At 43.2% G+C, this 121,896-nt stretch overlaps 3 protein-coding genes across 10 annotated transcripts; 1 reads left to right on the top strand and 2 right to left on the bottom strand.

Moving 5' to 3' along the window:
* Nucleotides 1-772: 772 nt before the first annotated feature.
* Nucleotides 773-28,612, bottom strand: PPP4R2 (protein phosphatase 4 regulatory subunit 2). The gene is made up of 9 exons (XM_039558912.1): nucleotides 28,443-28,612; nucleotides 27,660-27,741; nucleotides 11,131-11,301; nucleotides 6,585-6,678; nucleotides 5,709-5,746; nucleotides 5,315-5,389; nucleotides 4,754-4,897; nucleotides 4,212-4,480; nucleotides 773-3,118 (listed from the first exon to the last, which is right to left on the bottom strand). The coding sequence occupies exons 1-9, from the start codon at nucleotides 28,474-28,476 to the stop codon at nucleotides 2,805-2,807; spliced, it is 1,221 nt and encodes a 406-aa protein (XP_039414846.1). The 5' UTR covers nucleotides 28,477-28,612; the 3' UTR covers nucleotides 773-2,804.
* A 6,763-nt stretch (nucleotides 28,613-35,375) lies between these two features.
* On the bottom strand, nucleotides 35,376-55,814 carry GXYLT2 (glucoside xylosyltransferase 2). Of its 6 annotated transcripts, none has more exons than XM_010390251.4 (8): nucleotides 55,062-55,814; nucleotides 54,448-54,614; nucleotides 46,143-46,332; nucleotides 45,811-45,942; nucleotides 39,856-40,107; nucleotides 38,755-38,878; nucleotides 36,294-36,466; nucleotides 35,376-35,675 (listed from the first exon to the last, which is right to left on the bottom strand). In XM_010390251.4, the coding sequence occupies exons 3-8, from the start codon at nucleotides 46,281-46,283 to the stop codon at nucleotides 35,493-35,495; spliced, it is 1,005 nt and encodes a 334-aa protein (XP_010388553.1). In that variant the 5' UTR covers nucleotides 46,284-46,332; nucleotides 54,448-54,614; nucleotides 55,062-55,814; the 3' UTR covers nucleotides 35,376-35,492. The 6 variants fall into 6 exon arrangements, with proteins under 6 accessions (XP_010388553.1, XP_019135847.1, XP_019135846.1 ...); XM_019280302.3 differs by having other exon boundaries at nucleotides 55,106-55,814; XM_019280301.2 differs by having other exon boundaries at nucleotides 55,158-55,814.
* A 65-nt stretch (nucleotides 55,815-55,879) lies between these two features.
* On the top strand, nucleotides 55,880-95,537 carry SHQ1 (SHQ1, H/ACA ribonucleoprotein assembly factor). 3 transcript variants are annotated; one of them, XM_010390246.3, is made up of 12 exons: nucleotides 55,880-55,915; nucleotides 58,031-58,213; nucleotides 58,670-58,734; nucleotides 59,184-59,306; nucleotides 60,079-60,227; nucleotides 60,915-61,027; nucleotides 62,925-63,052; nucleotides 68,336-68,490; nucleotides 69,766-69,819; nucleotides 71,664-71,787; nucleotides 74,547-74,667; nucleotides 94,383-95,537. In XM_010390246.3, the coding sequence occupies exons 2-12, from the start codon at nucleotides 58,071-58,073 to the stop codon at nucleotides 95,026-95,028; spliced, it is 1,821 nt and encodes a 606-aa protein (XP_010388548.1). In that variant the 5' UTR covers nucleotides 55,880-55,915; nucleotides 58,031-58,070; the 3' UTR covers nucleotides 95,029-95,537. The 3 variants fall into 3 exon arrangements, with proteins under 3 accessions (XP_010388548.1, XP_010388550.1, XP_019135842.1); XM_010390248.3 differs by lacking the exon at nucleotides 55,880-55,915 and adding an exon at nucleotides 56,010-56,174; XM_019280297.3 differs by lacking the exons at nucleotides 55,880-55,915; nucleotides 58,670-58,734 and having other exon boundaries at nucleotides 58,136-58,213.
* The last annotated feature ends 26,359 nt before the right edge of the window (nucleotides 95,538-121,896 follow it).

Genomic DNA, 121,896 nt, shown 5'->3' with positions numbered 1-121,896 from the left:
GTTGCTGGTTTGTGTTCCCTGTGCGGGCAGGGACCCTCGGCCCAGACTGTGAGGGTTCCTCGGCAGAGCCCGGCCATGGGCTGGGGAAATGAACATCTCTGAAACATCTACCAACAATCCGTCCACGTGTATTTCTTTTCCACGGGACTCCTGGTTTGATACAGGCGTGTTACAGTAATCCCCGCTGTAACAGACACCCACAAATGGTATCAAGCACCTGTTGCTGGTTTTCCTTCAAGAAACCAGTATTTCCTTCAAGAAGCCAAGCAGAATGCTCCATTTGGCTGCATACGAACATAGAATCATGGAGTCATAAGAATGGTTTGGGTTGGGAGGATCTGAAAGCTCATCCCACCCCACCCCCTGCCATGGGCAGGGACACCTTCCACTCCCCCAGGCTGCTCCAAGCCATGCCCAACCTGGCCTGGGACACTGCCAGGGATCCAGGGGCAGCCACAGCTCCTCTGGGCACCCTGTGCCAGGGCCTGCCCACCCTCAGTCAGGACTTTCTTCCCCAATCCAATCTAAACCCACTCTCAGTTTGAAGCCACGTGCTCTGGAGTGTAATTAGGGAATTTAAAGCAGATTTTGTTAAATGTAGGGTACACGTTTAGGATAAAGATCTTTGCTGTGAGGTTGAAGCGTTATTTAACTTTTTATTAGCCATTAAAATAAGTTGCAGATACAGAAATGGATCCATACCTCAAAGTCCCTCTGCAGGTCTCTGCAGGAGTGGCACCAATGCTGCTCAAACAAACATCTGGAAAGGTCACAGGTGCTTAAAGAACAAGTTTATTGACAGTATCGTCACAAATAAACAATCTAAAGAAAATTTCAGAAATCTCTAAACTTAGAAATTTTAAAATTTTCTCATTGGCAAAATATTAAAAAAAGAAAAAAAGAAGTGTAAGATGTCACTATAATCTTAAACTTCCCTAATTTCAACATTTTGGTTCAGTCCTTTAATTTGATGACACACATCCAACCCTTCAGCACAATGAAAATGAGTCAAAATACAATTTTCCTTCTGCAAGGGGATCTCGATCAGTAAGATTTTTTTTTTTTTTGCAAGCGTCTCCCTGAATCCTGTCTGCTCACAACTTGATAGGTAACATCAGCAAGAAATAACTTTATACATAGTCCAACTGAGCCAAATTAATTCTGGTATTAATCAAAACCTAAATTTCCCCCAAACAATACAAAGCAGACCATGTAGTACAAGAAACTATCAGCATGCATTTTAGAGGTCATTTTTGTACTTCAGGTACATGAACTTAAAACCAAAGAGGGACAATTGTGATAAAAATGTACTCAGATATTTCATAACATTAATATTTATTGCTTTATATGAATACTGTATTGAAAGCCCAAGCATTCAGTTTACACACAGAAATTATACAATTATATACCGTTTCACAATGGCAGTGAGCACTCATTACAATCTACAAAAAATCTACTTTACAGAAATTTAAAAATTCTAAATATCAAAAAGGTACAGTTGAAGAAACAGGTATAAATTTGGCAGCCAGTAATTGTGACTGGGAGGTTGCAGCTTGCATGTCTTTAAATATGGGAACTGGAAAATATTGAGTTTAAAGCAGTAGTTTGTGCTTTGAGCTGGTTTGAAAAAAATGTAACACTGGCTGTCAAAGTAGTATGTTCAAAAATATTTAGTTCACTTCCAAAATGTTATACAAATCGTGGTGATTCCTCTGCACCCCTAAGCCCTGTAGCTCAGGAACATGACCAGGGTCACGTCTCCATCCTTCCCATCCAGTGGTGTGATCAGCCCGATGCCACCTGCAAACCTTGGAGGAACTCTTGAGACTTCTCTACAATATTCACAAGCTCCAAGAAGCACTCAGAAAGGCAAATACCTGCTCATTTCTTCCAAGGTATTTTATTTTCAAACATTTCTTCTACAAAAGTTTAAGCTAATATTTTGATTACAACGTTCTCAACATAAAGCACATTTTGTCATAAATAAATGAACTCCTTTCACTCAGGCACCTCAGAAGTATACAAAAATGTTGTCATTGGAACAGTTCTCTTGGAATGTGTTTACTCGGGTGTTTTCAACAATGTTACTATTTCCAGGGTTTCATATGGGCCAGATTTCATGTGTTTTGTTTTTCCAGAGGCAAAGTGCCTTGAGAGGTGAACTCAGTCTTTTCCCTATAGAAAAAGTATTTGCTGTATTTATCTTTTATAGAAACAGAAAAATATACCCTTTCCCCCTTAGAATACCGAGGGTACACGGAGGTGTGCATGCTGTGCGGAGATGTGTGTGTGAAATGTGTGTGTGAAATGGAACACATTTGAAACACACAACAGAAGGTTTCTTGGTGTGTATTCAAATAAAAATCCAGAAACCAGCCTGAAACCCCGAATTTCACATGTCAAATGTTGAAACTGTAACCAAAATATGAAGTAACTGCTAGAGCTGTCAGAAAAAGACAAGACAAAAAGCTTTCTTGCTTACATACAACTAGGTGTGGTGATCTCCAAAAAAGTTGTCAAAATTATAATTACCTTCCAGTTTAAAAACTTTTATTCTAAATAAAAAAAACTATACACAAACCACTGATTTGACCAAACGAAAGTTCAGCGGTAAGCAGGACCTGAAGGAGCTGGTATTCACAGTTCTTATCATGTACAACTCTTTCAAGGTTCAATCCATGGAGAAGTTTATTTTACAACCTGCTTCTTTTTGTAAAACTAAAGGTCCACTTTATTACATAAAATTATTTATACAGTGTAAAACCGGAGCCTTATGGAAAATACTGCCTCTAAGTTTATTTAAATTAGTCTTGCTCCATAGGTTCATCTGCAGCTTCTGTGGCTTCATCACTGTTTTCCATCGGGGTCTCTGAGGAGTTTTCGGGAGTTTCACTAGCATAGGAGCCCAGCTCTTCTGTTTCACTGCAGTCAGCTCCACTAGTGGCGGATGCACTGATGTCACTGTCAGCCGAGTGCAAATCCTTCTCTGCCCGCGACTGCTCAGACTCCTCCATCTGATTGTTCTCCTCAGAGCTCTCTTCGGCCACACTTGAGGAGTCACTGTCTTTGTCTTGCTCTTTTCTGTCTGGACCAACGTTTCTGGGAGACATGAAGGACTCTAGGAACAGAGAAAGTACAGTATTACCAAGGGATTTTTCAACATACCTTAATCCTGCTACTTTCCACTCCCAGCTATGCTGAGCAGAACTTCCACAACACAGCCAAGGTCAGGAAAAACAGACAAACCCCGATTTTATTAGAAGATAAAGCAGTGGCCACCTTTGTCAGAATATCCAAACTCTCTCAACATACCATAAAATAAAGTCCAGTTATTTTATTTAACAGGTAGCTTCACTTAGTGAAGCTTCACTTGATAAAGATGAAGTCTAAGAAGTAACTTCTTCTTGCTTCCCCACATCCTCCACTTGCCTTCAGAATCAGTCTCCGGGAAATTATGAAAACATGGCTGTTTCAAGTGTACAGCCATCATGATCTACAGGAACATTGTACAAATACCTGAGCCATAAAGAATTGTTACAGTGGGGATACTGTAACACAATGTATCAAACCAGGAGTCCCGTGGGAAAGAAATATATATGGACAGATTCTTGGTAGATGTTTCAGAGAGATGTTTATTTCTCCAGCCGCAAAAAATAATTAAAACGAAACTTTGAAGAATATGTAAAAACTAGATTAGTCTCTTAACTGCAGGTTTTTTGGGGTTTTTTAGGTTTTTTTTTTTACTTAGGTACAGAGCCTGCCTTTCAGTGAGATAATTTCTACTGTTCTGACAGGATGTGGAGACATTGTTGCTCAGTCTCCTCAGTGAAAAAACATAAATTTATGGCTGTAATAAAGTAAATTCCATTATTAATAAAGATAGTAAAACGTAAGTATGACCCATCCCCATCTGCAGAAAGGATGAGAACACCTGATGATACCCTAAAGTAGGCATTATTGAATTCTTGGTGCACCCTGATCTAATTTATGGCCCCAAAAGATTTTAAGTACCCTTGTGTAAGTTTCAAATTGAGTGTAGGACCAAGGAAAAAGAAGTAATAGACTTGGTAAATCATGCAAAATTGAAGTACGAACAAGCAGCTCATCTTTAAGCACAACAGGAGACATTCAGCAATCCCAGCAGCACTGGTCTCCAGCAAAGAAAATCCCAACTCCTTGGAAGTAAAAGAAGACAGTGAACTCTGAAATACCTTCCTCCTCTTCCTCTGTACAGTGCTGTCTGGCACAGGTAGCATCTTTTTCTTTATCCTGAGATGTAGAGGATGCTTCCGTCTCTTCCCCCATGCCTGAAGAGACTTCACTAGAGGCAGTTTGGTTTGGTGCATCTCTGGCTTCCCCTTCCTTGTCAAATTTAAGTCTTTTTACCTCATGTCCTTCTGCTTCTGCAGGATCATCCTCAGAGTGCTTATTTTTCACTGGGCTGCTCTGAGCACCTTCTGATTCAGACGCTGGTGATTCACTACAAGCAACAAAAGCAGATGTAGCTTTTATTGAAGACAAACATTCTGTATCTCGTCACACTTTAAAAAAAAGTAGCAACTACTTCGATTTAAACACTTTAAGTCACAACAACACAATTTGCTTCACTTATTACGTAACAAAACCTTAAAGTCATCACTCCTGACTTAAGACTCCATTATGCATCTCTTACATGTCTTTTTTAAACTATTTTTAAACATAAATAAAAAACCTGAGAATACTAAAAGCTCAAAATACACTCCTTCTGACAAACCTGTGTTTCTTCTCCTCTGTTTGCTGCAAGCTGGGCTCTTTATGCTCTGTGCTGTCTGGCAAACCGTTGGTTGTCATGGGAGTTGACAATGAAACCTTCGTTCGACTCACGGGTCTGGGGGTCCCAGGGCCATTTACATTCGATCTTTAAAAATAATAATGGAAAGTTAACCCAGCCTCTCAGCAAAGTAACTTGTTCCTATTTTGCAGAAAGCAGCTATACCCTTCCTTTATAAGATCAACAAAACTAAACAAACAGATGAGGGGCTTTGCTGTTTTATACTGAATAAAATACTCCTTGCCTCCAATGTGCAAATTTGATTAAAAAATTTAAATAACAAGAAAAAATTCTCAACGAGGTGACAGAGAGATGACAATACACAGTATGTAGCATACATGTTCCTGCCTCCTCTACCCCCACTCCCCAGTGTATTCCATGGCACACCTCATTTTTAAGGCTACTTATTTGGGATCACAACAGGTAAAAAGGGATCTGAACCAGCTATTCCCAGAACTCCACTGCTTCTATCCAGTCAAAGTTAACCCCTGGAACTGAACTCACCTGTCAGAGTACCCTGGTGAATTTCCTGGGAACATAACACCATTCATCCGATTTAAACTACTGGAATTATTTTTCCTAACAAACAAAACAACAAAATGTTATGAATAAAGGAACTTTAAATCACTTCAAGCTTGTTTGCAGAGAATTTCCCAATCCCAAACTTATAAAGCCCCCACTGTCAGTCCCCAAGGAATTTTTACTTTTTTCCCAATTACTACACTTGCAGACACCATCCCTACTGCTGATTGCACTATGGATAACAAAATGTGAACTCTCCCTGTCTGGCTTTTAGATACAACTACTGACAGCAAGAGAAATGCATTAGACACACACATACATTCTCCCTGTGAGTAACACAAGCTTGAAGTTTCATGGAAAAGAGGGTTATACTCACTCTGAAGATGGATATACACAGCTGACAACCATGACATTCTGTAATATACAAACAACAAATATATCAAGAGTTCAGAAACAGAAGCTTCAGCTCTTGACAACATCCCAAAACTTCAAAAGTTTCAGGATTTTGGTCTTATCTGTTAAGGTAGCTCTGCTCCCACTTACAAGGTCAGGCCATAATTACACCAAAATTCAGGATTTTAATAAGTTTGTTGCTGTTTTAACAAGACCAGCACATTAAGCCTCAGGCCTGAGTGCCTGTAATTTCTAACTGAGGGATGTCTGGAGAACAAAGTTCTCCAGAAATCCTGAATCCAATTGTGGAACCATATCTTGAAAATCTGTTCCTGGCTTCTGAAGGATCCCACATTCTGATATAAGCTGTAAAATGCCAGTTAAGACACCTGTGTGCCCTTCTGAAGGCACACTCTGCTACACCACAGGATTTAAACACTGAAACAAAAGACACTGGAGGGAAGGGGCCTCCCTTCTTCTTCACCTCTCGATCTACTCTGAAACCAAATGTGGGAGGAAATGCCTGATCAAAAGATTCAGGTTTCATCTGATCATTTCTAACTAGCACTCCATATAACAACTGCCAATACACCCCCCACACACTACAGCTGGAGTACTGCACAGTGATTACAAAACACAGCAGTTGCAGCCCTGAGATTAATTTTTATGTCTGAAGTTATTTTAGAACTGCTTTTTGCTGCTGAAAGGTATGAAACAAACTCAGACACTTAAGAGCAGCCATTAGCTATACTCTGGCTCTGAGCCCCAAGGAAACCAGCAGACCTTTGGGAGCAATTGGGAAGTTATTAAGTGGTGGCTGTGACTGTGGAGCTGTGTTCTCTGTCAGAGAAATACTTACCTTTTCCACACCTCTTAGAAATTTGTCTGTTCCTGTGTAATTCCTCCTAGGATCTGTCAGCAACTCACAGAGTCGCTGGATAGTGAAGGGGATGCTGCAATGAAATAGATTTATAACAATTTAATTTTATTTTAATAAGTATGACTCTCAGGAAGCAACAACATTATTGCTTTCTCCCCGTTACCGAGAAGGAGGAACAAAACCAGTACTGAAGTTTGTTACCATGAGCAATACTGGGTGGCACCTCAAGGCTTTATTTATCTCATACACAAAGCTGTTTCCTGTGCTCATCACCACAAAACCCAAGCAGAATCCTAAATGCATCATCCCACAACTCAAAGGACTCATTTAAACAACAAAAACGAAATCAGATCAACAGTGAAGTTTCTGACTGTACTATTCCAATATAGAGAAATTTTAAGGGATTCAAAACAAATTTGAGTCATACACACTAGAGCTAAAAAAGTCTCAACTTGTAGTTTATTTCAGGTTTTACAAAACACAGTTACAGAAAAAGCAGTAAATGTTGGAATTAGTAGATCCATTATATTTCAGCTGTTACAAATAATCTATTTTGCTACAACTGGACAATGTACTCATCTATCAAAGAGCAAATCAGGAAAAATAATTAATAATTAATAATAATTAGTGATGTATCAGCCCATAGGAACCACATAAACACATTTCTTTTTTTGACAATTCTGCACTCAGTTTCATCCCTGCTGAAATGAGAAACTGATCTTTCAGACAAGCAATACTTTACAGACAATTCCCAGTTACCTGTGGTGTCACACACTTTGAATCCAAGTTCAGCATCACATTTTGACAAACTTCTGACAAAAATATTTCAGTATAATTATAAAGCACCATGCATTTTTACAATTAACTATTGGAAGTTGAAGCCATAAGCATTTTAAAAGTTATCTAAGAAGAATATTTAATACAATATTTATGAACCATTTTTTGGCTGGGAATACAAATCCAGAGCTGCATCAATACAGACTGACACGCATGTGTGTGTATATCCTTATACTGTCAATTTCTGTCCAAATTCCACTTTTATTATTTTCTGAGGAAGTCAGTACATGGTATCTCCAGCCTGTGCCATGAGCTAACACAGCATGGATCTCCAGCTTTGCTCATTAGCTAAAAAGCCACGTGAGAAATGGCCAGCTCTGCCACCAGCTCAGTGCAAACAGGTCAGCACAGCTCCAATTCATCATCCCACATGACAACTCACTTTAACTAAAAGCAAGTAGTACTCAGAGAGTGACTAAGTATCAGCAATTTAATTATGTTTTTCAGAACTGCCTGTACATTATGTTACTGAGGAAGTCCTAATCCTCAACAAACCAGAAAAACCACAGGAACAAGTGTTCCTTCTAATTCAGTTTATTACATGAACGCTCTTAAACTTGACAGTGGTTCTGGCATTATTAGTTTCCCTTCCCTTGCTCTTCATTGGGCAAGCAGCAATCTTTGACACCCAAATTCTTCATAAAATCATCAAGCTTAGAAGAGACCTTTAAGATCAAGTCCATCCTCACAATATTCAGCTTCTGTGCAGTGCCTTCTTTTAACATTCCAACTTTTAAGTCACAAAGAATTTACTTGATCTGTTCATCTTTCCATATAGATAAAATATTATATTGATCTGTTTCTTGTGATGGCCATTTTGGGTTTTGGTTGAAAATCCATAAATAAAAATATTTCATTCTTTTTTTAATAGACTAGACTGTCCATTCAAAAATCCATTTATTCAACAGAAACAAAAACATACAGAATTTTAAATTATTCTCCATCAGCCAGATCTGTAAGACATCCTGGGGAATCAATATGTGGCTAATTTGGATTTAGCTGTACTTAATGGGTCACCTGGAATGCTGTGACAAGAATTGTTTTGAAACATCAACACAGTGCTAATCCCCCAAGTAAGACAGAAAACTCGAGAAATGTGCAGCCTGCAACTGACTCCAGAAGGAAAAGCTGTCTTCCTATTTTAATCTCAGCTATAAGAAGTTAAAAAGAAAAAAGCAAAAGCCAACTCATTTCCCTCCAAATTCTTCACAGCAAAGTGAACTTCGTGCATTGAGCAGCAGATGGCACCCGGTGTCACACAATCACCCCTCTGCATGGAACTCCTTCAACACTTGCAAATGCTTTTAGTTGGCAAAACCCAAAGTTAACTTCACCTCAGGAACTCTTTCTGGTGAAAAACTATTGTTTTAAAATAGTTCAACAACGTGATCTTAAACCAGAAGTAATTTAAACTGGTGTAAATCTATAAAGGAACACCAAAGTAAAGTTTGTGAGCAGTACGAGAACTGACTGTAAATGCTCGGAAATTTAATTAGTTCAGCATATGAGCTGCATGAATAGTCCTGATCTGCCCACTTAAGGTAACCACTCAAAATTCTATACCAACACACTCAAAACAGCACTTCCAGCACTACAGTCCAGAGTGAATTACAAACCAAAAATTCATTTGGACAGTACTGAAGAGGGATCTGGGAAAATTACTTATACCAGTTACATTAAATTGTAGCCAAAAAAACCCCAAACAAACAAACAAACCCACATAAATGAAATTTGACTTATGATCTAAGTTATTCATGCTGTGAAAATTTCTCTGTCATTGAGATCCCCAGTAACTTACCTTGGAACTTCCTGTTTCACTAACAAAGGATAAAAGGATAAAAAAATGGCAAGAAGTTCCTACTCCAAAGCAATTGTAAGAGAATTGTAAAGAGAATCTGGCTCTGTAAACCTGTGAAGACACCATGTCAAGTAAGATACAGACAGGCTAAAAGAGCCAGTTTGTGCTTTCTTCAAAAGGCACTTCAGCTAGAAAGACCCCAAAAAAGAGGTCATTTTTAATGTGTTACTTCTTCAACTCAAAACTTGTTAAAAACTTGCTACTTTGAACTCTTTCCCTCTCTCTCAAACAAATGCTAATAAAAACATCCCAATAATAAAGTCACATCAAGTAGCTTCCTTGTCTGCCCTGGTACCCTGAAATGACACCCACAGCTCTAAAGAAGCCTGAATATACAAATCCCACAACCCAAAACCTGCTGCTGTTACTCTTTGGACAGATCTCCACATGATTCAGCTTTTAAAATCACATCCTCCCTGTGGGGGTTACAAGATTTACTGAATGAACCACTCTGCAATCCCAGATCCTGAAACATCCCCAGGCATTATTTCCTTTAAGGTAACTAATGGATGCAGTTTGCTTCCTCAAAGCCTGGGAGTTTCACTGCAAAGTATGAGGAAGTTGAGCACCCTGAAGTGCTACAGCAAAGGATGAAAATAGCACAGGCACAGCCTAAGCTCCAGACTCATCATCCAGAGGTTTGTTCAGTGCACTTGGGAACAACAGCAGATAACAGCAGCCCATTCATTAGCTGTCCCTGGGAGAACATTACCCATTTTGTGGGCAACGAAGCATTAACAAAAAGCTGGGGGAGGAGGGAGAGAGGCAGACTTGAGCATAAAGGATAGGTTTGTTTTTAAATTCCTGCAGTGAAGCAGCTTGGTATAAATATTGGGGAGCTGAGAACAAGCTGAATTTCACATTCTTAGAAGTCTCCTACATGAGAGCAGTTGCTGGGGGAAGAGGAGATCTGACTTAGACTCCTAAACTGCAAATAAATGAAGTAGCATGGAACAATGACAGTATAAATTATAAATACAGCATCAAAATACAATACTAAGGACATGTCAGTAGCACCACTGAATCTGAAATTTCAGGGTATCAGGAATACAAAATTTAGAACATGCCGATTTACAACAAGCTGAGAAAAATGCTGAAAAGTCTTAACAAGCACTGAGCACCACAACCAGGATGACTCAGCTTATGGCAAGCACGTAATCCAGTTTAGAAACAACAAAAATACTATGTAAACTAGTAAAAAGGACACACCAAATAAGACAAAAACATCAGGAGCTTTATTTGAAAGGAAACAAAAACTTCCAAAAGGAAACCAGCAAAGGGCACAGATACATTTTAATCTAGGACACTGTCAGCAACTGATCAAACATCCATGTCCTTCATCAATAAGTATCACCTCAGCTGAAAATTTGAATTTGGCATTATTTAACAATTCTAACCCAGGTACACCTCCTGGTCACACCGTTTCTCACTGCATGGCTTCTTCAAAAGCCAGTGAACTGCCACAAAACAATCAGGAACTGAACACCAGACGACCTCTTCCCATTTGGTATTTCAAAATATACTGAAAGCAATCTGACTTTACTCTTAAATGCGCACAGTAATATGATGCTTCTTTGAATGCACTGTTTAAAAACTAACTACAGATTGAAAAAACAATGTGAATGACATGACAGCATGTCACACTTTTCATTCAGTGACAGAATAATGAAGTTCAGAAACTACTGCAATGTATTTCCAAGGTGCATATCTGCTTCTGCTCATCTATTCAAGGAAGCAAGATGAACAGTTCCAGACAGACAGTACAAACTATGTTACAAAACTGGAGAAATATGTTTGTTAGCCTGATTTTAGAAAACAAAGGATACATACCCATTAAATCCAGTGACAATTTTCAGGATTCTTTCTTTCATCTCTTCAAAGGGAATATATTCCACATTTGGATTGGGGGGCCCTCTTGGTTCAGGAGCTGAGGTTCTGAAATCATCCATGACTTTCTCCAGTTTGAAAATAAAATAGCCTTTAAACTGAGACCACTGAACCCTGCATAAAACACAAGCATTGAGACATAGGCAAGTTAGTCCTAAACCCAAAGAACAGTGTAAGTTTATGTTTGCATAACAACATTCACCCTGGTATGCCAGTCCTAAGATGAACAAGGCAAGTAATGCAGTGCTATTTCCCTTCCTGAATTTAAAGCATGGTAACTATTTCAAAAATTACACTGGAACAATGTAACACAAATCAATTGCCACTAACAGCAGGGGAGGCAGTTTCCTTAAAGAACCAATATCCACTGACAATGCAAACCTAAATGTGAAATACGCACGTGTCTATACAATACAAAGTGAGCCTACATGCTGCCTAAAGTTTTCACTGAGCTCACAAAAGGAGCAAGGGGAAAAAAGAAAAACAAAACAAAACAAAAAACAAAAAAAAAACCAAAAAAACCCAACCACCACACCAAAACAAAAAGTGTTTCAAGTCTGGAATCCATACAGCAACTGTACACAGGATTATCTGCTTCCCTAACAAAACCTTACCAAAAGCCTTCTGTAACTCCACACACCTTAAAAGCATTTCACTGCATCTTTCTCTCAAAAAGGCCAGGATTTTCTATATCTCAGCTGGCACTTGTTGACGAAAAACTGAGCAAAACAACTTTGACTCCCATAAACATTCTCACAGCAGGAAGCTATTAAGATGTTTCCAAATTATGTTTTGCCTTACAGCTTCAAGTTTCATAATTTATAAAATTCTACATTTTGAAATTTTCAAGCAAACAGGTCCCTCACACTAGCTACAACAGACAAGTGCTGAGCCAGCCCTTCCACACCCACGGCCCCACAGAGCACCCACAGGAGCTGTTCAGGGCCTCCTTGGGCTCGTGCATGTCTGAGCAGCACAGGGAGCAATGTGAAAACAACTGATTTAGTTCAGGATCGATTTGATTCTATTCCTGTTAATGCAGGAGCTTGCACAGCTCCAGGACGGAGAAAAGAAAGAAATATGGAATAACAAACAATAAACAAGGAGAGAAGACGATCTTGGACATTTATCTGTAACACACACGATCTGGTATGAGCAGGCTCAAACCAAACAAGTGTAAAATGTGAGCCCCTGGACAGCCCTTCAGCTCCTGCTCAAAGCAATATTAAACTATATAGAGAACAATTTAGCCAAAGGCTGTATTTTATCTACAGGCTGCCTTTGGTGGCCCTATTTTCAACCCCACGTAGCAGCTGCCCTTCTGTGGGGCTGACACAACTATTTGTGCTGTGAACCACTTGTGGTGATGTTTGTTTCTCCAGCACCACCAAATCCCAAACCACAGGCCAAGGAAGCTCTATCAGCCTGCCTGCACCAGAAAAGCAGGGCCACGTCATCTTTGCCTTAATTTCCTCCTTAGTCTCAAAGAAATAATTATGAGATGAAAAGGGGGAAAATACAGCTCAGGTTTATCTACAGAGATCCAAACACAAAGCCCCTGTCTTTTATTAGGAATGATAAATTTGCAAGAATGGGGGAATTCCAAAGAGGAAAGCAAACCTCTCTTTTCCCTCAACAAGAGACCTTTAAGCACCTCACAACCGGAGGGACCACAGGACTTAGTGAATAATAATAATAAAAATGAATAAATAAATAAACATCAAGGTCCCAAAGGGAATGGCATGGATTAAAGAGCACCACTGAGTCTCACTGGATTAAGTCTCCAATCAGCATTCTACACCCAAAGCAGAATACTATAATTTTCCAATGTACAATATTAGGCATTACTATTACAAATGTTAAATAAAAAAGCTATACAATTCTGCAGTGTTACCACCATGAAACCAAAGTGTTTGTAACAAATCACAGATGTAATACATAAACACACCACAAAACACAGTAAATAATCCCGTGACAGTGTGGGATTACTCCCCACAGAGCATCGCAAGAGCTTTACTTGCCTCATGAAAGGGGATTCCACTATTATTCTAAACATTCTTTGACAACTCCATTTGGATATATTTCCACACTTTAAAACTTCCGCTGTTCTGTGTTTTCACTGTTATTTATTTCTTGCTAAATAGTAACACTTATCTTTTCATAGACTATTAACCCATCAGTGTTTGAAATAAATCAACAACATGAGGTTTAAAATGGCAATCTACTGCCTGAAAGCAGCACCCACCAGCTCCTTTACAATGCTGAAGCTACAGAAAACAAAGATTGTAACATTTTGCCCATATACAGAAGTCCAGAAAACTATCACTTCGATTTTAAATTCAAAATTTTAATTAGTATTTGTCCCATTATAAAAAGGCTAAGAACTTACATCTGCAACACACTGAACTACTGACATGGAAAGCATCTCTCAACCTGCATTCCAAACCATTTACTAAATGACTGCTGACCAGGTAACACAGGACAGGTTACACACAGAGGCAGCAGAGTTTAAGGATAACCTCATCCTGCAATCACAAGGCTGACCACAGCTAATCCAGACAGAGCAACACCAGCTTAGATCGACCCAACAAGCTGTTGCTAGAAGCTGTGTAACCACAGCAGCAGGGGCTCAGCACAGCCTTGCTGCTCGGACATTCTGTGTTTCTGCAGCAGTTTTTCCCAGCACTGCTGGATTCCCTGCTGCTGGGGCTGCAGTAGCAGCAGCAGGAAAGCTGAACTGCTCAAAGGCCACTGTTACATTCAGTGCAATCTCAGACAGAACTGCAGTTCAAACTATAAACAGAGCTGTCCCATGCTTCTCCTGAAATCAGTGTTGTTAAAACAATGAACTCATTTCTGACCAAAAAAAACCAAAACTATTTCTGCAGGGACAGTAAGATTTTCTCAGTTCCCATTTACTTAGTGGAAGTGATCAAAAGTGTCTCAAGAGCGAAGTCACCTTTCCTGTTTTACCAGTCTATGAAAATGACACGTACAAGTTGGCATCAGCTGAACTCTAGAAACTCGTCCATAGAGAAAACCAGTTCCTTCGTAACAATGGGTAGAACTGTAGACAATACAAAATTAAAAGTGGCATATCCTACTAGCTATCAAAGTAATCTGTATCTACACCTCTAGAAATTTTAAGTTATCCCCAGTCACTGAAAGACTCGTTGCTCAGAAAGACAAACAGAAGAGACAAACAAGTGCCAAATATCTGTTTTCAGGAAAAGAAAAATATTCCACATGTATCACAAACTTCCTGAGAAAGCCCTCTATCTTCTCTGCTTTGTTACACAATGTGGGAACCCAAAACCAAGAGGAAAGTTTGGTCAATACCTTCTTGATCTAACAAGAGCCAAACAGAAGCAAAAGAAAATTCTTCTACAGTTTTATACACTGGAAAATAACTGATAAACATCTTAAGTTCGTAAGAATAACAAATTGAAGAAATTCCATGGAGAAAATACTGTTCATACTTTTTTCAGAGCAGCCTTGTTTATAAATACTTGCTCTTCCCACTCAGCATTGCACATAATCAGCCTTTTCTTCCAAACCATGCTCTTCCTGTCCACTACACTAGCTTGGGAATTTGTATCAGCAACTTTGAGAACTTTTATAGCCACTCAAAGAAAAAAAGTTCCTGAGAACACTCTAAGATCTGTGACCACACCTTCAAAAACAATACTTCAAAAAATTAGCTGATCCCGCAATGTTTTGGTTCAGTATACTTTCATTCTAGAGCATGACAGCTTTGTAGTTACATACATTTTATGTACATCAAGGCACCTATCACTACAATATCTGGGTCACTCTGTGTAAACATACTTGTACAAAGAGCTCTTCTGGGCTAATGAGCCTGTAGTCCCACATGTGCTCCAAATCATTTAGGAAAAAATGCCAGCTTATCGGAAGAGTCCTCTGCTTCCCTCCCACCAGCTCCTGCACCATCCTTTCCTTCTATCAACCTAAATGATTTGCTCTGGCATACAGAGGAAGAAACTGATTTCATGAAAAAGCACCTAACAAGAGGCAAAGGAATGGCTGAAGAGAAACAACCAATCACAGCACTTCAGAACTACAGCTTGCATCCAAACAGACACCACCCATTTCAAATTCTCCCAGGACAGACACAACTGCTGGTAGTTTAACTCAACAATTTAATTGTTTTTTAAAAAGCACCTATAAAAGTCAAGCAACAAATGAGAGCATGGAAGCTCACACAGAGTCCAACATTTCTTTGTACCTTACTTAAACATTTAATACTTGCTAATAATGTGCTTTAAGGTATGAAAAGATGTTTAACACCCTAATATTGTACCCCAGTGCAGTCCCTGACCTTGAAATTTCATTAAACATTAGAAACATAAGAGAGAAACATGGATGGAAGAGATTTCAGTGTTTGAAGACACTCAGTTTGGTTTTCAGAGTCGATCAGGAAAGCAGACAGCATCTGACCAAACAGCCAATCCTACAAGAAACATCAGCAAGTTTTGAGAAGATTTACATATAATTAGAAAGACAACATGACAAAAGGCTAGGAAAGGGTGAAGGAACACATAAGCATGAAATGAGCAAGTAGAGATTAAATTAAATGACAGACTATGCAAAGAAATCAATAATAATTTTTTTTTTAAAATCCCACACAGAGCTACATAAAACCCCAGAATGGAATCAAAATTAGTAGGTGAAGACAAGAAAGTTAAACTCTAAGATGAAAGCCACAAAGGAGGGATGGGGAACTCCACAGTCAGAACAGTGCTACAGTAACACACTGAGTCACTGAGAGTTGATGAAGCAACAAAAATATCTCCACTGTACAAGGAAGAATAATAAAAAACAACAACAAAAAGAAGAGAGGCTAATTTAGACACAATCTAACATTATCAGAGCAGAACCACGGAAGAATTCAATCCTAAATAGCTCTGTTCCCTAATAAAAGCCATCAATCTATTTCACACCTGTACTTGCACTACATGATTTGCTCTTGGAACTAATCCATTACTACAGATCAACAGAATTTGCCAAGCAACATCAACCAAGTTTAGAAATGCACCAATTCTACTTGATGAACAGCATCTTCAACAGGGAACAGGCCACCTCAGACAGAAAGCAGGGCAAGCAATTTGATGCAATGCTTTGATTTCAAAGAATTAGTAGCACAAAGTTGCTTGCAAGGAATGACTGCGTCTCTACTAATGTGATTTGCATAAGATTCATCCTTCCAAACATGCATATCCAAACAAAATTGCATTTTACATGGAAATAATCTAATCATATCATTCCCAGAGTGTAAAAGACATCCCCCCATTCCCTTATCTCCTGCTTATGCAAAATGCTTGTACTGGTGAAACTATGAAAGCAGCTTTCTCTCTTACCACAATGGTTATTGGGGAAGAGGAGAACCAGCTCAATATCTGCACTATTTTTGTGTGTCAGAGAATTAACTGATATTTTCTTCTGACCATTGGACAAGTTTCTATACTTGATTCTTTTCCCACTTGGTATATTCACTTCGGGAGATAAGGTGTCAATGAGAAGAGCAAAAAGCCTGAAATATTTAACAAGGTTGTTTGGGCAAGACCTGACAAACATGAAAATCCCTACTATTTTTAAGGGAAAACTATCCATGTTGAACAAACGGAATATGGTTCCCTCTCATGTATTTAGCACTGCACTGCAAGGCTTTGCTCTAACAGTGCTCCCCCTACACCAACACACGACTTGGACATGAGGTGGAGGTTGGAGGCTCCAGGAGTGCAGAAGACAACTACACTGACTTACTCATCTCCCTTTTTGAAAACTGTAATAAAACATCAGACATAACCCTAAGGGAATGCATATGGCTCACGCACTTTAGACAAACTCTGCAAGATTTTAAGGTTCAAACTCCAGTAAGACCCATTGAAGTAAAGCAGGACAAAACCTAAAATTGACTGAAGAACTGGAGGAAAAATTCAGAGTGCCTGAAACAAGGCTTACTCCTGAAAGTACTGTGATTATTTCATAAATCTTTCTGGATTGCCTTACAGATTACAGGTTTAATTAAGAGAAACATTACATAGAAGAGATGTTAAGCTTCCAGAGACCCAGCTATGTACTTAAAGCATGAAGAGTCCCAGGAGTCCTGGTGGGATGTCTGTCTTCAGATTTCACAGTGTCTAAGTTCATTACAAAATTACTTGATTTAAATTTTAAGAGGATGCCATCTGTTTTGGAGAGATGCTGAATACCACACAGAACATAAAATGAAACCAAAGTAGATCTACTATTGATTCTGTTCATTGAACAGGCCATAAAAAGAAATATCAGAACTTAGTAAAAGGAAGTATTTCCTTCTCCACACTTCTACTATTGGCTCTCTGACCAGCAGAAATTTAAAAAAAAAAAAAAAAAAAAAAAGGCAAGCTGATTTGTATATTTAGGATGCAAACATTTTATGTCCAGCTAAACTGATTTTAAGGCAATGTCCTCAGAACACACAAGGAAAGAACCAGAGGACAATCTCTGAGGGAGTCACTTAACATGGAATGAGAGATGCGAGCCACTTGTATTACCTTTGCCTCCCCAATTTTTGCTGACTGAGATGACACTCCCACAGAGACCTGCTAGTAGGAAACAGGCGTTTTGAAGTGAAGTAACTTGACAACTTTAGTAACTGTTTCTTTTCTTTTGTGCCTTATTCTAGAGCTTGTAGGAGACGAAGATATAGTATAAGACATAGTAATTTCCCCAGGCTGTCAAAGGCAAAATTAAAGTTTCATCCAAAACAAGTTAATTCCTTTCCTATTCTGGTCTATCAATGGGATCTCCAGAACTATCTGGAAAGTGAAAAGGCAGAGAAAATGAAGTGCACTCAGCAATCACATACCCAATTCAAACCCCCTGGCAAGGCAGCTTTCCAGCTGCTCTTCTACAGCCTCGATGCAAGATATATCCAACAGGAATATTAAGGACTAGGTGGAATATGCCTACTCAAATCCAAGGCCCGTGTCTGCCACCAGGGAGCACAGAACTCATGCCAGGCACGAGGAGCCCCAGCGTGGCTCCCTTCCCCCAGGCTGTGGAAAGAGCAGCAGCGGGAGGCAGCGCCAGAGCCTGCCCGGGACTGCCTGTCCTGTCCCACTGCCTGTCCTGTCCCACTGCCTGCCCTGTCCTGCTCCCTGGCAGCGCCTCAGCACTCGGAGCAGCATCCAGGGATCCTCTCCAGCAGCCAATGGAGCTGCAGCTGCACAGGGAACCCATGGACTGCAGGCCTGTGGGAGAACGAGACCGAGGTCACATTCAGCTCTTCCCTTGGATATCTCTGTTCTACTCCTACTCCCTCTACCTTTTCTGCCAGGGTTTTGTATCAATCCTTACCTTATCCAGCACACCCAAATATGAAATCTATTCAGTGGCTATAAACAAGGACACCTGGGCATACACAGTTATACAGAACGGGTGCACAAGATAAAAACCTTAAGAAGTGCCTGTAAAACACAATTCCCAGTGATTTCAGACCAACAAATGAAAAAACCCAAACCTGTTGCCATTTGGCATCTTAGCTTTTGTACAGGAATTACTATTTCATTATTTATGATATAAACAGATTGCTTCTCAACTAGGTGTGCTCAGTGGTAGAGAAATGACTTTCAATTTTTTCAGAAAATACCTGTGAAAACTTCTGGGATAAAAAGCAGCAGCACTGAACTCCCACTAACAGGGAGATGAGCCATGCTGAGGTTCCCACAGGGATCTCATCCCAGTGCAGAGGAGGAGGGTGCTGCCCCACCACACACACTTAACCTTGTCCTTGTCTACACCAAAAGGGGCAAGCGTGCTCTGCTGCTCCCACACATTCCCGTGATCCCACACACAGGGGGGTGAGGCAGATCACTGATCTAACCACAAAATTAATGCTGCAGATAAGACGGAGTAAGATGTGTGATGTGACTAACAGGGAGCTGAGCCATTCCTTTAAGCAGCTGCATTCATTTACCAGGTAAAAGAATATACCTTACCTAATTGCACTTGTGTCAAATATTCTTTGTATTTTAAACTTATTTTTCTATTTCCTGTGCTTTATTTTAACAGTATTTTGATGCAATTCATTTTAGTGTCATAAGTTTGCACACTGCTGCTATTTTCACCATTCACACAGTGTAGATTAACACGGGAAATTCCAAACAATGACAAGAGATTTACACAGTAAAATCCCCTGTACCCCAATGGAGACTGGCCTCTCACATGCTTCTGGCAAACAGACAAACCCCTCAACCTAACATTAAATCAAACCCCCAGGCAAGTGCTAGATCCTTTATGAGTGTTTCCAAATGAGCATCCAATTTTAAAAGCTGAGGTGCTCCAGGTAGGGTGAATTTCCTGGAACACTGTGCCTTGCTGCAGAGCGTGCTCCTGTTAGAAAAACACTGGCAAAGCACTCGTCCTGGGAGAGCATCCTGTTCCCTTTCACCTGATAACTCATGTAAAATTAAACACTCTCACATTTTATCTTCAGTAGGATTTTACCTCATGTTACCTTTCACTTTAATTAAAAATATATTGAAGTGTTCAAAAGAGGAAAAACTGGTATTTCCCACAAGCACAGGAGGTGTTTTTCCATTTTCACTCACTGATTGTTGTCAGCCTAAATCCAGTCTTTGCTCTCCTTGGGAGCACAATAAGCTCATTCCAGAACCAGGGAAACTATCAGACATTAGAACTACATCTACTTCAGTAGTGTGAGTGTTCACCTCTGCTGCTTGAAAATTACTACTGCTCTTGCCAGGAACAACAAAGATTGAGATTTAGTTATGGAAACAGACAGCTGAAGAAGACATTAAAGCACTATCTGTAATCATCAAGGGACTAATTCTGATCTCTGCTGATAAATATTCAGCTGACTCCAACGGAATACAGCTGTCCCACAGAACAGAAAAAAAATTTCAGTCCAAAATTTTCTAGGAAATACATTTGTGAATAGAGTTATCTAAAATCAAACTCAAGCACCTTTCATTTTTTTATTTTAAAGGCAAAAACTGACCACAGAACAAAAAAGTACAAGATTACAACACTCTTCATTCAAAAATTAACTTCCTTATAGCAGAGGAGAAAGCAATACAGGACACCAGTGTTGCTTCAGGTATCACCAGTTTGCCCAGAACAACCAAATCCACACAAGAAATCCTGCAGTTCCTCTGGTAAATGTAGCTGTCACTGTTAAAGGAGCCAGTCACCTCAGAGGAGCAGCAGGCCACATTGAGATAATATGATCAGATGTTTACTATATCAAGCAACAGAGCTGGGAAACCACATTAGGAAAATGCACCCTGTGCAGCTACTCCTGCATCTCTATTGCAGTGAGTTCCTGTGCTTGCCACCTTACGCACTGTCCCCAAAACCCACAGGCCTCACTCAGGTCTCACAGCAGTACTACTGTGACCAGGGAAATTGCGCCTGTTAACTCATTCAAAACCAGAAACAAAAGCCATCCAGTTGGCTTCTACACAAGGCATTTTCAGCTGACACATGCTTGGGCTGACAAGGTATACCCTACCTCAGTGACCCAATCCACAGGCATTCAGTGTTTGTGCATCATCACACTCCCCTAACACTTCCAAGCCAAGCATCACCAGGTATTGCCATCATGGAAATCTTGTCATTGTCTTCAAGTATTTTTATCTCTAAAACTGAGACCTGCCAGACATGTATCAGCTTTGTGGAAAAGCATCGGTCTGGTTCATCCACAAACTTGATAATCCACCTTCCCCAGGTCAACCAGACTGCTTTGTATCCTTCCCTCTGTGTGCACTATTGCCTCGTTCCTTCCCCCCATGTGCCATCAGGCACAAACCTTCCCAAAAGCTTCAGACAGGAAGAGGGATCAAGGCTCACCAATTATAAAGTCAAAATGGAAAAACATCCTTACCACTCAGAAGTGTAATAGGGAGTGAACAATACCCAAATGCCTGGGGAAGTACTTCAGATTAAATACAAGCACAACCCCCACAGAACAGAGACTTGAGGGCCACTGGAAAACATCAGAGGTCACACTGAAGCATCCACTACAGCAACGTCACTGAGAGGTGAAGGTACAAACCGAGAGAAACTCTGAGGATGATAACAAATCCTATCAAGCAAGGCAGAGAACTGAGCTTGAGGAGAAGGATGACCACAGAATAAAAGCAAAAGTGATCATCAGAAACACGTGCAACTGCATTAACTACCAGAGAATACATGGTGGAGTGGTTTTCTGTGCAAAGTGACATGGACTGGCTGCCAAAAATATTATCAGGAAATGTGCTCACAAGAATGAACTGTGTATAGCAGCAGGGAAGGAAGCCACACTCACACTGCAAATCTGAATGTGCAAAGCTACATTTGTGATTAAAACAGTCCCATCACCCCAAAAACTCAGTGCTGCAATTAGTTTGCCTTTTTCATTTCCTTACACGTGTATTCCATAGAGAGACTAATGTTTATTACGCTCAGTTCATCACACACATTTTATAATGGCAGTTAAAGTCTGACCTTTATACTGTAAACCCCACTCCCAATAGATATGAAGTGGCAGCACTTAAAATAAAACACTACAACAGTGTGTGCTTCCCAAAGCAGCAAGTGATTTCATCAATATCACCACTGCCTGCTCTGAAGTACTACAGCTACACAATTCACACATACAGAAATTTTTGTTTATAATAGAGGTAAAAGAGCAAGGAAGCTAAATTAGTGTTGACAAAGGTATATCAGCAGGCTTTTTGACAAAAGATCCCTGTCCTTTCAAGGTGTCAGTGGATTATGAAACAGAAAACAGTGTCAGTGGAATGGGAGTTAGTGGGGGGGTAATTCCAGATGCTGAATGGAATAGAGTTAGTGAGGAATAATAGTGGACAACAATGCAAGGAAGTTTACTCACATCTCTTGCTTTACTGAGAACGTGGAAATGGAAGAGGCTTATACTAACAAAGGCACACAGAGACTTCTTTCAGAAAAACATGATCCTGCTCATCACAACAGAAACTTGACAATTGTTTTATTTCATGTTAAAAAAAAAAATCATAAGGAATTACATTCCCCAAATAAGCATTAAGATTTCCAGAAAGTAAGTTGTCTCCAAATCAGAAAAAATGCTAGCACACACATGTCGAGCAAGAAAACTGTTCGTTGAATAAAAGCAGAGAACATACTTTGGAGAAAAAAACAGATTTAAATTTAAGCATGTGAAATAAGACAGAGGACATATGGCTAAAAAATCTATACATCTGTAACAAGAGAAAGGATATTATACAAGCGTTCAGAGTACATATTTAAAACACTTCAACTGAGATGCAAACTTATTCTTGTAGGAGTTCATGGCTACTGCATCTTCACTCAGCTCTCCTACAGCTGACAAACTATGTCACTGATGTAATAAACTAATAGAAAAGTTAAACTGATTCAAAAAAGGTTAAAAGTATAGTAGGAAAAAAGTTCACTGCTACGTAAGGTACATGAAATTGCATCAAAAGGTCAAAAGTATTTTTGCCATTATCTTTGGTGGAACTGCAGTTATGTAACTTACATTTACAGTTATGTAATTTACTAAAGGCAAATCATCCCTGATCCACCTGACTGACTGCTGTGGAGGGAAGACCAGAGAACACTGTAGTTCAACCTGAGCAAGGCACACCAGCACAAAGCTGGGCAGCTGCAGCCCCAGGGGAGCATCAGGCTCCACTGCAGTACTTGCGGTGCTTGGGATCCAAAGTCCAACCACACCCAATTACAAACGCTGGTGCTCACAGCCCAGAGCGGGGCAACCCCTGCACTGGCAGGCGGGAAGCTGAGCGCTGTCAGCCTGTGCTGTGACCAAGGCTGCTGCAGGAAGCTAAGGCAGCACGGCTGCCTCTGGAACACAGGCTCTGGTGGTGGAATCCAACTGCTGACTTTCACCACTGAAGGGATAATTGCATCCAAAGAGACGGAAACAGATTCCTTTCTGAGATGCACAAGTGCAGGGTGAGAGGCACTGGGCCCAGGATGCTCCAAGGGAGACATTCTTCCCAGTGCATGTGATTAAGCAGTGAAACAGGAAGCCAAACTGAGGCTACTGAATTGCCATGACTGGAGATTCTCAGAAATGCTGCACAAAGCCCTAATCAATTTTATCCAACTTTGGAATTAGCTCTCCTTGAGCACAGGGTCTGCCTGGATCACCTCCAGCAGATGCCTCCAACTATTCTAAGATGATAGTACCGATGCGCATGTTTGCCCTACAATCACATGAATTAAACTTGACTCAAGAAACTGCAAAAAACCACTTGTGTTGGCCCTCAAGGAAATATGCGAAGAAACAAGTTGTTTTCAGGCTCAGATGAGGTTCAAATTAACATTTCTGAGCTTCCAAAAGAATTTCACTACAGGAAGAAATAAAGCCAGAATGTATTTTAATGGCTGTTTATGCTGCACTAAGGGGAGGAACCGGTGTGACTGCATCACATCCTGGGCAGAGTTCTCTACTTAGGCCTAGAAGGATTTTACAATTAATCACTTCTGCCTATGAGCTGTTATTGCTCCAGATTTTGGTACTTCACTACTTTCTGGATTCCTTCACTGTCAGAAAGCTTCTGCATTATACTTTCAACTACAGTAAGCCATTAAAATTGCATTTTATAGGTTCCCTGCCCCAGGGCAGGAGTGGGGGAAATGCATAGAAAACCAAAACAAAATTTTTGATTGCTTTAGTTTTCTAAGTTTTATTTTTCACTTTAGAAAAATCTAGTTTTCCTTTCCAGTCCAACACATTGGATTTTCTTGATGAAATACCTAAATATATGGTTTAAAAACATTTTTACTATTGAAGCGGCAGAGTGACTCTAAACTCAAGAGAATTTCCTAAGAGGTAAGAGAAAACATTTTAAATACAGGACACAAGATTGCAATTGAGAAGTGATCCTAATATCTATTTTTAAGAATTCTTCAGAAACAACAAAATAATTTCACTGTTCCATGTCACTTCTAGTACTGCAGTGCTCTGATTTCCATCCCATCTCTTAAAGCTCTTTCTACTTCAGAAAAAATAGGTAAGTGGATTTCTTATGAAAAAAAAAGGGCACAAAACCTCATCCTGTTTCTAGACATCTTTCAGATACAGTAAAGTATTAGGACTATAAAATTTCATCTCTCTTCACTTTTCTCAGTTTTGCAAGTCATACTGATCTGTTACAAAGTGGAGACAAGGAGGTTATAACAAACTTCCCTGACTGTGCTCGGTCTCACTAAGGAAATTTCAAGTCAGTATCTCAGTAAAAAGTCAGATTAAATAGGGAGTATGCCACTCCTCTGAAAAGAGAAAAAAAAATTCCTAAGACTCAAGACAACTTTAAAAAAGGTAGAACAACAAACTTTATATTTCACCTAAGACTAAGTCTTACCAGGGCAACTGTTAAGAAACAAAAATATTTCAAAGCAGCCAAGCAATCACACTTTTGCTTCTGTCACCTCTAATATAGGAAGTTTAGACTGGCTTTTGTAAATGTAGGCCATAATCTCACCAGCAATTAAGTGAATGGTTAACTTTGCACAAGAGGAAAACTTCAAAAAGATGAAGTGAATGCATGTCATTGTATGATCAGGATTTTACTACACAGCACTGATAACACAAGTAAGCTTACACTGATAATAGAACCAAAATTAGCAACGTTTTTGTTCCACACCTTCCTTGTGAGAAAGACCTCTAATTACAATAAAGATACTCTCTAAGAGCCTTATCATAGTTGCAGTGGTGGCTTTACCACCTCTCACCCTTTGTTCGTCCCCTTCACTACCTCTCCAGTTGCTCTGCAGTTGGATGTACCAGCTACCAGGGACGAAACATGTGGATCAATGAACTGAGCCTCGTCCAAAAGAGTCAGGACTGAGAAGTTCCTGCCCCGGGTCCCTGTGGGGCTGCAGAAGCAGCTGAACACCCCAAGTGAAACAGTGACCCCCAGGCTGCACCAGACAAGGCTGCTGCCAGAGAAATCCCAGGAAGATCAGAGCCTCACCTAAACCTGCACATACCTGTTCCCAACTCCCTCAGATGAATAAGCACTTTGGAACAAGTGGGGGCAGGGAGGTACCCAGCAACCTTACCTGAGCCTGTGCTTTCCATCTGTTGAGGAAGCTATGTGTGCCATGATCGAGCTTCGAGGAGAAACTAAAGAGTCACTTTAATTTACTTCATTAGTACATTTTCAAATTAAGTTTGCTAAGAGTCACCAAGATCTGCTGCAACTGTGTCTGAAGATGTATGGGGGGTGAGAACATTTACCCCAGGATGCAGACTGCAGTTTATACTCTAAAAATCAGTAGTCATGATGAAGTTAAAAAGCTGACAGAACTCCCATGAAGACCATATAACTCTCCTAGAACTACTAACTGAAAGCAAAAGTATTTCACATTTCACTTGTCCTGATTCGCCTCAGTACTTTTTGTTTGTTACATTAGGAACAGGCTGTGACTGAGTAAGATCCATTGTTTTTCAATAATCAAGTCTGCAAACCATGGATGTAATTACCCCTGACTAAACCATCCTTGCTGTTCGTTTTTTTTAAACTATACTCTGAACTTAGTAAAGATCCTAACAAATGTCACTGCAAACTAGTATTTTATCTCCTTGTTCCAAAGTATCTATTTATTACTGGTTTAGATTCTATTACACAAAGTTACTTTTGTATGAGTGAAAATAAAGACTTTCTAGAGAATTTTAAATTTGTATATATTTGGTAGGTTTGTCTATTCCAGCATACTCGTGCAATGGTCAAGTTGTACTAGCTTAAAAAATACACTAAGTTCTTAAAATGCACATTATCAATCTTCCCGTGAGTGATTCCCAGGAGATTTTAATTTTTACTCATTTTTCCCCTGAGATTTTGATACATAACACATCAGTGAACACACAATCATGTTTGATGAACAAATAAAGACTTTGGTAGATAATCTGAAACAAATTTAATATTATAGAACAGTATTTCCATGCCATCCTATGCTCCAGATCATATTACACACTTCTGATATGCACATCCAACACTTTTTAAAAAACAATTTAATGCAACTGAAAGGTTCAAGAAGGCTGAAAAGAGGTACAGACCTCAAAGACACCACAAAGAAAACGCTGGAAACATAGAAAGCAGGATCTGTATATCAGATGAGAAATCCCAGTTCAGGTTTAAGTTTGTAAAACTAAAATAAAAATAATAAAAAATAAACCTCGATTTCCTAAATGAAAATAAAATCAGAGCGGAAATAATTTTCCCAAGAACTTGCCCCGATAGAATCACTTTTTAAAAATTATTTTGGAATATATGTGATAGTGGCAGAAACAGTAAAAACAACCTAAAGAATATCTCAGAATGGGAAAAATATTTTAAACATATTTTAGTATGGGCTTACCGTGGCGTGTTTTTTCTGTATAAGCACTACACCAAAATTTAAGCATTACAGCTGTGTATGTCTGCTGAGCCTGAGCCTTCTATTCAAAGAGCAAAGTACATTTCAGAACTTGTTTTTCTTTCTAAACCATTAATCCAAGCAGTACTAGCAAGCTAAAAAAAAAAAAAAAAAAAAAAAGAAAACCACCAAAACCTACAAAACCTCTTACAAGTTCGAGGGACTCTAGAAACTCAAACAAAGCCCCTGCGGTCACTGGTTGGTCACAAAAAAACTCGTAAAAGCACATCTCCCCTGCTGGAGCCGTAGTCTGGCAGTAGGCCTCAAAAACAAGGAGACAGCCTGGGCGCCAGAAAGTGAGCACAGCTACGGCAACTCAGCCGGGGAAGCCTTTCCCCTTCCTGCCAAATAGTGATCCACAAGGAAGTCACCCGCAGCAGCACCGATCCCTGAAAGGAGCGCGGCTCCCTCGCACCTCCGGGGGAAACCCTCCCGGAGAACCGCGACAGAAAGGGCAGCAGAAGGGAAACTCCCGTGCGAGCTGAAAAACGACGGCAATTCAGAGCAGTTCCCACGCTTCTGGTCTGCAAAAAGCACCTCCGGATTGTCCCCTCTTCACAAGCAGCACCCAGACACAATCACAGGATGGTTACAAAGCCCAGAAAGAAACAATCTGAGCCACTGATATCTTTATGTAAATAACACAGTTAGATACTGCAAACGCAGTTATACAACAGGGTACAGCAAACGTTGCAACAGCAGCTGAACTCGCCACTTACAAAACCTGAATCTCTCTTAAAATCCGGGAAAAGCAACAGGTTTTTACTGTGCTGAGCAGGATCAGTAAGACCTGACAGACACCCCCGAGCAAAGCCTATACAAGAAGTCTGCCCCCGTGAGATAAAACTATCAGCAAACTAAACTAATCCACACAAAATTAAGTGGGAACTAGGGAAAGCTTATTTAGCTCCATGAAGCAACCTACAGGCAAAAAGAGAATCCTAATAGAATCTCACTGACTTAAAATGCAAGATTTGTTTTAAGTCACAACTGAGGACCACCAAAACAGTCACACTTACATCGTCTCTCCAGTCTTAGCAACATGACAAAGAAATTGATCCAGTATTGGACACACTTCCTTCTTTCCTCTCTTCTCAAAATCTGTTGGCATGAGAACGACAGAAAAAGAACGGTAAAAGAAGACGGGACAGAACAAAAATTCACAATAATTAGCGATTTGCTTCAACTATCAGTACAGCTCCCACACAAACACTGTCGTGCTCTCTCAATGCTCCGGCTGTTCCCACGAACTCCACCAGCTTCCCAGCCCTGGGAAACACTTACTATTTCTCCTGAGGAGAAACCGCACGCACCAGAGTAGCAAAAGTTGATTTGCAACTTCTTCTGAGCAGCTACGGCACAGAAAAAGGCTGATTTCCTCAAGCTGAGCCCAGAACAGAGAGGGCTGGGGAGGGAGAAGCGGACAGGTCCGGGCTGGGCCGGGATGCGGGGGAAGGGGCCGGGAGGCGGGGAAGGGGCAGGAATGAGGAGGAAGGGGCGGCCAGGCCGGGGAGTCCAGGACGGCAGCCGGGGAGACCCGAGAGTCACTGATCCCCCCCTCTCGCAGCCCCGAGGATCGTTGGGTAGGGGGATCGGGGGCCCTGCCCTTCACTTCCCCACAACGACCTCCGGGCTCTCCCCCCTCTGCGGGACCCCCCCCAGCGAGCAGCCCCCTCCCCACAGCGCGGGGACCCGTGGCCCTCAGCGAGGGGCGCTCCCCCCACAGGGTCTGAGAGACCTCAGTCTTCCCCTCAGCGCGGCGACACCGCTCCCCCACCCCTCGCCGCCAGCCTCGCCACCACCTTTCAGCGCCTCCTGCAGCCGCTCGACGTCCATGATCCGCCCGGGCGATTCCCCCGCGGCTCCGCGCGGCTCCCCCACCCCAGTCCCGCGCAGACCGGGCCGCGCTCACAGCGAGACCCCGCGCTCAGCGACGCTCCAACATGGCGCCCGCGCCGTGCCCGTGCGCGGCCCCGCGGCCCCTCGGCCCCGCCCGCCGGAGGCGGGGCCCCAGGGCGGGGCCAATGGGCGGTCCCGCGGCGGGGGCGGGGTTAACGGGAGGCCCCGCGTGACGGGGCGGAGCCGAGCGGCCGTGAGGGAGGGGCGGGAAAGGCGGCGGGAAAGGCTCCGCTGCAGCGTCCTCCCGACTGACCGGCACGGACTGACCGGCAGGGACGGTCTGAGGGCGGCTCTGGTCTTCTTCTCGGCTGCGGGTTATCGTCCTCCTCATGCCGGCCCTGCCATGCAGATCTTCGGGGGAGGGAACGCAGAGCCTTCCCCCTTCACACCCCGGCCCCTCAGGCAGCTCTCGTGCCTTCCGCCCCGCTTTCCGGCTGAGGGTAACCGCGCTACCCCGCCCACCCCAAATCCCTGTTTGTGCAGGGACGTGCCTGTCTTTCTATTCTTAAGAAGATCACAGAATATGCCGAGTTGGAAGGGACCCACCATCCAGTCCAGCTCCTGGCCCTGCACAAACACCCCAACAATCCCACTCTGTGCCTGAGCGTTGTCCAAACGCTCCTGGGGCTCTGGCAGCCTTGGGGCCGGGACCATTCCCTGGGGAGCCTGGGCAGTGCCCCACCACCTTCTGGGGGTCGAATCTTGATATCCCGCCCAAACCTCCCCGACAGCTTCACGCTATTCCCTCGAGTCCTGTCACGGGTCACGAGAGTGAAGAGATCGGTACCTGCCCCTCCGCTTCCCCTCATGAGGTCTCCCCTCAGACTCCTCCAAGAGACTCTCCTCCCACCTCTCCCACCCTGGCACACATTCCCTGTGCTCCTGGGATGATCCCCTCGCTCACCCATCGCCAGCACTTGGCTCTAAGGCAAGGACGTGAAGCCCTGGCAGCCCTGTCACTCCTTCCTGGCCAAGGTCCCAAGGTGAGGCAGATAAGAAGCTCTAGGCCAGCCCCCTCTACTAACTGGGAAAGATTTCAATTCACAGCGAATCACCTTTTCCTTCCATTTTTAAAGATGAAACAATTAAATATAATCCTAGAACACAAAAACCTTGTAGGTAAGTTTCATCATCGGGTTGTTGTGTGATCTCAGGCAAAGGGGTGAGGCAATCACACCTGAGCTTCTTCATTAATGAAACATAAATGATAATTACTCCTTGTAAGGTATTTGACACACCTTGTAATAAAAATGTACACAGAGCGGATGATTTCATTTTGTGTCAGTTCCCAGCCTACTTGTAGACTATTCACTGAGATCCAACAATAAGAAAAATCACCTTGCTGGGGAAGATGGGGTGGTTTAAACATCGAACTAAAGAACAATGAGAAACTGTTTTACAATCCAGGTTGGTTTTTTTTTTTCTTGCACTGAATTTACACAAAGCCTTGTTAAGATTTATGTTTTAGATTTAAAAACATACTTTTTGAGAGTTATAGGCTGTCCAGCCCCTGGGCATGGATCAATAATTAAAATTATTTGGGGTGTAAGACCAACAGCTACTTCTGCTCTCAGTAATGAAGCTTAGATTAGGTATCTAGAGATCCCTGACCCAAATTTACTTAAAGCAGTTTCCCTTCACTGATGTGTGACAGCAATTTGTAAGGTATTTCCACCAAGTTTGAACCAAAATTGATTGTTGTGCCTTGAAACAAACTGTAGCAATTCAATATAGCATCGAGTGAGATGCAGCAGAATCCAGTGAGAACAATAAGAAAATGAGAACGATCTTGTATTTGAAGACCCACTTAGGTCTTCAGAAAATATTGTACATCAATACACATCAAAGGATTTACAAAAGGAGCATAGGGATTTTGTTTGGTTTAATTTACAGCTGCAGAAACCTGAGTATGGCACAGTAACATGACACTAAAAATCATGGATCTCTGAACCATCCAGAGAGGCAAAGTTATTTTTTTTCTTTAAAGTACATCACAGCCACCTCAAGACAAATTATGTTTCTTCTCTGAGAAAATGAATAAAAATCTTTACCACGCTTTTAAAAAATCTGGAAGACTTGGAAGTATTGAAAGATGAGAACAGCTCACACACAGTGCCTTAAAAAAAAAGAGGTTGAAAACAGGAAAATGGTATTTGTGGGAGTTGGTGTTTCTTTTGAAAGATTACCCAGAGGAGATACAAAAAAACAAAGAATAGTTGGATGTGACAAACATTCCAGGCTTTTCCTAGCTCAGCCACTGACCCCAACCAGTCCCCAGGGATTGTCTCCTATTAATCCAAGACCCCATGGCAAACTGGCCGGTTCAGTTTTCTTTTCAAGCTGTTTCTCACACCCTCCTCCCAGTATATCCCTGCGACAGGAGCTTCCTGACATCACTCCACAAACTACGGGACCAGTCAGACTAAAACCAAACTTGTTTTCTCACCTGGAGCCTCAGGTGTGAGGAACCATGGTGCCCTTTGGAAGCACTGAGCAAAACGGGAAGGAGATCTTGCTTTGAAGGTGTGAACCCTGAGAAGGAACCTGTTGTGCACAGTTCTAACCTTCACAGGAGGGGATTAACATTTTCAGAAGGATTCAGGAAAAGATGCTTCTAGAAGAACAGGTCTTTAAAATAACGAGCCATGTCATTTCTTCAGTATTAATTACCAAAACTTAAACACTTTTGGGCTATACTGTAGTTTTCACAAAGTAACAGCAGCAACTAAGGTACATTTATAGAAATGTAAAAGTCAAATCAAAATATTTTACCTCAGAAGAAAACATTAACAAAGTGCTTTGTTCATCTTCAATGCTGATTCTCAATTTGGTGTTTTGTCTCCATTTTCATTTCAAAGGGAGCGTTGACAGTTTGGTTTTTATTCCAATCCAGAATGAAAGCAAAGTTTCCAAACACTGCTCTTTCTTTTGAAGCTCAGATAGCAATTCCTTATCTCATGCCAGTGGGAGGTGCAGGCTTATCCCAGCACAAACAAGCACTTGCCTCAAGAGCAGTGGGGGAATGTTTCCAGACTCTGGAGGGATGATCCTGGTGACTGTCCCATCCCACCTCACCTCTGGAGGGGTGCTCACTCTCTATTTACTACCAGCACAGTTTATTGTACCTGATGGAGAGGAGAAAAAGATTCTCTGACAGTTGATAAAGTGTCAAGATTTATTTCTTTCAGTTAGTTGTACTTTATTCCCAGCTTGGAAAATCTCTCTTCTCCCCACAGCAATACTGACTGGAGCAAGTGAAAAACCTTCAGTCACCGAGCAGTGTGACTGTGAGTGTGTAACACACCCCACACACCCCCAGCCCTCCAGAACCCACACACAGGCTGGTGTTTTACAGCCGGCCCCACCTCTGCCCATCCATGTCAATGCCAGTTTTATTGTTATTTTGACTTCAGAGAGCTGAGGCTGAGCCCAACCCACCACCCAGCTGGGAACAGTGTCAGCACCAGGGTTTGGCTGAACAGACAGCCCAGAAGTTTCTGTCACACAGACATGTCACAAGCAAGGACAGCGCAGCAGTGACCATACAAGAACGTAAAAAAAATGCATACAAGAAGGAGGAAGGGGAAATGATGCCAAATGACTCCAAAGAGTGAAACATAAAGGAGAAACAGTAAAGAGTAAAAGGTAAAACTTCAGTTTCCTTGTTTCCTTTGAGAGCAGGTTCTGATCTATGCTCACCGTAACACAACTGGAGCTGCAGCATGACACACGAGCACTCTGGGGAAAGTTAAATGTATTTGTCTCTTTATATCCAATATCAGACTCTCTCACTACAGTAAAATTGTAAAAGAGGAACATTTATCTGTGTTCTCTGCTGTCATACCCTGTATACACACGCTATAACATCACACCTACAAAACTCTATCCCAACCAGACCAGCACAAAATCTTGCATTTAAAAGAAAACTAGCAAAGTACAGAGCTTGCTTAAAATTTCATTTATTTGTACTGTAAGCCAAGGGAAATGCACTGCTCAGCCTCCTTGGGAGCTGTAACAATCAGTGCACTTGTCAAAGAAAAATCCACAAGCAATTCAGTGACCGAGAAAAGGGACATTTTCACACACACGCTCCTGCTGTGCACACACGCACACTGAGCAGTTTCCAGTTTCCACTTTAAGCAAAATGCTGGTGAGCTCTATCAATTATACCATTGGAAATAACTAAAATACAGGAGAGGAAGGGGAAATGAGGACATAAAGTCTTTGTAAGTATTTACACATCCCATTATTAAGATAAATGAAGGCTAATTAACATGGAATTAGCCACAAGTATGAAATACAAAATGAATTAAAACTGGTTTCTAAGTAAGATGAATATTACAATCAACTACTGTTAAAACTAAAATATACCATGGTTTTGGGAGCTGTAGTAAAATATAAATTAATAATTCTAACAACAACAAAAAACAAAGTTACATAATTGTTTTAAAACACTTTGGAGAGCTCAAATTATTGCTTTTTTCCTCAGAAAAAGCCCAGCAGGGGGGAACCTCCCCCATTCTTCCTGCCAGCTGATATTACATTAACAAGAGTCTTCATGTTAAAGCAAATACTTCATATATTTAATAGCTGTTAAGAACATAACTCAGTTCTTCCTAAATAAAATGTAGCACCTCCTGTGAACATAAAAAGCACTGCTTTAATCTCTAATCAGTTCATATGCAATAATGCCTTTGTTTTGTAATGAATTCCACTCCTTCATTTGAATGTGCCCATAGTTGCAGCGTTCTGCTGAATCACAGCTTACACAACCACAGCCTCCAAAACTCCAGAGCCTCAGCACTGGGGCTGCAATTGTCTGGGCAGCAAGACTTTGCTCTGCAGCTTTCTGTGGCTTGGAGACACCATGGAAATCAGGAATTCAGCCTGCCCAGCACACAGCTCATCCAGCCTCGTTAGACCTGTGTCAGCTTTACCCTGATACTTGAAAATGAAGACCAAAAAGTAAGCTAATACTTTATACAAGCTCTCAGAATTGCTGGCCTAAAGGTTTACCTGTCATACATTATTTTAAAGTTTTTAAATCAGCAGCTTCCCATTCTTTTCTCTGCCTTCTGGTTCTGAAATCTTCAATGCTTGTTTGGGTTACATTTCAAACTTCTCTCAGTAGTAAATTGGCAACTGCAACTTCAGCTGAAATAGAAAATCCTAAGGCAAGATGGAAAGGCATCTCAGCTCAAGTTTAAGCCTCAGTCCCAGGCTTTCAATCACAACAGTCGAGGTGCCTCTGTCCTTCACATGTCAATTTACTGAGGTGGCAAACACTGAGAGATAAGGGCTGGAGTCAAAACACATTGTTTAATCAAACTGTGATTACAATTTCCAGCAGAGGTGCAAACAAGGTTTCTGTTCCTGTCACGCCTGTGAGGTCCGGCAGTTTCGCTGTCCCCTACTCCAAGCCCCTGTCCCAACACTCCCCCGCTCAGCTGCCTGAAGTCCTGCTCTCTGCCAGGCTGTGTCACAGACACTCCCACACTCCAGGGTCTGGGAAAAGCTTGTTGGAACTCCATCCCGTGCACATCTTATCTGGCAGCCTGGGATGGCACCAAGGTCGTGTTTTCCCTCCTCTCTGGAATTGCCATACAAGGAGAGAGAAATGTGTGAGACAAAAGGAAGACTCCTGGAGTCTGTTTTCTTATGAAACTCTGTATTAGCCCTGACTGGATAGGGGAGAATGCCCAAAACTGCAATTCCTCAGAAATCCTGTTTTAACTTTGGGAACGTATCTTTTCCCTCATCTACAGCCCCCAACCATTTCTCTCTGACAAACGCATGATATGTGTACAGGATATCCCATCTGTGCCAGTTTTCCTTTCATTACGGGAAGGCTTCATTATCTCACCCTGCTCACCCCGCTCCTACTTTGCCTGTTAGATACAAAAGTGAGCAGTTCCGAGTCGTGGCTGATGTTTTCTGCTGAACAGACTTGAAAAGTAACATCATTTTCTCTGCTGCTTCCTTGAAGCACTCCTACACACACCCTTGGGGCTTACTCCTAGAAAATGCCCTCTGGGAGTCTGCCCTTGGATCACTGCTCTGAAGGAGTGAGTCTGCTCTTGGATCGCTGCTCTATAAGAGTGTCCTCACTTCCAGTTCCCCAGGGACCGGGCCCAAGCACCTTTCAGCTACTGCAATTTAAAGAAGCTCTTTGTGCATATCACAAGATGATCACACTTCGGAAATTTAGGCTAAATATAGTATTTTAAATAAACATCAAAGGCATCTTGTATACTCCTTCACTTTGAGACTATTCATTATGATCCCAGCATAAAGCTCTCAACTCCCCATCTCTGGAAGTATTCAAGGCCAGGCTGGACAGGGCTGGAGTAACCTGGCCCAGTGGAAGATGTCCCTGCCCATGGCAGGGGGTGGAACAAGATATCCATGATTGTTCCTTCCAATCCAAACCACTCTAAAATTCTGTGGTTCTATGATCCCAGAAATGGAAGTGCCAGGCAGAAATACATTTCCATGCAGGAGAGGGGAGTCAGGGGCAGCACTGGCCATCTCCCAAGGCAGGGATGGAAAACTGTCTGGTGGTGAAACACTGCTACTACTGTGCAGGGAATAGCAATTAAAGAGGAAAATAGATCAATATTACCTGGGGTTGTACTCTTCATTGACAATAGTCTTGGACTGTGCCTAATGCAATTCACATTACCAAGCCAGATAATATATTCTTAAACTGTAAGGGACTGGGGAGGCAGGCTACAACTGTACTCCACAAAGAAAGGATTCTCCTGCTGTTCTCAGCAACAATCTCAGTAGGCTTCTAGGATTTCCTGCTTTTTGTAATTTCAAGGGTCATTAGGAAATTGGATAAAAAAATATTTTAATTCTGAGTTTCAGTCAAAGAGTTCATATTCTTCATTTATACCCTTCATGAAATGGAGTACAAGACTTAAAACTTCTGTGTAAGAAGAGAGCTGCAGTTAGTATCTGTGGTTGGCCCCCAAATAGACAATGACACGATTTTCATAGACCTTCTTCATAGTTTTCTCAATTTGCTTCAAAAATACTTGTGGAATTCTCCCACATAAAGTGTGCACTGTATCCAGAAACTTCGACTGCAGAGGGTAGTACAAGGACTGGAAGAGATTGTCTTCAAATGGAAACTAAAGAAAAGAAGAAATAAGAATTTTTAGTTTTCACTAGTTGTGAATGGCATTTTATAAGTTTCTGTAAGAAAAACCTTCCATAGGTGGGAAACGTCTTGTCCCTCACCTGCACAAGTGTCACCAACCCCATCACTTCACACCCTGCCTGAGAGTGTGCTTTTACAGGAATTTTATTAACGTAAGGATCCTGTAAGGAAACAGGAGTTTTGGCAAGCAGAGCTGTATGTAGACAACACCTTAAGTGCACACAGGCACTGGTGTCTGTGGGACAAGCTTCTGCCCTCCATGTGCCCAGAGGCTCCAGGTGCTCAGGGAGGACAAGCTTTCCCTGGCAATTTATGGACCAGAGCTGCAGCCCCAGCATGAGAAGCTCCACTCCTGCACCTTTTTTCTTCCTTCAGTATTACAGAAAATTGGCCTTTTTGATTACTACGTACAAAGGAGCAATGTTTGAACCACCCCTAATGCATACAAGGCCAAAGTAACCATGTTCATTTGGGTCTGATGGGTTTTACTCAAACACAACTACCCAGCCTGCTCGCTGGCAGAGCAATCCCAATGGAGCAGGAATCCACCCTGGGATAGAAGGAGCAGCTCTGTGGAGGCAGCACTTACATCCCGGATCACTTCGTAGAGGGCCCTGAAGGTGGGCTGCTTGTCGTCGTGGTAGACCCCTCTGTTGCCATGCAGGATGGAGACCCCCTCCTCCTCCGCCCCCCGGCAGTTGCTGCCGTACATGCAGTGGTCAGGCCGGTAGTTCCACTGGCAGGGAAACACGTACAGACACTCTGCCCACGTTGGCCAGGGCACACGCAAGGAGAAAAGACAATCAGACAAGAGTTACGGTGAATTAAACCAACCTGGGACTGATGATCAGGAAATATTCAGTTACTTCTTCTGCAAGTATCCCCAGCAGAGACACTTCCTTCCCTCATGGGTAACTACACACCCCAGCTGTTGGTCCTGAACAGGCAGGACAATACAAAATCTGGGACCAAACACAACCCAAGGAAGCCCTCCAGAAAGCTGAAGTGGAAGAATCGAACCAGAGCACACACCAGGCAGCACTGTCCAGCGCCCTCTGCCACAGGAAGGAGTTTTTGGAGTGACAGGAATGTCTTGGGAAGCACACACAGCAATGAGGGTTATGAAAAATTCTGACTCTTCCTGGAGCCAGCAAGGGAAAACTTGCAAAGTACATCCAGTGTTTGCTGCTGAAGCTGTCACAGAGGCCATGGCAATTTGTTACACAGCAGAGCATAAGGGGTGGTGTATTTTATCCACAGCCCTCCAAAGAGTCATCATCCATTAATTTCACAGGTCTAGGTTATTTAGAGATGAACCTAATTTCTCAAAAGGGCTCATAACTCCCTTTCTCCTGGTGATTTTTTTTAAACTCTGTGCACACAGTGCTTGCAATCTGCTTGTCATAAATCACTCCAGTCCCTGCAACCTTTCTGCCTCGGCCCTGGGGAACAATGAATCATGGCTGGTGCCAGCAGGGCATGGCAGAAGCACTGAAGATTGAATTCTTCCCTTGGCCTTTCCCAGCTTCCCGGGAAGCCTGCAGCTGGTCCCATGTGGTTCTTGAAAAGCAGCAGAAAAACTTTCTGAACGTTTTCTTCCCTTAAGGGCTCTCTAGCAGAGTTCTCCAGGAAGGGAGAGCAGTCTTTGGAGATGGGCAAAGGCAGCAGCTCCTCAGGTCCAGGTAACAGAGTTCTCTGTGGTTTTAACTCACATCTGTAAAAAGGCACCTGCAGCAGTCTTGGCCAATTCCCTCCCCAAGCAGTCTCAACAACCCAGAGCTTAAGACCCCAGAAAGTCCAGTTTTCTGTGTTAATTGTATCCAGTTCTTTTGTTTTCTTTTCCTGAGCAGTCTGATATTACGCAATTCATAAAAAATTCTTTACCGGTTCCAAGAAAAGGACAGACTGTGGTGCAGAGGAGTCCCCGCATGTGGCTTTGACAGAGAACACTCATCACAAAATTAAAGGATTTTTACAATCCTTGTTTTTTTCCTGCACACTTCAGTGAGCAGCTTGAGTTTGACTTCACTAGTCTGGCTCCATCTTTTTCTTTCTCCAGGAGACCATACTCCCATAATATTAATTTATTTTTGGAAATTAATTCCCACTATATTTTTCCCTAGGACTGGGGGCAATATATGGTGTACCAGGGACACTGATGTTTGACATCTGTCTGCAGTAAACAGATGTTTGCTTTTTGCTTTGCTTCTCCTCACTCCTGCAATTTGCCTGGACTTGGGTACCTCCAATTACCTACCCTGTGACTCCTTAGAGAAAAAGAAAAGGGAGCAGAATAAATAAAGATAATTCCAAACTTGTTTTATTCTTAAGATCACTTGAGGTGACAAGGTCACACAGGAAACCAGGAAAAGCAGTAAGGATGGATACTCAGCATCCATTTAGAAACATGAAAAAAGGTTCTCAGCTTCTCTGGGAAGTGTCTGCTACTCTCCAGTGTTTAAATCCCTGCATTTCTCACCAGCAGGACATCGATGACACCATCCTGGTGCCTGCTGAGGCCGGGTCACTCAGTTCAAAGGCTGGAAGCTGCTTTAGATGAGATATTCCAACGGCTGTCTCCACTTTCTGTCTATATTAGCTTTGTTACTTATATGCATAAGTATCACAAGTCAGCTGAATTTCAGAAAAGCAGGCCTTAGCTTTGCAGGAAGTTTGGCACTTTCACATTCAGATAAACATATGAAACAAAAACATTTTTACAGCTACACCCTGGTCCAGTGACACCCTGAAGCACAGACACAACGTGAACTTCACCCCTTCACTTCATCATTAATTTTATACCTCATCATTTTCTCAAATCTCCAGAAAACAGATTTACATATTCAATGGAACCAAGTCCAAGCCCCATTACCTACAGTAATGTCAGAAATATTTTTATAGGTTATAAATCCTATGAGGTTGCAGTTACACAGTAACTCCATACCAGAGTATTTATGAATATTATAAATAACAAATAGCAGTTTAAAAAGAATCAAGTTCAAGGTATTTTCTCAACACAGATAATCACAACTCCGAGAATCATTCCTTACCTGGGTTAAAGTAAAAAATGATATTTAGCAAATCCTGGTCTCCCCATGTAATGTAATTTTTGTACTTTTGGTATAATGGATACAACATTTCCTCCCAAGTCAAACCACCTGGTATCAAGCTGTTCTGCAGGGCATGAAAACAAAAGCAAGGGGTTAATATCAGGATCAGTGCTGTGATATCTGACTCAGAGAGGGGCACACAGAGATATCTCTAAATTCTGCTAAGCCATGTCAGACACCCAGGTGAAAAATTAAGAACTGCCAGGAATTGTTAGACATGGACAGGGCTGTAACAACAGAACCCACTGTGTTAGTCTAAACAGGAAAACAAGGTCTCCTGGGCCCAGCTCTGATGTCAGCTCCTGCTATTCACAGTCTTTCTATTCCAAGAAACAGGAGGGGAAAAAGGTAAAAAAGTGGAAAAATGCAGGGACAAGGTGAAAACCAAGGTATAAAAGCAAGGAAAAACATAGACCAAAGGTCATCTTCCCTTGGAATTATGGTAGCAAGAGCAATGTTTGTTGTTTATTTTTTTACTCCAGCTGTTCCTGTAAAAATGCAGAAAACCTGTGGCCTTGCCTGAGGAACCACTTGGGGTAAGCAAAGTTTTAGTGATTACAGAATATGTGCTCAGTAACACGGATCTGTCGTGAAAATGTTCCCTTCTCACTTACACCAGTTCACAGAGTCATTTATCTGCACCAGGATGCAAAAGTCTATTTACAACAGCTGCAAAAATTCCCAGTTTCTCTTGGTACTCACATCAAGCTCTCCAATTTTAAAAACAAGACAGCAACTGCGCTGAAGAGCCTTGAGTTTGTTCTTTCATGTATCTTTTCAGGGAAAAGTAAGAAGTTGGGGAAGCCATTTTTAACATTGCTACCAGACTGCTTCAGCTGCAAGTTCTCACTGCTCCAGCCTTGAGGAAGTTTCATTTATTTTAGTAATCATGTTCACAATTGCTTTTAGTATCCAATTATACATATTCCATATTTCTCTGATTCTTTGTATTACGAACTTTAAGTAATTTTACACTAAGCTTTCCAAGATGTGAAAAATACACCAATCCTGAGCTTCTGCAACAGCTGCATCTGTTCTCACCTTGAACTGAGTGCTGCGGATCCGTGTCAAATTCATCAGCATCACGCCGGAGTTGACGCCGGTGCTGCCATAATAAGGGTGACGGGCGAAGCGGCTGTACCAGCCTATCTTGGGGATCTCGTGCTCCGGGGCCATGGCAGCCAGCTGGGTGGAGTTGAACTCTCTCAGGAGGTGCCAGATGTCATCGATGGGCCTCAGGAACAGCACATCAGTGTCCACGTAAAGCAGGGAATCCACGTCCTTTAAAATCACCTTTGGGGTTTGCGCAGCGAGATGAGAAACAAATCAGTGAGACAACAAACAAAAAGAGTATTGGCAAAATGTACCTTTATTTTAAACTGATAATTTGGAAGAGGATATTGATTTATCAGCTAAATGTAATTACACAGAGGAACAACAGTTATCAGATTATTGGCTTGTTGTTTGCGGTGGGGTTTTTTTGAACTGCACAATGAAACAGCTACCAGAGCACTGGGGCTGGATTAACCTTCACATAAAGCAGCAATCCACCGAGCTCCCAAAAATACCTGCAAGGACTACTGAGTATCTGCTCAGAAGTTACATATATGTAACATATATTTACAGAGCTCTTTTCAAGATCTCTAAGTGGTGAAGCATACAGTGTTCTCCACTGGCAGAAAGGGTAACCCAGGAGAGCAGAAAACTTCTAAGCTTATATTCAGTATTAATATATACAACTGTTTCACATTAATTAAGACAACCCCATTGACCACAAATATATGTGCATCCCCCTGAAGAACAAAATTTGGATGTTAAACAGAAGTGTCACATTGGAACATACCAGGTCGTATTCTGAGCTCTGTTACCACATTCTGTATGAGGAATAACCACAGTACAGTTGGTCAGGTCACAAGGGTGTAAACTGCAGATTAGAGCCAGGATATTCCAGCTGTTCCTGCTGACCATGTTCCCCCTTGTGGTTGACCAAATCCTTACACACTCGTTCATTAGTATCCCATGGTGGGACAAATGATCTGGTGCTTCAAATCTGTCTAAAGCAATAAAGATCATTACCTACAGATGACCACCAGTTCCAACTGCATTCTTGCTGCTCTTCTTCATTAATTGCTAGAACTGTCCAAAATTTCCCGAAGGACTGAAATTTTCTTACTTTGGTTTCAGCCAAAACCCCTATTTGTTTCTCTCTCTTTCTTTGAAAAGCAAATCCAAAAGGCTTTGGATTTTTACCATGTTGTGGAACACAACAACCGCTCTCTCATCCAACTGCAATGACAAACTCTCCTATTTATGCAGGTTACAGGAAATTCTACCAAAGAAATTGGGTTTTACATAAATTCTAATGTATTGGGACTGAGGATTACCTGTGAAATAGAGTGAACATTAGGATTTTCAACAAGTGAGTGAAAAATATCACCTCTAAGCATGCTCAACAGGAATCCACTAAGATGCCAAATCCGTGAGTAAAGACTTAAATGAGATTTTTCACCTGACTGAACACCTTGGGATTCAGACTGACATTTAGTCAAGTTTAACAAATCCCTGACCTGTATTTCTGACAGGATAACTACATGTTCTTCCTACAGAACAGGGCAAGCAAGCAGGAGAAGGAACTGTCTCTGCATTTTAAACAAAAGTTATGCTTACAACAAACTCCAAGTAATCACATTCAACACAATCCAGATTGCTCTGCCTGGATGGAAGATTATAGCAAACAGCATTTTCCCACAAAAAAACCCACAAACCAGCATGTGGAGGTATCAATAAATGAGTGACAAACAGTTCAATAATACACTAAGAGCTCAGAGTAAATATTTGCAGATGTTAAGTATCCTCAAGCCCAGTACTAAAAAACCAAACCAATAAAAAAGACAGCTACTGTAACAGCAAATCAATAGAAGACAGACAGCCTGAAAGGAGAAAAGGGTTGCAGTATAAGGATATCCTGGATATTGTGTATTAATTACTCTGCACTACCTAATTCATAGGGGCCTGCTATACGAAGTCACATAAAAGCAAAATACATTAAAAAAAGAAAAATCACCCAAAATTTTATCTGAGACAGGAGGTAACTCTGGAACACAAGCAGAGCAGACTGCAGACCACAGCACACTGCAGACCATGTAAGATTTTTGTCTAAGGGGGCCTTGGTAGAGAGACAAGTTCAGGCATTTTCCAGCAGGAAAAACTTACCCCAGTTCAGGGGGAAATTTAACAGGTACCTACAGACCCTTGTCATCCTCCCCAAGCATAAGTGACAGCCCGGCCACTGCCTCTTCCTGCAGAAAAACATTCTTTCAGCAGCCTTCAATGCACAAGTAAATTTAAGTTTGTGGAAGTCCACAGACTGTAACAATTTTCCTACAGATTCAAGCAGGTACTTCAGTTCTTTGTGCAATGGCAACCTACCAGCACCTGACCCTACCTGGTATTCCTCCTCTCAGGATTCACATGCCCTCCTTTCTGCTGGTCAAAAGATTCTTCCTTCTCCTGTGTCCAAGGTGTTGCCCTGCAGTGACACCCAACCGGCTAAAAAAAGAGCTCTGTTACCTCCTCTAAGCCCTTCACACTTTCTCTTTCACATGTTAAGACTCCTTTAAACCCTGCAGATGTCAGTTTGAATTGCTCACATCTCTCCTGGCTGTGCCTTGGATAGGGGGGATTTAATTTCACCAACTGCAGCTGTAGGAGTTCCTCACAGAGCAGAACCTGCAGCGCAGGTTAAAAGCGACACGCAGTGAGCTGGAGCAGGAGCTTTGCCACGCTGTGTCTGGAGGTCTGAACTCACACAAGTCATGCAGACACACCTGACAGCCTGGGATTTTGGAAAGGGATGGCCAGAAACACGGCTTGCTGTGCTTGTCTTCCCCTTGTTCTACAGGCACTTACAGCTTAAAAGTGTGATTTTTTTTTTTTTTTTTTTTTTTTTTGCAGCTATACAGAGTATTCTTAGTAAATCTGTCAAAAAGTTCTGCACAGAACTGGCTATATTTAGCCTGGCACTTCACTTAAATACTCAATTATCTGTAATTTGATTTCACAACTTCTGTCTCCATAGATTCTCTCTGTGTTAGCAAGGTTGGCAAGGAATAACACACTCCTGAGTAAACACACGCTGGTGTACTGTGAAGCTGGGCTACCTAAGGGTTTGTGAGGGCTCATATGGCAGCTTAGCACAGCTTTATCCAAAATTAGGGACAAATCACAAAGCTTGATGCCGGAGTAACAGTACCACAAAGTTGAGTTACTAAACCTCATTGTAGTAAGAGATTAACTCAAGTTACAGCAGAGACTTTTGTCTAGATAAGGCCCTGGCATCTATTCCCACTGGGCTGGATACTTGAGCATCCCTCAAGAGGAGAGCTGTAACACAGGGATATTGCTAATCTATCTTAAAAGCTCTTAAGTAGATTAAGTGTTTTCAGAAGGACTCTAAATGTTCATCCAAAAATCCATTAAGCATTTCAGGATACTTTATCTGATTGTTTTGGTAGCTCCAGAAGAGCAGCACAGAGACAGCTGCAGCCAGCCCTAAGGGACCAACATCCCTGGGACCAGAAGACGTCCCTCACCTGCTGCCTTAAAACCCATGCCAGGAGTACAAACCAGTTCTAAGTGACTGCTGAGAGCACTGCCCTCCTAGTTTAGTGTTAAAGTTTCATTCTGTATTCACAAAAAGATCCACATCTTCCTCCCGGTGTCTCTGCAAATGCCCTGGATGGTTTTATTGCAGCAGAGTGCAGCAGGAGATTGACTTGTGAGATTACACAGAGCCTCCATCTACATCCCCTGCATCTAAGTGGCAAATGTGATCAGATGTCTCAAAATGCCTCTAAAAAATGCAAGATGCTGTACAGTCTTCCTTAATATTTCAGCATCCTGGGTAGATTCAACAAGTTGGGAAATGTGCACCTCAACCTGTTGCCCAGGACAGAACAGTTCAGTACTGCAAACCACAGGGTCACATCCCACAGCTCTACCTTCATCAGTGGGTAAAACCACTGAAAGGTTCTTACCCTATTTTCCCTGAACACATTCCTCAGACCCTCCTGTCCACTTTCACACGCCTGCTGGTGCTGCAGAGGAGATTTCTTTGGCAGGAGAGGCACTTGTGAATCAAAGACTCACATTCCACTCAGGCTTAGCATTATCAGGAGCAAGACAATTTGCACAACTGAGAGCTAAACAGCTGATAAACTCAACTACTGCTCTCCTGGGGTCCTCCCTAAATCCAGGCACATTTCATGCTGCTGCAGGGAAAAATGCTCAGTACGGGGAAAGATAAGAAAAAAATTACACTGATATTTTGCTGGTATTTATTAAAAATAAAAGTCAAACTAGTTCTCTAAACAGTAACACTTGGAACTCTCTGCTCCCAATGTGTGCAGACACTTCAAATGGGATATCAGAACCCAGTTATCAAACACCAAAAAACCAAAATAATGGCTGGAATTACCCAGAAACAGCCCAAGGTTATCAGCCTGTGAACTTGAGCACCAAAGCTCGGGGGACCCACGGGACATTTACCACCTCAGCTACGACTACAGCTTGTTTTCTTTACTATACCCACATCAGCCACAACTTTACTATACCGTGTCAGCTGCAACTCCTCTTGGACAGCCCCTCCTACACAAAGCCATAAACCTCAGCCTGACCACATACAGCGTTTTGCAACTGCCCCTAGAGAAAGAAACACCTACAGTCCCAGCTGCCCTCTCATTTTTGTAACACAGAGCGCAACAGTGTAATATTCCTTAAAGGAAGTTGCTGGAGAACTTCAGCAACGTGAGGGACAAAAAGGAATCAATAAAAACACTGTCCAGCCTGAAGGAATCAGCATGAATGCATATCCCCTTTCTGTCATCAGAACAGTGATGAGAAATAAAAGCTAAATCATTCCTATGATTAGTATTCCAAAATGACAGAAAATACCACAGAAGAACAGAGATTTCTGTTTACCCAGTACATCCTGGCACTCTGTATGGAACAAGCTAACACTTAGGGATTCTTTTCCAGGTGATACAAATATTTACTCAGGGGAGAGAGGACCCCTGCTGAAGTTGGAGTTACTTCCAGCCCATCTGGCCTTTGTGCTGTTGATAGTCCACCCCTAAATGGCAGATCAGCAGAACTGCTGACAGCACATATTTTCTCACATATGTATTCACAGGCTACGTATCTGGACGTGCAGCTGTCTCCTGATTGCTTCCATCTGAGAGGGGAAAGATTTCTTTGTCGTCCCCCCCCACTTCTCCTAAGACAGCGATGAAGAAATCTGGATTATGTGAACAGCTTGTCACTTCACTGGAGTCACCCCAATCAACAGCAACCCACAAGATATTTTTGATAGATGTTCTCAGTTCCACAGAAATTGCTTTATGCAAATGTTCTTTCAACTTCTGATATGCAAAACTGGTATCAACACTTCTCTCCAAGTTTATGACACTGAGTATAATACAACTTTTCAGTGAACTTGAAGATCCCAGGATACACCAAGCTCTTGCATGAAATCCAACTTCAAACACACTGGAATTATTACCTTAAGGGCAATTCTGACAGTCTTGGAAAAAAGAAATAGAACTCAGGGAAAAGGGGTTGCTGAGAGCATCAGTTTAAGGGCTAACATATGGAAAGGAAGATGGTGGGTAAAGAGGACATGTTGTAAAGAATGTTATTTACGAAAGGCACGCAGCATCTACCCCAAAAGATCTGCCCTGAGAGAGCTCTCACACTCTCTCTGGAGCCTGGAGAGCCCTAGGAACTGAAGACAAATCAGAAACACACATCCTTTGTTAGCCAGGAAAAAGCCAGGCTGGATTTCTGTGGTTTTTTTTACAGTGTCTTAAGCACAGACTAAAATATCTTTAAGCAGATGTTTCAGCCTGAAAATGGCTTTAGTATTACACCAGCAAAGCTTCCTTTCTGTGGAATTAACCTTTTCCTGAAGCAACCTACTCAGAAACCCAGGTGCCTTACCGGAAGAAACAGACGCTGGGCAGCACATGGTTTGAATAACTTTTTCCATTCCTGAGCATTTCCTACTGAGAAGGTTATTGGGTAAATGTTGGACTCAAACTTCTTTGTATATGAGGAAGGCCACTCCTTTAACTGAAAGAGATGGTGGGAGGAAATTAGACACTACACGTTATACAGCTTTTGTAAAAAAATGCATGCATAAGGAATTTGTAACTGTGTACAGTAAACAACACTCTCAGCTGCTACTCGTTGATTTCAATTTAATTTTTCGCAAAAATTTACAACTTATCACTAACTCATTTATTTATTTACCAAATGACAAAGAAACTCGCCTTCTTCTCAAATTCAGGCTTAAGGGAATCCTCGGCAAAGATGTGGAAGCAGAGCCTCCTGTTGCTGAACAGAACTGCTGATTTCAGCATGATCAGCGTCTCCTCCAGCCGGTCCCCACATGCCACCACTGCCAGATGCATGCACTGCAAGGATGGGGGCTCCTTTGGATGTTTCTGCTCCCCAGGCTTCCTGAAAATTCAGAGATAGGCATATAAAAATTACTGAGGTAGACAGTATCCCACATTAACAGACATCAGGGTGGTTGATTTTTTCCTTCAGCATCATTTTGCAAGGGATCAGGAGTTTTTTTCTGGTTAGATGTCCACAAACATGCAAACGGCATGCTAATTTTTGTCAACGGGACCAATAAATAGTGTTACAATCACAGCACAAAGAAACAGGCTATTTTCAGAAATTTTGTCATTCCTACATTTCTGCGTTTGCAAAAATCACTGCACTACAGACACCGATGAAGCCAATTCCACAGCACCTCAAACCAGACACCACCTTGCTCCGTGCAAGTGACAGCTCTTTCCCCAGCCCAGAGGTCAGGAAGCCAGAACAGAGTTAGAACTACCCAGCCAACTTTCTAACACAACGCAGATGGCACAACGGCATCCAGCAACTTCATTTCCAAGCCCATAATGGAAGAAGACATCCATACTTTAAAAAAAAACCCCCACTCCATCCATATGTAAATTGTTCTAACAGTTAATTAATTTTTTGCCATTAAAGATGCATGCCTTAATCCTGGCCTGAAGGCACTGGCAGAGTTTCAAAGGACTGCTGTCCATTTCACCCCATGGAATCCATGAGATTTTGCTAAAACAGAGATTTTTGAAAACAAATACAGTCACATCCCAGATGAATCAGACTATATTCCAAGGGCCAAACTGTGGGATTTTCACCTAGCACCCACCTGCGTCAGCTTTAAGTACATTTCAGCCAGATACAGGGAGCACAGTAAGAGGCACACTGAAGCTCCCTGCTAGCCAGAAAAATCAGGTTCTCCTCGGGAGTTGAAGACCTTTTGAAAATATTCTCTTGGTTCTGTGTTTAGCGTGGAAGTAAAAATTGCATTCTCCAGGAATGCTTCCACCATGGTGTATCCACATTCCAGCACAGATGGCACTTAGCCTCTATTACACGGGATGGAGCTGACCAAGCAACTAAATCCCAGGCACAGTAATCATTCCAGGAGAGTTCAAAAGGCAAACCATAGATCACTGCTTGTTCTGGACATACCTCTGAGCAGAGGACATCAACCCCAGCCCCTGCTCAGCACACACAATTACACACACACGATTCATCACCGAAGTTAATGCTACAAACAGAAGTTCTAAATAAAGAGAAAAATAACAGTTTTAAGCTGTTATTATTTTTTTCCAGACATTGAAGTGCTGCTCTGTGTTAACAACAGCATTCTACCCTTCAGAGTAACCCACCTCTGTGTAAAGGAGCACCAGCCACTGGCACTTCACTGACTATACAAAGCAACATATTTCATTAAGCGCTTAAAGTCTTCTGCTTTAGTCTTAATTAACCCCCAATTTCATCAGTGTATAAATAATGGAATACTACATCTATGTGAAGTGGTATTTACTTTCCAACCTATTAGTGTAAAAATCGCTGAATTATGGAAGTGAATAATTAGCTGCTCACACAGATCACCTTTTCCCCCTTCTCCCTATCTGTTTAATGTTTCTCCTTAATTGAGTCTCTAAATCAAGCCATACACAGTCTGGGAGCTGCTTTGATGTAGCTTCTGGCAATGGAATTCACTGGGAGAGGGACTAAACCCTGCACTTTTATTGCAACATTTCAAAACACCACACCAAAGCACTCAGCTTTCCGGGGCAGTTTTAGCCATGGTGAGCTCTGCATTACACAGCTGTTTTGCAGTGAAAAATCCAGTATGTGTGGACAGCACTTCCAACGGACAGACTCAGCAGAAGCAATCCTTGGTGAAAGCAGAACGCCTGGAAGGCCCATGGGAGTAGGGATAACAAGAGACATCCAACATAGACACTGTGGGAGAGAAAGCTGAGCCTTGGAGGTGAGGAATTACCAACAGTGCAGGGGTTCAGAACTCTGGAGTGGCCTGAATTGGAATAAAAATCCCAGAAAAAGGAGCTATTTGAACTACATCAGTCATAATCTGGGACACTGAGGGCAATAACCACTGAGAGAAGTAGCAATGAGGTACTGAAAGAAGAATTTTGGGACACATCATTTTGGTTTTTTTTAAAAGTAGCTAAAGAAACCTAGAGGACTGTGAAAACAAAGGTGAGCTTGAATGGGAGATAAAAAAGTGCCACAGCAGGATGCATTGACTGCAATTTTAACTTAGCCTTCAAAAAATAACAATTATCCAGATGCCTGAGAAGGGGCAGGTGTAGAGGCAAAGTCAAACTGCTTGGAGGGCAGACATGCAGATCATGGCAAAGAACATCCCAGCTCTTCTTCCCTCCTCTGATCATACAAGCACCTCATACAGGGCAAGGAGAACAGAAGGGACAGAGAGGAACAACAGCTGGATGAAAGGACAAAGATGTGTAGGATACAGCCAAGTTGTCCTACCTGTAAAATGGGAACAGCTGTCACAGTTCTAAGAATTTCTTACCCCAAGAGACTCCCAAGACATTAAAAAGCCCATAGATCCACAGAGTAATGCAATTATTATCATTAGTCAATTCTTCCTAACATTTACATTCACTCCTTTATAGTTCAACTTGTCTGTTATGAACAGTCTGTAGCTGGATTTTATAACCTAAATTAAATGTTTAAATGCATCAAAAGCAATGCAGAGACCTGGGCCCTAAAGTTTAATGTGTTTGACAAGAACAAATACAGAAACGAAGATTAAGCACTCCAGAAAGCATCACAAAATACTTGCAGAACACATCCCCACGGAGTGGCTGAAGACAGAACTCACTAAGATGGAGCACAATAAAATGTTTATAGCAAAGACCTTCCAACAGTACAGAGCAACTCCCATCCAGTTGCTCACTGGTATTTTATTTACTACATACAATTTTTTCAGAAAGGCACTGACACAGCAGGAGCAGCCTGAGTGCTCAAGCACAACAGTGTGCATTCCTAGGTCTTAAAGTTTAGATTACATGTAATTTTCTTATTAGTCACAGCCAAAGTGTCTCAAACATAATTAACCCAAAACCTGTCTAAATCAATCCAAATCCGTTCAAAATAATGCATTACTGAGCCTGCTAATCTATTCAAGCCTTCAAATTTATTCCTGAGAGAAAGATAATGCATGCAGACACTTCCAAAATGCAATATAGTTGTTAATTTTTGAAACCTTCTTCCTATTATGATCTCATTTACTTTTGCAGCACAAACAAGGGTAGATTTAGGCATTGTATCAAAACTGGTGATTCACTGAACAGGCTCCTTCCCTGAAAGCCACCCCTGAGGCAATGTCCCAACAGTGGCTCCATGGTATTAAACACATTTCCTTGCACACTTTGAAATATAAATGTTTTTAAATCAACATTTCTCACTTTGCAGCAATTGCACAAAACCAATTGTAGCTGCCATCAATCCAAAAATGGCTGAAGTTTCCACCTTCTACAACTCAGAGAAAGGGAAACCCACTGAAAACCAGAATGGATGTTTCTCTCTCTTTTCATGAAGTGGGTTCTTTATGAAACAAGTATGAAACACTTGGGGCTTCAGCATGTTATTATCAAACTCAAGCCAAGCTTGCATGTGTGTGCACACAGGCTGCACAGAAAGAAAAAAGTATCTTGACAGGTTGCCATGCAAGGGATGTTTTGCTTTGAAAAAGTTACTTTCAGGGAACTAAATGTGCTGGCAAAGGTTCACTTCCCCAGCATTGCCATGCTGGTTTAAGAGAGAGCGTGGTCACATCTGCCCTTCAAACGTAAAACAATCCTGCTTCTTTTTGATACTTCGCACACATTGGTTTGGCATGTATTTAAAATTCTTCATATAAAAAAAGTCTTACTGAAGGCATAGGAATTGCTACTTCCAAGAGAAATGAGCACTAAAACCACCATGAAAAATCAAGTTTTCAAAGCTAACCAGAAACTTACTTAGATTTGTCAAAATTATCTAATGACCAAAGCAGGACACATGAATGTCATTGCTAACATTTGTGAAGCACCAGCCAGCTAATGATGTGTGCCTACACTAAGCTTTTATCATGTACAGCTACTTATGCTATACAAGACTTCTGCACTTCTTAAAACCTGATGTCTTCTGTTCTTTTGTGACTACAGAAAGCAGTATTACAAATCCCAGTTAAAATACATCTTCCCTGCAAGATGCTGATTCTCATGAAGCAAACACAAATCCTAAGTAACACCTTTGTTTCTGAGCTGAGCCCAAAACTTGCATCCTCTGATCCAACTACACAAACCAACTTGGCAAAACTGAACTCAAACGTTTTACATTAACGCAGACAGAACTTCACTAAGTTTCTGTTGATCAATCATGCAGTCTCATATAAGCATGTACACTGTGATCACATCACAAGATCTTACACGGTCCTGATCAGATTTGTTATTATCATGAAGGAATCTGCTAGACAAGGTGGGATTTCTCACATCAAATTAAAAAATAATGTTCCTTTGCTCATAAGGAAGAATTAAAATGATAATCATGACCTGTTTCTTACAATCCAAATTCAAGCCCCCCCCCCTCCCCCGGCTTTCAGTTTAGCTTGGATCAGGCTTTTTAAGGCCAGCAGATCCCACCACCTGACACCTTTCCAAGCAGGCAAGCATCACCTCCACTTGAAACACTTATGTCACACTCCCCACAAAAATTCATTTTTAATGGATACCCTCACCTGAGCAAATTTTAGTACTAACTAACACAATGGAGAATCTTTCAGCAAGTGGCTGAACAGGACCCACAGAATTGTGCTTCTCAGTTATATAAATTCCTGCTGGGGCCAATGGCGCAGGATCATGAGGGGAAAAAAATAACCACCAAACCCCACAAAAACCCAAAATTTTGAAGAACATGCATGGTTTGAATACTGAATTCCTCCTTTTTTGCTGTTGTGTTGTAGACCTTGTGAAAAGTACTTGCAAAGTCAACAAATAATCAAAAAGTTAGATAACGTCAAATTGTGAAACAAGATGCCACTGAAAAGCTCATTGAAATGGAATGGTTGTTTACACTCTCTGGCAGTTCCATACTTTCCAGACTCCCTCCTTCAGTGTTCTTCTTGTTTTCCATGATAATCACAAAGATATGCCTTAAAGAAAAATGACTTCAGGAGGTACAGTTGCTAGTGGAAATAATCCTGCTTTAATACCGGCATTTGAATTCTGTCCGTGGCCCACTCTCAGCCCCAGAAAACATCTCCTGCATTCAGTAGGGCAACAATGCTGGGGAGAAACCAACTGCTTTAATAAGTTAAGGAATAAGAGCTCAAAAAACAGGAATAGTCTTTCATTCAGAACATCTCTGTGAAATCATGAATCAGAGACACAAAGACATACCAAGTTAATTAGATATATGAGGTCACACTGACCATAATATAATTGGAATGCAAAGGGGAAAACAAGTCCTCCACCCACCGAAAGCTGCCCTTTCTCAATTAGTTTTTTAAAAAATACCCTGCCTGTAAGGTGCTGGGAGAGGAAACACAACACACCACGATTTAAAACTCCTTTAAAGTTCTGCTAAATTAATTTACATATAAAAAACATTCAAAACAAAAAGCTCGAAAGCTTAAAATCTGCCAGTGCCTCTACAGTTTGGAACCCAGAGGCAGCACACGGCAATAACCAGCCGCCCTCCCTTTTCCCTGGAAAACCCGCAAAGTGCAGCTCCCGAGGTGACAGCAGCTCTCATTCCGGACAGCGAGTACCACACTGCCCACGTCAGACTCCGAAACGAGGCCAGAACTAATGGAAAAGCCGCTATTTCAGAAGCTGCTCACGCAGAGGAGGGAACCCCCCGCTCGGGCACAAGGAAAACCTCCACGCGCTTTCGTGGCATCTCTGGCAACTACGCTGCCGGTGGAAAGACGCAGGGGAAAGTCTGTTCTTGTGAACCCCGGCAGTTCGCACAAGGGTCTCTCATCACCGGTCAATCGTGGGGGAAGAACATCTGGGAGAGGGAAGTGCCCGACGCACCGGCACCAAAGCGACACCGCCGAGGGGACCCGCGGGGCGGGCGGGTCACGCGTGGGGCTGGCACGGACACAGCGGGCAGGGAATTCCCGAGGGCAGGGGCCGGGGGATGGAGCCGCCCCCATTACCTGGCGCTGCCGCCCGCCGCCGCCCGCGGGGCTCCTCCTCGGGGGGCTCCGGCCGAGGCGCGGCGGGCGGCGGGCGGGCGCGGAGGGCGCGGGCGGCGGGGCCGCGCTGCCCGCCAGCAGATAGAGCAGCAACAGCACGGCCAGGCACAGCAGGGCCGCCGCCACCTTGCAGGGCCGCCGCATGGCCGGGTCAGCACGGCCGCATGGCCGGGTGGGCACCGCGGCACGGCCGGGCCAGCAGCGCCGCGCGGCCGCGTCCCGCCGGCCGCATCGCCACAGCCCGGCCCGAGCGGGGACGTGGCCGCACAGCCCGGCCCGAGCGGGGCGGGGCGGGGCGGGCCGCGCCTACCGTACTGTCTGGAGTAGCCGCCCGGCCCCGGACCGCCCCGGCACGGCGGGCAGCGGCCGTGCCGGAGTCTGGTGTTCCTTAACGGGGCGGCGCAGCGAGGAGCGCCAGGCACGGACCGCGGCTACTCAGAGGTGCCTTTGGTTTCACGGGTGGGCAGTGCCGGGAGAGCGTGAGCGTGCACAGCAAGGTGAGCAGGAGAAAAAGGGGAAACTCGTCTCGGCAGCGAGTTTCCTCTGGCTGTGCTAACAGGGAAACCGAGTCTCCCTCCGCCTTGCAGCCCCAGTTTATCACCTACAGACAGTACGCATTTCTCACTCCACCTGCACTGAAGGCAGGTACACGATAAAGTGCAATACTTGTAGAACTGTAAAGGAACAAAGCGCTCACTCACTTGTGGGTGGCTTTGAAATTGTCCCCATGTGACCCATCCTAGCAGTCTTCTGTGGGATATCAGCAGAGATCGTAACACTGAATTTCACAGAAATAAATCTTACTTGGGCTCATATTCTATGACCTTTAAATGTAGAGGATGACAGAAATACAAGAATTCTTGCTGCCCTATGGAGCTGGACTATCAGCTGTGCAAAGAGTGGAGACACCAACGCTGGAATGGGGAGGGAAGGGAAAGTGGAGCCTCACAAGTCCCTCCCAGGGTTTAGTACTGGAGGAGCCTCACGTGTCCCTCATGGAACCACCGGAAGTGACACTGGCATTCACTTGGCAATGGCCTGTCCATTTTACACTGCTGACCGCACATGCTTTCAACAGTGGTATCCCAAAATGTACTTTGCCTTAGCACCAGTCCAAATGCAATGAACAACTACTCTTTCAGAGTTTCATCCAACTCGGATTGTGGCCAGATATGAAAATGTAAATTCTTCCATGCTAAGAGAAAATAGCAATACTAAATGAGAAACTACAGAAAAACCACAATGCATAAACATATGCTCTTTCCTGAGAATATATACACTATAATAAAACCCTACCAAACTTTATACTTAATGAAAAAGAGTAGCAGTAGCAACCTGCTGCAATCCTCAAGCTGTTCAAATGTGTGATTTTTGTATCATCAATACAATCGCTTTCTTCTCTAGATGTGTAAATTAAGCCCTTTTAGTAAGTTGGTTTGGATTACCATTTCCAAGGCAGCCAGATGTACTCATTATTATTAGCCACCTAGAGCCAATTGTGCTTATAAATTGCAAAGCTTCATGTTTCTATTTCTCAAGCAGACAGCAAGTTGTCCTAATTACTTGCCCAAAACATTGTAGTAATGCATTTTAATTCTTCAGTGCTCCATTAAGTATACACCAGCCAAAGTCCCCTCATCAGAAAGATGCACTAAAAGATGTAGTCTTTGACGTTTTCACATAAAACTTTTTCATTACAGTTCTAAAAAAACTCAGCATGTATTATTTTACAGAAGAAAGCAAGACACGCTCATTAGAGATGCTACTTCATCCTTTACTTGGATGGAAAAGCAAAATGCCCGATGCACCACTTTCTTCACTAAAATCAGTATATAAATAGTTCTTTTACAACAAAGGTACTAGCACAGAAGAAAAAAGGCTGGGAGTTCTTAGGCTCTAAAAAAATAATTCTGAGGCAGTCTTGGAAAGTATCAGTTAGACAAGAATAAATTCTCAGATGAAACTTCTTTATCTTTCACAGACTTGTCCTGCAAATTTGAACTTACCCAGAGAAGATGGTGGTTACTGGTTCATAATCCAGCTTCCTGTCCAATACACTTATTACAGATTACTTTGGCAAGGTCCAAAAGTTCATTAGTACTCAAGTTCTCTGGAAATGCATCAAAAGTTTCTGAAGACATGACTGAGGCCTTGGTCCAAGCCAAATCAGCATCTGAAATGAGAGAGCATTAACTTCTTAATATAAAAAAAAGCTTTTTCTATGCCATGCATCTTCAGTTTCTGCACGTGAAACACTGGGACACAAGGAAGTTTCGGCTGAACATTAAAACCATCCATCAGTTTTAAATTTTGGAGAAATTTAAAAGGGAGAACTATCTATTTTGAAGCAAATTATTTAATTTTTGTGCAGTACTTGAACTGCTGGTTCAGTTCAGTTCAAGAGTGAAGAAGTTTTCTCATAAAGAGTTGTCATATTCACTGGATTTCCAGACTGGAAGTTTGTCTACTTTTTTTTTTTTTTTTTTTTTTTTTTAAGAAAACTTTATTAGGAAAGGTTACATAATTATGCTTTTTCCCTCCAGGAAAAATATTTGAATGCATTTCAGAGGGGGCAGTAAGAAGAAGACAGTCAGTACCATTTAAAAATGTGGACAATTACCTGGAACCAGAATACCTCTCATGGTGTGAAGGCAGAAAAATTACCTTAATTCTACATTAGGTGCTATATTTAATAAATTATAGCATTTAAACCAACTTTTCTGCTATTGAAGCTTCTTGTTCTCCTTAATGCTGTATTTCTTTTGATCCATCAGGATATGCCTGCTGTTCACGCTTGTTAATGTTTGCATTAATCCAGTAGTTTAGAAGAGCCTTATGTAATTGGGAATTCCCACTCTGACACTGCTCGTGGGGTCACTCTTCTGTTTACTCATCTTCTACCTTACCTGCAGCAAAGGAGAAGACAGATGAGTGTAAACGTAACAGAAACAGCGCGTTTGTTCACAGGAATTAGCACTGGATTACCCACTGGTTTCACAGGAAAGAAACAAACCATCTCCCCACCGCTCAAGTTCAATTTCCACACTTCTTTATAAAAAGCAGCTGCTGAAATAAAATATGTTCCGTCTGCGCAAGATATTTTATGCAATCGCAGGTAAGAATTCATTCTTTTCATTTGTCCAGATGACAGATTGCGATTTTTACCCTAAATGACCTAGCTTTACACAGTTACACTGCCCACGTTCACACTGTTAATCGTTCCCTTTCTAACAACGCTTGCAAACATCAGGAAACTTCAAATTTACGGACAGCGAGAATGTAAAGCAGCTCTTTAAATCGCGGCACGTTTCTGCAAAGGAGCAGAGCTATAAACACCGAGCCCCGGCGCAGAGCCCGCAGGATGCGCGGCCCGAGGCCCTGAGGGGAGGCGGCCATAGGGGGCGGGCCCGTCCCCACTGCGCAGGCGCAGCTCGCCCCCGGTGCGGGCGGGCGCGGGAAGCGGCGGCGTGGGGGGTGAGTGAGTGAGTGAGCGAGCGGCGCGGGCGGGCACGGTGGCGGCTGTTCCCGGCGCTGTTTCCGGGATTCTCCCGCTCGCAGCCGCCTCCCCCGAGGGCTCTGTTCCCTTGGGGGGCCCTCAGGGGGGTGGCTGGGGGGGGGGACGGCCGGAGGTCGGCGCGTGGCCCGGTGTGACGGCAGCGGAGGGAGGCTGTGTCCAGTTCTGGGCTCCTCAACGCAGGAAAGACAAGGAGAGGGTCCAGCGGAGGGAACAAAGGTGATGAGGGGTCTGGAGCGTCTCTCTGATGAGGAGAGACCCCTCACGATGAGGGAGCTGGGCCTGGTTAGGCTGGAGAAGAGAAGATTGAGAGGGGATCTCATTAATGTGCATAAATATTGGCAAGGGGTGTCAGAGGACTGGCCAGACCCTTTTCAGTGATGTTCAGCGATAGGACGAGGAGCACTGGCCGTAAAATGAAACCCAGAAAGTTCTGCCTCAACATGAGGAAGAACTTTTTTCCGTGCAGAGTGGCGGAGCACTGAGCAGGCGGCCCGGGGAGTCGTGGAGCCTCCCTCTGTGAGGACATTCCTGTGTCACCTGCTCCAGGTCACCCTGCCTTGGCCGGGGTTGGACTGGAGGATTCCCCGGGACCCTCCCCGTCCCAGCGATTCTGTGTTTTAACGCTGAGCCTCTCATGCACCATCCCTGTCCCTGCCAGCCGCTCCCGGTCCTGCTCCTTCTGCATTCCCCTAATGCGCAGCTCTGTCCGCACAGGAAAGGCTGGGAAGCGTGTTTATTTGGGATACCTGGGGTTTGAATGTTGTATCTCAGTGGTTCCTCGGCTGTGAGATACCAGGGATTTGTGTGGGACCCCCCAGAGGTGTTTGGGGTGATTAATTTGGGCCGGGGATGCTCCAAGTGCAGCAGGAGCACACGGCAGTGAGAGCTTTGGGGAAAATAAAAATGCAGGCTGGCAAGTCATCCCTGAAGGCTCCAAATGAGCTATTGGAGTTTTGCTACCTCTTACCCCAGCTTGTGTTGAGAAAAGAAGAAAGTCCACAGGAAAGCACATCAGGTGTGCAGGTGTTCTACAGGCCAGGTGTTTCCTATTTAGTTACAAGTCAGTGAAACACGTGGCAGCTTCTCAGCCTGGAAAGGGTGGGAATGTTGCCCCTGGAATACATGATATGGTGAAATGGGGAGTTCTGATTTTTTTCATACTTGCTAAACAAGGCTGAATACCCATATGAGAAAAAGGGTGATCTGTTAATTTAGGCTTGTTAATAGTTAATGGTTTCTGGCTGTTCATGAAATTGTCAGAATGGGGGTAAGTTCAGTAAAGATAACTGAAAGTTAGTGAAAAGTAGCTCTTTTCCAGGTAATAGTTCTATTCTGTGTTTTTTGGTTAAAAATATTTTTGTTTTGAAAAGTTAAGTTTCAAAACTGTGTGACCATTTGTAAAGACATCCCCCAAAGCAACGAAAACCCCAGTCCTTGACTGGGCTCTAAATTAAACCTGAGATAAGAAGCTATTGAGGGGTCAGACAATTGTACATGAGGTGAATAGTAGTGTGTAAATTCCTTCTGTCATGCTAATTATGTACATATGCCAATGTATATACATACATGGGGTTCTGAGGGATGTTATTCTAAACTGTCCTTAAATTTGTTGCCCTTATTCTGGCTAATATGTGTGTGAATTATAAAAAACAGCTCTATTTTTGTAAGTATTACTGGGTTTTAGTATTTCTTAATAGTGATTTGTATTCAGTTCACTAAAGAATTTTAGAGACCTAAGGTCTGCTATGTGTGAAATTATAAATAACAAAAAAAAAAGATGGAAAGTTTTAGGACTGAATTTTAGTGTGGTTTTCATGTGGAATGTAACAGGTGCTTTCCTGTACTCCAGCTTTACAATCAGTTGTTTCATTAAGGTGCAGAGAGGTGGTACCTTCACATTCTTGATGACACTTTGATGTTGTTGGTGTTGTCATGAGTTTTCAGCTTGACCATGTGGGAGATAATTTTGTGGGAATCTGAAATGTTCTCACAGGATTTTGAAGAGACGCCACTCACTCTTATAAATTGGAACCTACAGTAATCTTTTTTTCTTTCTTTTCCTGTTTCTGTAGGGCCCGACAATTGGTGTTTGCTTTTCCTGCTGGATTCATCATGATTACTCCAGCTTTTGAACTGACCCAGGATCCGGATTTTCTTACTATAAAAATCAGAGTGCCTTATGCCAGAGCTTCAGAGTTTGACATTTATTTTGAGGGGGAAGATTTCAAATTTTATGCTAAGCCATACTTCCTCAGGCAAGTAGTGGAAAAATTTTTCAAAAATTGACCTTCATACTAGGAAATGAACTTAATTTTGGTCCCTTCAGAGTGTTCTTCATCTGCACCTTTTATTCTGTTGACTACAGACAGCGCAGTTCATGCGAAGATTTGAGGTTTTTTGGATCTGGCCTCTTTGTTCCTAGGCATTAAATCATGTTAAAGGGAGTTGAAAGAAATGCTCTTCTAAATTTACTGTACAATGGCTTTTTAATTGTAAGTGGCCAGACAACTCTCTGGGTGTAAATTCTGTAGAGCATGTCTTTTCCTGGGAGGAATTCAGGGGGATTGAAGTGCATGGATTCCATTACTGTGAAAAAGTGTCACGTAGTTAAGGCCTTTGTGCTGCTTTTGGAATGTGCCTTACATTTTTATAGGCTGAGACATTAACTTGCAGAATTAGTCAGAGTGAGGCATGTCATTTTTTGCCTGCAGATTGACACTTCCTGGAAGAATTGTAGAGGATGGCAGAGAAAAAGCATCTTATAATGCAGATGAAGGTATTGGTTGATGTATTGGTATCTGTGTCACAGAAAATGTTGCTATTTCCAGTAATTTATACTTAAAAGCAATAAAGCAGTAAATTTGTTGCTTGCAGAACTTTTATTGCATGACTTAAGACAATAATGAGATCAGTGAATGTAGCTTCTGTGGAATGTTTGGTAGAAGGATTAAAAATTAAATAAAGCTTGTATTCTTCTGTTGGTTTGTGTTTATACAGTGTATGTCAGGAGACTCTAAGTAGTTAAATATTCTCTTTCGTGTTTTGTCATTAAAATCTTGAATTGTTATGAAATAAGGTTAAAAACATGCACAGGGATCAATGCGTAATAGAACACTACCTGCAAGTGTCCTACTTCCTCTGAGCCTTTCTCATTGGAGGAAAAAGGCATGTTTTTGTTTGTCTTGAATATCTTAATGCAATAATTACATTCTGACTTTTTTTAAGGTACTTTTACAATTCAGTTACCCAAGGAGAATCCTGGCCAATATTTTGAGGGGCTGGACATGCTGACATCTCTTCTAGCACCAAAGAAATCAAGATCAGCGAAACCTTTGGTAGAAGAGATGGGTATGACAAAATCAATCTTGTTTATGCAAGATGATACATGTGTGTAATGAAACAGTTATAGACCTGTAGAGTGATGTATGTAGAAAAGTACAATGTTTCTATTACTGACCAGTCCAAGGTATGAGAAAGGTGTGAATAAATCAAAGTATGGATAAGAGTGGAAATAAATATGTAGTAGATGATATGTATATCAACTTTATAGGTTTAGTTATTTTTAAATTTTTCCAAAATGTGCTTTAAAAATATGCTAATGCTCTGTAGGTCTTTGTACCCCTCTAGTGGCTGTAGAACACACACACAGTTGAATCTTCTACTTTCTACAAACTACAACTGGACTTTTAGCTCAAATGAGAAGCTAATTAATACCACAGATTCTAGTGCAGGTCTTGCTTAACACCAGTATTTAACAGACAAAAATGTTTGGGTATCTCTGTTTAATTTTTTAATACTTGCCTTAAATTATTGATAACATCACTTAGGTTCTGTCAGGGTTCTCCTAGCATCAAATGCTGATCTAGTTGAAATCAGTGGAACAGGTATTTCGGTCTGAGGGAGTGCACTTAAAATTTAGTGTTCCTGATGTTCATTTTTGAAAACTGGGGAGTTTGAAGCAGGACCTGTGGGTTACAGATCTGTATGACCCAGTGTTGAGTAAAATTTCTTAAGAGATGGAGTAAAATGAGGGAGGTTTATTGTGCTACCAGTTTTACCTTTCTAGGAAATAATATATATTTTTTTGTGTAATAATTTTCTTTCTCTGACCATGGCATAGCTACAGCTGCTTCTGCTGAGCTATCTGAGGACAATGAGGAAGAATTTGACTGGGAAGTGGAACAGATTCCTTATGAAGAAAGCACTCCACCACTGCAGCACCCCTATGGATTTGGGAATTTGCGCTCAGGGGTGTTCCAGAGGCTGCAGGTAGATGCATTTTTGTCTTTTCCTGTCTTAAAAGTCCCGGGTAGGCTTCCTGGCTCACAAGACAACTTTTGAAAAGTGCAACTCAGTTATGTGACTCTAACTCATTATTGTATGAACGGTAGTAGTCACAGGTTTTGGAGCAGGATTGCTGTTTATGGGGAAGGTATTTACATTCTATTAGGACATACATGTTGGTTTATTGCCATGAAATTTGTGAAGAAATACATTTCCCATCAGCATTAATGGGATGGGAAATAACTACTTAATGATGTTTAAAAGGGCACTGCAATTGCCTCTTAATTAATGTACAGCCACTTCGGAGAGTGAGAGTATTCTCAAAAGTCACAAGAATGGTGTTTGATTCTTGTCTTTGTTGGGGTTCTGTGCCTTTGTTAAACATTGCAAATTTATCTTAATACAAAATAACCTCCCTGCCTTATGATAAAATGGTCTGAATAGACTTGATAATATCATGAATTCTAAGGAGCTTCAAATAATTGCATTTCCTTGGAATTTTGATGTTTTATTTGCACAACGGAGCCTGAATTTGGAAGACTTGAAAGGGAGGTTGAAGCTTTTCTAGGGATTTCAGTGCAATAGTGATAAGCGTCCTTCTTAAATTCTTACTAAATAAATCTTGTGTGTCATACTAGTGGCTTGGTCCTATAATTTTGTTCCCATTTGCAGGATGAGCTCAGTGATGTCATTGACATTAAGGATCCAGACCAAACTCCTGCAGAGGAACGTAGGAGGAAACGTTTGGCGGCTGAGGCTGCCAAGTTTGAGCCTGATCATTACCTGTGAGTACTGATTGACTTCATCTGGCCAAGTACCTCTGAAACACATTCCCTTTTCCTTTTTACAAATGATTGGATTTAAGATCACTTTTGGAAAGAATAGCTTTACTTTTGGGCTGGTTTAGTCTCATGGGAGCAGGCTATAATGGGTGTTCTTAGTGTGACACTGACACAGAGCATTGCTCATCTGTTTTGGGGTTACTCAAGTGTTTAATTACTGCTTAAGTCTGTGTGCAAAGGGGGGCTGCTGTCAGCTGTTTGCAGAGCATTGTTTCATAGTTAATGTCTTCAGCAGCTGAGCAGCCACTCCCTGCCAGCATTTTGGGTTGACAAAGTCAGAACTTTGTTTTCCTGTTGTGAAACAAGGACTAATGAGCCATCCTGGTCTAGGAGGAGAGAATTTGAGTTTTGAAGTTACAAAGATTTTTGTCTTGGCCACTTTGTTTTTTGCCTTCGCCACATGTAACCTGTTTTAGAGCAGAATGAGGAAAACGTCCAAGACTTTGTGTTTCTTTTGTGCTTCATTCCATGTGGTGAGGTGAAAATGATTCTTTATGCCTTTCAGGTTGGAGTATTTCAGGTCAAATTAGATTCAGATAAGTAAAATAAATGAAAGCCATGAGATTAGTAATGTAGATTGATTCCTGCAAGATGGGTTTGGTGGGAGAAGAGGGTAGTCCCCAATAGGGAGAATTTGCACTGTGGTGTGTTTTGTTGGGGACAGGAAGGCTTAACCTATTTTGAGTTTTTCAGAAAGTAGCTTTGCAAACCTGGAATTTTTCCTCAGTTGGATGTTTCAGAGGCAGCCTCATGTCTTCCTGTAACACAGAAAACAGAAGAGCTTTCTTGAACTACATTTCACTAGAACTGAAGTAGTTCCTAACCTCTAATGGGATGCAAATTGCAGTAATTTTAAGTTTCCATTTTAGACTCTGTGTTCTGGCCTGGTAGAGCTACACTATTTAGTTTAATGGCTCTGTCTTGGTTGTTTCAGAACAGATGATACCAGCCTTTCTTCAACAAAAATTGTTTCATGAGGAGAACTGAAGCTCTGGTAGAAATGGGGGCAAGCAACTGTTCTGGTGGCTTTGAAGAAAATGTACCCTAGCTGATATCTCTAAGTTGCTTTGACATTGAAGGGAGGCAACAAAAAAATCTGTCAGTGTAAGAGTGAAGCAAATTGCATTCTGTGTTCAGGTTTTGTGTGGTGGTTAAGAAGGTATTAAGAAATTTCCTGGTGGTTTTTATTTTTTTCAATTCTCAGTAGTTATACCATTGTTTGGCTTGAAGAACAAACTCAAATGGTAAGAGGAGGCTTAGGATAAATCCTCCCAGAATTATTAGATTGAAATTTTTACCACAGTGGCTTTGTGCTGAGATGGATGTGATCTCTCTTCCAGAATTCATGTACAACTCTCCTTTTTCCACCTTGCTGCCACATGTCCTTGCTTACCTTAAAGTCCATCCCCATCCAGGCTTCTCCTTCACCCTTCAGCTGCACAACTTCCTCCCCACAAATTCCCTGGGTCTTAAGCAGGAGAGCTACTCAGTAAAATCATGTGATTTGTGTGAGAAGCCTTTGGAGTGTTATTCTTTAGCTACATTCAGAATAAATGGGGTTGGTTCAGTTTCATGTGATGCTGCAAGCTCATCAGTTTCCTGAGCTTCTGGGTGGCTCAGGGAAGGTGGAGGAAGTAAGGAGGGAATACTGAAAGATAGAGAATATTGGGGGTTTTTTTTAATAATTATTATTCTCTGCTTTAAAGTCAAAGAACATATTTCTAACATGGAAAATAACCTGGAGCCAAGTGAGATGTATTTTATGGATATGTTAATATGTATCCACATATAATATGAATTAAAATAAATAGCATATGAAAGTTCTTTTTATTTTTCCTAGAGCTGATTTTTTTGAAGATGAAGCTATTAAGCATCTTTTAAAGTACAAACCCTGGTGGATTGATGCTCATAAAAAGATGACAGCCTTGCAGGGAGAAAGTCATCAGGAACATGACAGTCCTGCATTTGGTGAGAATATACATATATATGCATATATATACACACACATCTGCTGCTTGAATGATAATTGCTGTGGTGCCATGTTACAGGTTATTGTTCTTAAAGGAAATGTATTACTCTACTACATTTATTATTTATTACTTTATTACATTACTTTATGGATCTCAGAGACTTCTCAAAGAAAACTCTTTGTGTCCATTTAGAAACCTAAAGGCATGTTTCCAGGGTGAGTCAGTGACCTTGTTAGGAGCACTCTTAACAGATAACTGAGGCTGCCTCCCTGCACACAGTGATTGCAGAGAGCACTACAAGTTACCATTGTGCATTTTCTTCTATTGTTCTTTGTTCATTTCCTATGTAGTATGAAAATCTGATATTACTAAAGTAGATGATGATAATCCCTTCACCAGAGGTTCTCAGTACACTGATAATACTTGCACTTCCACATTTTCTCTGGGAGAACAATAGAATTTGGGTAGATGTTGTGTATTTTACTGTGAATGTAATCTGATCTTCATTCCTGGTCTCTTTTCAGCCTCTGAAGCCAAAATTGTTAATTATGTCCATCATAAACACTTGATTTAAAAAGCACTGGACAAAGGTACAAGAGGCTTGAAAACACAATAGCGAGGGGTTCCTTTGTTTGTTTTTATCCATTCACTCCTTCGTAAATGAAACACTGCTCTGTTTGCTTGGTTGAGGAATATAATTAAAGTGAAGAGCTGCTGGATGATTTTATTGATAAGGAGTGTTTCTCTTCCAAATTGAGGTAGTGAGGAAAAACATGTATATTGTTGGGTCTTAGAGGCACCAACAAACTCCTCAAAAGCCTGGCAAGCCTGCTAATGAAAATTACACAGAAAAAGGATCATCTTTTCTCCAAACCATTTCTTATAACATATTAAATAAGAATGATCCAAAAAATGTCACTTTTGTGGGGCTGAGTGGAGAGGCTCATGCAGCTTTTTGAATCTTGAAGAAATTTAAGTAACATAAGAGGCAATCTGGAGTTTGGTGATGTTAATGGCAACAACCCACCCTTTCCCTTGGAAAGACCTCAGTTTTGGTAACAGCTGTGCTATTTGAATAAGTGACTGAAATCAGTGGAGGTTCCTAAACCTGAGTGAGCTGTGGTGAAGGAAACCACCATGAGAGGGAGTGCAGGTTCTACTTGAAGGTCTCCTGTGAATGGGAATACAGAAGGGCAGGATGTGGCTCCAGGCTGTTCCACCTGGAATCTGATCATCAGCAGGATGCATCCCCTGTGGTTTTATATTGCTTTATCCAGCCAAAGGAATGGTGCAGTTAATCAGGAATTCCTGTCTGTCCCGTGTGAAGGAAGGATTTGTTCTTGATTAAAGATGTGCTGCTCCTCAAGTTAAACATGTAAAAGTGACTTTAGGGTGGGAAAGACACCTAAAAATCAGCAGATTCTTTAAAAGTTTATTTTCTTATTCAGAAACACTGAATGAATGGAATTATTTTTTTTCTTCCTTTTCCTGACTTACATTTATGTCTTTTCAGTTGTTATCTTCATTGGTTTCTTAGAGCCAAAAACTTGATTACTTTTGTCTTTATAATGTCTTTGGCTGCAAGGAGCAATTAGAAGTACAGATGGCCTTTTTTATTTTTTGCATGACATTGCAATTAACTGAAGATTTTCTTTGGTTGATTGCTGCTCTTATATTTATCCCTGGTTATTTTCTCTTTTGTTTTTACATCATCAGGTGCTTCTAATGTCTCATTACCAAATTTTTTCTCTTTTTGGTTCATCTCATTAACATTTAGAGTTTTCATCTCTCTTCTGTCCTTACTTTGAATCTATTTTTATTTGACCTTTTTACTTTTTCTCCAGCTTGTGTGCATAGTTTGTGTATATTGCCTTTTTAAAAAATCTTTTCTTATCCTAAGTGTCTCTTCTTTCTTTTGTCCTTTTTGTACATCTCACTGTGCATTCTTTTCCAGCCCTTTTTGTTCACACTTAAAATGTCTTAATTCAAGTCAAGTAATACTCCATAAAGCCTTACTAATTACACAGCCTTTCCCATGAGGGGATAAAATTTTTGGAAACCTTGCCTTCTGCTGCTGCTGAAGTTTACATGAGTATCTTGCTTCTACAGATTCCAGATGAAAGGGTTTGTATTTTCTAACAGTCACATTCAGCTTTGGTTAAAAGTTCATTTTTATTCTACTTCCAATTGCACAACTGTAAAAAACTCCTCTTTAGGCAACACAATAATCTTCAAAGGCTCAGGCTGACATATGTATTTAATCTAACATTTATATGCTCCAAGGATATCTTATTTTGTTCGGGGTAACCTCTCATGCTTTCAGTGACTGTTTTCTTTCTCATTTCTTTATAGAAAGAGAAGCAATTTCCTTTTAAAGTTCCACCTTTCAGTAAGGCTCAGCTCAAATGTATGCCATTACTGCTAGATTCATAAGTTTAAGATGGATTACTTTTCTTTTTTTATCAAATTTCTGCAATTGTGCTGTCTACCTGCTTTGCTCAGTTTTCAGGGCTTTGCATCATGTGTTCCTTCCTGGCACTGCTCTACTGCAGAGCAGGTTTTTGTTACATGAGGAAATTCTGCATTTTATTCATGCAAAACTCTTAATGATCAGTCTCCACTATAAAGTATCTCACGTTTTAAAAGGCAAGAGCAGTAGGAAGAAAGAATGATGTATGGTGTTGATGTGTTTGCAGGAACTGTGGATTTCTTAAGGAATAGTAAGGAAAATGAATATAAAGGAAAGTGTGAGACCCAGGAAAGGCTGTCCAAGTCCAGTGATTCTGTGGAGAATGCCTGGAGGAAGAAGGTCAGAAGTGATGTGGAGGAAATGTGCTGGAAATGTTGATTTGAGAAGTGGAGGTGGAGGCTTGACAGTGAAGAAAAGATAAGTGGAGGAGATAAAATTTGGATGAAAGAATTGCAAAGACAGGAGAGGGATGAACAAACCAAACCATAGTTAGCATGAATATGGGTGTGCTGAGGGGACGATTTGTGTTTTTAGGACTTTTAGCTCACTTCCTGAAAAACTGAGGCTCTTCTGATCACAGTCTACCAGACAGAGCTTTAGGGAGTATCAAAGGTGGTCACAATCTGCAGCTTTCCAAAAATGGCCCCATGTACATGGAGAAGAGCTTTCACTGAATCTTCAGTGCTACCTTTTGAGGGGCAGAGTCTGTACAGGAAAGAGGAAGTGGGAAGTTCCACTAACCTCTCATTCCTCTGCAGGCTGCACCAAATTCAAGCAATTTAACAGAAAATCAGCTTTATTATTTCAGTTACTTGTTTAAGTTTACATTATTATTGAGTATTTTTAAGGCAGCCCTGGGGAAAATGCTGACTCTGCACAAAGGCTTTGGGCAACTGCAGTCAGAGTAGTGCTGCCTTTCATCTTGTAATGGCTTAGGAAGAGCTTGAAGAGAGACTTGTTTGCTACTGATTAATATCAATAACTGACTTTATTCTGACTAATCTGCTCCTGTAGCTGGTGTTGCTGATTCCTTAACCTGTAGGGATAGAAGCACACATTTAAAAACCTTAGAATTGAAACACACTAGTTTAAAGAAAAAAAAAAAGAGAAGAAAGGTCAGTTCTGCTCAGTTCTCTCCCTTTGGGAGAGCTGGGGGTTCAAGACTTGGCTTGAGAGGGCCATAAACTGAGGCTCTGCTCTCATCAGGAGATTATCAGAGGTACTTCCTGACCTGTACTTTCCTGACTGACCACTGAGTCAGCTCTCTGTGTGGGCCCAGCACATTTTATCTAAGTGCTCCTAACACATTTAGAACTGGAAGTGTCATAGTAGTCTCGAGATACAGATCTCACAGTGATTTAAGTGGTGTTATCACAGTGTAAAATACCAGTAGGGCTGTAACAAAACACCCTTTGGCTGTCAGACCTCATCCTCCCCTCAGAGATTAAACTCTGCTTCACTGACACTCTGCTACTGAAGGACAATTTGAAGTATCTTCTTTTTTAACATGAGGAATGACCAGCTTAAAACAAGTAAAAGAGGTGATTAAAATGTAAAGGTAATGTCTGCAGTCTTATCTGTCAGTAACTTTGTGAGATGAATTTGTCTGATTCCTTTAGATGTGGATCTATTAACACACAATTATACTCTGGCATGGTTTTGCCATTGGCAAATACACAAAACAATTTTAAATCAAAGTTACAAAAAACTTGCCAATTTAGCTTACTTGATAAGTAGCAGCAAGTGCTGCTTTGCATTAGATTAATACTGATTGTGGTACAGATTGTTAGCTACAATTTGGCAGTGTAAGTGTACAAAAGTGTACAGGCTTAGTACAGCAGAAAATGTAATTACAATTTTAATTGTTCTGATAATTTCACACCATGTACTTGGAAGTTTTGAACTGGGAAAACAAAGTAGGTGGTGGTTTGGACATGTTAATTATGAGTTTCAGGCCTGGATAATTAATTGTTCAAAAACTTCAGGCAATGGGTAGATGTTTTGTTCTAACATTGAAGTATTTTCTCCAGACAAAGATATTTTATTTAGATATTTTTATTTAGAACACCTGGCACTTTGCAGCAACTTAATGAACATCTTGTAACATTTACCTTTGGGAATGGTCTAGTGTACATCTTACTTGCTGTTATTTAGTAGACTTGGAATTCCTGTGTTTATGGTCCAGTTGTAGATGTTATGATGCTTCAGAGTTTGAATTTTAGAGGAAGCAAACTTTACTGCTATGTTTTATGAATTTCACTTGGAGTTTCTTTGCTTGCTGTTTAAAAGTGGAGTGTGGCTCACATTTTCATTGGAGAATCAACTTATAAAGAAATTTACTGATAGAGATACATCATCTATAGTTGTGATTCAAGGGATGGTACTGAACTGCTTTGCATGAACAGAAAACCAGAGTTAGAACTACCCTATCTTTCTAAATTGTCACTTGCCTCTGGATTTTTATCCCATACAATGTGGGCTTAAGAATCCTCATTTTACTCAGATCCTGATTGTGCATTTATCTCTGTATAAGATATCCAGGCATCCACAGAAATTCTTAGCATCTGGAGAGGTTCAAAATCATCAGTGTGTACATGCAGTGCTAGAGCTTGACATTGAAAGGAATACACCAGAGCTTAATAAAAGTTAAAGAGGAAAGTAAGAGAGATTTAGGCTTTTACTTGAGTGATGGGTGACTTGTGATTAGTTACATGCTCCTTTTTAAAGACACTGTTGAAGTAGTATTACCACCTATTAAAGTGAATGTGCCAGCTTTAAATTCATAATCAATTATCCTTTTACTTTTTATAGTTGTCTTCTCGGAGGAAGAGAGAGAGCAGATGAGAAAGTTCACAAATAAATCTTACCTTCTGGATAAAAGAAGCCGTCACCATGTATATCTTGGATTAATTGATATTCTTCTGGCATATTGCTATGAGATCTGTGTCAATGAAGGGGACAAGAATGTAAGTTTAAAGAAGTAAAAAATAATAATATATTTTAGGAACCTAGTGCTGGACCCTGCACTGCCATTTAAGAAACTTACCTTTTAAAGCGAACTTACTTCCAGGCATCAAAAATACATGATGAAGTTCAAATGAAAGACTCTCCATCTCTAGACTTCATGCACGTGGGGTTTAGTAGGATTTCTGAATACTTGTGTTCTTCTACAGCAGCATTGTAATAGGAGAGATGTGGAGTTGCAGGAGATTCCAGACAATTCTCTGTATTTCTGATTTGTGTGTCTTGATTTATTCAAATGCAAATTTAACAAGATAATTGTTCTTTTTTGTTCTGTGTGGATCCCTTGCCCTCTTGGAAATGGAATTGCTTCCCAGATACAACTTTGTGCCTTGCATCTCCTGTGCTGTTATGAACCAAGGAGATGCCTTTTCAGTGCTTTTGATCAAAATATTGGAGCATGTAATCAAAACCATTCTGTCTTAATGAGACTGACATGCAGGGCATGGATTGTAGAATGACAAGCAAAATGTCCAGACCTGCTGATTGACCAGAATAATCTGGAATTGCTGTTGTGTTGCACGTTAGTGCTGCACAGAACTGCACCTCTGCCAGGAACACAGTTGTACAATTCTTTATTGGTTTTGCAGTAACTGTATGGTGTATGTGGAAAACACACTGGGGTTTTTTCCCCTTGCCCCTACCTTTTTTTTTTAATTCCTATTTAACAGGAAAACCAAGACATTTGGGCCACACAAATCTTCACTAGAGCCAGGATTATAGATCGAGGTTTTCTGGCTTTTTGCCCCAATCATCCCACTAGACCACACTTCCACTCAAATACTATGAATCTGTCACATATTAAGAATAATGACATTTTACATGTACTGCTGGCTTTAGGACCCTCTCTGAAAGCCAAAAGTCTTGAGCTGTTTTCATGAGACAAGGTATTTGAGCTTGCTTTTGTTGATTGAAGTGTCTGTTGCTTTGTGCAAATGGACTGAATTCCACTAAAGTACCATTTCTCAGTGTATTGCTGTTCCATTTTAAAGATTTTGTGCATGGGCTGCATCTTCCCACTATGGAAACCAACTCAGTTACTCAACATCTGCATTGCAATATAATTTTTAATGCTGTCCTGTGGCCATTTCAATGCACATAATGTAATGACTGCTTCTTATTCACAAAGGTTCTTAAATTGCTGCCAAAATGTTATCTTAAATAGTTTGCCAGCAGTTGGATTAGATAATACTTGTTTTACTGTCCCCTCTGAAAATCAGGTTGAATCATCTTGGAACATCAGGAAACTGAGTGCAACGTTGTGCTGGCTGGAGGTAAGGTAAAAGTAAAGTTTTGTGTTATATTTTTGCTGTATTACTTGAGGATTTTTTGGTATTTTATGTTGTTTCTGTGCCAAGTTTACTACTCTTTCAGTGTTGAAGATGAATTAAATGCATGTCCTGTTTTTGATGGTACCTGAAATTGATTTCTGGGCTTCAGAAATTAGTGGGCATGTGTTGTTTTACCTGCCCGCTTCTTTTCACCCTTATTCTTGGAATAATAAAGGTTGGAAAAGACCTTTATGGTTGGACCTGATGATCTTAACCAGCACCATCACCATGTTCACCATTAAACCACGTCCAAGGGCCTCATCCCTGTTTGTTTAGTTGCTGCTCACTCCTTGGAACCAACACAGGTTAGAGTAAACCCTGAATTCCACTCTCTCCACATTCAGATTGTTCACTGAAAGCATCCAGGCCAGTGTAAAGAAATGGTTACAGCATTGGAGGTGGTGGAAAGGACTTGACCTGGCCTGAAATCCGTTAATTCCTAAAATGCAGGAAGGTGGAAAGGACTGTCCCAGCCTCAGTCCTGAAATGACTGAGCCAACTCTCACTTTGCAGGATCAAAACTGAAATTGGACAGGATTTTTGGGTCCAGTCCTTCAAACTTTTCCAGTAGTGGTGAATGTTATAGTCAGTTATAACTTGTCCTTTGACAACAGGTTTTATTTTGAGTTCTGCAGTAGCAGGTTACAAAGGAGTGCAGCTAAAATGCCCTGCCTTAATTCACAAGTTTTTTTTGTTTTCCAGATCTATGTCCTAACATAGTGAAGGAGTTTTCTGCACATGCTTACTGTGTGATAGAGCAGTTCTTGGTGCAGCCTGTGCCAACAGTGTATTTCACACCCAGAAAACTCACAATCCTGGCACCAAGCTGTTAATAACTATCTCTGTTAGACAACCCGTTAGGGCTGAGAGTTTTCATCACTCTGTAAAAAAAAAAAAAAAATTCCCTCAGCTCTGATTTGTTTGAGCTCACTGCAATTTTGCTGGCCATGGCATGTACACACCTTAGCCTCTAAATATTCAATCACAAACCATAAATGATTTAAATGCTTGCTGGTGATCCATTAAAATGAACAATGGGTTGAGGTAGTCACAGAATGCAAAGAAGTGCTGGCTGTCAGCATAGTGCTTTTATTAATTTTAATAGATTGAGAGGTCAAGATGAAATAGGTATTTTTTTTTTTTATTAATTAATAAATGGAGTATTTTGTCTCGAAAAGTGAAAGCTGGAAAGGAAATGACTCTTAAGAAAGTCTTTAATAACTCCTTAATGCCTCTGGCCTGAGTAAATTAGAGGTGTTCCTCACTGATAAAGGAGGGCAATGAACTGTTCTCCCCAGGCAGGTATATTTATCCCTGTCTTGAATATCTAGAATTTCCATGAAAAGCAGAGTCGTGTATCATTTTTAAAGATCTTATATGTCCACATGTATTTGGTTAATATCATATGGATTTAATTTTTCTTTATTCTTAAAAGGGTTTTTATAGCTTCTCCTTAATATATATAATAATGTGGGGCAGATGTAATTTATTACTTTAATCTAAAGGATGGCAACATCTTGAGTTAGATGTTTTATTCCCATGTTCTTTTTTTAATCCCAAACCACTAAAATGTAAAAGACTTCTGTTATCTTACCATGCAAACTAAATGTGCAGGGTCTCGTTTCTATTTAACATGTACATTTCCATATCTATTCAAATACAGATTTTTAGAGGCATAATAAATCAAAAGGTGCTTTTTTTCCCCCCCCATTCTGCTGTGGCTTTTTTCCTTAAAGGAAAACAAACAAGCACACAGACTAATGCATATGTTTCACTGATACACACAGAGTTTCTCCAGCATCCACGATGTCCTGGTATCTTTTGGAAGAAGAGTGCTGTGCTACCCCCTGTACAGGCATTTTGAGCTGGTGACACGTGCCTTCAATGACACAGTCATGATTCTGCAGCTGGGTGAGTGTTTAGGGACTGCAGGCTGTACAAAACCGTCTTTGTATCTTGGGTTCTTGAAGTTACCTGCAACTTTTCTATTTAGCATGAGTTACTTCTTTGAAAAAAGCATTAGATTTATTTTTTGGACAGAAGGATCACTGAGAAGCAGTGCTTCAGTGGTTTATTTTAAATGCTTGGGAGTTGCAGGATTAAAAACCCACACAAATAGCAATATTAATCTTTACTACTGCCAAAAACTGTTGCTGATTGAAAATACCATTGACATTATAACAGTCAGGGAATGAAGTTTCGAGGGGAAGATGGGTGCTGTCCCTCCTCACTTATCTCCACTGCCTTATGTTGCTGTTCATAAGTGTGAAAAAAGAAAATTCTGATATCAAAACTGCGGTGATACAATGCTGACAGCCTTTGGGGGTTTTTCTGAGGAGGGTAGTACATGAGAGGTAAGAAATTTGCTTTTCTTTTAATGTCATGGTGGAAAACGGTGTTGCAGTGAACATTCAGTGATCCAGTGAAATACTGCCTGACTGGGTAAGTTATTACCAGGATGTTTCAGTTTAGAAGTCGGTAGAGTTCTGTTCTTGTGTGTCAGAATACTGTTCCATTAAAAGGAGAGAATAACAGCAAAGTTCAGTTTATCTTTAGATGAATGCTCCTCCTTGAAAATGTGGAAAAACACACAGAAGTCTGCGGGGAAAAATAATGTAAAATAGAAATATATGACTTAAACTTGCCTTCCAAATACACAGGATGAAAGCTGCTAGAATTTCATGGTGGTGTAAAATCAGATTATCATATCAAATGGCAGATACAGAGCTGGGGTTAAATTATATCCGCATTTTGAAATGGCCTGTGGAAAGGGGACTGGATTTCTGCGTCTATAAAATTCAGGTTTCAGGCTGTTGTCTGGCAGCTCTCACAGCAAGGAACTCCTGAAGGATCCAGCGATCTGCAGACCATGCTCTGACTTTATGTTACACATGTTGGAAGCTTTTTGATTTGTACTTTTAAATACAACTAGTGGGGTTTTTTGAATAATCAGGAAGTAGTATCTGCACATAACAAGCAATATATTTATTGGTCAGAGTAATGCAGACCTGTAACCATGCAAAAACTGTTAAATCCCATGGGCCCATGTTCTAAAAGCAGACATTTGATAGTTTGCCTGATGCAGGATTCCCTGTTTCAAGTCTGGCAAGATTTGCAGCCTCTCATTAGAGACCCATTAAGCTACTATAATCCAAAACTTTTCATTTATGAAGAAAGACATTTTTTGTTGCAACTTACTGTAACATTCACTGATGCACATTGTTACTTGGCAGATGAGTAGCAGGAGTGGATGTTGGAAATGGGTTGGGCTGACAGCTTGACAGCTGGAACCTGAAAAAATCAGCAAAATTTTAATTCCACACATCATTTCTTTGTAAAAGAGCATGCTTCCTTTTAGTCAAAATAGTGATGTTTGACAAGCACTGATGGGGATACAATTTAAAAGTTATTAGTTATATTTGGGATTTTATGTTTTCTTTGCTGACTTAGTTGGTTTCCTGCTAGTGAGGTTTTTTTGTTCTGTTTGCCATGGCATTTTGCTCTCCACAGTCCTTCTCCTTATTGCCATCTTCCTCACTCTTAACTTTCATTCTCTGGCTGTATTTTTTCAGCATGGGATTACTTACAAATAAGCAAACAAATTTTGTGCTTGAACAGCAGGGGGAGTGCTGATCTTTTTTGTTTCTTTTTTTTTTTTTTTTTTTTTTTCCCCCCCTCTCCTCTCTAAATCTGTAAAATGTAATTTCATCCCTGTTCAGGTTTCATAGCCTAGGAGGAGCCAGCCTCTTGGGAGAGGGTTATTAGATTCCATTTGCAGTGGTGGCTGTTTTCATTTGAATGTGGGTTTTTTACCCCCACCATTAAATGAATGGTGAAAATAATTTTTTTTAAGGTTTCCAGCTCTTAACCCTTTAGCAGCTTAGTCATCAGAAAACTAAGGGAGGGGATTCCAGCTAATTGGATGGATGCATATGAAGGAAAAACCAAACTGACAACAGAAAGCTTTCTGATTGTGGAATGAGAAAGCTCACATTTTTAATCTTTTACTGTATTTATTGACTGTGTGTCAAATGGCTCCTTCCTGAGCCTGAAGTGAGTTTTTTCTTTCATTTTGCCAAACTATTCTGTAACTAGCAGAAGTAGGAAAAGTTCTCCCTAATTCCAGGCCCTGGGCTGCTGTTAGGTAATCACTACATTGCCTCACACAATTCCATGTGCTTGACCCTGCTGTGAGCTGTGTGTTCCCAACCTTATTATTTTCCAGCACTGGTACTGGTGTAGGCATAAAGGGAAAAATGCTCCTCTTAAGAGAGATGATGTGGCAGAACTTCTTGTTATTTGTGAGGTACTTTCCAGCTTGCTTTTCTTTTTAAATTCAGTGTCCTGACTGTGCCAAAGTTTGGGCCAGCAGAGCTTGGTGCAGTGGAAAAGCTGGGGGAAGGGGCTGCTTCAGCTGTGGAGAATTACACGCATGACTGGGCCTGCAGCCTTTGGTCTTGCAGAGATTCCTGCTGAATCCAGAGGCTCCCATGCCCAGGGATGTGGATACTGAAGGACACAGTTACAGTGCTGCTGTTCCCAGCCTGTGAATCAACCCCAGTTTCCAAGGTGGTCGTGGATACTGTGGTTACTAAACCCTCAGATGTGAGATGATAAAGATGATCCATTATGATTTTTTGTGAATTACAAAAATAAAAATCTATTTCCAGGAAAAGCTGCAGTTTTGAAGTGTCTGCTGGACATTCACAAGATTTTTATGGAGAGTGACCCTGCCTACATCCTTAATGATCTCTTCATTACGGACTATTGCATCTGGATCCAGAAAGTCAAGTAAGTTCTTCAGCAGTTAGTGATGTGGGAGATGTTTTTAGCATACTTCATCTATGAACAAGTGTCAGTAAAATAAATTGTCTCCTATACACGGGAATATGATAAATTTTTTTTGTTTAGTAACAGTGTCTGTCCAGCAATTCTTGATACAGAAGCAAAGACATTCAGTACACTTTTTAAATGCAGTGACATCACTGGAGGAGGGAGGGAGGAAGGAATTGCATTTGAAATAAAAATGTGAATTTTCATTAATATGTTAATTGAGGTTTTGGGGGGAAAAAACAAATTCTGGGGAATTCTCATTACACTGTGATCTCTCTTAGGAAGAGAAATGTTTATGCAGCTCTTACGTAACTTCAGGGTAAAGGTTGGAAGGAGCTTCTAGGTCAAAATTGACAGCACATGCAGAGCATTCCCAGCTGTATGGAACATTGATTTATGGGCTGTAGCAGTTGCACCAATTGATTATTAACACCAGAACAAGTGTCACAGATCTCCATGTGCTCTGTGTTCCTGCTGCTGCAGCTCTCCCTGGCAGTGTGGGAAGCTTTGGCTGCCACTACTAGAGAGGAAGGAGGGACTCTGCCACCTCCAGACAAAATCCCTGCAGTTGTGTGTCTCACCTGTGTTCTTTTAAAGGAATCAGCATGGCTTATTTCCAGAGTTTTGGGAAGTTTGCAGCCAGACTGGTTGGAATACCAGCATGTTCTAGTGGCTTAAAACCAAAGGTATCAGTAGGAAAACAGTGGGAAGTGGATTAAATGATTAAAGCAAGCTGCGTGTTCAAATCTTACTAAGCTTTATATTGTTCTTGTCAGATTTATTCTGTTTTTCATACAGCTTTTGTATTATTTTTCCTTCCTTTTTATGTCTTCACAGCCTTCTCTGAAGGCCCACAAAAGAAGGTGTGAGTTGGAACAGGCATGACTAATATACACACAAAAAATGGCATTGTCTTATTTGTTAATACAGCAAGGCAGACTCCTAAACCAGTGGCTAAAATAGTCTTTGTATTTAACGAGAGACTGTGGGGGATAAAATAACTGAAGTGCACAAGACAGTGAAGGGGATATAGAGGGAATTTGCCAATAATCAGGATCAGAAAGGGGAATGAGACAGAGAATTGAGTCAGCCTGCACAGGCTGCATGTTTAGGTGTGACTTTAGCAGTACTTTTTGGAGAATTAAAGAGCTTCAGTTCATAGCTGTTTATTATGTGTTGTAGATGTTGATTCTTATTCTGTGTGTGCTTTCAGTGACTCTGTTCCTATAGGTAACAATATATAAAGTACTTTAAAGCAATTACAGGTGTTTCCAAATGTTTTGATTCATCAATCCTAATGAATTCCTGAAACAGCCGGTTTATTTTACACTGTCATATTTGAGGAGGCTTTTTTCAACCACGCCTTAAATGTGTGGGAAATTCACCAAGTGTGGGGAAATTCAGGTTGAAGTTGAGTTGAAAAAGTGCAGTAAATAAAGGAGAAAGTTATTTCATGGGTCTTTCACAAAGAAATGAGTCATTAAGCAGTAATACCTCTGCTGCCCATATCAATGAATATAATGTCTAGCAAGTTAGTCATAAAACCCAGTTTTCTTTAAATCCAGCCCAGGAAAATGCACAGTAGCTATAAGTGACTGATAGATTAACACATTTCCTCCCAGACTCTCACATTATGTCCCAGTTAAGCAGAACTGACAGCTGCTGGAAAGAGGGCAATTAAGCTATCTTATTGTCAGAGAGACATGGCACAATAGCTGTCTGTCATTAGGGGAGCAAGAGAGAGAGAGAGGAGCTGCAGAACCCAGTCCTATTTTTAGGCCTAAATCAGGACAGCATTTAAGCATATGCTGCAGTCATTGCTGTGCAGTTCAGCAGTGTTTGAAGTTCAGCAAGTGCGAAGGGAATGGGAACACTTGGTTTTGTTCCTTTATGTGGAAGGGAGCAACTAAGCTCACTTGTCACTCCAGAACATACCCTGACAGGGTGGTGATTTGTCTGTTCAAGGCAAGGGGTCCCAGCTCCCCAAGGTGAGGCACCTGGAGAGGAGGGTGCTGCATCTTCCCTTCCAGGGGCAGAAGGGTTGTGACATCCCTCTGGTAATTAATTCCCTCTGAAGCACTGGCACAGGGTGCCCGGAGCACCATCCTGCCCCCGGCTGCTCCATCCCTGGCAGTGTCCAAGGCCAGGTTGGATGGGGCTTGGAGCAGTCTGGGATAGTGGAAGGTGTCCCTGCCCAGGGCAGGGGATGGATGGAGATGAGCTTTAAGGTCCCTTCCCACCCAAACCCTTCTGTGATTCTATAACTGCTGTTGTGGTGGAAGAGTTTTGGGAGGGGAAGGTATTTATAGATGTTATTGTGGTGGTCTTTGAGTGTTAGTTATTTCTACCACCAGTCAGTCTGGATACTTCCCTTGTTTTGTTTCTTAGCTATTATTTGCTCCATACAGGCTTCATTAACTTCCTTTGTCTCCATTTCCTCCTGTCCTTTTGTGGCTGAGAACACTCTCAAAATCCATGGAGGGTTTTCCTTTTCTTCTCCCCTTTCCCTGTAAGTAACAAATTCCTGGTGGAGGCTGAGCCCTCTTTGTTTAAACAGTTAAAACAGACTGTAGGTCCTTGTTAGTGAAGAATTTGGGCAGTTTAAAACCAGCTGGAAACAAGCTCTTCAGCTCACCTGTGCTAGCAGAGATCTCTGGATTTAGGAAGAAAGTTTGGCACTGGCAAAACCATAATGCATATATCCACTGATCGAAAGCACACAGTCCCATTCCAGATGAAGAGAAACACCCCTGGAAGGTACTAGCTTTTAAATATTCCATATGGAAACAAAAACCTTATAGCCAGCAGTGTGTCAATAGCTGATTATAAATTTGGTTTGAGATCATAGTTTGGCTGTGGGTAAATTAGATGAATAAGTGAATGTGTCACTGGGCTGGCAAAAGCTGATTTATTTTAAGCACAGTGTATCTGGAATTGGAAATGATGAAGATACTGAATAAAACACAGGTGGCTAATAGTCAGCTGAGGATGGGGAGTACAAGCTAGGCCTGGAATTCTGAGGATTTGTTTGTTTGTTTCCAGAAAAATTACTTTATTCAGGTACCTGTTACTGAGAGAAAAGTAGATTCTCAAATGTCTTAGACAATGCAAGATAGTAGCAAGTGTAGCTAAAATTTTCTCTTCCTGTTGGCAATCTTAAAGCTAGTTTTACCTGCTTTCTAGGTTCCTAGTATTTCCCTTCAGGCTGCTTGTGAACTGACTATTAATAATTCCATCCATTGTGTAAAGGGGCATGTAAATCCTTCTAAGTGTTGTTAGGTTTTGAAGAAAGGGAGCATGTTGCTCAGCCAAACTTATCAGAAAAGAGGGAAAAGTAAATGTTAACCTGGGTAACAAAAGCTTGACAAAGACCTATGGAGGCAGCTTGTGGTAAATCTCAGCAGGTGGTGTCAACATTTCTGTTGAAAAGCCAGATGCAGCCAGATGGAAAATTGCATCTTTAACCCCTGAGGTCATAATGACATGTCATCACTTCATTTGATCCCCCTGCTAAGTGAGCTTATCATCCACCCTGCTGTCACTTCTGTTATTGCTTTCATTTCCATAATAAAATTAAATTTAATTTGCCTGGTTTGCATGCTTTTGTTCTTTAGGTCCGAGCTTTTACAAGCCACTCTGATACGTATGGCAGTCTCTCCGAGGTGAAATTAGAACTGAATGTGTGTTCTAAGTCTGCAGTTTTTTCCATCTTTCACACCTTCCTTTAAGCAGAAGGGGATGAGGGAGAGGAGAAGGGTTTTTGGGGAAACCACTGGTCGGTTGATGGCTGCAATATGGGCAGCTGGGACCAGGGGAATCCAGGTGTGCATTTCTTGTAGGAGAGCTTTTTCTCCCTCAGTCAGGAGTCTGTCTGTGACCCCACAGGAGTTGTGTCCTTTGTAGAAGTCAGAATAGTTTACCCACTGTCTCTTGCTGTGCTGAGGTTCCTTTGTGTGGCCTGATGTCTTTCTCCAGTGTTTTGTGTTCCCCTTTGTGCCAGGCTCTATTCACATGGTGTTTTTTGGCTGCTGTTGCACATGTGTGCCTGCTGGCCATGACATGGGTGGGAGGCTGAACAGCTTCCTTCAAGTCCTTGGCCAGACAGGCAGTACAGGCAGTTCTGCATCCCTGCTTGAGGGAACAGCTCCAGCCCATGGCAATTTAAAATATTTTTACCTAATATTTACATGGATATTTAACTTTAAACATGTACCACTTTAATATTGGTAAATGTGTATTTTCTGTGTACCTGAACTGGAGGTGAAGCTGTGAGTGTTCCTGGCAGTTTTCCAGGGTTTAGTGCACTGAGTATAGAATCACAGAATGGTTTGCATTAGAGGGGACTGTAAAGATCATCAAGTTCCAACCTCCTGCTGTGGGCAGGGACGCTTCCACAAGACCAGGTTACTCATCCATCCAGCCTGGCTGTTGTACAGTTGCTTGCTTCTCACAGTTTTATAGTTTTATGGGTATGAGGTGTGCAGGAGAATGTTTGATCCCATGTACAGTTTTCATTATCACTATTTTTCTACTTTTTAACTTAACATAAAATTATAAAAAGTATTGTTTGTGTTGTATTTTGTAGTAGCTTCAACACGTGCAGTGAAGGAGAGCTGCGAGCTAAGACAGATGAGCTGTTAAATTGCCTTGCTGTGTTCTGTGGAACTGTATCTGCAACTTGCTTTGTTATCCTTCACAAATACGTGCTCTGCACCCTGAGACAAATGTAATGTTGCTAATTTTGGTGACTGTAGGTGTAACATGCCAGTTCGAGCATGGACTCCTTGATTTACAGTAAAAACCAAGAGTCCTGGTGGCATTTTTACAGTCTCTGTAGAAGCTGCTGTCTTTATTGGAACTAACTAAATTAAAGGCAGATATTCTTGAGCGTGTCATATTTGCCTCTCCTGGTTTGCAGGTGAGACAGCCCCTGAAAGGTGGGTTGGCCTCGTAGGTCTGTTTTCCCTTTCATCTCTTCCTTACAATCGAAGCCTAGTCCTTGTTACACCATAATTACCCGCTCTGAAGCCAGCAGGGAGTTGCTGCTTGATGTGTAGGATGTGAATTTCCCCTAAATAAATGTAGGATTAATTACATTCACAGCATGTCACGGAGGTGATGAGATCGACTGTGATTGTTCAGCCCCCCCTTTTCTTTTCCCCAGGTTTTCTGACTCCCTTGTTTAATCAATACAGTGTAATGTTGCCCTGAAGTGTTAAGGCCTGATGCTGCAAAGGCATGAAGGAGTCCAGGAGTATGAGGAAAAAGATGATTTGTGAGAAAAAGGATTTTTACTGCCTGCATCATGTCAGATCCTAAAGTGCACAAGGGAGTAAAGAACTCAACCTTAAAGTATTGTAGTTTCTGTCCATTGCATTGGTTTTACTTCAGGCTTTGCTAGATTTGGGAAAATAGTTTGTAACATACAAACATGTTTAAGTTTCTGTAGTCAAATATGATCTTTCAATGAATGTAAATAGAATTTTAACATACATTCTGATGGTATATTAAAATAATTTGTGAAGTGGATCATTTATCTGCAAACTGAAGAAATTTGGTTTGGTTATTATTTGCTAAAATCTGTAAAACTTTGAAAAATGATTCAAAGTATGTAAAAAGATCTTGATTCTGCCATTTTGGCAGCTGTTTCTTCATGGCATTTTTGTTTACTTTAGTGTTTTGGGATTTTGTAAAGCTCAAAATACTTGAAAAGACACAAGCCAGGCTTTTGAAAGTCTTTTGGTATTTGCTTTTTTGCTGCTTGTAGGGTTGATATTCATAGATTAATAGAATGGTTTGGGCTGGAAGGGACCTTAAAGCCCATCCAGTGCCACCCCTGCCATGGGCAGGGGCACCTTCCACTGTCCCAGGCTGCTCCAAGCCCCAGTGTCCAGCCTGGCCTTGGGCACTGCCAGGGATCCAGGGGCAGCCACAGCTGCTCTGGGCACCCTGTGCCAGGGCCTGCCCACCCTCCCAGGGAAGGATTTCTTCTCAATATCCCATCTAAACCTGCCATACTCACAAAGTTCTATTTCACCTTTATGGCATTTTCATGTTCCTAGGAAGGGTTTAACTGTAACCTTTGAAACTCAGGACTGTCCTACTAAATGAGGAGTAAATGGAGTTACTATTGCAGGCTCTGCACCTCTCCTGTGAAAATACGGAGTTCAGGCAGGAGCATTCAGGAATAAAACTGTCCTAAAAGGTTTTCAAATGGTGCACTGCTAATGTTAGTTTATTAAATTTTTGATTTGTGATGGGGGGAAGAGGGAATGTGTTAACACATAATAAAAATGAATTCGTGCTTTAAAGCATTCTCAAATGTTACAGGAATATGCTAATTTTCAGCTGTTAACCTCCTGGATCCAGCAGCCGTGATTCCAAAGAACAAAGGCATAGGCAGTAATATATTCTGGATGAAAATCCTGCCTCTTGGCTCTGTGGGATTAATCTGATTTGTACAGCATGTTTAAAGCACTTCATCCCGTTGAGGCGCGAGGGAAAATGCCCCTCATGGTGTTGTGTTTCACGTGTGTTACAGGGTCATGGGCAGCTGTTCCCTGCTCTGGCAGGGTTTGGGTTTGACTTTACCTTCATTGCTGCCCGTGTCAGCCTTAGTTTAGTGGAGGCTGCAGTAATTTCAGGTTTGATAAAAAACTCAGTTTTCGAAGTGTGTGGTGCAGAGAAAAGCCAAATTGCTTTCATGGTGCTGCTTTGAAAGCAGCTTTGCCATTAGCATGTGCTTTTAGTGTATGCTCTTCTGTAGCCAGTTGTGTTTACTTATCAGGTAGAGTAATGACCCCATCACAGAATTCCTTAATTTGATCTGTTTTATAGTGAGAGGTTTATATTTTTGATGATATCTTTTTTAATGATGCTGTCATTCTGGATGCACTGAAGCCAGGTAATTCTCTGCCCTCACTCCCTGCAAAACAAAAGCAACTCCTATTTAGCAGAGTTTTAATTTGAAAGCTATTCTTTCCTTTGCTCTTTGGTTTGAAAAGAGCCATGCAGGTACAAGGGCAAACCCCAAAACCTTGGTGCTGCTTGTGGTCACACCTTGAGCACAAGTGAGGCAGCTGGGGTTTCTCAGGCTGCACCCTGACTGTCCTGTCCGGACTTGCTGCAGGAGCTTAGGACTACAATCCCCAATATTGTAGCTCATGACTACAATCCCCAATTACTGTAATTCCTTCTTAGCAGGTTTTACAAGCTGGCATTACTACTGCTGGCAGCCAGTTCAGTGTGCAGCACTGTTTGCTGCCTGCTTGGAGTACTCATGCTGTGCTGGCTTTGCTTCCCATTCACTTCCTTGGTGGCCTGGAGTGCTGAATTAACTTTGAGCTGCACCAGCTGCTCTTACCAATAATGGGAGTAGCTAATTGAAATGGTCTCTTTGAGATTCATTTTATGCATATTTAAAAATCTGTAAGAAAATATATGTGTCTTGTTAGAAATTTTTTTGTGGCATTAAATGTTATTTATTTAAAGGTATAAAATGAATTGCACAGGCTGCCCCCGACTGGCCATAAGTGCTTATTTGAACAATGTGCATTTTAATACAAGCAAGTCTAAAATGACACACTCAGTAAAAGCTTGTAGAGCACAGTTATGGATTGGAGAATAAAAGACAGCTGAGGGCAACAGCTTCAGAAAAATAGGTTGGGTCATGCTTGAGAACAGTTTGAACCTGAGCAGGTGAGAGAGTGAGTACACTTGAGCTGAAGAAGCAGAGTAGTATCATTTAGAAGAAGGAAGTGGCATGACCTTAAAATGCATCATTTGTAAGACTGTTAAAACACTGATTCTAGTGCTTGTTCAAAAAGATGTTGAAAAATGGAGAGGATTACGGGGGAAAATGCTTCATGAATGTAAATGCCTGAGTGACCTGTGTTAAGCCAAGACAGCAAACAAACCCAGGAGTTCATTGGTAAGAAAATTAAAGGTTGATTAGGACTTGTCTACAAGTATGATGTGACAAAGATTGCAGGTTTTAGCCATTAAGTTTTATAACCAAAAAAAAAATCATGCATCACAGTCTGTTTGAACAGGAAAAATTCAAACAGCAGTAAGTTCTCACATTTTCCTAGTGAAAAGTAATTCTGAGTTGACTCATTCTCTCTGTGTTGTTGGGTAACTCTGTACAGTCTTACTTGTTTTCTATCAAAATTGCACAGCTCAGATGAACACCTTGTGATTCAGCCCCAAGCTCTGGGTCTGGTGCAGAAAGTATTGGAGATTCTGAGCAGTTTATTATGCTACTAAAGCAGGAAATCCTATCATTTTCCTTAAAACTTAGGTAGGACTTTGCCAGTTTATCAAAGCTTACATTGACTGTTGCTAGAAAACCCAAATTTATTTATTTTCATCCCAAGTCATCTGTTCTTATACCTTGGATCACAATTCTTGGATTTAAATATAATAACTACTAATTTGCAGGCACATTCTGTGTGTCTCCTCTTTCACTGTTTTGATGCATGTTTTTAATACAATTTCTGTTTGTTTGCTGCCATCACGAGCTGCCAGTGCCTCTCCTTGGGTGCTGCATCTTGTTTAGGGCCTGAGCTGTCACTCCTGTCTGTAAAGCAGGAGGTGCACACAGAGCACTTGTAAATAACAATACACAGCTAATATAATACACTGACTTAAGAGCCTTAAGGCAAAACACTGCCCTGAGGGCTCAAAAGGGTGATAGACAGGTGTGTATAATACCAGAAATTCCCCCTCATGTATGTTTTAGCAAGCCCTGTAAAACATGGATTTTTAACAAGGGATTTAATCTCTCCTTCCAGCTGCTAGCTGCAGTTTCCTTTGATGTTTTTGCTCTCCTGCCCTCTCTTGTTTTTTCCTATTTATTCCATCGCTTTTCTATAGCTCAGATTCCTTCAGGCTGTGTCTGAATGCACCTTGCTGTGGGCAGAGAAGGCAAAGAAGAAAGCCATTTTTTCCCCCCTCAGGCTACTGCTTTGATTTTCCAAAGTTGTTGGGAGGCAGTTCCTATGTGCCTGCAGAAGGGTCAGTGATCTGTGTCGTGTCTTTTCAGTCAGCACAGCTCAGCTGAGTGGATTTCTGGTTTGATGAGGGGAAGGATGAGCTGCTGCAGCCGTTGCCTTTTGGAGCAGGTGGAATGTGCAGCTCTGGTCTAAGGGGGGGAAGCTGAGCTGCAGGCTTGGGAACATCTTCCTGGTTTGTTTCCAATCTGCTCAGCAGCTAGCATAATAATAATAATAATAATAAAATAATTTCTCTGAGGCATGATCATGGACTCATGGAACGGTTTGGGTTGGGAGGGCCCTTTAGAGGCCCTGCAATGAGCAGGGCCATCTTCAACTTGGTCAGGTTGCTCCAAGCCCTGTCCAACCTGGCCTTGAATATTTCCAAGGATGGGGCAGCCACAGCTTCTCTGGGCAACCTATTCCAGTGTTTTATCACCCTCGTTGGTAAAAACTTCTTATATCTAATCTAACTCGACCTTGCTGCAGTTTAAAACCATCCCCCCTTGTGCAGTGATGCCCCGGAGCAGCTGGTAACAGGTGCCCAAACACAACAGGGGGTGTGTGGGAGGAGCTGGGAGCAGGCTGCTCACTTTAGGCCCTTGGGAAAATCTGCGTTTCTGCCAGGAATTTGCAAGATGCTTAGGTTTGGTGTCTTCTGTTCAGACTGTGTGAGTCGAGAATGGACTGAGTTGAGAAGGCTGCAGGTAGTGTTTTCCCTTCAAGTGCTCCGGGTGTCAGAAGCAATGGAGCACTGGAAGAGTTAAACTCTGATCAACCCCACTGTGTTGTTTGGGGGATAAACTCCATTGCATAGGGGTAGAATCGTGTTGGAGTCATATTTGTAATTGTGCCTTTAAGCCTGTTCCCTGCCACTGTTGTTATTTTTGTAATACAGGCCTTTGCTAGCATTATCCTGACACTAAAATTCACATTTTCTGCCCTGCTGTGTGTACCTTTCATTCCCATACTTTAACACAAATTGTGTAATTTGCAGCATGAGAAGAGCTTTCTCCTAGATCACCAGCAATGATGGTGAAGACCAAGTTCTAGATAATGGCAGCAAAGAAACTTGAGGGAGATGGGGCTAATACAGAACAGTTGTCAGCGTTCCATTTCTGTAACACAGCCAATACTGCTATCGTTTTATATAATCTTTCTTTCTCTGCATCTGTTTTGTGGTGAGTTACCAATTCATCTTTCATTGTTTGTGTTTATCATATATTATTTTGGAAGCTGTGCCATTATTAGATGTTGGGACTGGCTGCAACTTACTGGAGCTATTTTGGCAACAAAGCTCCGTTAAACTATTCTTAAAACATATAAATACTCTTCAGTTTCTTTTTATAGTCCAATGTTAATTCCAAGTCTGTTTCCTCTTATGAATATTTTCATAATATCATCTATATAAGTAAGCTGTACTTGATTTCTTTTATAATCCATGATCTGTTTGGTTTCAACTTATCAAAAAGACCAAGTAATGAAAGTAAGATGTTATACTGGAAAGCTTCATCTTTTTTTAAAATATTTATAAATGTGAAGTTCAGCTCATGCAGTATTTAGATTCATTATGAAAGAAGCACTGTGGAATTTCAGAGTAAATATGGGGGAAAGTCACTTGAAACATTCAGACTTATTAACATAAAAGAAGTCACTTAAATTGAAATGATGGTGCTATGTTTTATATTTGATTTATGGTTAACAAACTGTAATACTTTGAGCTATGCAGATAGCAGTTCATGTTTACAAGACTGCCAGTTGGATTGCAGTGTAAGTACATCACTCTCTTGGTTTCGGAATCCACATAATGCCCTTTGAAAGCCAGAATTCCAAGATTAAAGCATTTTATGTTCCCCTTAAGCCCGCTGGATTCTCTCCATCAGCCGTTGTTTATGGCGCAGGGCTGTGTTCTGTCACCTGCACAGAAGGGGGGTTCTCATGTCCAGAGTAGTTTCTTCATGCTTCATTTCTGCTTTTCTGATCCTGTCCATTTGAAGTGGGGGCATCTTACTCATGGGGAGATGCATTTTCCAGACTTTTTTGAACCCAGTGCTTCCTTTTTTTGCGGTGTGGTTTTCCTGTTTGCAGTGAAGATTTGTTGTGCAGGGAAGGCTGTTCCAGTCTCTGGTTTGTCTGAGATTGTGAGGGAAGGAGGAAAAAAGACTTGATAAACTTCCCAACCCAAGCCTTGTGCTCTTGTCCCTTCCCCACGTAATTTTGACACCTCCCAGGCACGTCCACAGCTGGAATTAGCAGGGATCAGCTGGCTGGTGGGTGCCTGCCCTGGCCTCCTACTAAGACAAGACATAATAGCTGTGTCCTGCCAGCCTTGTCCCAGGAGGCTCATTATTTATCCCTTTGCTTATTTTCATGAAATATGTAGGAGTTTAAAGATCCTTAAATTCTACTTGCTCTTAAATTTGATGAAGTTGCCTGATGTTTCCAGGAGTTGTTAGAAAGGAAATGATTAATGGTCAGTATGGACATAGACAGTGTAACTGTGTAAAGCTAGGTTATTTAGGCAAAAAAATCAGAGTCCATCATCTTGAGAGATAGAAAGCATGAATTCCTACCTGCAGTTGCATAAAAGATCTTACACAGACTGAGCACCTTTTTTTTGAGCACTGACTCTAGAAGTTGGGGAGATGGTTTGTTTCTTTCCTATGAAAACAGTGGTTAATCTAGAACTAATTCCTGTGAACAAATGTTGTGTTTTTGCTGTTGTGTTTACACTCATCTGTCTTTCTTTTGCTGCAGATAAGGTTGAAGATTAGTTAAAGTTTAGGTCAATTTTTACCTGAGTCCTGAAGAAAATGATTCTGTTTTTCCTTTACTAACATTCTTCCATTATCTCCTGTACTCATTGATCAGAGCCAATGAGATTTTAATGGAGTTATTTATGGCCTCTGCCTCTTACTATAAAAGTGTATAATAAACTGAGCACATGAAACTGTTGGATGGTGCTGTTTGTGTTTATCTCTGTTAATTGTATGACCTCTTCTGTGATTCTTTCAGACCTCCTAAGCGAGGTAGGGTATGATGAGCTAACCAGCTAAAAAAGGCTGGGAAGGAATTTAGTAGATGTTATACATGCACTTTTCTGATGATTATAAAGAAATATTTTCTGTGCTCTTCTGAATTAGGGCCTTTTGTTGCCGTGAAAGGATTGCCCTGTGGTTCAGGTGCTGTGTGTATTTTCCAGTTCACGCCTTAACCTTCATGGTAGTATTGTTGTGCTTTAAGTTTTAGCTTAAAAGGAATAGTTGTGTTCCCAGATATGCATGAAATAAAATCTGTGCCCAGATTCCCCAAACTTGTGGAGAATTGGGGTAGAAGTGTGTAGGAAGGTACTTTAGCAATAAAAACAGTGTAAAGTTAGTTGTTGTCCTGGTCTGTAATACAGCAGTGTGCATGACGGGCCAAGTGGGTGGCACTATCTGTTAACATTTACCAAGATTACTTTCTGCTCTGAATTTCCTTCAGAACTTCCCTTGGAGTATTTTTGTTCCCTGCTCCTGGACTTGCTTTTTCAAAGCAATTTCACTATGATTGGAGGTCACTGACTGGTGTATAATTGAAGCACTCATTATAAATAACCTTGAAAGTGAAATAATAAATGGTGAAATATGTGAGATGCTATAAAATACACTCTAAAAGGCGTAATCGAGCCTTAGTCTCTTGTCTGCAGGCAGATTTTGAGGCTCAAGTCCTTCTGTAACCCATGACTTTTTAAAGAGTGGTTTGGGTAAATGGATGGTGCCTTTAGTGTGATGAGTTTCTTATTATTGTACCTAAATGTCCATTTGTGAGGGTTCTTTTCCTGAACTGGAGGGGTTTTGTGATATAACCTCATTGTTGGACCATTTATGCAATTTTGTGCCTGTTGACTTGAGCTGTTTCTGCATTAATGAGTTCTGCTTTAGTATTCAGTGCCATCATCCTTATTGCTCCTGTGTCTCACCAGTCAGGGCTGATCAAACTCAGGCTCTTTCATGTCTTGAATATTTTATTAAAATCAAATTGTCTGTCAATTCTGTATCATAAGAATTCAATCATATTTTTTTCTTTCAAGCTGCTTGAAAGTGCATATCAGGTGTGGAGGGATGTTTCTCATTTTTAGTTGCCTTTCTGAAGGAATTGTGCTACTTTTGTGCTAAACCCCTGAAGTTTAAGTTCTGTTACAGCCATTCAAGAATGTGCCTTTCCTCTGCTTTATCCTCCACGCCTGGCTCTCAGAATGTGCTGATCAGTGACCAGGGTGATCTCAGTTAACTATCAGCTTCAAGCTTTCCCCAAAGATGACCAGTTTGGTTGCTCCAGTAGCTGTTTGGGGCTAGATAGAAGCTGCATCTGAATTTTAGAGCAAAGAACAGTTTATTTTCTTCTTGATGGACTAGTTGGGTGCTTTGCCAGCTGTGTCATTCTTGTATGAGCTCACTTTCTTATCTTTTGCTTTCATGTGTGGCTGTAACTTGTTGAGCCTTCTGCTTTGAGAGAACTTGAGCTGTAGGCTTACTGCCATAGGGATATTAATTTCCATCAGGATCGTGACAGAGTTCCTGTGGGGAGTTCATTTGGCATTATCAGGCGACTGGACATTGAACAATGTCTCTTCACACCCCTGATGTCTGGGCAGATATGGCTTGGGCTGGAAGACAGTGATGGATGGAATCCAGCAAGATCCACTGTGGGCAGGGGGAAAATGAGACCATCTGAAAGGTGTGGAGAGGCTGTCCCTTTGCAGGTGCCCTTTTATTCACTGGTGACAGACCCTGCAGAAATACCAGGGATGTCCTATTGCAGCCTGTCCTCAACCAGCCTGGTGGCAGGGCAGAAAATTCCATTATTCCTTATAGTTTAACTGACATTTCAATGTCCCACAGATAGTAAATTTGCACACTCTGTATCTGAACTGCTGAGACTCTGGGATAATATCTGGTGATGTCTGAGATAATATTAACTCTAGAATTGTCTTAATACTTACAGTGCCTCTGGCTAAATGAATAATTGTGGGAAATTGTGAGCAGTGCTGCCAGGTATGTAATTTGGAACACATTTAAAGTGGGGATACTTGTCTGGTTGTATTGCTTGGTATCTTATCCGTTTTATCAAAGAAAGATGCTGTCTGTGAAACTTTCTCTCCTAAGTTTGAGTTTTGCCAGGCCTTGTGAAGAAAGGTAGTGTAAACATAGCCTGATGCTTTCTCTTTAAACTTGGTAACTTCTTGTATGTTAAAGAGATAAAATTGAGGCTCTTGTGATGCAGCAGACAGGAAGCCTTTTGCTTAACACAGCAGCTTTACTATTAGATGGATTCTGTGTGTCCAGAGCTCCTGCTGAGTGGAGATAAGTTAAATAACTGTCCTTTCTGTGTCTGTCAGCCCTGCTGAGTGGCACAGCGTGCTGCTGGTTTGTGTTTGAATGCATCCCAGGGAGCTGCAGGCCCACCAGGGCCAGCTGCTTGGCAGGGACGCAGCCCCGTGTTCATCCCCGGTGGAAGCCACGCCGCTCCAAAGGCACGTCTGCGCTTGAAGTCTCTGCTGCCTCTGAGACTTGTTTATCTTGCCTGCAAGGCGTAAAGATAATTAATGGAAAGTGTTTCACACTCTAAAACGGGGCTTGTCAGCCCTGTGGAGCCGAGTCTTGCTGGCATGGAGGACTGATTCCCACTGGAACACTGAGTGGGCCCTAACCACATGGGAGCAGCATGATCTTTAGTTCGTTCCAAGATCGGTTAGGTCGCGTTCAAACACCAGGCTGGCCAGCAGAGCTGCTGTCAGCGTTTGTGATACTGAGGGTCCCATGTTTGGTTCCTTTTCTGCTGTGCTAGGGCAGGAGCAGCTCGATATGTCAGCAGCTCTGTGCTGTCACTTGGCTGGGACTGAGCCCGGGGAGATAGCAAGGTGATTCTGCTGGGTTTTGCCATGTCTTACACCTTGTTTACACTGAGTACTTCAGAACAGGGGATGTTTGTACACATCTGTGAATGCAAAGCCAAATTGATGAGGCAGTAGAAATAATCCTCCTATTGTTTACAAAAACAAAAGCAAGCTGGAGCTTGTGCCTGTGCAAAGTCACTTTTCATTCCACAGCTGGATGTTACTGACTCCAGCTTTGGGAGGTTGTGTTGCCAGCGTGACTCTCTCATAGAATCATGAAATGGTTTGGGCAGGAAGGAACCTTAAAGAAGATCAGCCAGTTTCAACCAGGGACACCTTCCACTATCCCAGGTTTCTCCAAGCTGCATCCAGCCTGGCCTTGGACACCTCCAGGGACCCACAGGGAAGCCACAGCTTCTCTGGGCAGCAACATTCACTCCCATGCTTGCAAATAATCTGCAGAGTGTTTTAGATCTGTAATTCCCCTGCTATGATTGAGTATGCAGTGCCATCATCATTTGCAATGAAGAGCAGAATGCTGATTTTCATATTTTCAAGTTCTCTTTGAGTTGTTTTGTTTTAGCAGTTACGTTAAAAAAACCAGAGTACTGGATGTAAGGGAAGTACCAGGCAGATGGGAAGGTCTGAGTTATTATTAACACTATTTCTTTAAACCTTTTTCCTTTCATAGTGCTGACTGATGGACATAGTGTACAGAAGCATAATTATTCTTTTATTTCATCATTTGGGAAAAATGAGAGGATTTTGTGGCTGGATGTACCGCCCACCCAAGTCCTGCATTTGTTTTTTACTGTTAGGGTTGACTTTTGTCTTCCCTTCCAGCTTACGTGAAATCTTCCTTGGAAACAATCAAATCCCTGATGTCTGTCTGCAGTGAGACTTCTTCCTCATAGCTCTGTGTTCTGGAGATAACAGATCTCTTGACTCTTCAGATCCTGGTGCTCTCTGTACTCCCTGGAACAGAAGGCAGAACTGAAGCTTGTAGGAGTTTGGCTTTTCCTGGAGCTGTGTCCTGCTCTGCTCCCACCCTGGTTGTCACTCGTGTCTCAGCCCTGCAGTCAGTCCCATCACTATCACTTCTCTTCATGCTGCCACAAGTGGCCTTTGCAATAAACCTCTAATGATTTCCCTTTCCTGTTGCCATAATCCTCTTTTTATTTTTCTCAGAGTTTTATCCATCTCCCTTTATTTGCTAAATCTCCTTTGAGTCTTTGTTCTTTTCAGCCCAGTTTCACTCCTTTATAATCTAAGATCTGTAGAACAAGGTTTTTTTTATTCTTCTAGCACCTGAAGAAACTCTCTTGTGCCTAGACAAGGATTACTGTAGTTCTGTCTTGGAATTTTAATTCCAGACTACATGGACAAGCCCCGAGATGCTTCTCTTATCTGTTCCTCAAAGCTATGCATTAAACAAAACATGCATCTGATCAGTTTAACCTGTAATTAAACATTTTCCTTAAGCAACTGACATCGTGATAACTAATAATTATCATGTGTAGCACCTTTAAAACCTATTATGCATGTTTATGTAAGAACACTATTACCATAATAATAAGATATCATTACCACAAATGTGCATACTGAATGAGCATGTCTTAAAGTAATCATGGATTCCATTAATCATACTTGAAAAATTAAAGTATTTGCTGTCTAATCTCTCAAACACTACTCGAAAGATTTTGGAAACAGCAGGGCCTGTTTACTGCAGGTCTCTCATACATGAGATCTTGTTTCTGGTGTCTCATTTTTGTTTCCTGAATTGTTGCCTATCTTTCAGCTTGGAAAACCATCAGCTCCAAGACCCATGGTCTCCCATTGAAAGCATTTCCATGCTCTGATTTTTAGACTGTTTGCCTGGCTTTTTGTCCAGGGAGTGCTGCCACCTTTTCTTAAGGTTGATGTGAAATGCACTCCTGAAACCTGGTTCTCTTCAAATTAGATAATTGCCTTAAAGGAGATGAACTGATGGTTAATTGTAATTCTCTTAGTCCCTTGCACAGGAGCAGGAAAGAAACAACCTTATTCTTGAAGTGTTCTTTGTTTGGTTGTTTTTTTTAATACAAGATTGCAAAGTTGGGGAGTGGAGTTTTTTGAGTTTATGTATAAAATTGTCAAGAGGTGACAGTTTTGAGTTTGTCTCATATTGCAAAGTTGAGCTCTGTAGATTCTGATTGAGACTGGATGAGCAGAGTGAAAGTTGGGAAGAAACATTTGACCCACAGAGAAAACAGAAATGAGACTTTTTTGTAGAGTCAGAATATTTAGGGTTGGAAGGGACCTTTAAAGGCCATCTAGTCCAACCCCCATGGCCAAGAGTTAAAAAAATCAACTTGCTGCTCTAGGGAGATTGTTCTTTTACCTGTCAGCAGGACCACGTTGAATTTAGTAGCATAATGTGTGTTGAGTCACGAGTTTATCACTGTGTGTTTTCTTCCTTAACATTTGCCATTAGGTAACCTGGACACAGCAAAGTATTTATTAATGCCAAAAAGGCACATTATGTCTTAAACTCCTTAATACTTGATGCAGTTCTGTGATATGTTTCTGTATCTTAATATATAAACTGCATTATAAGGGAGTAGTGAAGGAGGTAGAGAGGATTTTAAGTACTGAGAGTCTGGAGTAGGGGAAATAGGCATGAAGAGGTAGAAAAAAATAGGCAAAAATAGGAAAAAGGAAAAAAAATACACATGGAACTGGGAAGCAAATTTACAGGGTCAATGGAAGTGGGGGGGGAAACAGGACTTTGAAAATTGCTTTTCTGTCTGTAATGGCAGCAGTAAAACAGGTGGGTGAGACAGGCAATGGGAGCTGGGGGGTTTCCCCAGAGGAAATTGTGCCAGAGGGTGTGAGGAGTTGCTCGTGGTGTCAGTGAAATTAAAGGGAACCACATAAAATGGGGACAAAACAGGGTTCTGTCACAGGGCACATCCAGCCTTGGAGCTCCTGTGGCTGTGGACAGTCAGGGAACAGGAGAGGAAAAGGAGTTGAATCTTCATGTTCTGAGCAGCTCTCACAGGGAAAGGGACACATGCACAGAGTTAACAGGAAGGAAAGAGGCTGTTTCAAAAGCAAAGCAAAATGCTTTCTGAAGGGGTTATAAACTCTTGTGACTCGGGGTATAAATCAGCTTCTCCCCAGTGTGCTCAGGAAGCAGATTTCCCTGCAGCCACTTGTTTTGTTCCCACCTACCTGCAAGGCTCCATGAACCTCTCAATGTATCACTTGGCTTCTTTTCCTTTCTCTTTACTGATGGAGCAGGGAGAATGCTCACTTTGTTCCAAATTAGGTTGGCAATTTCTCAAATCCCCCCTAACTTTTTGAGAAAAATGCAAGTCAGTGACAAAAAAATGGAAATTAGTTGCCAGAAAGAAAACATTAGAATAATGTCTCTTTAAAATTTGGTACCCTTCTTTATATTAGAGGCTGCTAGGATGATGTTGTAGTTAATTTTTAGCTTTAGATTTGAAAATTCTAGAAATATTCATTGTTTTCTGTTGCTTTACTTCTGGGAAAGTTATTTCTCAGTTTCCTATGCTATGGGTTGAACTAAGGAAGTTTAGTGTGTTCTATTCCAAGTTTTTAAAGCATTTAAATGTTGCACTGTCTGTAAAATGTGTAAGGAGCTGCACTGAATTTCCCTTCCCCCACTTAAAAATACAATTCCTTTAGGAGCAAAAAAACCCCAAAACCTGGAAGCATCTACGTTATACTGAGTAATTATGCCCCCTGGGAAATAGAATATAAAGATCTTTAAAATCATTCAAGTGAGAGAGCAAGCACTTTAACTTCTGCCTCGCAGGAGCTGTGTATTACATCCCCAGCTCCCTGCTCCAGTGTCAGTGTGTCGTGCCTTGCAGGTTCACAGCTCTGGCAGAGGAAATGAAACCCAGTCAGTTACTGCAGGATTTATAGCAGACCTGCTGCTGCAGGAAGTGGTGAAAAGCTGATTGATAGTCTGAGGCAAAACTCCACAACAAGAAACAGGATGTATGTTTGGGTTTTCATGCCCATTTTCCCCTCTGCCCTCACCCCCCTCCATTTCAAGGCACTCTCTCACTTTTTAGTCTCTATTTATAAATCCATGGTGCCCTTTTCTGGTAAAGCACGTGCTGGCTTCCAACACTCGAGGAAATGGATAGGGCTGGACCCGAGATTTGAAGCCAATGTGGTGTGTCTGCTTTATTAGGGGCATTTATCTAAATGGTCCTGTTCCTCCTGCTGAATTATATTTCAGCTGAATTCCAAGTGAAGGGTAAAGTACATCTGCAGACAGAGTATTGAACATCTCCTGTGTTCGTGGGTGCACCAGGCTGGCTGGGAGAGGAGGAGAGGGATCACTAATCAGCCATATTCCCTTGGTTCATAGGCATTTCACAGATATATTTGGGAGGGTAGGAAACAAGAATCATTTTGCTGCACATAAACTGCAGCCAGCCAGCCCTGTGCTGCAGAGTGTGCAGCTAAAGACAGCAAACCTGAAAAGGTTTCTTCTGAAATCTCCCTCACTGTGCATGGCTGAAGCATCCAGCAGCAGGATCTTTCCTGAAAATATCCTCAAAGCCTTTCAGTGGGATATTGTCTAACCTTGGGGGAAAAGTTACCCTAAATAATTGTAATTATGAATCCTTCTGGTATTTTTTCCTCCTGTAACAATCAGAGTTGAAGAAGAAAGTTGTTTGCATCCCAAGCAAATGAAAGAAATGTTTAAGATTCATGTTCTCGTTATCGAATGGGAAAGTTCTGTCAGGTTCAATAACATATCTTGTTCTTTGTTAAAGGTCAAAAAAGTTGGCTGCACTGTGTGAGTCCTTGCAGAAAACCATGCTCAGCAAGTCCCACATGGGGCTGGAGCTGGAAGAGCTGGAAGCAGCAGCAGTGCTGGTACAGGAGGAAGAGAAGGCGTTAAAAGCTGCTGGCACAGTTTCCAAGCAACAGCTGCTTTGCTCCGAGTCGGAGACAAGTGACTCTGAAGAATCCAGCAGCACTTCATCATCTGAGACAGAAGGCTCTGATTCAGATGAGCAGGAGTCCTCGACCAGCGAAGATGGGGAAATAAATTCTTTCCAAGGCACGCTCCAGGAGGAGAGGACAGCTCCACTTATTGACTGTAATGGATTAAGGCAGGGCACAAACACTTCGGCGGTGGAGGTCGGTGATGGAAAATCAAAGGTTTCCTTGCAATCCATGACTCCTGGAAAACTGGTAGAAGAATTAGAAATGCAAATCCACTCTGCAATGAGACTTTCAGAGCAGCCTGAAGGATTGGCTACTGCAGGCTGCATTTCACAGGAACAAGAAGAAAACCCTGTACCCGAGCCTGACAGATTTTCAGAAGATGCTGCTGGGAAGGGAGATTTCTTGGAGGTGTCTCCCAAGCCAAATCCATTTCTTTTTCTCTGCAGCACAAATGAAGATGAAGACTAAAGGACCATGGAGGAGTACAGAGTGACCCACTAGCTCACAGCTTGTTCTGTAATGAGCTGTCCCAAGGCTGTCCTGTGCTGCACAAAAATGTTTTTCTTTTTTGTTGGAGGACAAGACTGCTTTGAAAAGAATTGATAGGACTGTATGATACTCTCACAGTTAATTTTTATTTTCCTCCAATTCAACAGAGCCTCATATTTGATGTGAGAATGTATAATTTCAATAAACTTCTATAAACCGTTTTCATTAAGCTTATTCAGTGATAGAATGATGTCCTAATCAAATACAACTGAAATGACTCATTTTAATTTCTTTTAGCTGTTGGAATTTACTTGAAAAATATCCTCATTATGTTTGTATAAACTTGTTTATGGCATTGTACTGTTATTTTTAATGCTTCATAGCAAACCACATAATGGTTATAAGTTTAAATAGTGATGGCAAATTATTTTAAATTATATAAATTCTGTATTTTTTGTACAAAATAAAAGAAATTTCTATGCCATCAATACAAGATCTTATATGTTGTGTATCTTGTATGGTTGTATCTTATACGTCTAAGAGCTAGAGGTTTCTATTTCTGCAGATCTTCTGTAAGTTCTTTCAGTTTTGTCATGTATTCATTCTTTTGTGCTGTTTTTGAAATGTTTCTATGTGTGGACACTTCTGATGCTGTTCAAAGAACAGAAATCCCAATTATTTAATGTTTCTTTCTGCACATGCTCTCAGTACCACCACAGTAATGTGAACCAGAATGAAGGAACAACAGAGTTTGTGCATCTTGGAACAGGACTGAGAGCAAACCTGGCCTCTGTAGTCCTGGCTTTGTTAGTCTGGCCCACAGCTTTGGCCAACTTGTTTATCCTTTTTTTGCCTTTATATAATGTTCAAATAAGCCAGTCAGGTTAATACAGTTTGTTAGCTAATTTCTGTTACTGAAATCGGGTGGCTGCTGCAAATCATCTGCTGTTACTACTCTACAGAAGGACTTGGGAAGATGGAACATGGACCACCAGGTCTGGCTCAGCAGGAGCACAGACCCAACAGGAGCACCTGTTTCATTCCTCTGCAGAAGCAAGTTTTGATTACTTTTCAACCTTTTTTCTATTAAAAAGTGTATAAAAATCCTAAGCTAAAGGACTTACTCTTCACCAGTGCTGTTCCCTGCTGGAAATCAGCAGGTGAGCTCTGTTCCTGCACCAGCTCCTGCTCAGTGAGAGCTGCAGCCCTCACCTGCCAATATTTTTTATGTTCTTAAATACCTGCTGGTTGCTTAATCAGTCTCTGTGTTCTGTTCCCTGGGGGAGAAACCTTTCCCATCCTGTGTGTCAGGGAGCACTTACTCTTCTAAATGCCAGCAATAAAATCCACACTGGAGCTGCCAAAGTCTGAGAGAAGGGGGAGAAATGCACTTGAGGAGAAAAGAGCAATTGTCCTGCTCTCCCCAAATTCCAGGGATGAACTCAGGAACTTCCTGCATCTGAACAGGGGCTGGAGAAAGCTGTGTGAAACTTGGTGTTTTCTGGCTGTGCAGCTGATAAGGGATGTTGATTGTTGTGGATTGATTGATGGCAATTTTATGTGACCTCTGTAGGGGTGGGGTGTGAAGTTTTTCCATAGGGGGCGATTGGAATTTCACCTGTGACTGAATTACCCAGCACACGTGGAGTGCTCAGGGTGAGCAGTGTCTGTGTGAGAGGGAAGCCTTGCTTCTCCGGAAAGAATGCACACAGACACTTGTGAAAGAAAAGTGGAGCTTTAATACCGTTTAACCAAAATTGAGGCTTACTGAGTCCTGTTGGGAAAAAACCCAAAAGTTAAGGAACTCCACTAAGGAGTCACATTTATGTAGAGGGGAGGGAGGGAAGCCTTTGCATCCAGGAGTTGGCTGGAAAAGGATGGAGTTGTCTTAGGGATGTGCTTATTCATGTAGTGCTTTAAGAATAATGTGTTAAAATCAACAAGTGAAATACTGGAAACCATCAGAAGGAGCTAAACAAATGTGTTTTGATTTTTATTCCTTTTTCTCATGGGGACAAGTGCCACCTTTTCCTTTCTTTCCCTGAATTAAAAATTAGAACCAAATTGATTAAATATCTTTTTTCCCCTGGCTTTTCTTAATTCCAAACAGATTTGCGAAAAGCTTGTAGAGGCTTTGCTGCACGTCAAAAAAAGAAAGCATCGATTAGCCTTGATTTACTGCAATAAATGATAAATATGGCAAAGGCATTGATTCACAGCCCTGAGTGAAGGGGACGGGTGACCCTCCACCAGTGCTACAGCTGAGTGTTGTCACAGCCCAGCCGATGGCTCAAGGCTGCAGAAAACAAACAGGGAAACACATGTCAGGCAGATAAATTGCTCTGCTGTTTAGAGCTCTCCGTGGAGGCCATTTGTCTCCAAGATAAGGAAGAATGCACTCCAAAGCCGGCGGGAGATAAGCTGGGAGAAGAAAATGAATGTGGAGCCGCTGTGGTGGCACTTGGGCGGTGGCACAGGGAGCAGAGAGGGTCCCCCCAGCCCAGGGTGCCTGCAGGGAGCAGGGTGAGCACCCAGGGAAGTGTCTCACGGGAACTTGCAGGCTTTTCCTAATCGTTTCAGTAGTGGATGATATTTATACCTTTACAGGAAACAAACAAATGGTGCCGGTGTCAGTTGTCTGAGTCACCCAAGTGTTTCCTGAGCCTGTCGTGGATCTGTTCCTCCCCTTTTTCGTGGTACGTGGGCTGCAGCCTGTGGTTATGTGGGCACATGTGAGGCATGATTTTGCATTGACACAACAACTCTGGGTTTGTAGTACTGTGGTACCCATAAATCAGGCTATTTTTATATCCTTAGGTTTTGGAGAAGTGACGGTCCCACTTCGACAAATGCTGAATTTGGTGACCTGACTTGAGATCAGATCCAAAATGCACTTGGTAATGTTGGTTTGCATTTTTTGTTTTCTCATATCATAAGCCACCATACAGCATCAACTGAGCATAGCTGGTGGCACTTTGAGGATACTTGGAGACAAAAACAAGATCTGTGTCCCTTAGGTGAGGACTAAGATGTTGGCAGAGCTCCATGATAGACAGCTCTGGCCCCAGAGCAGCTCATTTCTGTGGGAGAAGCTTCCTTTATAGTGATGAGCATGGAAAAAGGCAAAAAGTTTGAGGTTTAGAAAGCAGCAAGGTCAGTAGGTGATAATGTTACTCCCCAGTGACCCCAGGAGCTCTGTGGCCAGTCCCTCTTTAATGCTGATGTGCTGAGTGACTTCAGAAATAATTTTCCCTGGTTTCACAGAGGTACCAGGCCTTACTCAGGAAGGTCCAGACTCTGGAAGGGGAGTGAAAAGGAGTAAAACTCAAATCTGGCAGTGGAGATTTCTCAATCTGCTACCGACTTGTGCAGGGCAAGGGCGAGCAGCTAAAATCTGCCATTTCTGATGTATTCCTAAATACCCTTCTGTGTATCAGTATCCAAGTGACTCAAGGTGCCTTGGGAGCTGTGGTGCTCACCCATACCAGCTGGAGTCACTGCTCCTCTAAATCCCTGGAAATTTGACAAAGCTGGCCGAAATCAGATCCCAGAAACCTCTTAAAAAAATGCATCGTGTCTGAAGGCTTGGCCTCTATTCCACTGTGTATCAGTACCTCCATAAAACACCTCAGAGCCCTCTGCCCAGGGCATCTGTGAGGCCTCAGCACCACCTGAACAAGACTTTGGTGGCTCTCAGGGACAGGTCCTTTTCTCAGGCAGTCCTGGGGCACAGCTGACTTTGATTCCATAACCCAGGATCAAACCCACTGGGTGTGTCTGAGACCATTTCTAGCACTGGAAACAGATCCCTGGTGCTTCCTCTTGGCAGGAAGATTGCCTTCCTTGAAGAGCCAGAAATGTAAATGCCTCTCTCACTCGTCACTGATTTGGCTTGTACCCCTCTTCTCCATGCAGAGCCCCCCTTCTTGAGTGTTACCCTGCTCCAGGAGGTCCCATCTCTGTTCACAGGATGCTCCTCCACAGCACACCTGCTCTTTATGGCAATATATTTTATTTTACATCATTTTTTATTTTCTTGTTCTGCCACTGGGATATGGTGACACCTCACCACGTCCTGCTTTCTGCAGGGTGGGAGCTGCAAGGGCTGGAGAAGCAGCACAGAAGCTGCTGAGCAGGGAGCCAGCGCTGACCTTAAACAAAGCTGTGCCTGGGGAGCGACAGGAGGAGAAGGTTCAGCAGCCACTTCTGTCAGGAGCCAGCAGCTGTGTGTGCTTGGCCTCTGCCGGGCAGGCCTTGGCTTCCCAGGGAGGGCAGGGATGGCTGCTGCTTGCAATGAGCATTTTGCAACCTTCAAAACCTTCAGTTGTGCTTTTGGTCTGGAGTCAGTGGTGGGGTGAGTGGCTGCAAACATTCCTCTCTCTAATTGTGCATGTGTGAGAGATTTGGGAGTATAACTCATAAATGGTAATGAGATGTTTAAAGCATAAATCAACAGTATATCAAGATGAGAGCAAATCCTCTCAACTGTGCTCCAAACAATCCAGGTAGTGACCTGCTGGCTGCACCCTACCTGCCAGGGCTGTGATTACATTTCATCTCCTGTCCGCAATTTTTGGCAATTATGCAGAAATATCCCGTTTCCTGCAGTAAATAAATAGGGATCCGTGTTTTGCCTTGATGTAACTCCACCTCCTCTAATATGCTGCATTGTCCATTGATTTGCCTAATTATGTGTATTACAACTGCACGAGGCGCTGGGTAGCAGCAGGGGTCCGTGCTGGGGAGAGGAGGAGGGTGATTGCTCCATCTGTTCCTCCGAGCTGCCGGGAGAAGCGTCGGGAGTGAAGTGGGAAATGGAGGGAAGGAATTACCATTTAGTGCAGGTGCCTCTGGAAGGGGAATCCCACTGCCAGGTGCTGGCAGGCGGCTCTCCTGAGCTCCCCACGTGCTTAATTACCCTACAGCGAGTCCTCCCATCTCGAATTAGAGCAGGCAATTGCTACTGAAGCCTTGAAACAAAACGGGGAGCGTAGCAGGGTTTCATCCATCTCGCTGCAGAGACCTGCATTTCCCATCCAGCAAGATTCATGCCCCATTCAGCTGAATTTAAAAGCACTTACCTGGAATTAGATGATTAATTTTAAAATCTGAATGTAGGAGTGCAGCAGACAAGGTCAAAGCATTCGAGCTGTGAATCTGGGTTCCAGTGATGACATTAAAAAGAAGCAAGTGCGATGCTTTGTGCTGTGGATTTAGGAAGAAGTTGCTCAGGACTGTGGGAGTCAGTGCAGGGAGAACCAGGAGAGCATGGGATGAGCTGTCAGTAGTTGCTGTCCTGAACAAGGAGCTTTATTCCTCCCCAGCTGCTTCTCTCTCTGTCACGCTCCCAGATCCCTGATGGATCAGGGGTGGCAGTAGGGTAATGTGCTGCTCGTTCCCCTGCTGGTTCCTGCTGCTGCCAGCAGGTAACTCAGCAAATCATTTTGTTAGTCCGACTGGAAAATATCCGAGGGATAAAAACTGCCCAGAACCTGTTGTGTGCCATCATAACAAGCAACGCACAGGGACTGTAACATCCCGGGAACAGCGCACCTGGGGGGGAACACTATCAAAGTTAAAGTTGTGGTGTGTATCCTGTGGCGTTTTAAATTGCCTTGGCACTTCTTTGTGGGCTTCTGCACCCCAGGGCAGTGCTGTGAGAAGTTACACACAGTCTGTGCAAGCTGGGCTTGTCCGGGTGATCCTGTGGCACCATGTGGGAGGATCCCAGCTTCATCCACACAGGCTGCTGCATCGAAGAGCTGTGGGTATCACGTACAGGAGCTGTGAGACTGAACCAAGGTGCCTGGCAGTGCTCCAGTCCTTTACCCACGGTGTGAAGGATTAGACAAGGATTTGGCATGGGGCACCAGAGGAGAGTTGCCTTTTACCTTCAGATGTCTGACAGCAAACCCCATCGGTCTCGGTGGTGGAGGGTGTGGAGGCTCTCAGAGTAAGGGAATAGCACTGCCTAAAAACTGGGATAAGTCTCTATTCCAAGAAGAGCCTGGTGCTAACATGATTATGCTCTGAATTCCCCAAGGTTTGAGCTATGAATAATTGCAGTGATGCACCTTTCCTGAACCTATTACACAGCAGGTTTGGACAATGCTCTCAGGCACAGGGTGGGACTCTTGGGGTGTCCTGTGCAGGGCCAGGAGCTGGATTTTCATGATCCTTATGGGTCCCTTCCAGCTCAGGATATTCCAGGATTCTGATAGCTGAAACTGCTCTTAATAACCCTAAAGGAAAGTCCTAAATCACACTTTGCTTATAAACTGCGAAGCTGTCGGGTGTCAGTGCAAAGCCAGCATGGGCGTGTGTGCGCCCGCACAAGTGTGTGTGTGTGTGTGTGTGTGTTAATCAATTTGTTTTTCAAAGTGGCTAAAAAGAGAAGCCTGAGGAGTTCCCCCTGCGAGGTGATTTCCCTGGATGCTGCTCCTTGCGCTAATGGTATCCTCTCACCAGAGAAAACATCCCACTCCAGAGCTGAAGTGGTTGGCAGGAGCTGTAATTAAGGTGTGAAGAGACTTTCCACACAAGAACCTGCCTTCCCATGTTGGGCTCCTCGCTTGAGAACAGAGACTCTTTGGCAATTGGCTTTTACAAATGGGCTTGGAAGCCTGTTTGTATTCCTGCTATTCTGTTTGGATTGCTAATCCTCCAATTTGCACCTTAAATCCCTTAAAATAAAACAAGGGCAGAAATGTTGTTGCACCGATTTACATTAATAAGTGTAAGAGAACAAAATATTTATAATACAAGTATTTCTGGATCCAACTTTATCAAAACCTCTTTCCCAAACTGCAATTAATATATTTTTTAAATTCTGCTAGTTGCTAGAACAGTAATTCTGAGGCTTAGAAATATGGTTTAGATATTTTTTTCTTAAAGAATTGTTGGCTTTATTAATTTAGTAGAGATTTATAGGGGGAAAAGAGAAACTAAAGAAAATAGTGACGCATTAGCTGGGTAGGAGAAATGATTCAAAGTAATGTGAGGAAAGTCACAGACCAGTCCATTAAGAGAATCTGTTGGATCTTGACGAGTCATGGGAAGATATTTTCGTTGATAATGTGAAGCAGACCCTGGTGCACGTGGGAGTGCGGGAGGCTTTGTGCTGGGAATGCCCAGCCCTGAGCGTGTGGCTGCTCAGGGATCCACGTCCTCCTTCCCCATGGGCTCTGACCTGACCAGGCCCTGCAGAAAAGGCTGGAGCTGCAGTATCAGCTTTTCTTGGCTGCTAATGTTGCTTTAAACCAGCCCTGAGTTCCTTGAAATTGGCTGGGTATTTCCACAGGATCCCCCCCCCAGGCACAATGAGGGATGAGGACGAGTAATTTTCACTCATTACTCTGTTTTCTTGAGTGACCACGGGCACCTCCCTTACACTCCTGGCACCCCACATCCCTTAAGATTCCAGCAGTAAAGCTCCCTTGCCAGGCAGTGGTGCTCCCCAGCTAGAAGCAGGAAAGAGGTGAAATCTGTGTTCATATCCTATTTTTCTCTTCAATTTACATTTTGCTGGCAAGTTCCTGAGGTTACAGGTTAATCAATGGTGCAGAGAAACTGGGTGATCTGGTGTAACTGGGCCTGAACACTGGAGCAAAGCAGTGGCAGCTATGAGCTGTCAGGGCCCTGCTGGGATATCAGTATTAGATGGATGTTTTATAGATTAGGGAAAAGGGGCCGGATGAGTGGCAGCGGTGGGGAAAGTGCAAATACCCGGAGACATCCAACGCTGGGAATGTGGTTTGAGTGCTGAACTGCCCCTCGCATTACACACGCAATTACAAGCTGTGTGGTGAGCAGATGGGAGCTCCAGGGAGGCTTTAAGCTGGCGGAACGCGCGTGAGGGAAGGCAGGAGAAGATATCCAAACCTCCCCTGGAGAGTGCGAGCCGCGCACGCCGCGGTCCCGGCTGGATCCGCTCCACGGGCGTGCTGGTGTAACTCCACTCTGGGGAGCTGGATGCTGCTGCTGTGTTGAATCCATCCTAAAGATGCCACAAGAAGTGCCTGTGGAGGCTGGCTCTGTGCTCAGCCACAGGAGATGCCATGAGCCCACAGGCTCTGCTGGCCTTTCCTCAGCATTCCCTGAGCTCCAGGACTTCCAGGCTTTGATGAGACTTCTGGGCGCTGCCGTGTGCTGGAGGAAAGTCCCCTGGGAGGACAAGGATATCGTGACTGGAGTGTCCTTTGCTTTTCAAACTCACCTGTGGCTGCTGCCGTTCTGTCCCGAGCTTGACTTCGTGTCCTTCCAGCAGCCTGGCACGCTGGAGTCCGTGGAGAAAGAGGTTGGGAGCTCGGCCAGAGGTGCGACCACAGCTTTCCTGGCCTCGTCCCTCACTGGTAAGTTTGCATCTTGCTTTGGGGAATAAAGACAGGAAAAAATGGACACATTTGGCTTAAAAATAAGCTGCTGAATTGCACTTTCCATCAGCTCCAAGAGGCTCCAAGGTGCCCAGCAGTGGCCTCTGCCCGCTGCGGGTGGGGTGGGAAATTGAAACCTGGAGATTTCACAGGCGACAGAAGAGCTCCATGCAAAACACACTGCACAACTCGAGGAAAAAGGTCTGCGAGTCTCCAGCCTGAATTTTCACTCCACCCTAGTCCAACACCAGCCCCTGGCAATTCTTTGCTGGCTGAGATTAGTCCGTGGGCGTCTTTAATCTCACATGCTAAATCGGAGCAGAGTTTCAGTCTGTGCAAGCCCGCCCGCCTGCGCCGGGAGTTCTGATTCTCTTTTTCCGTTACTTTTTCCCTATTGCTACAACAATTAATTAAGAATGGTTCTGCTGAACCCTGTTGATTCATTTGGCACTTGGAAGCTTAATGAGGTGTGAACCTGCAGACTGCGGCATCGGTGTAGCTGACACGGTAATTTATATCAATTGCCGTGATTAGTCCAGGTCCTCAATCACCGCGTTGTTTCTCCGAGCAATCTGTCACAGCCCGGACGGGGGGACCTCAGTGCTGGGTTTCTCTTACACTGGCAGCAATGTTCTCGAGGTGCTGCTAACAAGGAAAATACAACTCATGGGATGCTTTGAGAATAGCAACACACAAATTGCTTTGGTAATTACATGTGCTTTTCTCTCCCGAGATGACTGAGATGAAGCCCTGGTTTGCAGTTAGAGCAGCTGCGGGGTTGGGGTGCAGGTATCTGCCCAAACGGCGTTTTGGGAGGGTGTTCTTTCGAGGTCAAAAGGTCTTGTTGCTTCAGCCTGTCAGGAGCTGGCTGTGAAAATCACTCTGTGGGCTGCCGTGTTCGCTGTGCCGTGACGAGATTATTCATCAGGAACTTTAACTTCTGCAAATTCAGCCCAGGGCCGTTGGAGCCACCCCGGATATCTTTGCCCATAACATGGGGTTGAGTAGAGCACAGCAAGGGCTGTGTTACCTCTGCAACCACACTCCCCCCCAGTCTGTCCTTGGTGATGCCACTGCATCTTATTAACTTCCATATTCTAACAAAAATCATGGAATCGTGGAATGGGTTGGAAGGAATCCTAAAGACCATCCCGTTCTATCTCTGCTGCCACGGGCAGGGACACCTTCCACTGTCCCAGGCTGCTCCAAGCCCCAATGTCCAGCCTGGCCTTGGACACTTCCAGGGATCCAGGGGCAGCCACAGCTGCTCTGGGCACCCTGTGCCAGGGCCTGCCCACCATTACAGTGAAGAATTTCTTCTTAGTGTCTAATCTAAACCTGCCCATTCCCTCTTGTCACTACAGTCCTTGTGAAAAGTCCCTCTCCAGCCTTTTAAGCCCCTACAATCATGCAAATGCAACTGTTTGGAGTTTTGAAAACAACTTGATGTTGAGGCATAATGAGAAAGAGAACGGCAAGCTCTCTTTTGGCAGCCTGAGCTCAGCAAAGCCACCACAACATAAATCATCATCTGTGCTCTTCAAAAATACCTGCTGGATGGGTTGAAGGTCCATTGCCTGCTGCTGCATCATCTCCAGGTATACCTGTACACACCTGCCTTGTCTGTTGTGTGAGGATGGCACTTTGTGGGCCACCAGCGAGCCCATTGCCACATCCTGGCTGGGGACAAGGGCTGGGATGGGCAGGGAATCCCTTGGTGGCAGCTGCTGGAGGCAGAGGAGCGTTGAGCACAGCGGGACGCGGGAGCGGGGCCTCTGCGGCGCCGGGCAGGGGCTGTAAATCAGCCCTGCTGATGGGGAGTGGTTTAAATCAGCCTAATTGAGCTGGTGTGGTTTCAATGGAGCTGGTGCTACTTTTGTTTATTTTATGCCTGATTAATGGGAAAATAAACAAACCACCCCCCTGAACTGAAAGCAGAAATGTGAGAAACTGAGCTACAGCGAAATAAACCCACCTTGAATTATTCCCTTAAGCTGGGTCTCTAAACAGGAGACATGGATACATGAATAAATCTAAAAAGCTGAACAATTAGGGTAAAGATCTTTTTAATGTTCACAGGACCAGCAGGAAATCTTAAAGTTGATTTTTCTGGAAAAGGAAATTCTGCATATTCAATGTTAATGCTTTTAAACTGATCAGTGAGGCAGGGGCACATCATTTCTGTACCATTGCAGATGTGTAAACTAATTTTAACACCCTTTCTATTTTCAGCACAGAGTCCTTAGAGTAAGTGAGCGTTTGACCTGTAACTGCTGAGAGTAGTGTTCACTTTGGGGCCCATGTGTAGAGAAATATAATTTATTTTAATGATATTTAAGCTAATGAGCTTGGCTAATAGATATTTTTGAAGCCCTTTATAGGGGTTCAGTCACGGGACAACACGCCACTGGGTACAAATGCTCATTTACTCTGCGAAATGTCAGAGAATGGCCCAGCTATTAGTAAAGTGCATTCTGTTTGATTTTTAAGAATATATTTCCATAAATTACTGGCCCTAGAAGTGAAATAAATCAGCCAGCTATTCAGTGAAATCTTAAATGTTAATTGAGAGTCACGGGAGCGGCTGGAGCCGAAGGAGAGGAGGACGTGGGGGATCTCCCTGGGTGCTGGCTCAGAGGCTGCCTCACCCCATGGCTTGGCCAACAGGCCTCCCGTCGATGTGTCCATCCCAGGTCTGGATTCACTTCTGCTGCTGGGGATCCTGGCAAGAGCCCTCCCCATGGCCGGGCCATTGTCCTGCCATCCTGGGTGCCACCAGTGAGCAGGTTGGGGTCGGCTGGGCGGGCTGGTGCTGCTCTCCTGAGCAACTTGGACAGCCTGGAAGTGAAAAGTGAGCCCTGGGGGAGGATGGGGATTGAGAAACTGGGGACCACAAGGGTGATGGTCAAATGAATCACCTGGGCTCCACCCTGAGTGTCTGGGTGCAGGCACTTGAATTACACCATGTAATGGTGTAGGCTCAGCTTCTTCCCTCTAGACCTGCTTGAATTTGCGATATCAGGATGGTTCCTTGCATGTTCCTTTCTTATTTATTTTGCTTAATGCCAGCAAACCAATGATTCCCATTGAGGAAAGATGTTTCTTCCACTGGCACCAGCTTGAGCTGGTCACGTTTTCAGCAACCCCAGAACTCTGCAGGACTGGGCAGGGGAAAATGTATCCGTGATGTCATTGCATCAGGGAATACCAGAAGGAAACAGACCTTGCAAGGTCTCTTTTCCTGCCCTCAGGCAGGTTGATCCCTGTCAAAATCATTCCCAGAAGCTGTTTATTTAACCCCTTCCTGAGCTTTGCCAGCACTGGAGATCCTACAGTGTGTCCCTGTCAAGCATTGTTAGAGTTCTGGTTACAGCCTGTGGCGTGGATGTGTTGTTACACAAGTGCTTCACAACAAGGACAGCGGGTTTCTCTTCTCTCCTTATTAGCAGCAAAGATGTGAAGCTCCTCCATGCCCCAGAACAGCAGTAGCAAAGGGAGGGGGCAAGGGCAGCAATTAAATCTGTGCCAGTGCTGTCTGTGGGCAAACCCTGAGGCTGCTCAGGACCCCGGATCTGAACTCCCCCATCTCCTTTCCTCTTCCTTCTGTCAGGTGCAACGGTCTGGGTTTGTGCTGTGCATCCTCCTCCCGGTATTGCTCCAAAAGCTCCGTGCCTCCAGACATGCTGATCCACAGGTAAAGCTGTGGCACCTCCACATGCCAGCAGCCCAGGCCTGCGCTGAGCAGATGAAAGATTATAGTGATCAATTTGGTGAGAAGGGAGATTTTTCTCCATCTGTCCACCCTCAAGGCTCTATTTCCTCATAAACCATTCCCCGAGACATCAGGAAAATTGAAGCTGTTCAGAAATGGAAAAGATAGTTAACCCAAAATGAATGAATATCTGACACGCTGGCTGGCTCTCTGGAGCAGGAAAGGAGCAGCCAGCCGAGCCCACAGCTCTCCTGCACCACGCTGGCTTCTGCAAAGAGGAAAGTGCCTCAGATGCTGATGTTTTCACCCATCATCACTCCCCTCCAAGCTGCTCCGCTCAGCCAAGCACATCCAAACCCTCCTCCACTCTGCTCAAAGATGCCTCTGCCCCAAACCACGCAAGAGGAGGGCTGGGATGGACCCCCCAAACGGAGCTGTTGCATCCGTGTGGGAAGTGCTCATTAGCAGAGCCCGGGGCTGACGGGCTGGTCCTGGCCGGCCACAGCGATTTCCTCATTTGGAATACGGGCTCCGGGCCCCGGGGCTCTCTGCTCACTCAGCAGTTCCAAGTGTAATGTGGTTGCACTGGTTTGCATTTTAAGGGAGCAGCAAAAGATGAAGAAGACCGTTTACAGGATCTATGTTTGTGCAGCTTTCACGTCCCATGATTCCAATCCTCCCAGCTTCATTAGCACTCAGTGCAAAATTTTTTGGAAGCAGGAGGGTTGGGGCAGGTTTCCAGGCAGGACTTCAGGACACAGTAGGGCACCTGCCTGCATTTCCCTCTTGGGGCTGGATGAACCGAAGGGATGTAATTCTTGTCCTTATCCAGGTGTGCCTCCCTCCCCAGCCTGGTTCTTTTAAGGAATTTAACTCTCTTCCTCCTCCATCACTTCTCCTTTTTTTTATTTTCCTTTCTGCTGCAATGGAGAACATTTGTTACAGCCCCACACAGACTTCTTGGCAGCCAAAGATCTTCTGGCCATTCCCCAGACAGAGCAGAAGAAAAGGTGTGAGCCACTGGGTTTGGAAAGATCCTGCAAGGAAAATGGTGTGGATGAATCTGCAGATGAGCCTGCTGAAGGAGAAATCTGAGGGTTTTCTGTAGGTGCACAGGGGTGGCTTTCCTGAGGGGCAGGCATGGCCAGGGATCAGGAGTGGGAAGGAGCTCCTTGGAGAAGTTGGGAGCTGCAGGGCAGACCTCAGCCTTCCTCTTAACCATGCTCAGCCTACGGATGCTCCAAAGCCACGAGGAAACGCTGGCACTACATGATTTTATTTTTGCCTAAAGCCAAGTTTCTGCCAGGAATATTTCTCCCACGTATCCTGAACTGAGCCTGCGTGGGCAGCCCCCAGCAGCTGGTGCTGTCTCCCACCAAAGCCCAGTGGCAGCAACTGTGGCAGGGAGGCCAGAGCTGCATCCCAAAATAATTGGAGTCCTCACGAGATGGAGAGCAGAGTGCTCAGCCTGGGGGAATGAAAACCACTTAATCCTGCAAAGATACCCCTGGAGCCGTGGGTGATGCCGGGGGATGATGGTCCAGGGGAGAACCTTGTGGCAGCACCTCAGCCCACTGACACTGCAGGAAAGAGCTCAGCTCTTCCCACAGCCACCATCCTGCTGCCATCCCTGTCCCCATCTCCCTGCCATCCCTGTGTCCCTGCCAGCCCCGACCCGCAGCTCCCTCTGGGCTTTCAGATGCTTCTACAATGCCAGCTAGGGTTGGGAGCAGCATGCTATTGTAAGCATGAATGCAGAACCAGTCCCTTTCCTACCAGCTGTCAAAAAGTATTATTTAATCTCAAATAGCTCTCAGTAGCTTTTTTTTGTTGTTGTTTCCTCTAGTTTGTTTTAAGAAGGTTGTTGAGTGTGAGAAAGCAGGAAGCAGTGTCAATAACACAGTGGGTTTTTTTCTTTTCACAGACACCCTTTGAACTCCTTTTACTCTGCCTTCCCTCCAGTTACATTTACACACCCTATAAATAACCTTCCAGGGCTTTGAAATGCTTTTATTAAAGCTAAGAGTGGAGTTTTTTTCCAAATCCAGTGTTATTTGCTGCATTATCTGTAGACAACCTTCAGCATAATTACTATAAATGGCTTTAGGTTTTAACCCGTGCCTGTGTGTGCTGAATGAGAAGGAAAACTGGGCAGGAAAGTGGCAGAAGCTTGGGAAGGAGATGATGGATGTGCTGGGACCCCATGGCCTCGGGTCTCTGGGGTCTGTGGGGTGAGGGGAGCTGAGGCCAAGCCTGACCCAAGTCACTGCCCACGCTCATCCTTGGGGACAGCTGCCCTGGACACTTGCAAGGTCCTACGTGAGCACTGGATGTCTGAATCCTCCGGTCTCTGCAGCGACAGCTCTGCTGGGAGGCACTGAGAGCAGTGTTTGGGGAGTGAACACAGTGGGTCCATGAGCAGGGTGTCCCCAAGTCCAGTCTGCCCTGCCCAAAAGCCCTGCAGGTCACCTCTGCACCCGGGGAGGGAACCTGGACCAACATCATCGTGTTTGGGGTCAGTTCAGCACAATCTGGCTTTCTGGGATGGATATTTCTGTTGCTTAGTTGTTACTTTAGGCTTTACCTTGGTAAATCCCAATTTTCATTCATTTAAGCCAGAAAATGATGGTCTTTCATAATAATTCTCTGCTGCTTGAAGTGCTCTGTTCCTTGGCTTCCCATGCCAGAAGCTTTGCAGATCTTGCAATAAGGTTTTGGGATTTCTCTGCTCTGGATTCCCTTCCTTCCCACTGTCCTTTGTGGTGCAGCAAATTGATGCAAGCCACCTGTACAGCTTTCACTGACCCTCATTTTGCTCTTCTCCCTGTTTTTTTTTTCTATTAGTCATCACGAAGGCTGTGGCTTTAAAGAAGTGTTCAGGGTAAGTTTTGCTGTCTCCTGGAGCCAAGTCCGTGGAAAACCACCAGGTCCCCTTAGTGTAGCCCTCGGTGACAGCAGATGAAGCTTTCTGGTCACTTAACAAGGTGTGAGGTAAGACCACTCCCACCAGCCTTGCAGCCCCCACAAGTGTTTATCTCTGCCTCTTACCTCACTAAATGATGAAAATCTCCTTCACCATCATCAATCTCCAATTTTCTGTGCCACCAGGCTGATGCAGAAAACTCCTGCAGCTCACCTGGGCTGGGGGTGGCTCTGCTCTGATGAATGTCCCTTGCAGCCACCTGCCACAAGAGCTGGATCTAGACGGGCTTTAAGGTACCCACTAACCCAAACCATTCTCAAATTCTATGATTCTATGAATTTGAATGTCAGGAAATGACTGAAAACCAACCCACGATATGTCGAATTAATTGAAATATTTCTGTTTGCGAATGAACACTTTTTTCTTGCTTTCTTAATATCTACGGATGTACAATTAAAAAAACAGCTCCTTAATATGATATTAACTAGAAAGTTAAGTCTTTATCGTAATTTTAAATAGAATAAAATATTACAGTTGTGACAGTGGTGGATTAAACAGTCTTTAATGCATTTATTCCTTCCCGATGGATTTCACTGTTTTCAGGTGGACACTTTTGGTAAGGGGAATGAAAACCACACAAAAAAAAAAAAAAAGACTCATGGGAGAATGTTATTACTACCGAAGAATAAACCCAGTAGTCCTGAAATATTTATAAACACATTGTTGGTATTATTGGGATGATGCATTTTGTAGGAACTGAAGGAAGGAGGAATTTTCCTGACCAGTGTGCTGGGAGCCTGGCAGGTAATTTTCTATTCTAGATGTAGCTTTTGCAGGCGAGTGCGAGCGATGAAGGGCATTAGCTAAATAAGAGATGATTTAGTGGTGATGGCACTGTTGGTCCACAGATCCCACAGCTGCTAAATTTCAATATAAACTCCATAACTCTGGAGGCAGAAAGAACTGAACACGCACAAGAGACTGTTTCTGAATATATTTTTCCCCCTCTCTCCAATAAAAGGCACAAATAATAGCATATTTTTCAAAGTGCAAAGCACTTTACATTGCAAATAGTTGCATTAAATTTACATTTCATGGGTGAGTGGCCATAGCTGCTGCTTGCCATATCCTTGCTGGTGGCACTCCAGCAGTCGTACATGATCTAGTGCCCACTGGGCTGTGTGTGCCTGGGTTGTCCAGGAGCAGAGTGGCCTGAGGGCAGAGCACTCTCGAGCTCCATGAGCACCTCCCACAGCTTTGTCTTCAAAGTCAGAAGGCAAAGGAGTGGGAGCACAGGGAAGCAGGTGCTGGGAGAAGGCCTAGTGCAGCGAGGTAGTGAATTCTGGGCAAAGCCAAGGGGAAATCCATTCTTCTGGCACAGGAGGGACATGATTGCTGTGCCCTCGAGGCTGGGGGAGCAAGACACATCCTTTTGTTCAGGGTAGCAGCCAAGCCATGCGTTCCAGCTCGGCAGCGGCCGGCGCAGATACGCGGTGCTTCCCTGGAAAGGTCAGCGCACTCGCTGTCCCCGTTCTCTCCAGAGGTGATCGATGAGATGCAAACACTGTGCTGACAGTTGTTCTGGCCATGGAAAACTCATTTTCTGCTGCTCCTCACTGGGAGGTGCAGAATGGCCACTGTCACCCTGATAATGGGTGTGCTGCTCCTGCCACGCGCCACCTTTCTGGTTTGTGTTGGCAGAGACAATTTTCATGGAATCACAGAATAATTTAGGCTGGAAAAGACCTCTAAGACCATTAAGTCCAACTGTTAACCCAGCACTGCCAGTGCCAGTCTCCAAGTGCCACATCCACATGTCTTAAATCCCATGTCTCCAAGTGCCACATCCACTTCTTTTAAATCCCTCCAGGGAAGATGACTCCACCACTGCCCTGGGCAGCCTGTTCTAGGGCTTGACAACCCTTCAAGTGAAGAACATTTTCCTAATAGCCAGTGTCAGATAATTTCCTATATAATATCCAATCTAAGATTAATTCTCACGCCCTCTTTGAGGAGCTCCCTGCCGGAGCCACCCTGGCAGTTACAGGCTCCCTGATTTTCCTGCTTAATCAGAAAAGGTTGCCCTCCCCTCCTAAAGAAGTGAGGGCTTTCCCTGCCCCTGCAGATAATTGGTGCTGTGCCCAAGGCCACTGGCCAAAACCTGGGTGCTCCCTGGGGCTGGGTGTGTTGTAGGAATGAGTGTGCAACCCCTGGCCATAGTCCTGTCCCTCTGCAAAGTCCCTCTGCCACCAGCACGTAGTGTCAGGCAGGAGCCCAATGCTCCTTCACTGCCATAAGAAAATGTGAGGGCTTTTTTTTTCCTTTGTTTATTTGCAACATCCTTGATGGCTTTTCTGATCAGTCCATACCATGACCTTCTCACTGAGTGCATAGTTTCACTTCTAGTCTCAAGGCTTACTGTTTGTCATTTTTCTGTATTGGCTTTGGCACCTGTGAGCCCAGGGTCTGCACCCGAGTCACTCCTCACCTGCAGGGATTATTCCTCATTAGTTGCTGTGCTGGCATTTACCATCCTGGCAGCCTCTAGAGCCTGCCTGGTGCGTGAGGCCAGGCTGAGTCACAGCTGGGTTTGCATCTGTGGAAAATTAGTGGAGACCTGAGAAGGCAGAGTGGGGTCTGATCCCATCTCCAGAGAGCACAGCAGGGCAGGGGTGCCGGCACGGGGAGCTCTGGTGGGAGTGTGTTCATTCCAGGCATGGAACAAGCATTTATTTCCCGTGGGACTTATCCTGCTGTGGTTTTTGTCCACCAGTGCCCACACTCACAGATTAAAAACCCACATGGGTTTGCCTGCCTGTGCTGCGGCTAGGACTTCGCCGATGTGTAACTGTAGATGCCTGTTGGGATTTGCTCTTCTGGATTTGTTTGCAGGCTCCTGGGAGAGTTCTCCCATTTTATGAATCTTTTTCCTGCACACTGTGCTGCTGTTCCCTGCGAGCAGCAGTGCAGCAGCACCGTATCACCGAGCCTCACACCGTGCCACGGCCTGTGCCACGTCCTGGGGCCAGCTCCTGCTCGCAGCATCATCATTGCCAGAGCGGTCCCCCATGAAAGAATCTCAAGCAGTTCCTTAATAAACTAGTTCAGCGTATAAAGTATTTAACTGTTGTGTAATTTCCTGGCAAGCCAGCAGGTCCCCTAATAAATGCAGGAGCGTCGTGCTGGCTCCCAGCCAGTGCTCAGGCGTCCCTGGCCACTTGCCCTGTGCCAGCTCATAAAATCCTCCCTTGCTGGCTCCCCTTCCCATCCCACTCCCCACTCCAGATCCTTGCAATGGCACAGCCAGGCAGGGGGGTCTCTGTGAGCCCCTCAAGGCCTACTTAAGGCTCATTGCCCTGTCCTCTACAGGGGGGAGGCTGGACAGTGTCACCTGGCCACCATGGCCCCAGCACTCGTGTGACAGAAGCAGTTTTTCTCCTCCCGTTTGCACACACGGAGCCCTTTCCCCAGGGGTCAGGTGGTTTCTGGCGCCTGCAGCAAAGCCACAGGAAATATCACCAGCTTCAGGGGTTTCTCTGGGTTTTAGCAGTTTCTCACCTTTCCGGGCAGGAGGAAAAGCATGGAGAAATGATTCATCCCACCCCTGAAAACCAAGCCAAAACCCACCAGGGAACCAGCCGAGCCTCGGGCAGCAAGTCAAACCTCCCCATGCTCTAACCCAAGGTCACGGCTGTGGGGCCTGACTCACATACCTCAACCTTTAGGGTCTGATCCCAGGGGCCTTATGCCTCACCACAGTGGCCCATCCCTTCTTTCTGTTCATTAATTCCCTACAAAACCCCCAGCTGCTGCCTTCCCCACAACTTTCTCCCTTGAGGCTCCTCGCTCCTTGCCAAGTACTTGGGGTCTGTTGGGCTGCTGATGCATCTGCTGAGGTGTTGGTGGGTCTGCTGAAGTGCTGGTGGGTTTTTTAGGGTGCTGGTGGTCTGTTGTGGTGCTGGTGGTCTGCCAGGGTGCTGCAGCCCCCATCCATGTGCTGTCCCAATGTGCTGGCCAGCTGAGGGAGGCACACGGGCCGCGCTGCGTTTGAACCCGGAGGGAGGTGGGACTGGGATGCAGCTTCAAAGGCTCTGAACCGGTTGCCAAGAAGTTCAAAGTGGCAGATTTGGGGTTTGTTTCAAGTCTTGATACCTTATTTTCTGAGCTGTTGGGATGCTGTGGTGGGGTTTGGGAGGCTCTCGCGGCCTGGCTGGGTGTGTGGATGTGAAACAGGTCCTGTGTTTGCTTCAGACCCCTCTGGGCAGGGGATGATGCAGCAAAGCCTGCAGGAGAGAGGAGGAGGGGGCCAGATGCCTTTATGTGTGAAGTGAAACCGTCTGGTCACAGATAGACAGACATACATCCCACACTGGGCTGTGTGGGCCTGGGTGTGTGGCAGGGTCTTTCCAGGGAGAAGGATGAGGAGAGAAGGACACGGAGCTGGGCTGCCTGAAAACACCTGGGCTGCAGTGTGGGAAGATTCTTATTCACCTGGCTGTGGGACTGGGCACACTGGGCACACTGGGCACACTGGTCTGCCTGGGTTTCCTGTGACACCACCACAGAAGGCAACAGCTGACCTGAGCTGCCTGCACAGCAGGGTCTGCTGGAAGTCCTTTCTCTGCCTGAAATCAGTTAGGATTGTCCAAGATGATCTCTAGGATCCCTTCTAACCCTTCTAATGATTCTACATTTTACATTTTTATTCTTCAGATCCTCCACATCTCTACAGAAACATCCATTTGGGTGTGAGCGAAGGTTAAGTTCCCACAGCCGTGTGTGGGCCTCCCCTGTTAAACAACCCCCTCAACCCCATTAAAACAAAGAGTGAAGGAGATCTGCTGGCACCAGGCCCTGTGCAAAGCTCACTGAGGCTGATGAGTTTTCCTGATAACTTTGAGGACTTTGGACCCTGCCCTTTGGCACTTGTGGCTGAGTGCCCTCAGAAGGGATTCGTGCCACGTGTGTAAGAGAGGGAGCTGCAGGGAAGCCCCTTCCATTTTCTCATCCACAGTGTTTTTTTGTATTAACAGATATGTTTTGGGTAGGGCAGATAAAACTCATGCAACATTGCTATCCATATTTCTGAAGGAGAATCACAGGCTGCTTCACACTGTTTGGAAGCATGTGCTGGCCTGAATCTGCTTGAGGATGCAGTTGTGCTAGGGATGGTTTGGATCTGTTTGGATCACTTGTGCCAAGCCAGAGAAGCAGCAAAACCATCATGCTCTAAATGCTCATTGGAAGGATTTCGTTCTTGTGGGATTTCTGTTAATTGTCTTAGTAGGGAGTGGCATGTTTGAATTTGACAATTCCTACACTAAGTGCACAAGAAGGCAAAATCTACTGGCAGACCTTCCCCTAGAAATGCTCCCAAGCCCCCACCTTGAGCCCATTCCTTATCAGGTCACATTTTAGTCCTGTACATGTGAATTAGTGGGACTTACACGTACGTCCTCCCCACAGGGAAGACCTGAGCACCTGTTCAGTGCTCTGCTGAACCACAGCTTCGGAGCACAACTTGTGGCTATGATACAAATCAGGATTTTATTCACTATTTTATACCAGCCCTATCCGTGCCTTGCTGCTTAATGTAGGGCTTTTGTTTCTTTCCAGGCCAGTTTCAGAGCAGTTTCTTTGCTTGCCTATCCTGCATCTATTTGCTCCAACCAGCTTCTGCTACTGAAGGTTTCATTTGGAAGCACCATCCCATGAGGAAATCAATTGTGTTTTTGTTTGAAATTGCACAGTTCTCCCTCATTCCTTATCTTTGGCTAAGTGGCCATCACCTCCTAATTATAGTTTCCTCTTTTTTTAACTACTGTACTCAATTTACAGCCTAATTACTCTTACCTTGTTTGTTTAATGAAGCTTATATAATGTTCCTGTGATCTTTATGAAATGTTAGGCTGGGATTTTACTTTTCACTTTATAAACTGCAATTTTATATTAATGTTTTTAACCTCAGGTTTCTAATCATAAAGTCATAAGGAGTTTAATTGATTTGACACTAGCCATGCCCTGAAGTGTGTACATGTCAGATTGATTCAAATTGATCCAACGTGTTTAAATAAAACTCGTGCCAAAAGCCCGTCACACCTTATGCTACCAGATATTTGCCCAAAGCCCTCCGGTTACTTAATTATGCTGTAATAAATTATTGATTAGGATGTGTTTTTATGTGTGTTTGTTGTAGTTTGGGGATCCAGAAAAGCCCCCCATTCCCACAAGGCAGCGCAGGCACATCGTGTTGGAGGGAAGTGGTGCAAACCCACGTGGTGCTGGTACTGGAGGCTCCAATCACTGCTCACTGCAGCAGTTTGCAAGTGTCTGGTCACATCCTTGTGTCTTCTCACAGTTTGGGTCAGTTTTGGTGCTCTGAGAAGCTACTCCTGCAGTTCAAAGAAACAAACAGGTGGCCAGAGGGAGAATACAAGGCGTGGAGCCAAGATGACACAGCAACAACATCTTATTTCAGACTGAGTGGTCAGCCTGGAAATCCTCAGTGTCTGATCTGCTGGGTCTGCTTTGCACATGGACCTGCACAATTTGTTGAGATCTGACAGACCCAAATGTTACCAGCTCACAAACATTCAGCTCTCTCGTGACAGACACAGAGGCTGCAGCCCCCAAGGCAGCCCTGCAAACTGTGGCCAGCTGCCTCCCACAAGGTGCTAAATTGGGTATCTCTGGCTGAGGGATGCAGCAGCTATTCCTGCTGTTGAAAATACCCAAGAAATACCAAAAATCCCTGTTTCATGGTGAACACTCTGAAGCCATGGAAATGCCTTTTGGAAAGTAAGATCTGATCCAACCAAAGACGTAATCAGCAAAATCAAAGGCTGCTTCTTTATCTGAACCTGCCCAAGCAGTGCTCAGGTTGTGTCACCATCAGCAGGGTGTCTCTCCAGGGCCCTATCCCTCCCCTGGAATTGTCTACATGCCTAGAAAAGCCTGATGAGCTGACTGACATGAGTACAAATTTGTGAAGTAAAACAAAGACAGTTCAATCTAGAGAGATGGCAACAGATTTTCATCCTTAATTAGACCTCAGTATTATTGTTGGATTTTTATTTATTCTGTAGTTGGATTAGATTTTAATAAAATAGCTACATTTGTCACTACAGATGAGCAGAGACAAAACTGCTGAGTGGCCTAAAACATGGCAAAGTTGATTACAGTGACTGGTACACTCAGAAGTAATGAAGTCAGTTTTGGTTTTACCATCTTGGATTATTTTATTATAAATTTATGCCAAAAATCATTGGCTGAGCTGTGATGTATATTAATGCAAAGGTAAATAAATAAATAAATAAATAAATAAAAACCCAACAGATGGATGTTGAAACCCAGTAAATATTTCCTGGCACAGCCCTCTGTCACAGCTGTGTCTCCTTCCCAGTCCCAGGGGTGAGAGGTTGTGCCTGGGGTGAAGAGCTTGAGCTGGGTGAAGTGAATCCCACAGAAAAACTTCCTTGGAGTACTGTGCTTCCCTGATGTGCCAGAGGCAGCAGAGCAGGTTCAGAGAGCAGGGATGTAGTAAAAATGCAAAATGCTGTTATCAGTCAAGTGCCTGATTTCCAAGTTTCAGGGTAGATTTCCTGTGAGCTTCAAGTTGGTGCTCCAGAGTTTGAGCTTCAGAATGCTCTTTTCTGTGGAGCTGACACTAATTAACTAAATGAGCAGAGACAGGACTTTTGGATTCAAAGAGACCAGAAAACTCAGAGCTCAGAAAAATCATGTTTGTTTGCTTTTATTTAACTGTTCGTGCCCTTGAGCCCATGGGTAAGGGAGGGCTTTGTGCACACTGGAAGTGCACTGGAGGTGTGACTACATGTTGTCTACATCACTTGTGTGCTCCATGTGCCATCTTGGTCTACAACAGACACAAAAGTCCTGGCTTAGGTTGTCATTTCTCCACAGGCCAAACAGAGGCATTGTGCCTTGATTCCAGGGGAGAATTCCCCATGGAGCACTTGTGCTCCTGTTGCCCACGCTGGGGTAGCCCTCTGCACACAGTGTGTAAATCACACATCTCTATGTTGCCTCGCTAGTAAAATATTGGAGCTCTAGAAATAATGTGCATTGCTCTCATGAGAATATTTTTTATCAATTGGCCCGTAAAATCCACCAAGGAATTATGTGAGTACCAATATATCTCTACCATCCTCCCACTGATGAGACCATTTATTTGGTATAGACGAAATTGAATTTTAATTTGTTCTCTTTCACGGGGGCAGTTTTCTTCTCCGGGTGTAAATACTGTGCTTAAACAAACCAATGAGTCTTCTGGGACGTGGGTTATGTGCATCACTACTTTTCATGCCTTGGTGGCACTGGCTGATGGCAGACACGGCAGCCCAGTGTGTCTGTGGCCAGCCAGCTCTGTTTGAGCCTCCTGAGTGCCTTGTAACCACTGCTGGATACATTGGAAGGGACAGATTTCCCTGGGTGGCCATGGCAGCCCTGAGTGCCCTCAGCACCATCTGTGCCCACACTCTGGAGTTACACACACTGCAGGCAGTGGCTGTCTCTCTCTGTATGCACATCCTGAGATTTGCAGCAGGTTCTGGCACCTGAGGACATCTCCGTGCTGCCTTCACAGCTCTGATGGTCCCTAAGTGCTGGCGGTGACATCACCCACGTGGGGCCTGGGCTGCTCTGACAGCCCAGACTGTCACTGCTGTCCCCTCTCCACACCCACCACAGTGCCGACGCTGCCAGCAGTGCTTTGGGCTGGAGAAAACCCTCGCTGCCACAGCAATAGGGCAGGATCATGGAATCACAGGACTGTTCAGTTTGGAAAAACCCTCTAAGATCATTGAGTCCAACTGTCACCTCAGCACAACTGTGTTCACCACTAACCCACGTCAAGTGCCACATCCACAGGTTTTTTGAACAATTCTAGAGATGGTGACTTCGCTGCTTTCCTGGGCAGCCTGTTCCGGAGCCTGACCACCCTTTCAGTGAAGAAATTTTCCTTAATATCCAACCTAAACCTCCCCATACAATCATTTGGCCCATGTGGTTTTTTGCATCTCATGGATCTGGTGCTGCCAGAGGTCTTGGGGGAAAATGTGAGTGGTGGAGCCAGATGTTTCCATGGGATTTGTGTCCAGTGGTGCAGCAGAGCAGCAGCAGGGCCTTGGGGGGCTGATGGACATGGGATCCATGGGACCTGCTGGGCAGCCAGGTTGAAGGCAAAAAGGGACAGGGACACCCATGGGGCTGGTGATGGTTGTCTCCAGAAAAAGGAGTATTGCCCAGCCAGCCCCTGGTCCCCAGCTGCCCCTCAGGCTCCAGCCTGGGGATCCAGCTTGGAAACCAACTGATCCAAACACTGTTTTTCCTGGTGCACATATTTAAGCTGTGGTCCCGATGGCTCTGTAGAACAGGGCATTCACAGCTGCGCTGTAAATTGAGCATTCTCTGCTTTCCCTCACTGCGGGGAGAGCCCCAGGGCAATGGAAACAGCCCCAGCCACGCTCCTGGCTCTGGCTCTGGCAGCTCAGTGGTGTGACAGTGGGAAGGGGCCAGGCAGAGGTTAGGCCTAATGGCAGCGTGAGGACAGGATGATTTATCCCGAGTCACTGCTGGGCAGGGGAATATCTTTATCTCTGCCGAGCCCCACAGCTGGCTGATAGAGCACAGCTCGCTCTCCTTGATAAGCGTGTGGGCAGCATATATAATTCTTGCAGAGCTTTCCTGCTAACCTAAACAGAGATTCTGCAAACTTTATGTGCTCGGAAGATAAAAGGTAATGAGACTCCATACATTTCCTGGCTGAGCCCCTTTACCAACCTTTCAATTGCTTCCAAAATGCCCTCTCGTAACCTCTCCATTAGAAATAGATTGGCGGTCTTAATTCTCCTCTTATCACAGACAGCGCCCAGGGGAAAGAGTCATGTCCTTCCCCTGCTGCTCTCCGGGAGAGATTTGCTTCCCGATCCGGCTGTAACCCGGAGCAGGTCCTGTGCTGCCGGCTGTGCCACACAGATGGGGAGGCGGCAGGGATTTGTGGCAGTTCATATATCTGCACTGATGGAGAAGAATTAAAGGAACAGGAGAGCACTGAAAGCAGGCGATTGTATTCCTGAGGTCGGGCTATTACATTTTATTTATCATTTAAAAATACCGTGTCTGCTGCCCTTTGAAACCTGCTGAAATCCGGCCCTGCTGGTGCTGTCCTGGATTTGCAGAAAAGAGCAATTTCTGTTCTTCATTAAACAAAGATGCCATCCACTCCATCAGCTTTTGGGTTTGGTTTCAAGCAGCTCAAAGCTATTTTATGCTTCCTGATTTTTTTAAACCATGGCTGATGCCCACTTTTCTTTGCTCCTGGCTCCCTGGTCAAGCCAAGGAACAGAATCACATTGCTTTATCCTGGTCCTGTGCTGGCTCAGGAATCCAGGGACAGTTCCCAGCCCTGAAGCAGTGATCCTGTTTCTAGCCCTGAATTCTGTAATTCCTATTCTGTTTCTGGAGGTAAATAAGCCAAGGTGAGGTAAATAAATTGGTACCTACACTTCGTGCCCTGTAGTCTCTCTGGACGAGCCTGTGGCTGATCTGTGAGCTGGTCCCAGGATGTTCCCTCTTCCTGCACTCCTGCCACAGAGGCTCCAGGTACCCACACTCCACTCTGGGGCCACCTGTTGCTGGTGTAGGCTGGGATGTGTTTCATACAAATTTGACATATAAACCTGTCAGGGCTCTAATGAGGATGATGCAAGGTGTGCTCCCTGTTTTCCAGGACTTTCAGGATGTGTTGGGAGAAGTGGGACATGCGCTACCCTGCTGGGGGAGAATGTGGAGAGCCCTTGCTGCTCTCTGCCATCTGATGGGCTGGGGCAGTCCCTTGGACAGGCACAAAATGAGACTCCTGAGGTTTTGGATGGATGTATCAGGCTGTGCTGCTCACATGGCCCCAGAGTATCTGCCCAAGGCCAGTCTGACCCTTGCTGGTTTCTGCTTGCTCCAGGGACTGGCAAATGGGAGCTGCTCCTCCCAAGCATTGTGATGCAGCCAGCCAAGTGCCAGAGTATCACCAAATGGCTATTGATTTTCTAGCAGGGCGTCTGAGCTGTAAGGAAGAGAACTGCTATTTAGCCTGGCTTCGTGTGGTGAAGAAGAGAAAATCAGCAAAGTGTCACTTACAGGCTCCAGTGTGCCTTGCTGACCCCTCACACCCTGGGTGCCAAAAAGAGTGTTACTCCCAGGGGCAGCAGCAGGCATTGGAGTTGTTCTGTATAACGTGGATTGAACACTCTAGGGCCTGTGCAGGCAAAGGAGGCACATGGAACTTGCTTTTTTGGGAGTCTGTGCCCACAGGTGACAGTGTGAAAGTGTCTGGGGAACTCCTAAGGCACCTCAGGCAGGTGTGTTGCAGGAAGGGGGCTCGTGCAAAAGAATCACAGAATCATTTGGGTTGGAAGGGACTTTAAAGACCATCCCATTCCAATCCCCTGCCACAGGCAGGAGCACCTTCCACTGGACCAGTTCGCTCCAAGCTCTGTCCAACCTGGCCTTGGCCACTTCCAGGGATGCCCAAGCTCTTGCCCATGGGGGTTTTGATGGCTGTTTCTGCTCAGAGGTTTGTGCAGCGAGTTGCACTCTCTGAGGAGCAGCTGGGAGTTGTGTAACTGCTGCCATCAGGACAGTGCCTGTTGCTATAACTACAGTGCTCAGGATCCTGCCTGGCCAGCAGCACTCCCACTGTGGAGAGAGCAGTAGGGCTTGTTTGAGTTCATGTTTATGGTGTCACTTATGATGGAATTGCATCCTGAAAACAAATTCTGACAGATTTGTATCTGTGCTTCAGAGATCCCAGGAGGAGATTGTAT

Source organism: Corvus cornix, chromosome 12 (assembly GCF_000738735.6).
Source record: "Corvus cornix cornix isolate S_Up_H32 chromosome 12, ASM73873v5, whole genome shotgun sequence".
NCBI lineage: Eukaryota > Metazoa > Chordata > Aves > Passeriformes > Corvidae > Corvus > Corvus cornix.
Note: the sequence above shows the minus strand (reverse complement) of the source record. Positions and strands in the feature narration are given on the sequence as shown.

What these genes read in the sequence shown, in the direction of transcription:
- PPP4R2 (XM_039558912.1), bottom strand. Translation starts at nt 28,476, where the DNA reads ATGGACGTCGAGCGGCTGCAGGAGGCGCTGAAAG. An exon ending in GCTAAGACTGGAGAGACGAT is followed by an intron (nt 11,302 to 27,659) that starts GTAAGTGTGACT and finishes TGTTTTATGCAG; the next exon opens with GGTTCAGTGGTCTCAGTTTA. An exon ending in ACAGAGGAGAAGAAACACAG is followed by an intron (nt 4,481 to 4,753) that starts GTTTGTCAGAAG and finishes TGTTGCTTGTAG; the next exon opens with TGAATCACCAGCGTCTGAAT.
- GXYLT2 (XM_010390250.4), bottom strand. Translation starts at nt 46,283, where the DNA reads ATGCATCTGGCAGTGGTGGCATGTGGGGACCGGCTGGAGGAGACGCTG. An exon ending in CCCAGCGTCTGTTTCTTCCG is followed by an intron (nt 40,108 to 45,810) that starts GTAAGGCACCTG and finishes CAAACCCCAAAG; the next exon opens with GTGATTTTAAAGGACGTGGA. An exon ending in TCCGCAGCACTCAGTTCAAG is followed by an intron (nt 38,879 to 39,855) that starts GTGAGAACAGAT and finishes CATGCCCTGCAG; the next exon opens with AACAGCTTGATACCAGGTGG.
- SHQ1 (XM_010390246.3), top strand. Translation starts at nt 58,071, where the DNA reads ATGATTACTCCAGCTTTTGAACTGACCCAGGATCCGGATTTTCTTACT. An exon ending in AGTCATGATTCTGCAGCTGG is followed by an intron (nt 71,788 to 74,546) that starts GTGAGTGTTTAG and finishes ATCTATTTCCAG; the next exon opens with GAAAAGCTGCAGTTTTGAAG. An exon ending in ATCTGGATCCAGAAAGTCAA is followed by an intron (nt 74,668 to 94,382) that starts GTAAGTTCTTCA and finishes TCTTTGTTAAAG; the next exon opens with GTCAAAAAAGTTGGCTGCAC.